General features: G+C 40.0%; 9 protein-coding genes across 17 annotated transcripts; all 9 read left to right on the top strand.

The window, feature by feature from the left end:
- The first annotated feature begins 14,961 nt into the window (after positions 1–14,961).
- On the top strand, positions 14,962–21,002 carry hoxb10a (homeobox B10a). The gene is made up of 2 exons (XM_010874652.3): positions 14,962–15,768; positions 17,114–21,002. The coding sequence occupies exons 1-2, from the start codon at positions 15,132–15,134 to the stop codon at positions 17,386–17,388; spliced, it is 912 nt and encodes a 303-aa protein (XP_010872954.2). The 5' UTR covers positions 14,962–15,131; the 3' UTR covers positions 17,389–21,002.
- Positions 21,003–24,615: 3,613 nt separating this feature from the next.
- On the top strand, positions 24,616–30,745 carry hoxb9a (homeobox B9a). Its single transcript, XM_010874651.4, has 2 exons — positions 24,616–25,262; positions 28,522–30,745. The coding sequence occupies exons 1-2, from the start codon at positions 24,749–24,751 to the stop codon at positions 28,755–28,757; spliced, it is 750 nt and encodes a 249-aa protein (XP_010872953.2). The 5' UTR covers positions 24,616–24,748; the 3' UTR covers positions 28,758–30,745.
- Positions 30,746–35,832: 5,087 nt separating this feature from the next.
- On the top strand, positions 35,833–38,584 carry hoxb8a (homeobox B8a). 2 transcript variants are annotated; one of them, XM_010874648.3, is made up of 2 exons: positions 35,833–36,799; positions 37,507–38,584. In XM_010874648.3, the coding sequence occupies exons 1-2, from the start codon at positions 36,376–36,378 to the stop codon at positions 37,821–37,823; spliced, it is 741 nt and encodes a 246-aa protein (XP_010872950.1). In that variant the 5' UTR covers positions 35,833–36,375; the 3' UTR covers positions 37,824–38,584. The 2 variants fall into 2 exon arrangements, with proteins under 2 accessions (XP_010872950.1, XP_010872952.1); XM_010874650.3 differs by having other exon boundaries at positions 35,836–36,799; positions 37,510–38,584.
- Positions 38,585–39,696: 1,112 nt separating this feature from the next.
- hoxb7a (homeobox B7a) lies at positions 39,697–44,559 on the top strand. The gene is given in 2 exon segments (NM_001310849.1): positions 39,697–40,168; positions 43,731–44,559. Coding segments are annotated over 2 exon segments (648 nt in total). The 5' UTR covers positions 39,697–39,777; the 3' UTR covers positions 43,988–44,559.
- Positions 44,560–53,295: 8,736 nt separating this feature from the next.
- On the top strand, positions 53,296–55,866 carry hoxb6a (homeobox B6a). Its single transcript, XM_010874645.3, has 2 exons — positions 53,296–53,829; positions 55,146–55,866. The coding sequence occupies exons 1-2, from the start codon at positions 53,403–53,405 to the stop codon at positions 55,400–55,402; spliced, it is 684 nt and encodes a 227-aa protein (XP_010872947.1). The 5' UTR covers positions 53,296–53,402; the 3' UTR covers positions 55,403–55,866.
- Positions 55,867–57,701: 1,835 nt separating this feature from the next.
- On the top strand, positions 57,702–60,425 carry hoxb5a (homeobox B5a). Its single transcript, XM_010874646.3, has 2 exons — positions 57,702–58,608; positions 59,295–60,425. Exons 1-2 carry the CDS (start codon positions 58,032–58,034, stop codon positions 59,540–59,542), a joined length of 825 nt encoding a protein of 274 aa, XP_010872948.1. The 5' UTR covers positions 57,702–58,031; the 3' UTR covers positions 59,543–60,425.
- Positions 60,426–71,817: 11,392 nt separating this feature from the next.
- hoxb4a (homeobox B4a) lies at positions 71,818–76,054 on the top strand. Its single transcript, XM_010874644.4, has 2 exons — positions 71,818–73,397; positions 74,382–76,054. The coding sequence occupies exons 1-2, from the start codon at positions 72,974–72,976 to the stop codon at positions 74,708–74,710; spliced, it is 753 nt and encodes a 250-aa protein (XP_010872946.1). The 5' UTR covers positions 71,818–72,973; the 3' UTR covers positions 74,711–76,054.
- A 1,547-nt stretch (positions 76,055–77,601) lies between these two features.
- On the top strand, positions 77,602–101,695 carry hoxb3a (homeobox B3a). 8 transcript variants are annotated; one of them, XM_029123305.2, is made up of 4 exons: positions 77,602–77,731; positions 92,392–92,458; positions 98,104–98,683; positions 99,456–101,695. In XM_029123305.2, the coding sequence occupies exons 3-4, from the start codon at positions 98,212–98,214 to the stop codon at positions 100,217–100,219; spliced, it is 1,236 nt and encodes a 411-aa protein (XP_028979138.1). In that variant the 5' UTR covers positions 77,602–77,731; positions 92,392–92,458; positions 98,104–98,211; the 3' UTR covers positions 100,220–101,695. The 8 variants fall into 8 exon arrangements, with proteins under 8 accessions (XP_028979138.1, XP_019906729.1, XP_019906731.1 ...); XM_020051170.2 differs by lacking the exon at positions 77,602–77,731 and adding an exon at positions 82,480–82,593; XM_020051172.2 differs by lacking the exon at positions 77,602–77,731 and adding an exon at positions 82,676–82,694.
- An 88-nt stretch (positions 101,696–101,783) lies between these two features.
- Positions 101,784–107,255, top strand: hoxb2a (homeobox B2a). The gene is made up of 2 exons (XM_010874643.4): positions 101,784–104,870; positions 105,937–107,255. The coding sequence occupies exons 1-2, from the start codon at positions 104,450–104,452 to the stop codon at positions 106,659–106,661; spliced, it is 1,146 nt and encodes a 381-aa protein (XP_010872945.2). The 5' UTR covers positions 101,784–104,449; the 3' UTR covers positions 106,662–107,255.
- The last annotated feature ends 4,537 nt before the right edge of the window (positions 107,256–111,792 follow it).

Below are 111,792 nucleotides of genomic sequence, written 5' to 3'. Positions count from 1 at the left end.
TTTTGCAGACTACCCCTCCCCCTAGTCTGCATTGCGGACTGTCTTTTGTTGGGCGGTGGACTTTGCAGTTGAACTTGAGACATCTTGTAAACAATAAGTAGTCTGGCCCTTGTCTGGGCAGAGGTGGTCAATGGACCTGAGGAGGAACAAAAACGTATCCGCTGCTTCTGGGAAGGTCCAAAATAATACTCCTCACGCGAGGCCCTCCAACGACGCACCTATAGAAATGGAAGATCAGCGGAGTGTGTGCGCCCTGATCCGCCAGTTGGACACACAAGCTTATATGGCATGTATAGATGATGATACTAACCTACCAACCGCTTCCCCCTGTAAAAAAAGGCTACTGAAGATTATAGCATGTACATGGTGGGGCAAACGCAACACTTTTAATGAATGTTTTTGTGCGAGCCAGTGGTCACTACACAAAATGCACTGTAACAGGGGCAAATGGTCCGGAAAGCTGACATTTTAGTTATTTCGCAGACGCTCTTATACAGAGCTTACAGCAAGTGTATATATTTTTCAAATAGCTTGGCGAAGCTGTTTAGTAGTAGGCCTGTAGTCTACTCAATGAATTAGTTATCCGCGAAGGCCAGTGCTGGAAAGAAGCCTATAGAAATAAACATCAAACAACAAACAGAGGTGTAGGATACATTTTAGTTATTTTGCAGTCGCTCCAATATCTTGACTATCGCTCTTTTCTAACAGCGAAACCGTTAATTATGCCTTAGTTAATATATTTGCTGAACCATCGCTTATTTTTATTCCTTAAAAAGGGTTAATAGGAAGAGGTTATGTTGTGGACCCTGAACATTATTTTGTATAGTATCTTAACAAGTTGATAGCCACCATACACCCCCAGAGGAACGTAGACACGATTTTACCAGTCCAATTTTACCAGTCCAAAAAGCAAGGCAAACGACCTGAAAGTAAATTGACATAATTTAAGATGCATGAAAAAATTGTTTGAGATGCATTAATAATAAAGGTTGACAGGGTGTACATATAGGTCCGCCACAGGCGGAGCAAACAGGCTTTAGGTGTGTGCCTTCTTTTTATTTGTCGCTAGGAGCATTCCGAGCGAGGATGTGTTGGTGTTGACAAACAGTAACACCAGTTGGAACACTCAAGCGCGCTAATGAGCAGCGGCCCACCCACGCGCAATGTCACCACATCATAGCACGGTTCCGACTGAGAGGAAGAGCTGGTCTACTTAAACTGAGATCAGCATAACTTTGAGGCTACGCTGTAAAATAACCAAATGTATTGGCATGCAACACACAACTCATCTGTGAAATTTAACAGGCCACTACAATTATTTTCACCTTATAAATTGGAGTAGTTTTTTTCCTGGAAGGAAGTGAGGGATTGGTCTTCATTGTGCTATGCTAACAATGTATTCCTTACTCTTTAAATATTTCGTGCCCTGACCTCCAGTTGTAGAATGCAGTTATTGTGTTACACCCCTTTGGTATATATATTTATATATATATATTTTTTCATACATAATGTCTATTACACTGAATAATCTGAAAAATCCTACAATATAAAAGATGGCTTTGCATGTTATTTCATAGCCTACAATCAGGCTGCCAAATATTATTGTTAGGCCTGTAGTAGAGCAATAAATGATACATACGTCATTCCAAGTCCATATATGGCAAATAATTTGTATATGGCACGGAGTAACAAAATCATTCATTTAGGCTAAGCTCGGTGTAAACCGTGCTTATTTAGGTACCGTTTTTCGCTTTGAACCTACTCCGTGCCTAACACACATACATTAGAAAAAAATCAAACACCGTACATTTGGATAAGTTGTGGTAACGAAAAGCGTGGTGTTTTTTTTCTTTAGCAGCGCATGAGCCCGCTGGCATAGCGCATGTGGGCCAGATGTGTTTGTCCGCGTTGAAGTGCAGAGGTGCCCTCTACGCGAATTAGAAGCGTGTTAGCAGCGGGGCCCAATTGACCTCGCTTGCATTTTCTGGTTGTGGATTCCATATTTTGAAAGCTAGTAAAAAAAAATATATCGTCACGTGGGTGGTTTGTCAACACCTGATCTCTGTCATTATTCTCGCAGTGGGACTCTATGATGAACAGCTAAAGCTACATTTTCAAGTATACTCTGGACTGCAAACTTGAGTAGCCTACCTTTCAAAGTTTTTCCAAAACAGTAACACACCGGTTGTTGTCCATATTTGCTTAAGAGCTATATTCAATTTTTTTTCCAAAGACAGAATTTCGCTTTATTGTTTGTTTTTTCATCAAAATGTGTTGTCCTTTTAAGCGCTGAAAATGGGTGTAAACAAATGGTGGTACACAATTACATCAATTAACTTGTAGCCTATGAGTATGTATGTAACCAGTATTGTACCATATCAATGAGTCACTTTATCACGGTACACTGACATAAATGCAATAGTTAAAACCGAATGTGTTAAGGGATTGGTTTATCCTTTAGTAATAACCTAAAATGTCCGGTAATCTGTGATATATATTCTCCAAGTAATGTACTTGAAAAGTCATCACATTAAAATATATGCCTTGACTAATGCTGCCAAAATATTGACAAATAGGTCTAGCCTACATTTATTGCAGTTATTGCATTTGAAATTGCTGAACTGTTGATAAATCTAGCCTTTATAGAAAAATATAGGCTACCTTCAGAAAAAACAATAACATCTACCACAAACTCATTATAAGAACCTAGCTACGGAGAGAGCAATCGCCTTAATATCGTAATACTGTTTCTCATGCATTTATGGACATTTTCTATGCTTTTCCTTTTTTGTTACCTGTCTGAATTTGTTGAAGCCTTGGAAACTGTTAAAAGGCAATAGCTGTTCGTGTATTACATTCCGATGCCAATGTTTGTTATTCTTCTAGGCCTCTATCTTTTCACACCTTGATTACAATGTTCGGTTTTACGGTTCTGCGTAGTCTTTTTGGGACATTACCAGAAGATAAGCCCAGAAAAGTGAACATTATTATTTGTGGTAGGCTATAAATTGAAGAACAGATATGGTAGACCTAAATCTATATTTTTTCTCCTTATTTGTTGGACAGTTCGCCTTGCAAAATGTTATTCGCTGGCATAATATCGCAAAAGTATGTGTATATACTATAGGCTATACGTAGCTATATACGTTGCATTCTTATTTTTTATTCTTATTCGTTTGTAGTTTATTGGAAAATGTAGTGCATTTAAATCCAATGTTCATCATGTACGTATAGTCACAGATACTGAGCCCCAGCAAGTAATGATACAATTGACGTAGAGTGAGACTGTTTAATTAACAAAAAAATGTTTTTATTTAAATTAGCCTATATTTCCAAACGACTTTGTAAGTGCAGACTGCATGTTTGAAACACTATGTATTTTAAATGGGTTATGCTATTCTATTGCCATAAATGTGCAGAATACAGTTGTGATAATATATGATTGGTACATTTAAAATGAATTGATTTTCACAGAGACAGGCTGTGTGGAGCATTCCTCTCTTCAGTAGGTCAGCTCTCTTCTGCCATCTTGCGTTGTTTTAAGTGACATGCAACCACTCATAGACTGTAGCCATGTCGGTGTTTAGATTCCGTGCACACAGACCACACACACAAACTAAATGTAGAAAGCAATTCACACAGACAAAAGCGAATTTCTTGGTTTTGTCCTTTTTTTTACGTTCCCTCAAGGTCAAAGGAGATCTTGAAGCAAGAGCATCTGATTAGAGAACATCCCCCCTGTTTTACGATTCCGAAAAACCCGTCTGTACCTTCCAGTGACGACATAGACTGCTCGTTTTACAGGAAGGATCTTTATTGAATTGTTCTCGCTCTGATAGGCACCCGGGACACTGAGCGTGTGTTCCTCAACATAATTGTCTGTCCGAGGCAATAAAGAGTCACCGAAATACACAACAGTAAAATCCTTCACCCATATCCAATGATCAAGAATGGCTGTCTCAAAATATAAATGAATGCCGAATAAAATGCAGGTATTGAAAAATAACAAACCTCTTTGAATTGTGTACTTCTAGCCCAATTTTGAGAAGTTTTATAGCATGGTTTTAATGAAGTCACTTGTCGTGATTGTGATTTAATCTACATAGTTTTTTAGGTTTGATTCCTATTCCTATTTGCTGGCCATTCGATCAACTTGGCATGTCATTGTTGCATTGCTTAACGGCATTTTCTGTAGCCCAAACAGTATAATTATTCTCAAGTATTTCAGTGATTTCTAAGTGTGATGTGAATTTCATTCACATTGACAACACGCATGGCCAATAGGTTGAACGTAACTGAAATGTAGTTGCAAATTGTATTATCCTGGGCAATGTTCCTAGATAAAGAACATTTACTGTACCAGTCAAAGGGTTGGACATATACTTATTCAAGGGTATTTCTTTATTTTTAACCCTTTCCACAAAACTACCACATGGGATCATGTAGTAACCAAAAAATCATGTAGTAACCAAAAAAATTTATATACATTTATCTTTTGGATTTTTCAAAGTAGCCACTCTTTGCCTAGACAGCTTTACCCATTCATTGGTATTCTCTCGACCATTTTTGTGACTTCCCACATATGCTGAGCCCTTGTTTGTGGCTTTTTCTTCACTCTGCGGTCCAACTCATCTCAAACCAAGTCAATTGGGTTGAGGTCGGGTGACTGTGAAGGCCAGGTTATTTAGTGCAGAACCATCTCCATCCATCTTCAAATAGCCCTTACACAGGCTGGATGTGTGTTTTTGGTCAAAAACCACTGATAGTCTCACAGAAATCTGTGTTAGCCATGCAATTTGATTGTGCCTTGAATCCTAAATAAATTACAGACAGTGTCGCCAACAAAGCACCCCCACACCATCACACCTCCTCCTCCATGCTTCACGGTGGGAACCACAAATGCGGAGAGAATCCATTCACAAACTCTGCGTCTCAAAAAGACACAGTTCTAATGAATATCACATTGTGACTTATTAGAACAAAGGACACATTCTCACCAGTCTAATGTTCATTTCTGATGTGTATTAGCTCAAGCAAGTCTCTTCTTATTGGTGTCCTTCAGTAGTGATTTCTGTGGAGCAATTTGACCATTAAGGCCTAATTCACACAGTCTCCTGTGTTACTTGAACTCTGTGAAGCATTTATTTGGGCTGCAATCTGAAGTGCCATGCCCATTTCTGAGGCTGGTAACTCTAATGAACTTATCCTCTGCAGTAGACCTAACTCTGGGTCTTTCCCTTTGGGGGGCCTCATGAAAGCCAGTTATATCATAGCGCTTGATAGTCATAATGATATAATGATATAATGATGGTCTTCTGTATATCAACCCTACCTTGTCACAACACAACTGATTGGCTCATACACATTAAGAAGGAAAGAAATAACACAAATTAGCTTTTTACAAGGCACACTTGTTAATTGAAATGCATTCCAGGTGACACCATCATGAAGCTGATTGAGAGAATGCAAAGAGTGTGCAAAGCTGTCATCAAGGCAAAGGATGGCTACTTTGAAAAACCTGTATGTATTTTGATTTGTTTACTACTTTTTTGATTACCATATGATTCCATACGTATTATTTCATAGTTTTGATGCCTTCACTATTATTCTACAATGTGGAATACCCTTGAATGAGTAGGCAATGTCCAAACTCTGGACTACACAATACATGTGAATACAGTGCCTTGCGAAAGTATTCGGCCCCCTTGAACTTTTCGACCTTTTGCCACATTTCAGGCTTCAAACATAAAGATATAAAACTGCAATTTTTTGTGAAGAATCAACAACAAGTTGGACACAATCATGAAGTGGAACGAAATTTATTGGATATTTCATACCTTTTTAACAAATAAAAAACTGAGAAATTGGGCGTGCAAAATTATTCAGCCCCCTTAAGTTAATACTTTGTAGCGCCACTTTTTGCTGCGATTACAGCTGTAAGTCGCTTGGGGTATGTCTCTATCAGTTCTGCACATCGAGAGACTGAAATCTTTGCCCATTCCTCTTTGCAAAACAGCTCAAGCTCAGTGAGGTTTGATGGAGAGCATTTGTGAACAGCAGTTTTCAGTTCTTTCCACAGATTCTCGATTGGATTCAGGTCTGGACTTTGACTTGGCCATTCTAACACCTGGATATGTTTATTTGTGAACCATTCCATTGTAGATTTTGCTTTATGTTTTGGATCATTGTCTTATTGGAAGAAAAATCTCCGTCCCAGTCTCAGGTCTTTTGCAGACTCCATCAGGTTTTCTTCCAGAATGGTCCTGTATTTGGCTCCATCCATCTTCCCATCAATTTTAACCATCTTCCCTGTCCCTGCTGAAGAAAAGCAGGCCCAAACCATGATGCTGCCACCACCATGTTTGACAGTGGGGATGGTGTGTTCAGGGTGATGAGCTGTGTTGCTTTTACACCAAACATATCATTTTGCATTGTTGCCAAAAAGTTCGATTTTGGTTTCATCTGACCAGAGCACCTTCTTCCACATGGTTGGTGTGTCTCCCAGGTGGCTTGTGGCAAACTTTAAACGACACTTTTGATGGATATTTTGCCACTTTTCCATAAAGGCCAGATTTGTGCAGTATACGACTGATTGTTGTCCTATGGACAGAGTCTCCCACCTCAGCTGTAGATCTCTGCAGTTCATCCAGAGTGATCATGGGCCTCTTGGCTGCATCTCTGATCAGTCTTCTCCTTGTATGAGCTGAAAGTTTAGAGGGACGGCCGGGTCTTCGTAGATTTGCAGTGGTCTGATACTCCATCCATTTCAATATTATCGCTTGCACAGTGCTCCTTGGGATGTTTAAGGCTTGAGAAATCTTTTTGTATCCAAATCCGGCTTTAAACATCTCGACAACAGTATCTCGGACCTGCCTGGTGTGTTCCCTGTTCTTCACGATGCTCTCTGCGCTTTAAACGGACCTCTGAGACTATCACAGAGCAGGTGCATTTATACGAAGACTTGATTACACACAGGTGGATTCTATTTATCATCATTAGTCATTTAGGTCAACATTGGATCATTCAGAGATCCTCACTGAACTTCTGGAGAGAGTTTGCTGCACTGAAAGTAAAGGGGCTGAATAATTTTGCACGCCCAATTTCTCAGTTTTTTATTTGTTAAAAAGGTTTGATATATCCAATGAATTTCGTTCCACTTCATAATTGTGTCCCACTTGTTGTTGATTCTTCACAAAAAATTACAGTTTTATATCTTTATGTTTGAGGCCTGAAATGTGGCAAAAGGTCGAAAAGTTCAAGGGGGCCGAATACTTTCGCAAGGCACTGTACCATGCATTAATTATTTTTGTCTCTGTGGAATGCGGTGAAACCTATATTGCTGTTAACACTTTAAATAAACCACAACATCAACAAAAATGTTGTTTCATAACAGTTTTAATTGTTAATAACCAATGAGTACTAAAAACCTCCTGTATCAATGGCTCCATCTCCTGGATTTCAGAATATGAACAGTGGTTTTTGGAGTGGATCAATCCCAGCTTCTTCATCTATACCATTACTGCACACCAGACCAATACATAAAACCGCTGTGGACTGAGAGAGACAACGGAACAATAATGGAAAGGGGACAATCTGGGTATGACACCGATGAAGTGCCCTTGATAAAGTCGTAGGATGATTTGTGAACAATGTCTGTTGTGGTCGGACAGTTCTCTATGATGCAAAAAAGACTCAGCATAGAATGTTTGCAACATGGGGCCGTGCATTATCATGCTGCAACATGAGGTGATAGTTTTGGATGAATGGCACAACAATGGGCCTCAGGATCTCGTCACGGTATCTCTGTGCATTCAAAATAAAATGCAGCTGTGTTCATTGTCCATAACACACACCTGCCAATACCATAACCCCACCGCCACCATGGGCCACTCGATCCACAACGTTGACATCAGCAAACCGCTATACAAATACGCTATACAAATACACTCTGTCTGCCATCTGCCGTGTACTGTGAAAACCGGGATTCATCCATGAAGAACACCTCTCCAAAGTGCCAGACGCCATCAAATGTGAGCATTTGCACCATCAAATGTGAGCATTTGCCCACTCAAGTCAGTTACGAGAACGAACTGCAGTCAGGTCGAGACCCCGATGAGGATGACAAGCATGCAGATGAGCTTCCCTGACACGGTTGGTGTGGGCTGGTGTGGTTACATGTGGTCTGTGATTGTGAGGCGTGTTGGATGTACTGCCAAATTCTCTGAAACGCCTTTGGAGATGGCTTATGATAGAGAAATGTACATTCAATTAACAGGCAACAGCTCTGGTGGACATTCCTGCACTCAGCATGCCAATTGCATGCTGCCTCAAAACTTGTGACATCTGTGGCATTGTGCTGTGTGATGGAAATGCACATTTTAGAGTGGCCTTTTATTGTGGCCAGCCTAAGGCACACCTGTGGAATAATCATGCTGTCTAATCAGCATATTGATATGCCACACCTGTGAGGTGGATGGATTATCTCGGCAAAGGAGAAGTGCTCACTAACAAAGATTTAGACAGATTTGTGAACAATATTTGAGAGAAATAGGCCTTTTGTGTACATAGAGAAATTCTTCGATCATTGAGTTCAACTCATGATAAATGGGGGCAAAAACAAATGTGTTGCATTCATAATTTTGTTATAAACATCAGTGTTTGGGACAGAGGTGTGTAGGATAATACAGAGGTGCGTAGGATAATACAGAGGTGTGTAAGATAATATGCGTAACAGTGTCAGTCAACATGGACATGATTTCTTGTTTAACCTTCAACTTGATTTCTTGTTTAACCAGTGAAACAGGTAATTTATTAATTTATTCAGTGAAACCACAGTAAGAATGGGCTATTGTTTACATGTGTGCCCTGAGAAAATGTAATTATGAAGGGAGAAAATAATTCAAATAAAAAAAAATGTGACAGTGACATTAAAATGTTTACCAAATTGGGTTTAGTGTAACAGATCAAAAGCAAATACATTCATAAACAACAGAAACCATCAGGGTGCTTTGTAAAATCTCCAAATGACACCAGGTTCTTGAGCTTGACCTCTACTTGATGCTCATTCCACATCAATAATGCAGTGTAGATAAGAATTAGGCCTTTCTGGATGTTGCATGCATCTTGAAAAAATTGTTTTTAAGGGTTCTTCCACAAGGACAGCAGAATAACCATTTTAGGTTCTAAATAGTAAAAGCAAATCAGAGTGCCTCTTAAAAGTTTTGTAATGAGTCTTGTTTTTTAATTTTGTTCTTGTGTGAAATAATGTTTAGACATGTCTGTACAATGTGACTGTGATTTGGGCGGTATTTATAGACAAATTAAATCGTTTGGCTATGTCCAGTCATTTGTGATCAATGTCAAGTGTGCACATTCATCAGAAATGTCACTACGAATAGCACGAGTAGATTCTCACATCCATTGATGCTTTAGGAGCAAGATCTATTCTTCACTGGTCTAGTCACCACTGCTGACCTTTATTCACGCGAGAACAACACCGCCACCCTCTGGTCGCAGTATAATATTGCTCACAAGAAGGCAGACATTTTCTATCTGGTGAAAGTCTGCACGCCACATGCTGGTCTTCTTATTTTACTGCCTTAAAATACAGTCTAAAAAAGAATTACATATGCTGTTAATACCACAGATATAGACAACCTGCTCCACAGTTTAAAATTAACAGGAACAATTATAGAAATGTCTCAGCATTACTGCCAAATACAAAATCAGTTTGGACTGATAAAACACTTTTAGGGGAAACATCAATCTTTTTTGATGCCCAGCACAGTACATTTGGACGCCAATCATGGGATAGGAATATTTAGAACTTGTCTCGGATTTGGTGTGCACCAGAAGGTCAGAACTGAGGCTGGACCAATTGAAAAATGTAATACAATTTAATATCCTTTCTGCCTCGTGTTCTGTATTCAGATATGTCCAATTGTCTAGAAGAATACATGAAATGTATCCCAGGGTTAGGTTTTCATTAGACTGAGGAAGCTTTAACTCTATCGTATTTGCATAGGGATCTTTCATTCTTTCTTCAGTCGCTACCACTGACAAGCATACCCATAACAGGAGGCTGCCACCACAACACTGGAAACGTTCGAAAGGATCCAGATCATTGAATTCACTCCAAATTAAAAGAACGTCCTTCTTGTAAAATCCAATCCAACTTAACCTTGCTGTTTGCAACCCAGCCGTTAAGAAAAGTCATTCACTTTCTGCCGTTAAAAAAAGACAGGATTAGGACAAATTAATTATATCACACAACACACTCTTTGTGTACATGGCTGCGTCATATCATGGGTATGCTTGTCATTAGCAAAGACTGCGGAGTATTTCAGGGACTAAAGAAATATAAAACAGACAAAACCTTGGTAAAAAGACTAGTAAGAATTCTGTTTTGTTTGATTCATTTCTATAATGTTCTATAAAAAAATAATCGCATGCAAATGTGGGGTAGGTTGTGTACATAAAAACAATCCAATGTAATCTTTGTCATGTTACACCAACAAAAAGTGAAGGCACCGATAAAAAAACATGAACAAATTATTTGATATGAAATCATTTGATAAGAAATATCCAAATAGTAGGAAACGTATAATATATAGCAATAAACAATTATGCTAATTTATATAGCCTGTATAGTTTATATGTATAGATGTTTTTATATATTTATTTAAATACTAATACTATGAAGTATCCTAAAAAAAAACAGTGCTGTTGTTTATCTCTCAGAACATTTCACATTTGATAGTAGCCATGTGCTAGCCTATGCTGTGTAAATGTATGATGAAAAACATGGTGTATCACACAGAGGTTTAGTTGTTAGAAACATTTTCAATGTTAGATTAAAAAAAAAAAAGCTTTGTGAAACTGAGATTTCATATCACACTGATGTACTCAGCATTAAAAGTTTAGACGACTCATTCCATTTCTGGTTTACAGCACTGAACACTAATTGTTAGCAGAACTTTCTCATGTCGGTTTGTCCCAAAGCCAACCACTACGCCTAGTTATCGCTTAAGGATGCTGGATCTATTAAGATACTTTCCAAAGTGTGGACCGCCGACTTTATGTGGTTAGAATATTTCAAGGGGATTTCTAACGTACATGTCTGTATCAAGACTTGTTTTATCCATTACGCAAAAAGATAAACCAACAGGATTCATAACTTGGTAAGCAAGAGGAAAGCAATCAAATAAATGCTTAGAACTGGTTTTGATAGGTTTGGCCATAACAAGGCCACGTGCATATTACTATGCTTTCACGCTTTATTTGGGAATCTTCTATATAGATTTTGCCTGTAACCTATTAAAACTGTAGGTAAAATGGCACATGCAGTAACTAGAAAATATTGATTGGTTTTTGTGGTGGAATTTAGATAAAGCAAGCAGCCCAGGACTAGCCTAGATGTCCAGTAAACTCTTCAGTGCACGTGGTCAATCTTCCAACCTCAAGGTTATCTTTACATTGTGCTGACTATGCTAAACAGTTTGCTATACGATGCTCTAATTCCACTAATTAAATATCTTAATATTCTAAGCCACTAATACACTACACTCATAGTTCTATTTCAATAAAAGGCACGCCGATGTTTTAAAATATTGGAATTGGATAGGCCATATTCCGCCGGGTGTGTTTCTCTTCAAAAAGCCCAGCATTCTCGCTTTGAGAGGGAAAATCTGCATAAGATCAATTCCGTTAGCTAGGCCTATTCCTTCCAGGACAGCGGCATAGAGCTTTTCTCCTCAGTTGTAAAACTTTATAGCAATCTGGGGGCTCCGTCGTCATGGATACAGTTATACGAGTATGACCGATGACAGTCTCAGCATTTGCAGAGGCCAGCCTCACTGTTTGTGATTATGAAAATGGAATGTTAGAATATGGAAATGTTCTTTCAAACCTTACACACAAAAATTAGGGGTTAAATTCGTGTTTTCCCTGAAGGAAAATCTTTTATCAGAGCTCTTAGGACAATGGGCGTTATTCCAAGTCCCCCACAAATGTTGAATGGATTTAGTGCAGCCTGCCAGACAAAAAGTAAACAGCCGCGTGAGAGACTGGTGTTGTCAACGTCAAAGCAGAGTGTCTGAAATAGCATAGCCTACCAGGCCTAAGGCCCACTGAAAACGATTGGATACGTTTAGCAAATTAAGATAAAAAAAAATATTGTTCGGTTTTGGATCAAGAGGCCTATCCTATACAAAATGCAATCATTCTCACGACACCATCCACGCAATCTGGTAAGACTTTGTGACTTTTTGTGGTTTTTGTAGTAGCCTAATCTATATATCTTCAGATATATTTTGGTTGTTATATCCTATAGCCTACACCCTGCCTATGCGTACCGTACATAGTACGCATCATTCAGAAGGGCAGGTTTTACAGAAAAAAAACCATGGAAACACAGTTCATCACACTATTTTTCAAGATGTGCAGGTTAAAGCTATTGAATTCGGAACTACTGTAGAACAGTTGTATTCCACAGTATATAGGCATACATGTTTCTTTTTAGAAACAGTTTATGTAGGCATATACATTTGTATAGTCCACTGGACCATTCGTACCAATGGCAGTGAAATTGGTCTTTCTGCGCTCACAACCATTCTCAGTAAAAACCAAAATACGAATTTAATAATATAGCCTAATAGGGGTCACATTTAACCTGGAACACAATACTCTTGAATTATCCTATCCAATAGGTGTCTGGACTTTTTGCGTTTGTGCTTTTGGCAACCAATATTCTATTTTGCAAAGCTGTTTGCATACCTGCGACAAATCTAGCCTATGTTTTTGATTGGGTATTCTTGATGAAATGTTCACAAGAAGAAAACTGTTTCTCATTTAGAATTGTATTTTAGTTTATAGCTGACGTTTGCAATGCGAAATATTATGCAGGCCCTAATCTGCATACCTACATTCTACATATCAGTTTGATGCAATATAGTTTTAGGCGACATTTAGTTTGGTCCAAAGTCAAAAATATTGTAAGTGTAATTGCAGTGAATCACACATTTTTTATAAAAAAATGTTTTATCCCTACCATGAGAAATACTGATTAGCAATAGCAGGCCGTATTGTCTATATTTAATTTTCGGTGCATTCAACGTGGCATGTGCTCTTTCATTGATTCAACTGCACAGCGACATCTGGAGGCGACACTGAACGTTTCCTGGTGTAGGAGTCTAACATCCCTTTGTTTTACCACCTCAGTGTTTCCTCGTCATTCTGCACGCATTCGCCCTCAGCAGTATGTACATTCTCTCAATTAATATTATTTTCCACGTGTACAACGTCATTTTATTTCTATTAAACCATTCCCGTCAGTGTTGTTGGCCTTACACTACTGGGCCTGCCCACAGGATACAAATTAATTTTGACAATGCTTGGGTACAAAATAGCATAGGCTTTGGATGCAGTAATATGGAAACATATGGATATTTTCCGTATAGTGTTTTTGTGAATTTAACCACGATTTTCAAAATTACACATTAGCCTGATAGGGGGGTTCTATAGCCAAATAACCAACAAATTACCAACAAGGCATTCAAGTGTTGCTGCTCAGAAAATACAAGATTCTTACAACTCGAGGCCTAATTGGAACCACAATTTTGGGACATGACGTTAATTTTCTTCGAATTTCGAACGTGAAATACTGTTGAACCGAAATGTCCACGTAGCATATATTCAGTTTTTAGTTTAGTTCCTTTGTGTGACTACAATAGGCGTATCCTTTGTATAAGTATGAACACATCCCAGAATGACTGTTTTCATGCGAAATTGAAATGTCTAATGGTTCCACTGAAATAATTACTTTATTCTGTTTTTAGGCAACGTCATTGTTAATATAGCCTATGGCATTTCTAAAGATTGCATGGAACTAATTTGCTTTATTTTAATGCAGTGTCTCTTTTTTTTATTGGTATGTGACGGATATTCTACCTTTCATTTTAAATCACAGCCATTCTATATTTGCAAAGAAAGTTAAGACAATTATGATTATTTCTATCCGTATGCTAGTGGGTACTATTCAACACTGTAGCCTATAATTACTAAACCACACAGGATAGAAAATACATTATTAAAAATATAACGAATCCATAGATGGAAAGAATTGTCTGAAAAGCCCTCATAGGCCCTATATCTAACAAACATAATAATAATAAGAAACACTTTAGCCTTGGCTAAGCTATATAAAATGTAGTGCAGACACAAATACATGCGTGACTGTACAAATCATGAAGTACTCATCCATTTATTTAAAAAAAAAATTGTGCATTAAGTAGTAAGGGTTTGTGCGTAATGATGTAATTCATAAATGCTATTGCAAGGACTGCATTTGAGCTAATAACTCGGTGTAATAAATGTCACATTTCTGCATATTTCTGTGAATATGTGGGCATGGGTTGGAATGATAAATGTGTCGATTTAACTTGGAATTCTTCTAGATAAGTTGCTTAAAATGGGCAACAGTTCGCTTTTGATCGTTTAAAACCACACCTTGGGAACATATACGTACGCATGAAGTTTGGAATGGAGGAAATCTAAGTGTTATTGTGTTCTTGAACCAATTGACTGAATTCAAAACAATTTCTATGTAGATATTTCATCTTGCAGTCAACAAGTGAAACTGCCATTTTGAAAGCTGTTTTGAAAATAGGCCTTCTACTTGGGTTGACAATTTGGCAATATGCTTTTAATTTAGTTTAATTAAAGACATTTTATATGAGAATGGATAATAAATCTGAAATCTATTGCAGAAATCAATTAAACATAAAGTTCTGGCTATAGGAGTCTCAGACACTTGAATAAACCAGCGCCGCAAGGGGAGGAGCTTGCCCGTGAACCCCAGACGCTATTGGGTCCCTTGCAGGAAGCTGCTCGCGAGACTCTTTTCTATTTGAGAAGCAAATTTAGAACGACCCTCTTTGCCTTCACCAAAATATGTCCTAGCAATGTCATGCTCTGAGAGATCCGTTTTCACGGCGCCCTTGGTTAACCCTTTCGTGCACTGCGGTCCTAACGAACCCCCCACCGTCGCTCACCATCACCTCGTCAGCTCTGACCCGGTCTGCAGAGTCCAAAATAATTGGGCTTCTGTGCCAAACACGGCCATACACGGGACAATGAACCAGCACCAGCCGTCGCAGCCACAGCCGCAGGAAGCTATGGCTCAACCTCCTCACCAATACCACCAGGGAGTGCTGAATTGGGACGAGAGACGGTTGAGCTCGGTCGGGGTTCCGCAGGTCAGTGCGTGCCCTTACAGCGCGTCAAACAGAAAGGAAGACTCCTCCTATTTGCTCATGGAACCTGGCTACCACTCCAAACCGTCACCGGACGTGTCTGCCTTTACCAGACTAATGTCAGAGATGGGCTCTATGACCGGAGGTTCTGGTCCAATTCAGGGCTACTTCCGTCCGGAGCAGTCATACTCGGGGATCAAAGTCCACGAGTACAACAACGGTGTGCACGCCTTGCCCGCGACCAGTCAACCGCGCGCGCCCCACTCAGACTCGCGCCATTTGTACAACTTGAGCTTCCCAGTGCAGCCATGTCCAGATACTGACATCAAGCGCGTTACCGATGACTTGGCGCTGGGCAGAAATGAGTGTCCAGTCGAGAGGAGCGATAGCAGCAGCAGCATCATCACCCTGACGAGCAGTCGAAGCAACACAGAAGACGTAGTTACTGCTTTACGGCGAGATAAGTCCCTCACAGACTTACCCGAGGCCGATAAAAGTCCCAGACAGGAGACGCAAGGTAGGTGGAATGAAAGAGGAAGGGCTCTGGAAAGATTAAACCTCCGGCAGGGCAGTAGCCACTGGAAAACACGATTATGTCTGTCGAGACAAGGTTATTTTTTTACGGAGGCTGTTAAGGAGAAGAGAGAGGAGAGGACAAAGGGAGCCATTGGTCAAAATTAATTTATTGCACGGAACAGCCCTCGCCAGGCTAAATTGCACTCCATTTTACAGTGAGCCCTTTTGAACATCAAAACAGCGGAAGTGTCCTTTGTGGTTAGCAGTTGTCCAGGTGTACAATTGACAGTGGACCAAGGTTTATGTGAGGGTATAGGCTATATAACTTATTGATTCTCAGAGTATCACAATAAAGCTAATGCTATGTAATTGCAATGCAGTAGTAGTTAATAAAGGTTAAAATGAGCACGGAGAAATATCATTAAAAAACACAATTCTTATTTTTAAAAGGTTGTGAAAAACACACAATATCCTCATTTCAATGCATTTCTACAGGTTGCAATGTCGACAAACACAGCAAATACGATATCACCAGCATTGACTGACTGCATGACCCAATCTGACATAAATATAAGAAGTTATTTGTATGTAAACTATACCACGTTTGTCACTAAAGTTATTTTGTACTTATTATTTTTTAAATTGATAAAATAAATAAGTTGCCAAAGCTTTGGAAAACTTAAAATAAGGCGTAAATATTTAATTATATTTCATAAAAACAATGAATGGATCAGATCAACATATTTATGTGAATTAAGAGCAAACAAACCCTTCCTACTTTTGATCGTATTTGAATTAATACTTTTTTCTGAAATCTATTTAATATGCAGTTGCATTGTCATACCATTAAAAACGTAAAGATTACTACTTCGTATTTAAATTACAATATTTTATCAGAACATGGCCCTAAATATGGCTCCTGGATTGATATTTTACACCGTAAGCACGAAATTCGTTATATGCAACAGAATGTTATGCACTATAGACCTCATTATCTTATCTATAGTATTTTTTATGTCAATGTATACCAGAGTTGATAAGTCGGATAATTCCCTATTCATTCAAGTGTACCATGTGCATTTTTGTTAAGGCATGTGTCGACATGATAACGAGCCCTCGATTTTAAAGACATCAGACACACACATCGACGCATTCAAAAAAGACAAAAACGCACGCAAAGGGAAGAGAGGCATATGTAATGAGACTTTATTCCCTGTCATAAACTGGCAATCTCAGCCAGGTGATGCCTGTGATGGCATTGTAGGAATTTGCATATGTTGGAAAAAAGTCGCCTAACACTACCAGTCGCCTAACACTAAACACTGTTGTTTTTTCCGTTTTGACAGAGGATGGCACATTCGAAGACGCGTCTAGTGGATGGCTGTGTGCAAAAGCCGGGAGGAAGAAGCGATGTCCTTACACCAAATACCAAACCCTGGAGCTGGAAAAGGAGTTTCTCTTCAACATGTATCTGACTCGCGAGCGCCGCCTGGAGATCGCTCGCAGTGTTAGCCTCACTGATCGACAAGTCAAAATCTGGTTCCAGAACCGCCGCATGAAGATGAAGAAGATGACACGGGAACACAGAACCTCGGACACCATCGCTCATTTCCCCATTTGATGTCTCACAGCGAGACTACATTTATATTAAAAAACGAATGGTTGCGTTAAGACAAGCCTACAACTGAGCGCCTGAAGAGTAGGCAGATGCAACTCCAAGAATACGATGGACTGAAGGACGAGGAGAAACAGGCCCTGATCTAAAGGACGGGCTGAAAGTATTGATGATCTATGTCCTTTACACATTGCATGACGAAACGGATGCTGGTGTTGGCTACACTTGCATTTTTCTTCGAATGAGACACGGCGATGGATGCTTTTTATTCTTCTCTGCCCCATGTCCCGTAACAACACTCTTCTTTATTACAAGCACTTTATTTCAGTATTATCCAAACATCTTTATCGTAGTTATTTCTCAATAGCACAATAGAATGTTTGCAATGTCGCTTAATTGGTATTTTTGCCAGACTTACTGGCTACTGTCTTGAATCAAATACCATTGTTTACAGCTCGTTCTATGGCTAAGGGATGCAAATTTAAAATTATCGCTTTATTTATCACTTGCAGCTCTATTTATTTTCGATCGCATGTGTGTAGTCTTTTTGTAAGATACGTCGTTACGGCTCTGAAAAATTACCAAGATATTTTCAATTTGTAAAATAGTAAGGATTTAAACCAGAATCTTTTGTTCATGCAGACTGAGTCGATTGAAAATAATAATAATTTGAATACAAGGTTATGCTATTCGTCATAGCAAGGGAACATGTTTTACGCACATGGATGAGGCCTTGATGTTCCAAAAGACACGCCTAAAATAAAATGTCTTTGGGGTGTCTGTGCACAAGACATAATGGTTTTATGAAGAGTCTATATCTATCATATAGACCCTATATCTATCATAACCACCATGAAAGGGATTTTCATAATTACCATTCACGGTTGTCATGAATTACCTTTTTTTGTGGTTGTATTTATAGTTTTCCCCATCATTTTTGGTTGAATAAATATTCCCCATTTACCCATGTTTCTTAGTATGCCACTTCGGTAGGCGTAGATGGACGGGAAAAAGCACAAAGCTGTTATACAGGTAATTTTAATACATTGGGCACATCCCAAAACTCTTTTAACTATTTAAAAAGAACCATAACACATCCCAGTAACCCAGACTTTATCTTTTTTTCTTCCTGGAGTGATGTTATTATAATTGCTGTAGCCTGACTAGGCTATTAATCGTGATTTGCAATAGCCGTGTTGTATGTCATTAAGGCCTATCAGAACAAGAAATGTGTACATTTCTGGTATACACAAGGTCTATATTTAAACCATTTCATCTGTTTTAGGAGTGTTTTTCATTAGCTATAAGACTAAAATATGTTGTTTAATATCTACATTATTAAACGTTTTTAAGGTTAGCATTCATCTGTCTTGACCCTATGTGCTTTATTTCTCCTTTTTCACTTGCAGTGTTCAGTGGTCACCAATTGTAGTCTACCTGTTTTTTTTATTTATTTATTCAAAAGCCAGGTTGCAAAGGCCAGAGTTTCTGGTTGTTTTTTGTGGAAGTGACACAAAATACCTATTCCAAAAACGCGTCAAGTATCTTTTAAATAGTTTCTTCGCTAGTTTCTTAATGATGTATTTTGTGGTGTCTAGACTATTACGCGCCTGAATATCTTCATAGCGCATTCATGTAACTTAATTTGCTAGGTAGCTAACTTAAGGTTTTAGTGTAGGTTTAGGGGTTAGAGGATACGAGTTTGGATTCGATTACATCCTAGAAAAGAAGTTACACGGTTTGATGTTAGAGGTACATGTGACATGCTAGCACATTAGGCAACTGGTTATTGTTATGATTAGAGCTGGCTGTCATGCTAGCAAAGGAGTCTAGCCATTTAAGTACTAATTCAGAAGTTGTCCATTTGGAACTTTTTGATAACTAGCCCCATAGATGCAAAGCACAAAGCAGTGTTCTAATATCTATGGCCAGAACGTTTAACTCACCTATTCTCCCCGACAATACTCCCTCATGTAGTGTCCGTCTCAGGTAGACCTATACTGCGGAATAAATGCATTGTAGCCTATACAAAATATTGTAGAGCGCACGAAAAAAGACACTTTTTGGTATGCAAAAATTAATTGATGTCTATTTAAAAATTATCGGTTTATATTAGGTTGGAGTTTTCACTCGCGATTTCAATCGCCAACAAACATTACGTATCGTTAATACATATTTTTTTCCAGAATTTTCCGGATTGGTCGGGCTGGAATTTTTATCTGGTTTTGGTGTTATAAATGTTTTTTCTAATGCCAATTCATCGTGATAACAACTGTGTTACAAAACGAATAATTTGTGTGCCAATTCCATTTGATATCTTGATTTATGGATTAATTAGACGTTATTCAAGTTATCTTAAATGCTTTCATTCTGCATGGACTTTCTCTGATATTGTTTGACTACGAAGATTTGATGGGAAACGCACGCGGTAACTTCTCCACATGGACACTGGATATACAGCTGTTGGCCTTTTGTCTCCAAAGAAGACTGTGTAGCGTCTGCTGCTAGCACCGCCATGTTGAACAGCGCACCATTTTAGTGACGCTGCTGGGGCCTCCCGGTTTTATCGGTGGAATTGACAGGGCATTTATTGTAGCCTCAGGAAGTCAGGGTAGCGGATGTGTCCCAGGGATTATATTACTGTTCTTTTCACTACAATATTATTGCCTGCTATTGTGACAAACAAAGAAGTCTTGACGACTGGGCTAACTCGCGTTAAAGGCCATTTTGTGCATGATTATATTGGCATGGGCATTCTATGATGGCATGGGCATTCTACTGTACGTTCTCTGTTATTAGTTATTGCTACTTAATGGCAGTTTGTAATTTTTCTATGTTGTGTCTTAACTGCAGATCACTGTAGTGGTATATATGGATAATGGAATAAAGGTTATACCGTTTTAAAAATCGTATTTATAAGGCAGGACATTTAAGGATGTTCTCTCACGTTTATAAGGTATTCGAATTTCTCCTAAAACGGATTCCCTCAAGGTCATTGAAGTGGCCTATTGGATGTGAAGACAAAGCTGTTGTGTGGTTTAGGTAGTTTCAAGTTGTTGGGCTGGACGTGTATCACAGGAACCTGAAACTGCCTGAATTACTCCAGTATCTGCCCATCAAAGCCAGTGCGCAACGCACCAATGCTACAGCGAGGATGCGCCATTTCCACAGATGTTTGCTCACATCTACCCTCCATTTTGTGATTGCACAGCAAGGAACATCTGTATTTAATATTATCTGAGAAATGTGTTATTGTTTACTTGGATTTCAAGTCCAAGAGTGAACTGAAACACATGGGCGTGTGCAGAGCTAAATTGCTCATTTAAGCCTCCCCAACACGCCTGAACGCACTAGGGTGCGAAGAACCCCACTCCATCATCTAAAACCATAATACATTTTATGAAATACAGAACGCCCAGACACCGTAAATTACCTACATTAAAAACACCAGCTCTACCCTCGTTTTGACATGGTCTGTTTTTTTCTTCTTCATTTGGTCATGGGCAAGGCTTTCGTATTTGCAGTCATTTGATAAATTAAACATTAACGTTTACTGTCTACAATATATTTTCTGACTTTCATCTCGTGTCAACTCCGTAATAGGCCACTAGACAAATAGAAGGCAATACTTTCAGTTACCTTTTTTGCATTGTAAACATGAACTTTTCATTAAACTTGAATGAACAAAAACAGTCCCAGAAGCCAATCTTTTGTTAAACGTGTTTATTTCTAACAGATAAAATGTTACAGCATCAGAGCTTATGGCATTACAGTTGTTTTATATAACCTAAGGGTTATCATGAATTGTCAGACAGGAATGAATGACGGATACACTTTCTGGACGATATCACGTATGTGTGTTTGTGTGGAAGAGATATTGTACGATTCACAACGACATATTCCGCTAATAACTGATCTAAAGTTTACCTGGTCTACAAAGAGAAATATTACACATTCAAAACGATTTGCCCTTTTTTACGTTCTACGTTGCAGCTAAATCTTATCTAGATATACACGAAAGACGATAGATTATAACACCGATATCATGTCATAACTGTAAATAAACTACAATATATATCTCAACTAACAAGCTGCATTATTATTATTATATTGTTTCATGAAGCAACGTTTTCGGGAAAACATCAACCAAATGCGCCAGTTGAACTGCCTAGAGGTCAATGGATGCGCCCCCCCCCCCCCCCCATGACTTATTATTCGATGTAAATAACAGATTTTATATAGAAGAGGGGCCTATTCCTTACTCGATTTTCTTATTTCCAAATGAACCAGTTCTTACATTATCTCCAAGTAGCAGGACCTACTTGTTGTGTCTCTTACTAAACATTATACATACATGTAAAGCTAGATTAAGCATGTTTCTGACTGCTTTATTGTTATTGCTGAAATGTGTAGGTTGCAGCGTTAGGCTAAGAGCTGTTGATTGCATATGGCGCCAATAATAGTTGCTATGAGGATGCATCTATACTACACGCCAGTTCTTAAGATACTATTACAGCAACAGCCTTTAAGGAACTAGGCCTACTACTGCAACAACGAAGACGAGGTGAATAAATCCGATCACAAGCAACCCACTCATTCCTAGCCATATCAAACGCCTTGCGCCACAGTGAACAAGCATCCCAAGTGCAAACCGTCGAGCTGTAGCTCGCGCATGAATGGTAGCCCACCGTCAAAAACAAAGGAATTGAAAGCCTCACGATTCTTGGAGATGGTGGAGGTAGGGTGGGTATTAGGAAAGTTGAAAAATTAGCAAAATTGAACATTTAAGCACGGTTATTGGAAATGTGTCCCATTTACACGATACACAGCCTAGTAGTTGACATGATTTTCCTAATTAGACCAAGACCAGTAACTCAAGCAAAAAAACGTATGCCAATGAGGTGGGCATGGTAACATGTATAGGTTCACATCCAGTAGATTCACTGCTATCTTCAGCGTTATAAAACACACTGATGACATAAGTACTGCCAAAAAAAATACCTACCCACACTATCTTAAACACATGTAACGGCATTAAATTACACACACACACACACACACATACACAGAACATTTTGATTATCTCTTGACTTCAAGGCTGGAAACACTGGCGCATAATGTAAGCAGACATCCCATGTTGAGACGAAATACGTAAAGTTTTCAAATTCAGTTTTGTATCCTCCATTTTAACCTATTGGAGTGATGTAGGGACCACCGGTAGTCAATTCACGACATGTATTTTACTATAGAGAATATGTATTATGTCTGCATCTAAGGGTAATTAGGAACGTGATTGATATTATAGTGAATTTTCCAATGCTATATTATGATATTGTTAACTTGGTTTGTTTCGTGTTTGCTTTAAATTGATCAAACCAGTTTATGTTATTGCAATACCAATTGCGTTCCAATTATAACAATTTTCAACAAAAATGTTTGTACTTTTATATAACAACCTTAGTCGCGGTCTGACTGATATTTTATAATTAATGCCAGCTGTAGATAATGTTTTCATTGTTTAACCTACTACATACAATACATACATGAAAACATTGTTTAAACTACTACTACACACACACACACGTATGTATATATATATATATATATATATATATATATATATATATATATATATATATTTATATATGCAGTAGTTTAAACAACGTTATATATATATTCATTCCCACGTTACCCATATATATATATATATATAGATCCTATATACATATATAGTTATATAGCTATATAGCTATATAGTAATATACCTATATATATAAGTAGCATGGACTGAGTGGAAAATAACATTGATTTTCTTCCACAAAATTGGCTTAAAAAACCAAAATATTGTCATGGTTTATGCGCAATGTAAGTTTTAATGTGCATTTGGTTTGAATATATTAGATAATATATATGTATAACACATTTTATTACTACACTGTACAGTGAGCATTGAGTGTCCTTTAACTTCACAAATGAATGTATTCTACCTAATTCCCTTTTGCAAGCATTACGCTTGTGTTATTGTGTTGTGTTTTGGAATTACGGCATTGTTTTAACGCATCTGCTACAAAGGAAAACTTAATAACAACACATTCCAAACACAAGGCAAATTGTCATCAGCGGTGTTACATTCTGGTTCTTTCATCTTCAGAAGTTGAAAAACATTAGTAGTTAGCAAAAGAGAAAGTGAAAGACAGAGAGCTGTGAAGGCCGAGGCCAAAGCATTGACCTGCTTCAATGTGACAAGTCATGCACAATGGTGAAAAGGTGAAAACCCGGCAGAAACACAAATGACCCGTCTCCAAACCGTTACCTCACGAGTCTCCTTCGTTTCTCCCTGTGTCAGTAAATCTGAAAATTCTTCCTCTCGTTTTTAAAATATCCTGGCGCGGCCATTTCTGCTGTGTTTACTTTTGGGTTGTGAGTGTGAAGTGAGCGTTTTTCGTCAGGCAGGAACGCTACAGCACGCTCGTTTACGTCCTCCGCCACAGGCAATATATCAGCTCTATAAAAATCAAAGCTGCCTGATGTAGTATTTTATTATAGTATTAAACGACCAAAAAAGTTCAAGTAGTTCCTTCCATAAAGACAGGGGGATTGCCTCGCAGTAATGTTTAACGGGCTCGTTAAGAGAAAGTACTGTTAATCTTCCAATAAAGCATGAGCATGGACGTTTCCCTACGGAAACCGAGACACGATTTGAAAGAAAACAAACAAAAAAGGTATAAAATCTTGAGATTTGAAACATAAAGCGTCATCTTACTGCAGTTAAACATCCAGATGAACGTGATAGAGAAATAATTGCGTCTGTAAAACATTCTGATGTTATTTTGATTTTGATGATGTATTGGGCATTAATAAACCTAATGGCTGTATTGGATAAGACTTGTTGTATTCAGTGGCCGCGTTCCAAGAGACGCGTGCATGTATCAGTTGTATTTAAAAAAAATGACGTGGTGGGTAATTTGTCGTTTCCAATATGCCTTTTCATACATAATGTCCATTGGATGCGTAATTTAACTGGATATTTGTACGACAGCCTATAAGATATCCACGGATATATGGATGCACTCCCATTTTGCATATTGCATAAACAAGACAATTTATTTAGAGAGGAAAATATGTAGCCTACTAGGAGCAAGGAAAGAGCTCCGTGCAGCCCCTTGGCGTATTGATTTACGCCCCATTGACGCTTTATCAGGCTCGCGAAAAAAGTCTGACCAATCATTTCGCTCCGAGCGCACAGACCAGCAATCCAGCTCTACTTTGTTCGTGAGCGAGTTGAGGGGGAGTCGCGTAAAAAAAAAATACTTCTGTCCTACATGTTTTCCATTCAATGAACTGTGTTTTTCTATAATGTCCGAGAATGTCAATTTCTGGAACTCTGAGCAACTATTATGTGGACTCCATAATAGGTCACGAGAGCGAAGATTCGACTGCAGCCAGGTTTTCCAATGTACAGTATTCCAACTTCAGACAACCGGGGGGACATGGTGAGCATCCCGAATTCCCCTCTTGTAGTTTCCAGCCGAAACCTCCTGTTTTTAGCTCGTCCTGGAGCCCTTTCAGCCCACACGCTTCCAATGGCTTACCCGCGGTATACCATCCCTACATCCCGACTCAGCCCGTCCCTTCCACGGACACCCGATACCTACGCAGTTGGCTCGACTGCGCTCCTCGCTCTGAGTCCCTCCCCGGCCAGGGGCAGGTCAAGATGGAGCCGCTACTGGGACACCTCGGGGAACCCCCAAAAATCGGTGGACACGAGTACATTTTGGAGTCCTCCTCGGCGAGAGAAATGAATTCCGGCCAAGGCTCCGGTTTCGAGGACAATAAGGACATTTGTGAAGGTAGCGAAGACAAAGAAGGACCAGATCAAAGTAAGTTATAAAACGAGGAAGTGAACAGTCTGTAAAGCTTTTAATGCTGTCATAAAACAAGAACAAAGAGATGGCGAGTCTTGGAGGCTCACACTACAAAATCTGTCCCGTAGTGTGCATCTAAATTACTGTTTACGTTAGAATTCTTATAGACAATTTATAACTGGTGGAACTGTACATGGTACCCTATATCCGGTGTCTTGCACGCAGACTGGCTTAATGCATCACGAACCCCGGCTCTGTTTTGGAGTAGGGGGACATTTCACGTGTGCTGTCCGGGCTGACCTGCCTTAGTAGTTTCGGTGACCAACTGGTAGTGAAGGTGATTTTAATGGAGCCCTTTTAACTTGAAGTCCTGTGAGTTTTGGCACGGTCTCCGTGAACAGGTTATTCTGCGCTCCGTTGCACTTTAGTGCAGTTCTTTTTGTCAGCAGCTTGTTTTAATCCAGTAATAACTGTGAAAATACGTCCCTTATTAAACTATGCGCCAAGAGCCTCTCCCAAGAAACATTAGGGTTTACCAGGCAAGGCTGCAATATTTTTTTGTGTAAATATTCTATCTAAGGAATACTGGCTTTGTTTTACTCAAATGGCCGATGACAGGTCTATGTATATACCTTTTATGTCGTTTAGAAGGTGTGGGGGAGGATTAAGCTGTATGTTCGTTTTTGAAGGAAATATTACTTTGGCAACAAAATTGCATCTAAGGCCTATTCTGGAAAGGACTGGTGAGTGGGCAAAACGCTCTTCAAAACCACAAAATAAATCTGAAACATTTACCACATTTTTTGACAAGCAGACTCATCTGTCTAAGCTGTATGACATTCTTCGGAGGATGTCGGTCACTGCACTCTCAGTGGGCTAGCTGTTCTGTCAGTGCCTATAGTGGCCTTTTGGCAAAATAAAATGAAATTTTTCCCCTTACCAACACTGCCTCATAAGATCAGGCTAGCTATTAATCAGGCCCTGGGGCCGGATTGGAAAACTATTTATGTGCTACTCAACACAGCACAGCCTTGTTGAAATAGGCTGTGCGTGCTCGCCTGGAAACATTTTGGTGCTCCGGGAAACAGACACACATAAAATAAATACATGCAACCGGAGGCCTTATCTAAATCGGATGGGTCATGGTTCTGATAGATGGTAGTTTTGAGTAGCATGGTCTGAGAGTGGAGAAGAACATAGATTTTCTTCCACAAAATCGTCTTACACAATCATCACTTTTGTGTACGTTTTGATGTACATTTGGTTGAAATTACATTTGGTTGAATTTTTTAACGAACCTGCAATCACCGAAACTCAAAATAAATAACAAAAAAGGACATTTCCAATTTGAAGTCCACGTTGATTCAACGTCATCACATTGCTTTTTACGTTGTTCAACAACGTTTATACACTCTGTTTTTGAGTCCAGGGTGTCACATTTGTGCTGCCCTGGGCGGTACTCCAGAGCACACTACAGGCAAATGACGTTGCGAATTATACATTCCCCTTTGTACTCGCTTTGGATTGGATGACAAAAAAGTTATTTCCTCTGAAGTTTATTATGTTCGGTCTGAGACCAGCCAACATCTGTACCCGTTGTTGTATGTCGACTCACTGGGACAGTTAGGGAAAAATAAAAACAAAGAAATACGATGCAATTTTGATGTAGATAAATGTAACAGCCTCTCTGTTCGAAAGGTCAATTTCTGAGGCTATTACGCGGAAATTGCATGGAGGCGTGATGGCATTATATTGGTCTGCAGCCATTATAATAACTTTCCTACATTCCTCCCAAAACAGACCATAGGCTACTTCCCCCCATGATCATTCAACAACATGACCCTTAAAAGCGCGTGCATTGTTGCAGATCATGTCTCGGAACTGTCTCATAGGCACTGAGATGGCACACCTCTCTCTCCTGTGTGTCCACCGGCCTCAGATTGCTTTACAGACCTATCAATCATCCCCGAGGGATATCTTTCCTTTCAGGATGAAACTAATATTGCGTCATAAGATTTAGGATATTGTAGACAGTTGATGTGGTATTAAAAGTGCGTGGTGCATGGTCTAGATTGGATTTCTTTACATTGTTACATGTAGTCAATGAGAAAAATCGCCATGGGCTTCAATGGGCCCAACCTTTTTTCATCCATAGAAATAACCAGATCTATTGGACAACGCTCTAACACTTTCCTACAGCAGTGAATTATTTGTCCGGCAGTGACAGGAAAAGCCCTGACTCGGCACTAGGTTATTATATACTTGGAGAAAGCCGAGCACCACTTTGCGTGTCACAATGCACACTTTTATCGTCACTGTCCACTTTCAGAAGCGATCCCTTCGAGCTTTATATCCACACCGCCTTTTGAATATTGACGGTAGTTGAAGCTTTCTAAGGCCATTGGAATTAAAGACCAAGGAACATGTGTGCTGTACACAGAGGTGTTGCAACAAAAGCAACTATGAGAAAATGTAGATGGGTCTGGATGAAAATACATTACAAGCATTCCCGAGAAAGCCACCGGGGAGGGGAGACGTTTCCACTAAGACAGCAGGGAATAAATCCCCTGGAACATTTCCCCTAAAAAGGAGATAATCCACTTTCCCAAACAACCGCATTTCAGTGCGACTGCATTTTTGTTTGGGTTAGCCTCCGGTGCTCAATATATCTCCCATAGTTAGAATGCTTTTAGCTTCTCATACCCAAACCATTCTGCGCTTTCTTCGCTAATTGCATTCGTCTGAGTACTGCTAACCAAGCTGAAGGGTGGAGTACATGGCTATGATTGGATTTTCTGACAACAACAAAAAAATGGGAGGAGAGTTATAATTTACGAGAAAACATCACATCCAAGTGTTCAACCCATATAGAATGTGGACTTATCACAAACAGGAGGATTTCAAGGTCTAGTGGGGTGAAGGACACAAGTACGTTTTCCATTTTCTTGGTCTTTTGTACGTATTCCAAGTTGTGCTATTTTTATGGCACAATTCTGGACCAAGAAAGTAAATACTTTTCTAAGACTCGCCAAGGGCCTATTGAATCACTATTCATCTCCTCTGCTCCATTCCATTACCGATCACTGGTCCATTCTGATAAAATGGGACTATTTTGATCACTACGACTCATAATGTAACGCATTGCCATGGAAACCTTGTTGTTTTGTACACGTGTTTGTATTTAGGCATTTTATGAGGCCTGCAAGCCTAGACTCGGCCTATTCTGTATGTGTTTGCTATTTACTAAAGGTGTCCATCTGACTTTTCCTTGTAGATGACCCATCTGCCAACTGGTTGCATGCCCGGTCTTCCCGGAAGAAGCGGTGCCCATACACGAAATACCAAACCCTCGAGCTCGAGAAAGAGTTCCTCTTCAACATGTACCTCACCCGGGACAGGAGGCACGAGGTAGCGCGCTCGCTGAACTTGACGGAGAGACAAGTCAAAATATGGTTCCAAAACCGACGGATGAAAATGAAGAAAATGAATAAGGACCAACCTAAGGATTAGATTAAATGGGGAGGCCAATTAAATCCCCGCCCTCATAAAAAGTTTGCTTTCTTAAGACTTTTTTCTTTAAATACATGGACAGTAATGGGTAAAGTGGGAATGCAGAAAGCTGTTTTTTATTGTTTTCCATGTCGCAGTGAAAAATGCCATCTGACATTATAGAAGTGCAGACCAATTGGGAAAAGCCTTATACATTAGAAATGAGGGCTTCTTCTCAAACACTGGTTTTATTAGTTATTTATTACTTAAAGCATGACACCGACGCTTTATAGAGGCATGGAGGTTCTGTGATATTGTCTTCATGTGGTCAGGGTTGGTGTTAAAGGGAGTGTGCGACTTGCATGTGTTCTTTTTTTTTATTAGCTCGCTTCATTCCATTGTTCAACTCCATAGATGCCCAGTGCGTAATGGCGGTTACATAAGCTAACTGGTCTTTCAGAACAATTATATTATTTTACTATCCAAGCAGCAGTGGACCAGTTCAGTTATCCAATTATTTTATTTCGTAATTCGATTCATAATCTCATGTAAAATGGCAGGCAAATTATTAAGATAACATTATTATTATTATTTTTATTGTTATTATTTCATGGGAGAATGAAATCCCCTATATCGCCCGTTGGACTGGATCGATTTAAACATCAGGATTCCATGTTTGTTGTAATCCCTTGATCCGATATGAACTCAACAGGTTATATATGCACACTCTTGTATTTCTAGTTTTTTTTTATGTGTGCGTCATTTTACCTTTATGTTTGTTATGCGTAAAAGTGGGTAATAGCCTAGGGGTCATATACAAAACGATGTTTGGGGTTTAGGCCTAGCCTACGTTCAACATGAACATTTCTTCACTTCCAATGTTACTATAATGTAAGATTGCTAAAAACATAACGTGGCAGATTTAAGACCCCAGAAAGAATATTACCGAGGCCTACTTCTGGAAAGTAATCAGGAAAACCTATTTTCTTGTAGATACTATTTAATTAAAGCATTTTATGAAACGTGTAACTTCACATTCAAGATTCAAGGGGCCTATCTGGCGATTCGGAGTAGTTTCATATAGTTTGCTCTGCGAATATAAGGTAATTCTAATAGTGGAATATTTTTAACATGTGGTGGGAAGAATAGGGCGTGCAAAAACCCGTGCTCTGTCATTTTGGTATATGCCATAAAATGTGTCTACCTTCTGCGCTTAGATATAGGATATATCATTTGTCGAAGAAGAAAATCCTACATTGTCTAAGAGTAAAAATGTTTACATTGTTAGCGCATGATTCATATCATCATGAAATGTAATTTAGGTCTGTATGTTTGTGTTTTTTTTTAATGAAATCTATCTGAAGAAAATGCGCAATGCTATAGCAGTTTTTGGATGGTAATATTTCTAATTTATTGTAAATAAGTATACGTGAATAACCTCGATTGTTTTTATTGGAATGAGTTTCATTATGTTTAAAATTGGTGTTTTCGAAAATGACATCAGTGCAGCAGGTAGACGTCGTTTCCAGTTTTAGATATTGTTTACATGTTCTTGTCCATAACGTATTGAAAGGTAGACTGACTTAACCGTGTTGTCAATACAAAAAGAAATGTTATACTTATGTGGTGTTAATTTCTTTCTGAATGGAAGTACTTACAAACATTCGAAAATGTATGATGAATCTTAAGTTGACTATGAAATGGGTGGCGCTCATGGATGTACTTGCTCCAGAATAAAGAGGAGCGTCAGACGCCATTATCTCTCCAGGCGCTCCAGCCCTGCATATCCACGGCAGCTTTCTTTGTCGAAGCCTAATCTCATTTGGACTCTTGTTTTTCATTAACACCAAACGCTGTAAGGACCGAGTCTCGGAACTACTAACACCCCTCAGTATTTTTTTATATCACGTTAATCTCCTGTGTCCCTCATGTACATTTTCTTTATTCCTGTGTTGTTTATCTGTGCGATAGCACTGCTGATGCTGGATTCATATTAAAAACAGAGTTTACATTAGAACAATGTCTCGGCACTTTTTATTACTATTGAAAGCTTCAATGAGTTGATATGAGATTACATTAAGGATTTACAACACATTTTGGACAGCGAGGTCTCAGGAGCGCGCACAATAGGGAGCTAAAACGCCTTCTCTCTGCGAGAGCAAAAAAAGTTCGCGTCTATTTATCTTTGCTTTCAAGTTTGAGCATATTTACATATTATTTCATCTTTAGGAACAAGCATGTGTTGCAAATATGTATCGTGCGCCCAAGCATTTGTCTTGAATTGTACATGAAGGAAGTCAGTTGTGCACATGGTCCCCTGAAGATATCCCCAGCATTCATTAAGACGGCGCTGTGGCAAGAATGTTTATGTTGAGGTTTTTATTTCAAACGTTTATGGTAATATTCATTTTGGTGATGATTATTTAAAATGTACCGCGTTGGTTAAAACCCTAGACAAGGTCAGGGAAGGACATGGTATAAAACCAATCCGCTGTGCTGTGAATGGAAAATACTTCTCTTGAGGTTTGTGGTAAATGACTGGTGAGTTTAAGAGTTTTGGGCCCATGCTCATATTTTCCAAAGATAACAAAGGAAAGAAAACAGTATGATTTGTTAATGTGTCTTTTAAAAACGGTCCTCTCAGCAATTGCCTTTTGTAGAATGGATCCATATAGCTAATATATTATTCCTCTAGAATGCCATCTACTCATCGTGAACTTAGAAGATACATTTGTATTGCAAATGTTTTGGTGCGACGTGGTTGGTATCTTGGTGCAACGTGATAAGTAATAACAAAGTTAATATCTTATATACCCTGTAATAACATGTAACAAGCAATTAATATCTTAATTTTTCGTAAAATAATAATAGCATGGGCGTGTAACTAAGAAGACTGTACAGTAACATTATCTGTCCGTGGTAAAACCAAGCAGCCTGTAGTAATTAAAATATATCTTCCAACTTGGGCGAACAGGCACCACTGGTCTACAGATGTGCAACTGAGAAAAAAATGTCTTTGCCAAACATATGTGAATACATTATAAATTCCAATTCTGTTCTTTATTTTATCTTTTTCTGGTCAAGGGGACAGTGTTGGTTGTAATAATACAAAAAGCATTGTTTTATGCACGTTCTGTACTGCTCAATTGTAGGCCTCTGCGTGCTTTTTTGGATATTTTATCAGGAGTAAACAAACAGCAAAAAGGATGTGGGCTTTCGCTAAAGGAGGAGGGGATGGGGAAGTTGACTGTCATAAAAGAGAGAAAGAAAATTCAATGCGGTGCGCCGCAATAAAATAATATGACTGCAATAAAACTTTATAGGATATACATTTCTGAAGGTTAAGAACTAAACGGCTGTAAAGCAAACACCGGGAGAAGGAAAAGTTTCAAGTCCTCCTTAATAACCGTTTCGAGGTGTGGTGGATAGCTCCACGTTCCAGGATTGGGAACCCAAGTTATTCCTTTGCGTTTGTCGTTTATTGTTTGGAGCGTTTGTTGTTGACGGATTCCACACCGAGTGGGGGGCTTGCACTGCAAGGTCTGGACTTCCAGATGAACGGCCGGGGTCCAGTGTTCTTGCCGCCTCCCTTTGTTTCACTTCCGAGCGCATCCTGGTCGCCTTATAGCCGGCCATAAAACGCCACAAAAAGATTCTGGCGAGACGTCTGAGATAGGGGAACCTTAATCTGTTTACAGCCTCGCGCCCATGCTAGGCTGCCATTTTGTTTCAGAACCTTCGATTGTTATGTCTTGGAGTCGGTTACAATAGATGGTCAAAGTGCATCTTTCTTTCTTTTAAATCTCTGTTTTCCCATGTTCTCATTTTCAGGGAGCCGTTCTGTTGGATGGTGCTAGGATTCTACATACGATCCATATAATTAAATATAATAAAAAGGACAACTCCTGGATGGGGTCAATTAGAACTTTATAACATTAAAAGTGTTTGGCAATAATACATTAAATTACACATCTTAATTTACAATGTAACATAAAAAAGCCATACAAGATACAATAATTCGTTTGCTTCTACTTCACGACATTGACGTTTCACCATCAACTATGGCAGATATGGCCAATATAATGTAGCATGTTAAAATAAAAGCAAACGTAAAGATTACATGTAACTTCTAGAAAATGTTGCGTTGAAGAACAAAGACAGCAACAGTAATAAAGCATACAAAACATATAATTATTATAATGAAAATAATAATTAAAAATATACTTATATTTTTAAAGAATTACAGAACGCAATTATGAGGCTATACCATACTTACACAACTTATCGGCAGCCTTAATATAAACATTCCAAATATCGACTTGATTCAAACTTCTTATGAGCTAATTGATCGTCCTTCTTTTTGTTAATACTGTGTGCTTGAAACGTAATTTATTTAATTCATACACTTCTTTCGTTTTTTAGATAACAAAAATATGCTAATTTGCCATGAGATTACAACGATGCTCAAATATGTCTATTTTAAACAATTCCATGTTTCGTTCTTAGGCTGAATATTCAGGTTCCTTGCTGCGTTGCATTTTATATATATTCAATTTATTATCAGCTTCAATCAAATGCAATAAGGACTTTTCAATGTGTAGATCACTCATAGCTCTTTATCAATTTACATAAAACCAATATATGAGATTGTATTCCTTATTTCTTAAACGTATTTAATCATAATTGTAATTATCAATGATTTAACTGATATGCCATACAGTTTGTTGCATAATGACAGAAATAATTCAAACGCACGTATTATTTTATTTTAGTTACACTACATATAGAAAATAATGACTTTATACTCCAGAAAAGAACAGACCTTTTCCCAGGTTAAATATTGCTAAATATTACCCAATGCCTATATTCAGAATTTCTTCCAGCAGTAACGGAGTTGTGAAATCGCCTCATTATCAGGGGTTTATGTCTGGTGTTTATAGAATCATAAAATGGTATTATCTGAAATCCCAGCGGCACACCAGAAAACGGCCTCTTGATGGCGATGTTGGTCCACGAAAGAAAGCCTACGCGTGTTGTCTACCTATCCGGAAGTCATTCGAAAACACAGACAGACCACTTTACACCCCCTAAACTCCAGCATAGAGAGCCTCTTGCTTCACTTAAGAGGGTTTGAAGGGCGGCAAGAACATTAATCTATAATTTCCCCCCCTGTATTACAGCATGATTTCAATGTATAAGCATACCTTTGGATAGCTAAATAGCAGCGCATTCGCGGTCATTTTCCCAAATGCTTCCTTACAAATTAAGCGAGGTTACATTTGAGAGCACTTTTTATATACAACGCACCGCTCAATGAACATTATTATATGTTAATTGGTACTATATAATTTCCCGTTGGCTAAGTTATTGTGCATGAATTGAGGAATATTACAAAATGTTGTCAAAGAATTTTAAGATCTTTTGTCATTTGATTTTAAAAGGTTTGACTTCAGTGTATTATTATATATTCCAAACGCAGCTAGTGTTTTGTTTTTATAATATAACAAATTTGACCAGCCTAAATTACAGACCTCTGCTGTGAACAGTCGTAAGATAATAGGCTACATGGACGCTATCAAATCTACATTGCATAATATGCGCCTAAATCGAACTAAACTGCTAAAACGCTAGGTCTCTATGAGTGTGTTGCTAAAGAATTCATATGTTGACGTTTGCATTGTAATCCATTGATTACAATGTGAAACACGTATTTGTTGAATGAAAGTTTGTTATTATTCCAGGGAGCTGCTGGTCAGTTACTTAATGTGTAATGGTGTTCCAGCCGTTGTCATGCAAAAGAGGTGAGGTTTACTTTTATTGAAATTGCGAGACGTGTGCAATTGATAAACTTACCATTAATGCGCGTGTTATAAAATATTAGAATGACAGAGAAATATTCACAAAGAAAGTCGTACAAATAGCATACTTATAGATATCCCATAGTACTAATTCCTTTTTGGCTCCTATAGTTGTGTTAATAATTCATGTTAAAAGTTGCAATGGTTGGGCTGAATTTTATAGACTGAGCAATGAACATAAAATAATGCATGAAGGATATTGTATAAGTTAATTTAAACAATCCTGTTCACAATGCTTGCATAATATCGGAACACTTCATAAAACAAGACAAAAAAATATACTCTACAATTCGTTTGGCCCCTTTTATAGACTACCACAAGACACCTATGGGCCGATGTAAGAAATGTTAACATAATCTCAATTATTCCTACTCGAGCTGTGCTAATATTGTAATGCTGCAAAGCTACAATCTCGACCTCACTCGTCCTGGGTTAACTGTGTACGTTCAGGTTACATGTTAAACCAATCCCATATTAGGCCTATAGTATCCTGATTTTAATCACATTCCTGACAATATTTCCTATTTCATACGGGCGCTAATGAACACAACCATTCCGCGGGATATCCCCTCGTTAGTTTTTTTTCCCCAGACATCACGTCTAGAGGTTAAAATATCAGCTTAATGATAGCCCGTATGGAAAACACAACTAAAATGACAATTAAATACTTGAATATTTCTGCATCGGTGAAATTGCTCCAAGTGAAGCATTTATGGCTTTGGTCGTGAAACCTCATAAAATTCTAACAGCTTTTTTGATGCACGGTGTAAACAACAAACAGCCTCGGCGTTTATTGCGTTTTATAGTTTGTTAAACCATTTACAACCTCTTTCTCCATTATACCACGAGTGGTGCTCCTTTCAGACGTCTTCGCTTTCCATGGCTATCGTATTTATAAAAATACAATAATCAAAATGTTAAATCTGACTACCTCGTTTATTCTCAACCACCTCAGACGCGGGCATGGAGGCTTTGACAAGTTGTTTTAGAACTGCAATTACATTTATAGGACTTGTTAAAACTGATACCAATTAAGTCGTGTACTTTCACAATTTGCCAGTGCGACCATGACATTTTCGAAAAAGGGGATCCCACCTCGTTAGAATTTAGAAATTAATGAGTAGGAGCCTATGTGCATCCCTTTAGGTTGCCTATTAGCTATACATGCTAAAAATCAATCTCTCCAAGCGGTCTTAGGAAGTTGAGATGGTGTGGGATGGGGGGGCGCTCTCGATTTGATCTGATGCAAAGCGGCAGATTTCTCATTAACTTACCCGCTTGAATATATTAATGCGCATATTCTCCCCTCCTCTCTCCTTCAACCCCCCCATATCTCCCTCACTCCCTCTCCGTCTCTCTCCCTTTCTCTTTTTCTCCCTTTTTCATTCTCTCACTCATTCCATATCAGAAGCGCACAGAGCAGTGTCCGTGTGGGATGCTAGAAGCCAATGAGATGAAGACCCGATAATAGATGCAAATGATCGTGAAAAGACACCGCAAAATATGAAACAACTCATTTGCAGCGGAGTAAATCACAGAAAACTGTTTGTGAACTGGCACCTCATACCGGAATTGTGATGCAGGAGCACTTCAGTGGAGACGATTTTATGGAATCGGCATGATTGTGGCTTCAGCTATTTAGATTGGGTGTTTTGAAATACAACTTTGTCCATATATTGCTAACCAGCTTGGGTTCTTTTTTTAAACTCAAGAACCCTTCAGTTTCCTTCCTCTTTAGCGCTTGAAAATTTTACAGTCACAAACAACAACAACAACAAAAGATGAGTTCATATTTTGTCAACTCTCTCTTCTCCAAATACAAAAGTGGAGACTCTTTACGTCCCAATTATTACGAGTGCGGGTTCGCGCAGGACCTTGGGAGTAGACCCACCGTGGTGTATGGACCAGGCACCGGAGCAGCTTTCCAACATCCCCCTCAAATCCAGGAATTCTACCACCACGGCGCGTCCACGCTCTCCAGTGCCCCTTACCAACAAAGTCCCTGTGCCGTAACGTGTCATGGAGAGCCGGGCAACTTCTACGGGTACGACGCTCTGCAGAGGCAAACCCTTTTCGGAGCCCAGGACGCTGATTTGGTCCAGTACAGCGACTGCAAACTGGCCGCTGGTGGCATCGGGGACGAGACAGAAAGCACGGAGCAGAGCCCGTCTCCGACGCAGTTATTCCCGTGGATGCGACCGCAAGGTAAGCCAGAGCTAAAACTAAAACACTGCTTAGACTGTGCGCATGAAAAGGGGCTGCAAGTTAAACCTTAAACATCATCTACCATCAGGGCAGACCTGCATTTCCTGTGTTCAATAGGGGAGACAAAAGAGCGTTTATTGTTTTATGGTGTCCAAAACTTGTGAACCACTTTATAGTTTAATGACCCGCCATATAGAGGAGAGAGGGGACAAGAAAGAGGAGGAAGGCTTTCTCTACATGTGCGAGCTACTGGCCCGCAGCTGATTCTCTTACTTCTCACCCCGTCAAAGTTTTACTACTCGCTTTTACGACTTACAGTGGTCTCGGGGATTATTTCGCTACAAGGTGGCCATTTCCCACTGGTTAGGCGCTTTATGGTTTCACATAATGCCTCGAGAGAGAGCATGTGTGGGCGACAGAAAGAGGCATTTTCTTTTAAATGTCTCCTGCGGATTTAAATAATAGTCATAATAATAATAATGGTCAAATTATTTAATTTTTCATTGTATTACAATGCTGATAGATCACTTGGAAGTCGGTCTGTGTTTACCTCGGAAATATTGAATAAGGGGATGATATAATTTACACCTTCTGTATTCCACAATAACTGAATATAAGCTATTATGGAATACAGTTATTGGGGATAGGGGAATTTTGAAATTATCGTTTATGCGTGTATTTCTCAAAAATGCTTCCTCTTTTGCCAGTAGCTGCCGGACGGAGGCGAGGTCGACAGACCTACAGCCGTTACCAGACACTGGAGCTAGAAAAGGAGTTCCTATTTAACCCCTACCTGACCCGCAAGCGGCGAATCGAGGTATCGCATGCACTGGGACTGACCGAGAGACAGGTCAAAATCTGGTTTCAGAACAGGAGGATGAAATGGAAAAAGGAAAACAACAAGGACAAATTCCCTAGCAGTAAGACAGAGCAGGAGGAGATCGAGAAGGAGAAACGGGAGAAGGAGCAGGGCGCGGGGACACAGTCATCCGGGGAAGACTGCGACAAAGCCAAGCAAATGTAAGCTATAGGGGGATTTGGGAGAAGGGGGGAGGGGTCGAAATCAGCACCGCGGAAAAGACAGTGAGATTGAAAAGTGAAGAGGGGCATGCGGTTGTCTCGGAAACATAGCAGTCTTTGGCTGGTCGTTTCACGTTAGTTGTAATCAGATGGGATGTCTTCTGACGGTGACAAAGAACAGGACATTCATGTTGTTGTTTGGAGACAAAAACGAAACATTTGAACGGGAGCAATGAAGCATTCGTAGCCTACTTTTTATCTGATGTTGGAAAATATTTTAGTGTTAAAAATAGCTTCCTTTCTTTGTGGAAAAAATATTGTGGGGAAAAACATTTATATTGTTAGAATTTTATCATTAACAATTATCCTGGCAGCTGTATAGTTTTTAAGTTAAATTGTGCACTTTTTACTGTTCTAACTATGTTATGATGACGTAGCAAGTAATGACTTCCAACAACATGAAACTGCCTATTTATGCCGTAGGTTTTCCTCTTTTTACACTTGTCCTTAGTTTGCTTTGATTGATGGTATTTTGTTGTCTTCCTTTCTTGGGTAAGCATGCGCAAAATGAAAAAAAATATGAATAAAAATAAAAAGGAAATAAAAAGGTTGTCATGTGACCCTCGTTTACTGTGAAACAGAATGTGTACTGTACTCGTGAATTCGTTATGGAGACTTGATTATATGCTTTATTGTTCTTCATCACTTTGTTCTATTGTCTGAACCTGGAAGCGGTGGAAGAAAGAGGACCCAATAAAGTTTACAAGCGAGAATCCGTGACATCATTGGTGTTCTCTGCTTCATTTCCTCTCAAGGTGCGGATCTCAGTGAACAGCATCCCTACAGAGAGTAACTCAACCAATCATTTGGCAAACAAGTAGCTTTTACAAAATGTGCAATAAGTGAAACAAAACCTTTCCAAACTGGATGCACACTGTTTAAAACGTAGGGATTACAAAAATCAGAATAGAATGTTTCAACCCCTCTCCCGAGAACACACACACACCAACACAGAATGTAGACATGACAATTCTTAAATGTAATATGGAATCTTGCACACTATAAAGTCCGGCTAAGTCACGTGATGATGTCGACAGGCCTGGTTGTAACCGCGTATCCCTGGTTCTACATTCGGATTGGTGTTAAAGCTTATTCAAGGCATACATAATAAATGAAACATGTGCTTGAAAGCACCTGCGACCCAGGTGATTAAAGGCCCATGTTCCAGAGAGGTCAGTCAAACATGGAGTAGGGTAAGTGGCGCGAGGTGGCTCCAGGCAACTTACATGGCCACTATGTCCTGTGAAATTGTCCGGAGCGTCTCTGTTGCTGTGGGCGGAGAGATGCTTTGAAGCAGATATTCTCCCAGAGAGGGCCGGAGTCATTTAATGACCTGGCTCCACTTGTCTCTGGACTGGAAGTAGGGATGTATGCTCCAAAAACATGATAGGGGAGCCTTTTACTTTCTGGGTGATCTAACTGACAAGATACGCTGAAATGAAACAAGTATCTTTCTTATTTGTGTGGTGTCCAACACGAAGACGACGACATTTTTTAAGATCTGTGGGCAATGCATTAAGTTATAAATGTATAGTTTAGTCCTGCAGATCACTGCGCAATGCGCCAGGTGATTATAAACATAGCCTACTAATCTATTGATTATCGGTTTTCTGTGTTCTTGTTCGTTCTTTTTCTGAGGTAGTCTACCTTATGGATTACAATGAAAAGACTAAAGTATTTTGTGTGTATGGTCAGTAGGGCACTTTTTCCACATTATCGGAGCAGTGGGAAGCACTGCTGTTATTGGACGAGTTTGTATCACATGGCCCTCGTCACGTGGCCCCTGAGGAAAAAGGGGTGATTTTTGGTGTAAATCTAGACTGTAATTCTGTAATATATCACAGTACCTCGTAAAACCGACACTAAAACCTCCCGGCCTACAAATCACCGGTCAAATTATGAGTTCATTGTATTATGCGAACGCTTTGTTTTCCAAATATCAAGCCGCAAGTTCGGGTTTTCCAACTGGGGTCTTTCCTGAGCAAACTTCTTGCGCATTTGCGTCCAGTTCACCGCGAGCCAGCGGCTATGTCTCGGGCTCTGGCGGCGCAGCCTTTTCCTCCTCTTCCTCCACACTGTCGGGACTGTACAATAACGCAGGGAACATGCCCACCCAGACCCACAGCGTGTATCCCTCTGCGTACGGTCTGGGCTGCTCCCCCTTTGAACACTCCAACCTCTCCATGATGTGCTCCGGTGGTGAGCCGTCCAAGCTGACCAGCTGCGGCAAAGCGGAGCAGAGGCAACACGAGGACAGTTTACGGATCTACCCTTGGATGAGAAGCTCAGGTATGTGAGCTTAAAATAGGTTTCTATGCGAGGAGGGTGGGGGAAAAAACATCGTCGCTTTACCTTGACCATATTTACATTAAATGTATTTCAAACTGTGCTGTTGTGAAGTGACTAGGACTACTTCCTGAACTGTGCTTTACGCCACTTTTCCGGCGCAGACCTTTTATTGCTCTAGGACCTCCATAAAACCATAATGTAAGACATCTGAATATTCATTAGGTGGTATTGTGTTAAAACAGAGAGATAGGAGCGTGGGATTGCCTAAGTCGGTCCGAGGGTAGAATGAGAAACCTACCAAAACGCTATTTCATCGATTTCTGTTGGTGTATGCGATTTCTAAAGGATCCTATGGTAAGCGCTCAATACAACACTATTTCCAGACGTCTTATCCTGCCCTGCGTCTACTTGGTTGTATTAGTATGGCATAGATGCATCCGAATGATGCAAACACTGAAAATACTGGTGAGGCTATTAGTTGGCGAGCTTCTGGTTTGCGATCTTAAGCAGTTTGTTTGGTTAGCCTAAAGATTCGCATTTGTCTGACATTCTGAACGGATTTGTGTTAAGAGTTTCAGTGGGCCCTGCCTACAGCTAACAAAACAAACAGGTCCAGTCTGAAAAAAAACATTTTATTTTATGTCAGATCATGCGTAAAATGTGTGTGTGCTTGCTTGAGCGCGCGTATGTTGCGTGTTTGAGTGTAGCTGGGTAGGTAGCTGTGCTTTGTGTGTTGGAGTTTAACTGTGTGGCGGTGAAACGGTGTGTTGTGACCTGTCCGTGTTTGTATACTGTCCGTTTTACGAACTTTAGGCCGCTGAGAAATTACACACCATCACCGAACAACGACTCGCGGCTTAAGTGAAATAGTGGATGATAACTTTTTGTCTAATGATTTTCTGTAGCCACTCAAGGCCTTGGCTCCTACCACCACAAACTCCCTATCAGTCAACTGTCAACTCCTCTTGTTAGCCTCTGGCGAATAGGCTACGACAGCATGAATAGTTTTGAAACAGATACGTCCTGATTAGTTGTGATTTTGACGTTTACTAGCAGGTATTCGTTGCCACATGTTTGCTTATTAACGTGCTCTCGTCATGTAAGTTGTGTATAAGCTATGTATGTCCCTGTGTGAAATATGCATACTATACACCCAGCCCCGGGAAGCGTGACAATGTCTCTCTTTTCAAGCCTACCAATTGCAGATTTGGGTCTGACTTTTTTTCAATTACATTTTAATTTCACGTGTGTTTTGATAAGTAACCCATTACAAAACACGGCCCAGCTTATTCACACAGGAACAAACCTAGGTTCAATGTACTAAACGTATTTGCCCATGTCTCAGGCTGGTTGGTACCCACGGTATAGTTGGACGGACAAGACAGACAGGCAGTCTCTCTCACACACACATGCACACACGCGCACAATCTTGAAAAAAATTTGTTGTAGGTCAACTAATCAGGACGTATCTGTTTCAAAACTATTCATGCTGTCGTAATAATGAACGAATCGTTTAATTTAGATAAAATGGTGTATATAGTTGTTTATCTCTTTGTGTCATGTTTAAAGTTATCAAAGTACATTTTAGTGTGTAAAATGAAATGTTATTTCCTTCGGATATGCATAATATAACTGACATCATCTTCAAATGTCATCTTATAAACAATACCTTTATCAACTATGGTTTACAGTCAACCACACAGACACACAGACACACACAGACACACGCGCCCGCGAGCATACACACACACACAGAGCCTTTTCTCACACAGACATTACATTTTAATTTATTTTTACTGCGGGAGTGTTGAATATGCGCGGGCGTACTAGACGGTTTCTGAGCACAATGCTCGCTCTTGTTAAAACTCATGACAAAACTGCGTTTCACTGAGAATTCCAGCCAAGTCGTCTCTCTCTGCTGAAGCACAAATCACCGACGACACCATAGGATAGAAAAATATCACCATTAAGAATAGCCCCTTCTCTCTTTCCCTCCCTTTCCCCTTCGCTTGGTTGATTCCCTAGGCTGTCCCCCCGTCTCATTTCGAGCCAGTTTCATCCAGAAAGTGACACGTCGCAAGAGAGGAAATGAGAACCACGCCAGTGACCACAGCGCGCAATAAAACCGTACAGTGCTGCTGCTCAGTTCAACTCAGACTCCATTAGACATTGTCTGCTTTAAGCGGAAACGGGAGGAGAGCCTTCCCATTCGCATCTAATGTGGAACTTTTCCAAGTAAACTTGTATATTTCAATATTGCAATCATGTCTTGCTCTATGCCTGTCTTTTATGACTTCGATGTTTATTCCGAAATAGGCATCCTGTTGTTTGGTAGAGGATTTGGTTGTTGAGCAGGCCAAAACTCCCCTTTCTGGCAAAGGAATGTTAGGTATTTGGTGAAAAAAGCGTATGCAGGAATAAAGATCAGCTTTACAACTTGATGTTGGGGTTTTATTGCCTTCGTGTATTCTATAACGTGTGCTACCTGTTATGGAAGGAACCTGCTTGCCCTTTTGTATTAAATCTTTGACATGTGACATCTATAACTCATGTATAATTACAGGTAATGTCTCTTTTCAGTGATTTCCCCCGGAATTGTCTGGCAGTTGGTGCTTGTTCAGATAAAAAGAAATAAGACTAGTTCAGATAGTAACAAAAATAAAAGAATGTATTATCCTTATGATGGAATACAACAAATGAGGAATACCTGAATCTTGTAATGCAAGACATATCAAAACCCCAGCACAGCATTTTTATTAACTCTAGACAGATCTTAAAACTCTGCATCGATTCCAAGCAGTGGTTTTGGTTGGCCCTAAGTACATATATATATATATATATATATGTATAGTCTTGCTATCTGACTGCAACAACTAATGAAGCAATTTCTATTATTAATAAGAGATATACCGAATTACAACGATTTAGATACTTTCATTCTGGCCTGTGAATGAGTTATCCCCTACTAGCTCAGGTTTGTACTTGCGGGTATTGTGAAACCATTTACTGTAAAATTAGTATCCAAGTGGAAAGGCTTGTAAAATGTCGCCTTAAGGTGTTTATATATGCTCTGTAGGCAAGTTTACAACATAGGAGACTGAAGAAGCACAAGAGATGAATTTGCAGGAAATGTGTTTCAAATATACATGAATAAAAACAGACAGGGAATGTTGGTCTGAACACAAGTTTTGAATTTCCAGGAAATCTGGTCCAGTTAGAATTGGAAATGTCATTATTGCCAAAATGTTTTTTACCCTGCCTAAAGATTGCCAATACACTCCTCATCATCTTCAGAAATATAATAAAATAGTATTTAAAAAAATTATAATAAGCCAATGTCTTCATTTCCATTAACATTAATCAAACTGTATTTATTTATTTTTAATACCCGTGGCAAAGCCGAGCATACTGGCCTATCTTTCACAATAACAAAATGGAATAGATCCGGAATATTCGATTTAGTTTTTGAAATAGAAATATTTCAGTATTTTAGATGGAATAAATAAAAATTATTTTGCCTGGTTATCCGATTTCACACAACCTCGGTCTCTGTTTTTCACAGGTGCAGACAGAAAGCGAGGTCGTCAGACGTACACGCGTTACCAGACGTTAGAGCTTGAGAAGGAGTTCCACTTCAATCGCTACCTGACACGCAGAAGACGCATAGAGATTGCTCACGCGCTTTGTCTCACGGAGAGGCAGATCAAAATCTGGTTCCAAAACCGGCGGATGAAATGGAAGAAGGAGAACAAGACCACCGGGCCTATCTCCCCTACAGCTGACCCGCCGGGCGAGGAGGACGAGGAGGAGGACGAATAGCGACGGTGAAAAGAGGAATGAGCACTATATAGATTTGGTAGCCTGTTATACTAAAACCGTAGGGGAAAACCGTGTTCCCCAGATTCTTACACTGAGTAAAACATACAATACTACCTACTAAGATTAAGTCTAATGCCACGTCTTGCTTCGTTATAAGTACAGTGAAATTGTATAAAGGAAACCTTCGTTTCTAAGCGATAGGCCTAATATTGTTGCTTATATTTTCAAATAGAGATATATAATCTATTGTGTTTTGCCGTAGACCTGTAATACTGCTAAATCGTTTGCGAAAAGTAGCCAATACCTGAGAAAAGTGATCGGCTCTGCAGCATCCATGTTTCTGTTTTCTTTCATCTTGTTATCTTCTGGATGTATATTTTTTTTTTGACTAGCTGTAAGGGCTTTACAGCTCATGTCAATTGATTTTACGCATTGTTTTTTATTCTTGACGTGTGGACCACGAGATGTAGGAATTTGTATATTTTTGTGTTGTGAGGGACTATTTGTTGTTTGTTATTCAATTGCACAAGTGTTCTGTTGATGTCAATAAAAATAAAAGTAATCAATGATACATTATTTCAGTTTTCGATTTCTGTTGGATTGGGTGTTGGACGTTGTCAGGGAGACTGCTAATATGTAGGCTGTATGTTTCTCGGCCTACTAAATATGCGATGGGTGATGGCCTGCGGAGGAGGCAGATATAATATACAGAAGTAACATTGCAAACATCGATAATAATGATTACAGGAGGAAGATAAAACATAGAGAGTATAACGGTTATGTGGCATACATTGTTTTAGGTAATATTTCGTGAATTATTTTAACCAATTAAATGTAAACAAGCCTTTCATTTCACGCAACGTGTGAAAGCTTGGTCCTGAGTCTTTCAAATTTCAGTGGGTGTTTGTTTTCTTACGCACATGGGCCAATTATATAATTATATATTTCTGATAGCAGTCAGGCATACCCCTGGAAGTCAAGTCTGGTAACAATAAATAATAGTCCTCTGCAATAATAAACATTATTTCATGTGTTTACTGTAGGCTACATTTCATGACTGTTTAGTTTTCATTTTTAATCCAGGTCCACTGATATACGCCTACTGATATCAATAGCCCATTAGAAGACTATCAATATTTCGATTATTTGACACAATTACTTAATTTAAAAAATATATATTTAATTTAGTTGGAGGCATAGGCTATGTAGCGTAGGTCTATCTATGAGTGTTAAATCTAGTATGCCCTAGCATTTGGAGGTTTTGACTACACCGGTTCTGGAGACACAACGCTGACTAAAAATAAGAGTGTTATATTGGAGGTGGTAACCGATGGTTAATTGCATCAATGAAAGGCCGGAAACCTCCATAAAACTAACAACAGAAAATCAACAAAATGGGAAACAGGCGCCAACAAACAGGTTTGCTCTTGTGCCCGGATTTCAGGCCATTCAATGCTCATATTTGAAGTTTTGTCGTCCCCTTTCGTTAACAATCAACTTATTTAATTTTCATGTTGGAAATCAAATGTCAGCCTTTAGAGAGTGTAAATTAAATGAAAACAAAACCTTGAAACAAATACAATTTATTCCTTCTAAGACCTTAAGACTTTGGGCCTGACCAAAATGCGGTTATTGTATGCCGCAGTGCGAAACATGTTAAGCACGTTTTTCGTAGTATGGATACTCGGCTGGATGTTCTTATTTACCATTTCCTGCCTATGCTGTACCAGTGGGATTGGACTCTCTATCAAAAATATTTTCTGTTGAACCTTTTACTGAGTGGAACACTGTGTAATTTAAACATACCTCTCGTTATCTATCTTTGCATTGCATACAAAACCGTGTAATATTTTCTGTTTTTACAAAGGTTTAAATAAAAATAAAATAGAAATATACACCATCTTTAAGTCATATATCAGTATATAAGCTACATATATGCCATAACAAACCCTATCATCCAAAAATATTATGGAACTGAATGAATGAAGAAAATACATAAACAAGGGCGCTAACGTTTAGATGACTTAAGGATTCAACTATGCAATGCATTTATCATTATCTATTATTGTGACTAGTTCTTGCGTTTAATGAAGTTTTGTTCAAATGTTTACACGGTAACAGCGGTAATATTACTACACAATAGAGAAACATGTTTATGTTAGCCTCGTCTTGGCCTCCAGTTTCGGCAAAAATATTTCTGCAAAAACATTATGAAGATAGAACACAAAGAAGTCACTTTTCAACATCTGTGCAAAAAAAATTATACATTGTGGTATTACATACAATAATGTTGTATTAATTGCTTATAAACACACAGCAACATCCTTACAAGTGGCATTTTGCCCCCCCTATTGTCCTGCAAATATCATTAAATGATGACGGAATCTTTTATGTAAAACAAGAGAAATCGTCCCGTTGCTTTTTTCGGAGAAAAAGATGGCGACGGAGGAACCACTGCTGCGAAAGCAGTCATGAAGAAATGCAATAAATTCTTTGTTGTTTTATGAAAATTTACAACTTTGTGATAGAACTTTATGAGTGCCTGGGTCCTGGGATTGGCCGAGGATGGTCATGTGGATGGGTAACCGTGAACATGAACTTTTTATGATTTCCCAAGTGGTTATATTGCAGCATTCCTTTGCCCACCGCACCTTCTGTAGTAACACTGTGCTCCTTCAAGGTTCTAGGCTCTTTAATCGCATGTATGAAATAAAAAAAAAGAACCTTGTCCCTACGCGTGTGTTTACAGAGAGACCGGGAGACCAGCCTCCGCACCCTGCGATATGCTAATGTGACCGACTGTGATTGGGATTTCCGCTGCGATGAAGAGAGTGACTGTGAGACATCTGGACTCGCCGGAGGGTCTCATCGAATTTTTCATACCGGGATGCTTCATTCCCGTTGACTAATGTAAATGAAATGCGACGGAGATGGCCCGCGCAACTCTAAAGCCACAGTTGTGGCTTCACGTGCTCGTGGCGGTACCGAGCTGGGGCAGCAGGAACGCTGTACCGACAGCTGTGCGAGATTGGCGGACGCTGTCCAAGGGCTTAGTGACGGATTATCAACAAAGGTAAGGCGTGCTTGTCTGTCATTACGCTCACGCTGTTTCGTTTCACAGAGAGTTGGACAACAATTATTCAAAACCCATTCGTAGTTGCTCTCTCTCTCCTTCTCTCTGATGAAAATACTTACGTATTAAGTGTGCGTAAACCTTTAGTAGCCAAAATATGCAATTTTAAATGACGTCGTTCGATAGGATGTTGCCACTCGAAAGTTCCTGAATCATTTTTAACCACGTTATATGTGTATGAGGAATGTATATTTTGCTCTAAAGCATATTAGTGTAGCTGACATATATATATGTAGCTGACTGAAGGTGTTTGTGGTGTGTAACGATAGCAGTCCCCGCTCCTTGCCGAAGGCAAGGTTTGATAGATCTGCTTATATGCCAATAGGATTGCTGATGTACAGTATGGGTTAACGTTGTACGTGGAATACTTTGAAAAAGCACACTGCTATGCGACATTCCTGTACTGTTCCGCCTCCATAAAACGTGCAACAAACAAGACGAGACACGCGTTTGGTAGAGATAGTGTATCACCATGATGTAGAATAGCATTGAAACTGGCGGTCTCTTGTAACTCCTCTATTACGCGAGGTATTGTTAAATGGAAGGTAGGGTATCGCATTCACTTCCAGATTACCGACGTAAGGCTTCCAGGTTAACTGCACTCTGGGTGCGTCTGTATGGTGGATTATATTTGTCAACGGGTGAACTCGACCCGCTTTTTTTGTTTCATTTTCCCTCTCATTTCCCGTTCTGTGCCATCATCCACTGCATTTTTTTTTACGCCGCTGCCCTTTGGTGTCCGTTTGTTAGGTCTTCGTCCCCACACCCACCGCAAAGGCTACTTACACATTATCTGTTTCAGCGAAGCCTGGAAGTGGGTTGTATTAACGAAGTGCCACTATAATTCTTGATTCTTTCTATGCTAAATGTACGCTACTAAATCTGCAACGCCTTTAACACAATTCGTCTACCATTAATAGCTGGTACATGCTACAACCACTCATTGAAGCTAGTGGTCATATCCTCGATAATAACCCTTTTCCACTAATACAAATTAACGGTTTTATTGTTATTATTATTCCGAATATTAACCCTATTATGCATATGACCCTGTATATAGTGAATGAAAATATTCTGTTCTCTTTCTCTCTCTCGCTCTCTGTGTGTGTGTGTTTGTGTGTGTATCAATAATTCGGCAGTGTATTTGCCTATATGCGTATGTGTGTGTCAGTCAGTCTGCCTGTGTCTGTTAATGAACTACAATTAACTACAATATTTATCATAATGGAATGCATATAATGTAATGTGATTACAACCCAGCAAGACATTATACGGCATTTATTCTACAACAGTCCAAACACCTAAATGTGACATAAATACACATCACACATTTATAATAATATTAATAATAATTACAGGTATTATTGCAATTATTAAACAATTTACTAAGTTGACGATAAAGGTATTTGATTGGGTAAAATGCCATGAGATGTTATGGCATATTGTCTCCACAATGCTATACAGTTCCATTCATGCAAGATGTCAGTCATTTAACAGATTTTCTTATCCTTCAAGCAATAGGAGTCAGGTGGCCTGCTCAATAGCACAACAAATGTGTGACCCTGTCGGCTTTGGGATCCGAACCTGCAAGCTTTGATTTACTAAACCAACGGGCTAACATTAAGGCAACCAGCGAAGGTCCGCTATAATCTCAGAAAGAAAAAGGGTAGCAGCCATGTGCATGGACCTATCCTATTGCATGGAGCCATGAACCATGATAGAGAATTTGTTTTGGATTTCATTTACAACGATGATAAGCTGTCTTGGCAGTCTTGCTGCTTTGCAGTAATGCCAGCAGATTCGATCTTGGTCAGTGACGCAAGTTGCCGATGGCTGCTTGATCCTTACTCTTTGGTGCCATCTAGCGTTTATTTTTCCATAATGCCAAAAAAGCTTTTCAAGTCAGGTACTCTTATCTACTGTGTGTGTAGATGTGTGTGAGCTTATTTATATATATTTGATAGTCAATTAACAGACGCTCTAATCCAGAGCTGATTGCATACAGTTGATGTTTTACCCCAGACGTGCGTGCCTGGGCTCAGCTACCACTCTATATTGGAAGGTGTAGTTTGTTCCGTTTTCAGCGGAAATCTGTTTGATGCTGTGTGCATTAGCTGTTGACAAACAGATATGTGATATTTCCAGTCATCTTGGTCCCTTTTATTGAGGTAAGAGATAACAGGAAAGCTGCAAAGGGCGGGCTGGGCCCGGTGGCAGTGAAACGTAAAAGAATGCAGAGGTTGTAAATTCTCGAGCTGCTGTTGCTGCGCTTTGATGTGCCTGTGTTTGGGAGAGATTTGTGGCACACACGCAGAAGCTCAGGCCGAAAGGCCCGATTTTGGCCCCCACCCCCCAGAACCATTTCTCCCTCTCTAAAAAGCCCTTCAACGAGGCGTAAGCGGATGACCGTTCCAAGGTTATTGCATTGTGCAGTGAATGGAGCGTGTAGTGCAACCCGGTGTGGGAGCCAGCCTGGATTCACTGTAACTTTTGAGTGTTTTTACGCGTCTGACTTTCTTTTGGAGGTCAGCGAGTCTTATGGTGTATTCAGTTATGTTGTGGCGGTTGTGTGTTCTATCTTTAGCGTAACAACCGTGATATAAATATATGTATTACAATCTGGCCTATTTGTGTTCAATTGGAGGTACAGAGGGAGGGGAAGTATAGCGAGAGGAGGGGTGGCCTGTGCGTGTTGGAGGCATAAACAGGATTTGGCCTTGGCGACTGTTTTCATTTGGTTTAATGGGGTCGCACACTCAAGGTAGTCATTTGTAAACACCTCGAGAAATGGTTTCATACCTCGTGCGTGCGCGTGTGTGCGTATGAGTGTGTGCGTATGAGTGTTTGTGAGCATGCAAGAGAATTCTTGCGTCGTGTGGATGTGTGTTGTAGTGAATGCGCACGAATATGTGGAGAAAATATACTGTAAATTGTTTCGCTTTCATACATTATTTTCTAGTTTTGCTCTTTAGTTACAGGTTTAGTATTGAATTTTTTGTTGTCAGAAGAATCATACGTTATCTTAAAATAAGATGTGTTTATTAAAAGTATACACGACATCTAATTTCGAAGGGTCTAATATGTGTTTATGGATAACCTAAACCTGACTCAAAGTCGGAAAATATCCGAATAGTGTAGGAGGGATACAATGTGTTGGAGTTATACTAGGTCTACAGTACATAAAACTATGAAACCATCGCTGTTGAATATTTAATGTGTAACCTGCGTCGGACGCTTTTGGCCGAAGGCTGATCAGGTGATGGTCTAGTGATTTCACTCGAGTTCGAAGTCCATGAAGGACACGCCACTATTTTGGAGAACAATTATAAATGGGTCTGCATAGTCTATCATTAACCAACCGAAGTTATTCACTTGATAGAAACCTTTCTTACGAGGCATGCGTTGGCATGTTCAAAACAATATTTGGAGATAATGTTATAGTTTGTTTGGTAACATTTGATCATTGTTTGAAACGTAAAAGAAAACCTATTCATTTTCGTTGTTAATGTGTTTGCAATAAACGTAAATATGGGGGTTTCAGGTTATGCCTTATTTATGTAGGCTATTCCGTTTAATTCAATATTTTAATATAAAGATTTGCAAAATCCCTTCTGCAGAAATGTAGCAAGCTTCACCAAATAAAAGTATTTTGTGTGGATACAAAGCAAATTCATAAGCGTTGTTGTATCTTGGTCCAATTTAAGTTAAATCGGCCTAGTTAATGTCAACTATTTCAATCCGTAATTCCCTTTAAATAATAAAACGTGTTAATTATATCGGTAGGACAATGGTGCTAAAACATGCGGTTAAAAGTTAAGATTATTTTCTATAACGGAATTACACGCCCGTGGCATACCAAACATGGGACCCACATAATTCTGTATATATATATGAATTCTGAATAGTTTGTAATATTGTGTTCAGACTAAACGCATTTATATTATAAATATTTAAAAGTACAGAAAACTAAGAGCAAAGCCTGGCGCATGTGTTATAACTTCTGTTGCGACCACTTGTTTTCAGTTCTAATCGTGTCTGTGAATTTACAGGCCCCCATAAAGTCATAAAACACTAAAACACTTCCCCCAGTGAAATAACACACCAACTCCAAAACACAAGACACCACAACTGGTTTACAACTTTAGTATATTTTAATTATGGATAATTACCCAAATTACAGAAAGGCCAATGAAAACCTATAATCAAACAAAATTGACTTTTTGACATTAAATTAACTTAGCAGAATACATTAAAATGTTTAATCGAGCAATATGTGGTTTCATGAGTTGTCTATAATATGTTTAACTAATTATTTCCTTTAATAGCCTATTCAAGCGCGTAAGACACCTCACGCACTATAGAAATATGGAACATTAGAAGGAAATATATTCGTAGGCCCTTGGACCTAGTTTAATACAATTACTCATAAATGTATGAATATTTTATTAAGTAAACAAATTATTATAGGATCGTGAATATAGCACAATACTTACGTTTGCGTAACGTCATACGGCACCAGTGGTACTATGACAGTAAAAGGTAGTTCCGGGGCACATGACAAAAAGTGACAGACAAGCGTGTTTCCTCCCTGGTCTGGGTAAACAAATCACAACTTTTCCTTCATACAGTCAGCCTGACGCATCTTCACTAGGATTTCCGGTCTTCGTCCATAGATATTGTGTAATTTTCACTTATTTTGTTTCCAGCGTGTTGCTCTCCATTCTACACATGCAACATTTCCGCAGTTTGGTTTGGTCTACATATGTCACAGTACCACAGCAGGCTTCATATTGCTGTGCGTAAAGTTGACGCCAGACCTGGAACGAGACAAGAGAATTATGAAAATTGGTTCAGAGAAACCGAGATTACAGTTAGTATTTACACATAATACCCTCATATCCTCGTATCATTATCTTACAGTTTGCTAAGGTAAGACTCAATTAAATCGCTCTCAGTGGTTATTACTCATTAACTATTAACCGAGACTTAGCCTGACCATTGCTCTGTGTAGGCCTATTTCAACAAATGGTCACACAATGGACGTTTCCCGTTCACACAAAACTAAGCCCAACCAAAGGAAGCTCTGCGTCCTGGTCAGATTAAAAGGAACTAAAATGAAAGCGAAATACACTGACTGCCAGCGCTGTTGGTCAGAATACACTTGTGTCCTCATGAGGGCTGGACTTATTTATGGGACTGGCTAATTTACGATTTAGCGACATATATTCTGCCCTTATAGTCATGCAATAAATGAAAAACAGATCCAGACTATCAACTTAAAAGTCAGCGAAACATTCAAATCTGTACAAAGCTTAATGACATTCTCAGACAATAATTGTTTAATAAAAACTGGCGTGTGACGCTCAGAGTAGACTTTTACCATACCGCAACGTACGTCCGAGCCGTTCAACAAACAACCGATGGTAACATATCGATTAATGTATGGAAGCTAATTTGCTCTTAAGGTTGATAAAAGACAGGGCTCTCAAATATATTAATTATGCATAGGCATCTAGTTCAGTAAAGGCAACCGAATACCTGTTGCAAAAAAACAACGCAATTCGAAGGCAAACTATCAGATGCAGATATAATACAAGACAGTACAGCACGTGCAATACTTATAGGCTAATGTCAATTACCCGGATGTAAATCGCTATGATTATAACAGTGATGATAATGTACTGTGAGAAGGGACACGACTTGTCCCATCACATATTGTCATGAGCGAATAAATCTTACCACTAAAAACAGAAAATAACTCAAAACCAACATTGTTACGTGTCTGTATGATTTACCTTTTCAAATCCCTTTTAATATGGGTAGTATTTGAAGGGTAATATTTTTGTCTCGAGTGAATAGGGCCTTTTACTGTATATATGCTCCACAAAGACCAAACAGAAAGGGGGAGAAGTGTCGATGTATTCAATTTACCACTTTAAAATTCCAGTGTGATTCGTATTGTGCAATCTCATTGGATTGAGAGAAAGGCGAAAGGCGAAAGAGAAGGGAGAAAAAAGCCGTCTGCTCTCGGGTTTGCACTGGGGTCCCCCGGCGCATGCAATCACAGCCCCCCTCAAGGGTGCTATTTTGCAGACACGGACGCACGCTATTGGTCAGCGCGTGGTCAGATGGTAAGGTTTCCCTCTGTCCCGCACTGGCACATCGCCACCCAGCGCCCCCCTCAACTAAAACCCAATCTCCGATAAACTACTAATAGCTAAACCACTTGGACTATAAAACACAACAAATCATAAACCAGGGAAAGGAACCCTTACCCTTCCAATGAGTTCCTATTTTGTAAACTCAACTTTCCCAGTGACTCTGCCCGGAGGACAGGAGTCTTTCTTGGGACAGATACCGTTATACTCCTCCGGATACACGGATCCTTTAAGACACTATCCCGGTGCTGCCTATGGAGCTACCAGCGTTCAAGACAAGGCGTACCCATCCTCGTATTATCAGCAGGCGAACGGTGCTTATGGCCGGGCCACCGCGGCCGGTGCATGCGACTACGCAGCAGCCAGCTTTTACAGGGAAAAGGACCCCGCCTGCGCCCTCGCGAGCATAGAGGAACATTCGCTCGTCCTGAGCCAAGATCATCGGAAGACGGACTGCTCGGGACAAAATAAAAGCATATTTGGGGAAAGCGAGGACCAGAAACCCTCGGCTCCGGTTTACCCATGGATGCAGAGGATGAATTCCTGTAACGGTGGGTTAACATTGTCCTCTCATGTGTTTTTTTCTTACCGTTTGTTTGGGGTTTTGCCTGTGTTCGTTGATACATAGAGCTGGTATATTACATGTGACTAGCAGCTGCACTGTACAGCGCCGGAAGAGCATTTGTGGGAAAATATTATCATTCTGTTTGTCTTAACACACACGCTGAAAGTAGACGAAGCATGCTATATCCCCCGGTAAACTTTTGATTAGTACTCCATATTTTCATGTTTTTCTCTCCCTATGCGTATGGTTCTTGTTGCCCCGAGGCTGACATAAGTCACTTTCAGAATTATAAGCACACGGCACACGAACATATACTTGGCAACAATGGGGTAGCAGTTTCATCAAAGATGGTTTCTTATCGCAAAATGGCTCGTATTGTTATTCTGCCAGGGTTACACCTATTAGTTCCTATTTATCCAGCACCAAAACACTCGCACCATGGCAAAGTTCAAACTGTATCACGAGGCAAATACACATTATATGATAGGACATCACATAATAGTCGAGGAATAAATTAGCGCCATCAATTACATTCGTGGAATTCTGATTCGACATGAAAAATAACTAAAACAACTGTATTGGACAGTAAAAGCTACAAGTCATTGACTGCTTGATATCCTAACATTTGATCTATGATCACTTCAAGTGCTCGCTGCAGAATCCAAAACGTGTCTTTTTTATTTATTGTTTGCTGGTTCTAAGCAGAAGTTGTTTTACTTGCCTGAAGCACTTTAAGTAAAGCAGAGAATTCTCTGTTAAATTGACCAACAAAGAGTTGGTTCTCCTGTAATGTCTTTACTACCGGCTGGAATGTGTTCTTGAAGGAAAAATCGTGAATATTTAACTTGCCAAATCAAACATCCCAAAAAGGAACAATTTCATGAATTTTCAGTAGGTATGGATTGACAAGAAAATTCAGGAAATAGTAACAATATTTCGTTTGCTTGTATGTTATACTGTTGGCCAGTGTTTGGACCAATCACCTCTCCATCATTATTTAAATATTATGCATACATATCGCAACAAAAATCACAAAGCACGGGGTGGTGTAATTAAAAATGTAGTTTTACAAACCGACTTAAGTCGGTGAATTATGCTAAAATGTGTTACTTTACACAGTACAGTGTAGTACAGTCACATGCAGTATAATTATGTCTAGATGTAATGCGTAAATCCTCAGCAGAAGATCACGAGTATCAGTCAATGTTTTCATTCAATGCTGTTTCGCCTCGGATATAGTGTATCAATCAATGCAAACAACACTGTTTAATGTTTGACTTTCTCTTCCCTTTCTTTTGTCAGGGACCTTCGGTAACCCCGGTCGCAGGGGTCGTCAGACGTACACCCGCTACCAGACGCTGGAGCTGGAGAAAGAGTTTCATTTTAACAGGTACCTGACCCGGAGGCGCCGTATCGAGATCGCGCACGCATTGTGCCTAACAGAACGCCAGATTAAAATTTGGTTCCAAAACCGAAGGATGAAGTGGAAAAAAGAAAATAAACTGATCAACTCCTCTCAGACCAGCGGAGAGGAGGAGGAAGAGAAGAGGACAGAATAAAGAAGGCAAAAATACATAAAATGGCTTATCTTCTGATATCCTACAAATATGAAGATACTACCTTCATATGCTCAAAGTTTCCACCGGTGAAGTTGTGTTTGGTAAATTTGTTGTAGCATTCCAGAAGTTAACTTTCTATTTTTGTTATTGTCATTTTATGTTTTTTATCATGATTCGGGCACCCGAATGATAGTGTTTTGTGCGCTTGTCTCTTTATTTAGGATGTGGCCAAAAAACGTTATTGGCCACGTTTAAGAAAACTATTTGAAATATATGTCATATTCGTGTTCATATTTAAGCTGTATAGAAATAAAAGGAAATTCTCCTTTTAAGGTGAATTAATGTATTTCTTTTGTAAGTTAAATACCCAGCCTTATCTAGTTGTTTCGTTGAATTGTTGTATAGTTTCATTGGGAGAACATATTGATCTACTGATAATTGAAAACTACCTAAAGACTGGGTCAAAAGTTTATATTTTATGGATTTTATACGTGGTTTATGTTTGTGTTTTTGTCACAAATACATATCTACTTACGAAATCATTAAATAAAATGTAATAATTATTAAACCTGTCATGCAATGTCTAAGCGAGCATACTTCACGGGTCTTTGATATTGTCCTGCTAGGGCCATGCACTGTAAGCTAAAACAACATTTGGGTCAGAAAATTACAAATAGACCATCCATAATTATTTCAAAAGCAAACCCTAGCTGGAAAGCTTATTTTACTGAACTGTCATACCATATGGCACAGAGTACAAGGAGATAGCACCGTCCATCTGCTGGACCGGCATTACAGTTACAGCCGTATGCGCAAAAACAGTCACTTGGTCCTAAACCAAGCCTCGCTCTTCCAATTAGTATGATCATGTTTGCTACCCGGAACAAGTGAATGCGCGAGGCCTAAACAGTGACAACTGTGAGTCCGATTGAATTAATGGCCGGGGGAGAAAGTTGACCCGTCCACCCCAGACACTCCCTGAAACCCTCGAGTGTCCAGTCCTCGACCCCATCTCTCTCAATGGTCACGTTCTCTTTCCAGGTACCGCCAGTGTTACACTTGATATGCAATAAAAACCCCGGGCCTGGTGTAACCCATGAGAAAATTATACACGAATTAACTTGTAATAGCTACCCCGTCCCCTCCCAGTGTGTATGGATTACACATAATGTAGCCAAAACATTTGAATGTTGTCATTGGGAGTTTGAAGGAAAACCGCACACATGCGGATGCCACGCTACTTCTGAAATAGCGGTGTACTATGTTACACGGGGTGGAGTTGATGTTCTGCAGGCGTCGTGTTACCAAAGTACACACACTTAGAATAGCTTCATGTGTGATATGTGGATACGTAGGATTCACCGGCATCAGCCTGTCTAAAATTCGGGGTAGTCTGCACAATTTCAACTGTCCTTTTCCGGTCTATGTGTAAGCACAAACGTATAGGCGGGTTTACACACATCACGGTGCACACAGGCTAAGTGGAATAACTTGCGCCTTTCGATCAACAGATCATAAATCAACCATTAACCGTTACCATGACTTTGCATTCCACTTGTGCACACGGCAAAACAGTTTCCAGTCGATAACTTTGCATACATGGGAGTGGGGGCAGCATCGAAAAGAACACAGAATATCCAGGAAGAATGTGTCACTTTTTGATACAACGGCCTTCTTTGCCTTTTACGTATGGTTCCCTGTATATGCAATTTCCATTCATTTGAACGGCGTGGTCTGTGAACGCTTGTAGACAAAAACAGAAACATCACCAGGTCGACCGTTACTTTATATTGTGGGTTTAGGGTTCCTTATAGAGCATATAGAACTATTGTGTGACATTTTCTACGCAGACCTTCAGACTTCCTAAAAATGAAGCAAAATCATAATGTATATGAAATTGTCTCGTTTCATACTGTTTGATATCTATTTGTTATTATTACTACCTTAATCGTCTATGCTAACTGTCTTTGATGGAGAGCAAGCGTAACAAACAATTTCCACGAGACACATCTCTCATCATGGTAGAATGAATAGGTTTCTAAAACGCGTAATCATAGCTATTAGCTGTGTGGTGTTTTTGTTTATTTACGGTATTAATATTCAGTTAATAAAGGCTCATTTATTGCCACTAAGCAACATTTTTTCTGCCTCATCAAAGGTCAGTAAAGACACTAAATCTTACCATGGTCACAGCAACCGATGGAGAAAGTTATGGAATAACAAATAATTTAATCCATTCCGAAAATAACCCTAAATCCTAAATAAAACTCCTTCTCTCAAGTCCTTATTTTGTGCAATAAATTAAATTCCCAGTAGGTGACGCTCTCTGCCAACACGGAGCACAACCCTGCAACGGGGAGGCACACGTTGACTTGGGTCTAACGACTCCCATCTCGTCATCATTTGTAACCATAGAGCATGAATTACCTCTTGAAGTCATCAGTGAGAATTTACGACTGGTCAACAAAAGCACGTGATTCCCAAACGCACCCCCACCCCCATATTTGGCCGCATACATAGCAAAAACGAAGTACAGTGCATTGCTATAATTCATTAATACATCATAAATCCTGAAGCACAGCGTTATAACGACCAAGATCTACAAATCAAGCCCTCTAAAACAACCTAAATGAGCTCTTACTTTGTAAACTCGTTCTCAGGGCGCTACCCAAATGGCCCCGACTATCAGTTACTAAATTATGGAACTAGCAGCAGCGCTATGAACGCCTCGTACAGGGACTCCGGCACCATGCATTCGGGCTCTTACGGCTACAACTACAATGGGATGGACCTGACCGTCAATCGTTCAACCAACACTGGTCACTTTGGCTCTGTTGGGGATAACTCCCGGGGTTTCCAGTCTCCGGCCCCTGAGACGCGGTTCAGGCAGCCGTCAAGCTGCTCGCTCGCGTCCCCGGAGCCGCTGCCATGCTCCAACACGGAGAGTCTGGGACCCAAATGCTCCTCGCCCCCTTCCGATCAGAGCGCAACGACGGGCAGTAACCTCACCAACAACACACATTTCACTGAAATAGACGAGGCGAGCGCTTCCTCCGAGACCGAGGAAGGCACCCATAGATCCAGCGCAAATCCCACTGCCCGGACGCAGCAGAAGGAGTCCACAGGAACCTCAACCACCACGGCGTCGAGCGATGGCCAAGCACCACAGATATTCCCCTGGATGCGGAAACTACACATTAGCCATGGTATATACTTGATGTCTCTCTTTACTTCTTATTTTGATATCAGAATGATTGTGTTTTGTGTTTCATTTGTTAGCCTTTCATGTAAGGCGCCCAAAGGAGTCTTTATTTTAGCAAATTCCACAAAAGCGCCATAAATCTGTCAAGAGGGCAAGCCTCGCAAACTGAGGGCGAGAGAATGGAACCGGGTGAGAGCGAAAGGGCAAAACGGCAGGAAGACTTAGAAGTTGTTGTTCCTTTGAAAAGTTAAGCTTTATTACGTGTGGGAACTTTATTACTGCAGGGGGAGAAGAAGAGCAATAAAATGTGGATAATGGAGTAAGCCTGGAAAGAAGAGGTAAAAAAAAGTTGAGGAGAGAGTGTCGAGTAGAGTGGCTGTTCAGGAAAAGAAAATACTATGATAATGTTGTAAATAACCAACGCTCTTTGTAAAGAGGAAGAAGTTGTCCAGTGAAAGAAATGCTTTGAATGGCTAAAAAATACACAGCAATGCCCCTATACAGCAAAATAAGGCATATAAGCTGTATTTGGTGTAGTTTTACGCGCATTGATATCCGTATAGTCCACATCAGTGGGGCATGGTCGGGTGTTGTGTTTGCAAACGTCAAAATATATTGCTTGTGTAATGCTTTAACCATGGTCCGTTCTCGCTAACGCTTGTCCCCTTGCGTTTCATCCATAACATTCAGATATGACTGGACCAGACGGCAAAAGGGCCCGAACAGCGTACACCCGCTATCAGACGCTAGAGTTGGAAAAAGAGTTCCATTTTAATAGGTACCTTACCCGGAGGAGGAGAATAGAGATAGCCCACGCGCTGTGCCTCTCAGAACGACAAATTAAGATCTGGTTCCAAAACCGAAGGATGAAATGGAAAAAGGACAATAAACTGAAGAGCATGAGTCTGGCTACTGCAGGTAGCGCTTTCCAGCCATAGAGGTCACGCAAGTAGCCTAAATAATACACTAAGTGTGGTGAAAGAAACAATACACACATTCAAAATAGGTTTCAAAAACACTATAACGGAGTACTGTACAGCGCGGCACCTTTTTGGCATGTTGTTGGTGTTTTAGGGCAACTTCACTACTAATGTGGTACTGCTTCTATATATAAAAAAGTTAGTGTTCATATGTTGTTGTCTTTTAAATACTACAGTGATCATTGTTTGAAGGGGAAAACATGAAAAAAATGCTGCCAATGCCGCTCGTCGTTATTGTTATAAATATCGTTTGTGTCAGTGCTATGTTAATGCTTTCTTGAACGTTGGCATGTGAGCTCTTAAATGTTATAACTTATTTACAAACTATAACGAGTATATACTTTTGAGTTTACAACTTTAAAGACTCTTGTGCCCAAATATGAAGTGAAGCTGTATATTTGTGGCGACTGTATTGCTTTAGCAGGAGTCTCGGTGTCTTATAAATGGTCCTCTTCATGTTTTCATACCGTTGTTTGAATCATATATTTGGATTTTTGTCATGTGTTCAAATTACTCATTTATTTTTTTTGAAAAAAGGGAAACATGTAAAAAAAAAACATGACTAGAATTCCTGTATCCGTTCATACGTGTGTATAGTTATATTGAAATGTAATTGTATATTATTGGATCATACTTATGTTCCAGAAAGGATGTACATATTAGACATTTTTAATGTGACCAATTGGCTATTTGTAGTGGGCAGAGTGAATGACAAGTGTTTGGAGGAAATGACAATTGTCATGTCGAACTGCCTGTGAGCATTTCGCCAATAAGCTTTTTGTATTTGTTTGTAGCTATACCTTGGAGTACAAAATAAAGTTCCTCATACTCAGACCACAAACCCCTCGAGCTGCTTGTAATTATGTGTACCCCCTGCCTACCTCACAAACGACCCAGCTGGAGTCAAACACGCATCAAACTCCCAGACCCCCGTCTGCCCACTGTCCACGCAAACCTGACAGACGTGTATCCTTCTGGGTACAAAGTCAGCTGTCAACTTCTCTCAAACCTTCATCTAAATATTCCAAGAACTAAAGTGTTCCATAAATGCAAAACTGTATTTTTTTCAAGCCTTAACTAGGTCGTCAATGGAACAATTACAAATACGCATTACACACAAGGACATAACCACTGCTAGACTCAATGTGCAATTATTTACTCATTTTAAATGCAACTGGAGCGACATGTGGCAATCACAACTGAAAAACAACGGAGACAACCAAAAACACACTCTTGGCACATCTCTTGTTGACAAACTTTGACATCCACAACATTTACGAAATGGGCAATTTCTATAATGATTTCCTAAATGGTTAAACGGTGCCCCTCCTGTACAATTTAGTTCATGTTTCACTTTCAGTAAACAAGCACTGAACTTTCAAACTTACCGGCTTTTTGTCTGGTCCTACGCTAGTTTTGAGAGCCGAGTAAACGTCCTGCCAAAAAGCCCCATCAGCCCGACGCTGCTTGGCCACTCGCGTTTTGAAAATTTGCTTTCCCCTTTGGCCAAACTATACCAAAAGAAGCTATGACATTTACATGTCAAACGGATGAGGGTTTTATCTTGAAGTTAGATCGTAAAAATCGCCCAGGCCACAGACAGATACCCCTTACTGGTTCTCAAAAGTCACGTGGGGTCCATAAAGTTAGTTTTATGGTTTTGGGGAGTTGACAATGTACTATATATTTCACATTCTAGAATGCAAGTGACGGTTTAACTGCTTCGCAGGGATTCTAAAGGTTCAGTAGTAAGGGAAGAGCTATCTAGTAGGCCACTACCATGTCCTTGCCCGGTACACACAATGTCGACGCTCCGGTTCGAACCTTTTCAAGACGGAAATGTAGCGGGTGGACTGTATGAATACACTAACTGCATGGTAAGTCCGGTTTTAAGGCTTATTTGGCTTGTGGTGGTTAGGTCTGGGGGGCGAGGGGGGAAGGAGGGGAGGCATCGTTTGTAAATACTGTGTCATTTATTTTGCGCTCAACAGTGGAATGAATGTGCTGGTGAGTCCCTGGATTGCCATATATGTGGGGTATTTTAGTTATCTGCTATGAGTGGGGACGTGATGGATACATGTGTTCATGTCTACTAGTCCAGGGCAATAAGCTGTGAATTTGCAGAACTACAAACTTGACCTCTGCCTCAGAGGGAATTCGTGTAGACTGTTGTTGAGGCTATTGAATGCAGTTACACAAGTTAGACGTAGAGCCTCTTTTTTTAATTGTTATTACATCTTTATAAATATTTGTTGTTGTTGTGGGATAAACCAGTATCTTGTTTCGCCATTATTTTCATTATATACTATATCATTAAAATGTTCCTCAATCGTTGCACTGTAACGTAGTAATAAAGAAAATCTTTATGTTAAGGTGTTCAGGTACTTTGTTACCTGGAGTAGAGGTGCTTCAGCCAAACACGGATTGCGGGATAGGCAGCTATGGCTTTGGAACCGACAGTATAGAATTGTAAACAGAATATTGAATGAGGAAAAACCTCACAGTAATATGACTATTTGTATAATATTTATGATTGTGGTACAATGATTCTACTCATGTGATTGGAAGATATTTCAGGCGTTCACTCATTCTGGTTTAGTGTAAAAAATGTATATCAAAATAAGTCAAATAAAATGTACGATGTCCATTATTAAAATGTCCATTATTTTCCTATACCGATACCATACACACACACACACACACACACGCACACAAACAGAAACACAGACACACACACACACACACACACACTATAATGATAGGTCCAAAAGGTACACGCACATCTTAGTTCGTACCCCGCCCAAGTATTTTCAAACAGGAAGGGTGTGAATAACCAAACTGGATGTGAACATTCACATTCGACCCCTGTATCAACATCTCGACATATGAAGAACTATTTCAGGAAACAAAACCATGAATTAAAATCCTTTAGATATATTAAATACTATGCAGATGGCAGCTCTTCACGTAATATGGTTAAATTTAAATCCTTAATGTAAATTGTTTAATAGTTGTGTCAAAGCCACACTTACAGCTGTAGTTGAGCTCAAGTGTCAACGTTGAAACTTAATCATTCCATCTCTTGTGTAAAGATCTTTATCGAGGAATGCAACTGCAAGTAACTCTAACAGTTACTTTCGATAACAAAACAGAGGCCAAATACGTCATTATATATATATATATATATATATATATATATATATATATATATATATATATATATATATGCTGTATGCTGTATTTTATAGCTAAGCAAAGCAGCCAAATCAGGGGGCAACCCCAACTATAGGCCAGTGGCAGAGTTAGGCTAGAGTTCAAACAAGGATTTTATTAGAACTCGTGTGCAGAATTTAATTAATTACTTTTTCTCAAATCTATGCTAATGTTTGTTTATACATGGCGTAGAGTAGCCATCTTTGTCTTCTGGTATTTTTTGCATAGTCTTGTTAAGAAAAAAAATTAGTTGTGTTTAATTTACCAAACGAAATTTAAAAGTTTACGCAGTGGAATATTTTGCAAGAAACAAAATCTAGAATTAGCTATTTTTTATTCGGGTTAAGTAATTGTAATTATTCTGTTCATTTAGTTACAAGGATATTCCGTTTTATATTTCCGGCTGGTGAATTTACTGCATTAGAAATTAGAAAAATCCTGTAACATACTCTGTTGGGCCCATTCAAACTTCCATTTGACGAGGGAGGGGAAAAGGCATGTCGAAGTATGACTAACACGTTAACATGTTCTTAGTATGTTGTTTATTAATAATACCTATAACACTTTTACAACTGTAACATTATATGCATACATATATGATTATGTCGGGACTTTTACAACAGTACTCCCTATTTTATCATCAATATGATCAAATTCTCAATGCTATGAAGACAGTTTAGAATATAGAATGTTCAGTTGTGTTGGTAAGCTTCCCAACTTGTATACTATTGAATAATCCAGTGGGAAGCTTAGAATCCAGCGTTCTATTTATAAAAATGAATATTAGATTTCCGGTGTATTTTACTTTTGGCTTCTCGTTTTTGTGTGTGTGTGTGTGTGTGTGTGTGTGCGAGCCCGCGTGAGTGAAGAAGTTTCAGTCAGTAAACAGGAAGACAAAACTCTGGTGGCGAGGAAACGCAAGGGCTTCCATTTCATTTTTCATCGGCTTCCTCTATAATGATAGCCTAGTCGGGAGGGTTCTGGCCAGAGGCCTCAGACCGTTATAGTAGTGGGCGACAGGCATTTGTTTCACTTCAAAGTTGTTTAACATGTTCACCGACCTAGACCCTCACGAAAACGACCAGTTTTTTCGTCATCTGATTCCCGTTTATGCATTTACTTTTCGAACAGTGAGAAGCTTAACACGAGCTTAAACGTTTGTAAATGTGTGGGTGAGTAACTAGGCGACAGCTTTTTCTTTGCAAGGTGTGTGTGCTTTTTCGTGTGGGTGTGGGGTGTGTTTTGCGAAATGTTGGCACAACATAAGAGAGCAGATTATACAGAAAAGTAGCCTGCTGTGGATTTATCAGAAGATTTGTCACAATTCCCTTGGTATTGTATGGATGTTTCAAAATATATTTAAGTTTAAAGATGTGACAGGCCTAAGTAAGTTTTGAATAATGCCTGAGATGTATTATTCCTAATTAAATTTGGGAGCGTGGCTGTTGTTTGTGTTCAATATGAGCATGACTTTCCCTTTTGTTCGTTTCTCTTTATTATTATTTGGGATCACAAAAACCTTCAAAACTTTCAGATATTTCTGGTTGTGGACCTGGAACATTCGCAGGCCACGATTTCCAACATTTAAATTGCCATTTGAACAGCGTAATGTGTTTTGCATATTGATAGAGGTAATCTGGGCGCATATCTCATCCATAATGCATGGGGATGGTGTCACCGCGAGGTCAGCAGACGAGCGATGCAGAGCGTGCTTTATCTCAGGGCGCAGGCGCTGCCACAACACAGCACTTCTATGGTGGCCAGCTACATGCCATGTTTACCAGCGGGCAGGGGGGAAATGAATTAACTACGTTGTTTTTTTTATTTACCCCTTGTTCTCCCCTTCTGTATCCGATCTCAGTGTGAAACGGGGAGGGTGGAAGGCAACAAAAATATCCGAAACTTGTCCTGCATGTGGCCCATGTTGTGTCCGCCTTTGATGGAGGATTTCAACAGAAACGACCAGAACAGCAGCATAAATCTGTTTACAATCGCGTATAGGTTATGTGTTGAGATTAGAACTCGACAAAAGGCTATGAATATGCCTTGTTAATATTTGCTTACATTTATGATAAGATTATCACACTCCTGCAAATATTGGAATTTGTATATCACCTGATAACCGAAGTAGGCCTATATGGAATCCATAATATTTCATTACATCGTCATATTTCCTTAATAATTCATTCAATAGCAACTAGGCCAGTTTATATTTTATATTGTTGATGCATTTTGATTTCTTTAATTCCCTAACCTCTTTGTGTGTTTCAATTAAATCTAAATAATATTAACATTTAAAAATAAACAATAATAGTTTAGTATATAGTTAATTGAAGTTAATACACGAAGCATAGTGTTAGGCGTGTATCAATGATGTAGGCTATATCTACAATGTTCTATTTATGTGAATGAACATAGATTCTCGTATTTTAAAAATTTTACATAAACATTACGAAGTAGCCTACTAGTATTTTACAACAGGCTAAAGCCTAGTTTACTTTGGGAATCGCATCCACTCTCGAAAACCTCTTAACCCTAATCCTACCGTACACTAAGTTAAGTAGACCCCTCAATTTTTGTAAATATTTAGAGCCCTACCACTAGGCCTAATTATGTTTCATCATTAATTTCATCCACAAAATATAGTTTCCCCATTGTACTTCAATATGATATTCACGAATATTCACTCTAAATGCAGCTCTCCATCGTCACCAGCAGAGCCCGCTTTAGACCAAGTTCACAGCCAGAAGAGAGAGTTGTGAGTTCGCTTATAGTCCACCCACCACGCGCCTATTTGAAACATAGCAGACATAATCCGTTATTTAGCCTATACTCGACTGCGTAAAATTAAACCTCGATTTAACAAAGGGTACACAAGGCATAAAAACATCTTTACTAAAAGATAGCCAGACCCACGGAACAAAATCACGTGGAGTATTTATCTTTCTGTTTTCGTTGCTTTGTTAAACGGAGGGCTGAAAAGGCATGGAGAAAATAGTCTAGCAGTGTCTGCAAAGAGTGGATTGGAGATTAGAGAGTGGGCACTGTCCTCGTCTTTCGCTTTTCCCCGGGAGCTAATGAAGGAAGGTGATTCCGGTATTGTAGAATGGCTGTATAGCTAGCTACATGGGGTCAAAAAGTTGAGGGGTCAAAAGTTTACGTCGTGCGTGACTCTGCCGTCGACAGTCGACTCTGTATTCTAGACCAATTGCTGGATGTCAATGGCAAAGTGGGAGAAGAGAAGGAGGGGATAGAGAAAAGGGCGCGAGGGAGGGGGCTACAGATTGTCTCATGCGCAAAGATGAGAGAAATGATAGGGAGAGGCGAGGGAGAGGTGAAGGGCTGACCTTCATGGTAACAAAGCAAGCCACTGCACGAGAGTGGGAGAAAAATGGACGCGTAGATTTCAGGGACGAAGCGGAAGGATTTAGTGACATTGGGGGTTTCTTGCGCACAATGCAGGTGTTTGCTCGCGCCAAACGTCCTGTGGCAGAGACAGACCGAAAAATCTGATGGCTCGTGCAATAGAGCTGTCTTTATAATTCTCATTATCATTGTTTAGCTTTGGCCTAGTTACCTTTTTGGAGAAATATTACGAAGAGAAAAACCTGCCCATACATACAATTATTAAGGAATTCCTATAAAGACACACCTATACTAATAATTTAAAAATGATTCACCTCCCATATCTTCATAATTGAGTCAGTTATTGACTGCTTGTATGGTTTAATGTTTGTGTGTGAGTGTGTGTGTGTGTGTGTGTGGGGGGGGGGGGGGGGGGGGGGGTTGTGTGTGTATTTAGAAATTATGAAAAAATATTTTTTTTTCTACCTTTCCAGCAGTGAATAAACTAAATAATGAGAGTTCTAACACGTAACACACCAACTTGACGTTGGCCTCTATATTTACATTGTAGTAACTATTTTAGTTTCCAACGTTCACCAATTTTGGTCTATCCAAAAATTGGTGAAGGTATTATAATAATAAAATAATGCAAGATATTAAAATGCGATTATAACAAAACATTATAATAATTACTGATTTACTTTTTGTAAAGTAATGCAACGTAGGCTATTGAGATAACTGATGTTTACTATGTAAGCTGAGGTTTATCGGTGTGATCTTTATCTGGCTAACCATCTTTAAAAATCGCTAAAGTTATCTAACTTTGAGCATGCTCTCCAACTCGACAAAATGGCACAGTTGCGAGGAAAGTCCTGAATGAAATGGATCTGGCAAAATGTAGTACATAAGGTTAAGCGAAGAGACACAAACTAGATAGCCTTAAGTTCCTGAAGTAAAAAAGCTCCGTTGTTCCTATATCCATCGCTAATGGTTGCCGGGGAATAACTGTATGCTTACGAAATCATATAAAGGTTAGGACTTGTTTTTAGAAGCAGGATACAATAGATATTGCATAGAATCTAACGTGTTGCATTTTTTTGTCTATTTGTGTGATTATTTCTGTAAGCCAGTTGGAACTAGGTAAACAAAATGGTGTTTATCAGTATATTGACATTGTAAATTATTTCAATATTCAGACCCCGAAAGAAAATGAACATCTGACTTGAAAGTGTCAACGTGTGACATCAGGATAGATTTGCAATAAACAGGAAAGTACATGGAATCCAGGGATTTTACCATTTAGGAAAACTAAAATGTTCTTTCCAACTAAAGGATGAGTAAATGACAGTGGTTGGCAAAAAAAAAAAAAATTTAAAATCGTCAATATGGTGAAAACACTCACTACTAGGTAGTAGTTGCATGCCCCGAATAAGACCAGGCATATATCACACAATCTGGTTGCCCTTTGGAACCCTTAAGAACCATCCTTCAGAAAATTCATGAATAAATAGGCCTCAATTTCTCTTTGGGTAAACCTCTTTATCTACGTCGAGAAGTTGAATGGGTGACTTTGGACACATATTGTTGAGGTATGCTTAACGTTGGGGGGAAAACGAGAGAGGAAAGAAATGGGAAAATTGATAATTCAGTAAATAAATAATTACGTTATTGACATAAACATTTTGCCTAATGGTGGAGCTCAGGATTATATGATTCTGGTTGGTCGGTATTTTGCCAAACAAAGTGCATGAGTGGTGAATAATTGTATTAGAGAACACGTCCCTATTGGAGTTCATCCGGAGTTCACTGAATTAATTTCAATTCCATTGTAGCATGTGCCGTTGCCTGGCAAGGTATTGTAGTGAATTTTAATATCTGCAGTTTGAACACAGCTAGAGAAAGACAAGAATGCATTTTATCTTTGTAATCTTTATATTTTTCAAGACTTCAACGAAATTCTTCGAATGGTAGCGATTGGTTATTTAATTTAATTTTTTTACATAAATGCACAGTATGTCTATATTATATATTTAGAAGAAAATAAAATAATATTAAGGCATATGGTATATCTCGAATAGGCTACTCAATAAATCAATTATAAGGAAAGGGTATCGAATATCATCGACTGATTTTATTCCACAAGTAGCACAGTGCATTTATGCTAAAGTATATCATCTAATAATCAATGGATAAATCGATGTAAAAGCACATTTATACATAGCATTTAAAAAATATCTAAGCTTTCTACATTGAATTCTCCACGAGCGTTATTGTTTATTACGGTTTGTTAACTTCACATTTCCTTCCCCCCATTGTGCACCGGAGATTTTATTTCTGCAACAAAGACAATGAAGAAGGGCAGTATATGCTTGAGCTGTTTTTCTAGGTTCGAAAGCCTTTTTGAATAAGCACCCCCATTCCTAGCCCATTTTTCTTCCGACTAATGACTTAGGCATAGTTCAATATGACCGAGCAAGCTATGCATGCATTACCATAGAAGTTGCGAGTGGGAGAGACCCAAAGATGGGGTGAAACGCAGGTCAGCGCGTCTAACAAATATTAAAATGTAGGCTACTCGGACTCGTGACACGCCTCGTTGTTTAACAAAGACTTGCCGAACTGCGAGATTAATACGAAAACTTGAGTCATACAACAAAAATGCCTTAAACCCACCGGGTGGTTTGTCGCGTTCACTACGGTATAGCGAGGTAATGTGCGTTTTTTATGTGGGTAGCATGCGGATGCAGCGGTGTTGAGCGGGGGATAGCCCCTCTTCTTTCGCCAATTGCAAGGTTAAAGCGGCAACAGCACATTCGTTCGACTGACGAAGGGCTCACACTGTTTTATCTGATTTTTTTCCCTCCCATGGTAGAGTGTGTACGCGTCGGAGATTGGCTTGCGTCCTTTGGATAGTTTAATGTCCGCCTTCCCATTGTCGTTCTATAATGTTGGAGTTAAGCTTTTAGTGGAAACCCACGGAAATGAGAGGGAGTTTTACGCGCAAAGGTATCACAGAGAGGTCACGGGCTAAACCTGTGGCGTTAGAGAAAGGAGGGGGGGGTTCCGGGGCTCACCGTACGGTGAAAGAGAAAGAAAGGCATGGATAATCGTCAATAACCGGAGCCAGACCGCGTCCTGGGTGCAGTAAGAGAGACGCGAAAGGATTCGAAGACGAGACGAAGTGCTTCAAGGAGCGAAGTAAGTAAGAAATTGGCGCTTCATTTACATATCGCGGTGTTGTCCTCCATAGCAGGTGCTTGCCAGGGGCCGACCACGTGTTTTCTCTGCTGCGACTTTACCCCTCCTTTCATAATCGGAGTAGTTATGGCTTAAATTCAACATATGAGGCGCTGTACTTTCAGCTTAGTGTGCGGTTTTGTGAATATTACCTTCTGGATTCTCTGGTCAATGCCTATCCGTGTACACATTAACCCCGAAGGGGCAGATGGCTTAGGGGTCCCTATGTCGTTCAGAGGGGACAGTTAAGGAGTTGAAGGCGAGGTCGTGGACTCCGGGGGGTGAAAGGGTTAGAGTGGACACTCGGGCTGGACTTTCTCCCTTATGCTTTGAAAACATACTGGTCCTTTTTGCGTACAATAGAACGTAATCATTTGCCGTAGGTTTCTTATACAGGTATGAACTGGACTAGCAGGGTACATTTGTTCACATTGTCCACTTATGTATTGACTTCAGAAGTGATATTAAGAACACTGTTTTTAAGATCGAGGGATAGACTGAGAAAGTGCGAGAAAATGACGATTTAGTGTGGTCAGGAAATTGCTGAGGCCTATTTTCTTTTTATAAAGCAGGCCAAAAAATATATAAACGCTAGGGGTGCTAAAGATTTCCTATGCAGATTTTGCTTTGTTTCTTCCTCATTATAAATAATGAATCGAACAAAGGCAAATATGGTATTTGAGTCTTCGATTGAAAATCAGTTTTTTCGTTTTTCTCAAATGACGTTGGGTCTTGTTTGCAGATAGTTTCTTTAATTTAATTTGGTCCCTAATTCCATAACAAAGAACCGTTGTCATTTTTTAACAATTGTACTATCCAGATCATTTCCTATGAAATGCACATTAATGTAGAAAAACCTCGAAAAAAATATATTTGGAATAAGATGGACAAGTATTATGTCCTAAACCTAATATATAAATGTAATAAATTTAGGCCTATTGCCCTTATTGGTATCTTATGAAATAATGTTGTAATAGGCCTATGTAAAAATGAGGTCACTTTTGCGGTATAAGAGTGACTGCTATTATAATAGTGTAGTTGGCCAAATATAATTTTCTCATTTTATATAACCCTATTACTATCTGTAAAAAACAGATCTGCATGTAAAAATTTACTCAATATATACATTTTTCAGAAACATTAATTTTCATATTTTACAATGGATTTTAACGGATGTTGGTTTGAAAAACATGCATTAAGGTTAGAATGAAGGGCTTTGGGGTCGTGTGTGTGCATTAACGGAAAGAAAAATGTCTATATTGAGACTATTCGAAAGTAGGCCTTTAATTCTGAGTGGGATAGTCTTTACACACAGTAGGCTGTATCTAATATATTTGGAGATAGTTTGACGTATTTTGCAACCTATTATAATTTTTACATCATATATAGTACACATTTAACAATCAGGTTCACGTCAAATGTTCTAATCTATTGTTATTATACGTGCTGTCATACCGGTCCTAAAAGGCTAAGGTGTGAATGACACGTTAGCCTTTTATGTATGTTCAACGTGCCTGCTTAGTTCTTGGCAATGCGTGGGCTCATGAGTAGCCAGACTGAGTATGAGATTTTTTGAAAGTCTGAAATCGAAATCTGTTGCTGTATCTGTTATAAGCTGGGGGAACCTGTAAAAAAGTAATACATTCTGTTTTTCTGCATCGAGGATGTGAGAGGATTTGGGAAGTTCTTTCGTGCAAAATGTATTGTTCTAAATCCCCTATACGTTTGGATTTCACCGTGTGGTGTTTGCCCGCAAATTGTAAACAAAAATGTAATGTCATAAAAGTGTTGTTGTAGCCTGACTCGAGCCTCGATTGACCTCTACAGTTGATCGTTTTACTTTGTGGGTTTTTGCCTGTAAGTATAGCTTTGTATAGTTGATAAGGATGGCTAATCTTATCATGCTGCTAACACCCTCAAGTTTATTCTCTTGGCTTTTGCTTGCTCTGCATTGTCAGATTAATTAATGGCATCGGTTATAAACGAGCAACTCTTTTTTTAAGTTTCAGCTTGCCCAGGCACAACACTAAATAGTCATAATTTAATTGTATATATATTTTTTTACACTGATTTGCTTTTAGGCTACTGTTTTTTCTTTAAACTAATATCCCTTCAGAACTCCTTGATTGCAAATGTTACTTGGGTCCTGCTGTTTTCATCAAGGTATAAATGCATGGCAAAAAATAATAATAATTTATGAGGTCGGTTTCTTCACGCAAGTAGACAGGATTGCTATCAAAGCAACTTTCATTAGGTAGTGCTGTTGTAGCGCAGCGCTTTGATACCTTACATGATGCGGTCTAGGTGAGCACACACTTTCAATACCTGTCCTGAGAGCACCCGTCATCTATATATACCCTGTAGATCCGGATTTGTGTGAACAGACTCACGGTCACAAATTCGTATCTAGGGGAGTATGTAGTTGATGTATACACTACAAGTCATCGATGGAAACCAACGACAGCCAGCGGTTTATTAATTAAAACAGAACAAAATGTTTGTAGTTCTACTAAAAGGCCAAATTGTCTCACGCAGGGACTATATTTTGTTGTTGTGTTTCATTACACAATTGTAGTATTTAAGCGCACATTGGATAAAATAGGTTTAATGTCAATCTTTCAAGTGCTTGTGATTTGCTTGTCTTCTTCTGAAGGGAGTTTTCACCGGGTCGCCATAGAAACGGTCAATTTGGACGACAAAGGCGTTTTATCGCGTGATCACTAATTGTGCATGTGAGCCTTATATTTAATGGGTAAGGATAATGCAGTACTGATAAGAAAGATAGCATGCATTTGGTTGGCAATGCAAGGGCGCATTGTCTGAATTACTATGCAAGGTGTGTAAATTGGTGTGCAGGATAAACGTGGTCTTTAGTGGTGGGGGGGACTGACGGTAGACTCGCTTTAATGCAAAGGTCTAGCTGTGATTTAGGAGGCTTTGTAACCTGAATTAGTTGATGAATTTTCTATCGATCCTAAACAAGCCCAGATTCATCTCTGACAGCCTTCCCCAGCACGCAGCGCACGCCAGGGCATTCTCTCGCCGTTATTAGCAGTGCATTTAAAAGCTTGGCAAGGACGAACACGGGGCATCACTTTCCCAGCACTTGTTTTTAAATGCTCTAACCAAAAGAAACAAATAAAATTCGAGGAATTATAGCTTGACTGTGGAGTTCCACGCGCAACACTTCTTGTTTCTCTACCGTGTAATGAAATGGGGAGATGAGGGGGCTGGCTTGTTCCTCTGCTCTGTAGACCGTTTGAAAACTGGTATGTGTTTCTGGCGTGTGTACTTCGGTTTGTTATTGTTGTGATTCTCTCGCTTGCTTATCTCGAGCGTGCCATCGTGTAAAAAGAATGCAACATTCGAATACCACAAAGTCTGCCCAGATGATGTGCGGGGTCGGTGACTGCTATGCCTAATCCTATTTCCTTATCCGGGAATCGTCAGGATCCACGCCATTGGCTCCCGCTGTCACATGGATTCTTAACTTTGTTCACTTGACAGAAAGTAGGAGGGTTCAACGAAACAGGAAAACGAGTAAAGCGATAGATATACATTTTAGTATATTTTGTGTGCAATTCAAAGAAATTAATGGCCATGAGTTCCTATTTGATCAACTCCAACTATGTGGACCCCAAATTTCCACCCTGCGAGGAATATTCACAGAATGACTACCTACCCAGTCACTCTCCGGACTACTACAGCGCCCAGAGGCAAGAGCCAGCGTTTCAGCATGAGTCGATCTACCACCAGCGGTCGGGCTGCGCCGACCCTCCTTACACGACGTGCCAGGGTCCGGGGCAGCCCGCGGTGGTGATGTCTCCACGGGGTCACGTCCTCCCCCAAGCCGGACTCCCAACCCCTCTCCCGGAGCCTAGCCACCATTGCGACTCGGTAACTCCAAGCCCTCCACCCGCATGTGGCCAAAATCCCCTCAACCAAAGCCCGTCCACGGTCAGCTCTCGCAAGGATCCGGTGGTTTACCCCTGGATGAAAAAAGTCCACGTAAACATCGGTAAGTGCTGCTAACTTCTACCTACTCTGCGTCTTTGTGAGCCTGAAACAATTCATCCAAGGCGGGAAGCTGAGTGTCCGGTTCTAAATCTATTGCTCCCCTCGTGAAGTAACCCTTGGTCGAGATTTACGATCGGCTGTTTGCAGGGCAATAAAATTACACCCTCCATAAATTTTTATTGCACTTCTTCGCCAAGTACCTTTGAAGTCTATGTAACCTAGCCCCTCTAATTTCTTCCTAAGAAGGTTTTATGACAACTAGACTAACCCATAAGTTAAGTTTTATGCTTGGGTAATTTGAATTTAAGTGGTTGGATGTATAAACGTGTACTTTCCGATGTCAACTCTCTATTGTTAAGGGAAAGGCTTTATGGAAGCTAAAATATTAATATTTATGGCGACTACAGTAAAACACTAATCCTAAGGCAAATAGATGAACCAGAGACCCACAATATTATTCAGCAATAATTCGAACTGCAAATGCGACTTTTGCTAAGTCACTGTTATGAAGACTTCCTTCTGTGCGTAATGCAAGCGCCATTCGCCACAAATTCCAAATTAAGGAGTTCAGGCCATCATTTTAGATATGTTATCAGGTTTGCATTGTATTATGTATATGGTAGATCCCCCTGTAGCAGGATATACCATGTGTTTTGTCTAGTTTAGAATTAGTTGAATTATTGTCCGGCATCCATTCACTCAGGCTCTAACAGCACCCCCATGCGCCCCCATTCACAGTGAACGATTTCAAAAGACAGTACGCATCGATATGCGTACTTGTAGCGTTTGGAATATCATAATCTAACAATGTTATCCATGTTTACCATGCAACCCGTTCTGACAGCTTTTACAGAACGTATATTATTGGCTTTTCAAACGTATTTAGTGGTGATTTAAACATGTGTGCTAGAATAGATGCACGTAAAAGGCCTGCGTTGGTCTGTTTAGGAGGACTGTCTGTAATATATTTCTCTATGTCCAACAGTGAATCCAAATTACACAGGGGTGGGTGAACCCAAGCGCTCGCGGACGGCCTACACGAGACAGCAAGTCCTGGAGCTGGAGAAGGAGTTCCACTATAACCGCTATCTGACCAGAAGACGCAGAGTGGAGATCGCGCACACCCTGTGTCTCTCTGAGCGCCAGATCAAAATCTGGTTCCAGAACAGGCGGATGAAATGGAAGAAGGACCACAAGTTGCCCAATACCAAGATCCGGTCCAACAGTAACTCCAACAACACAAACTCGCAAAGCACCGGCCTTGCGCTGGGGAGCTCTCAGAACCGAACCAGCGGGCCTCCAGCGAGCCTATAGCCTCCCCCCTTTATCCGTTCACCCACCATGCACTTTGAAACCCGTTTCTGAAGTGGGATACACGGATTCCACCATGTTTGACCTACCCTCTTCTATTCAATTACAGGGATCTAACATGAGAGGGAGAGGACGGGGAGTAAATGGGCAGAAGAGAATATGTAGGGGAGAAGACTCATACACTTCCAATAGTGTGGTCGAGGCCTGATCCAGTTCCCTTTTTTATTCCCTGCCTCTCTCCATCTCTCTCTCGTTTCTCTCTTTCCCTCTCCCCCTCCATTACAACAGAAGGCGGTAGATAGTTTTCAGATTTGGTGAAGATGGATCCGTGTTTCATCTTTAATCATGCCGAACTCGGCCCCATTTGTCATGTTTACTCTGCGGTACAAAGGACGAACCATGGGCCTTCCTATTACCGCGACGTCCAACGTTGTGTTTAATAAATGAGACCCTTTTTTTCGCCAAGAGTGGTTTTCTTACTCCCTTTTCTCTCCACACTACCCAAAAAAATACACCGAATATGTTCTCCAAACATGAAGTTTTTTTGTAAGAGAAAATATAGCTGATTCTCAGTTTTAGTATTTGTTTATCGAACCCAACTATATCAAGACTGACAACGATTTGTGAGGTCCGTCGGTAGCTTGTTTTTGCAGGGACTTTCTCTTTGTTTCAATGGCAGAAAGACAGTGTGCATTCGAACAAAAGAGGTTAAACCACAAGGGATAGTCCTTTCAGTGGAATGATAACGCTGGACTTATAGAAACATATGAACCAAAACCTGGTACAAACCTACCTAAGCATTATAAACAGCACTACGTTGTACTCAAACTTACCTCAATTGTACTCGTGTTCATTATGTTCTTGCCTTGTGTTATGAAGTGACAGGTTTGAGCAAATTTTATGGCAAGTATCTGCAATACGAACATATCCATTTCTTGTAAGTGAAATGTAATTTAAGCATTTGTGTTGGCCAGGGTTGTAAAGACAAAAAAGGTGCGTATATTGCATGACTGAATACAAATTTATTTTATATTTTATCTTTCTCTATCTGTTTTTCTTTCTTTGCACATGAACATGCGCACACACTCTTCCTCTGTCCTTTCTCCCCCTCACGCTTACTTTTCACCCTATGTCATTTGGGGTACATTTTTTTTTCTCACGTTTTTCACGTGTCTTTTTTATTTACATTCCAAAGATCAGTCCTTTCGCTGATAACGTCGAAATTGTATTTTTTTCTTCATCCATATTTGTATGTTGCAGTTGTTCCTGCTTCTTCTCCTCACTGTCTACCTATTATTTGTAAATAGCTATAGAAATTTAATAAATGGCTGAAAAAGCATAATTCTATCCTTTCTGTGTCCTCCTGTCCCTCTGCCGCTGTTTGCCTATGAAGTGGTTTGAACAGACAATGAGAGTTCGTTCTCTTCAGATCAGCCACGTTAATGTCGATGGATGTGTAAAAAAACTAAAATTATTCAATTACATTTTTGCCCAACCCACGATGGTTTTTCGTCTGCCTTTCAGTGTAGCCCGTCTTAAAAAATCACTGAATATCTCCTTGGTGATTTATATCGTATGGTCATGAGTGATCCTGGTACATTACGTCTTGTAATCTCGTTTTAAATCACAAACCCCTTCGTTTCACTCTCTTCTCTCCTTAATTTAACGGTGCTCACACCCGCTGCTCGCTGGGGCCGAGAACAGCGTGAAAATATGGATCCTCGTTTTAAGAAAAAAAATATAGGCTTGTTTCTCGGCTCGTGGGCTTTTAATGCTTTAATGAGTGTAATTTTTGCACAACAGTTTCTTGGTGTTTGCTGGCTTGCTGTGTAGTTTTTATATTACAAAGGAGAGAGCCGGTGCCATAGCTCAAACCCTGACAACCAAATAGATAATCAAGAAGACAAATGGCTTCTTTTGTAAGGCGCGGCTCTTGTATTAATTTTCATTTTCTTTTCTCATAGAAGGTATCGAAAATATAGAGAAGGAGAAAATAACACTCCGTTTGCCGGCGCTGAACTTTAAACAAAAGTGTGGCCTCAAATTGGTCTGCCATTGGTCTGCTAGCATTCCGTTGCGCAGATATTTTCTATTACTTGTTCGTTTATATCACAGAAGACCACGTGCCATATAGCCTCTTCCAATCCATTCATCTATTTTTCTTGCCAAATATTTATGAGATGCGCTTTAGAAACCACCACGGTCCTGTGGGCCTAGGCATTGACGTAAGTCCATTCAAAGACGCACATGGTACTGCTGAAATACATACAATGTCATACTTATGGATTCGTTCATAGTTCATTCTTAAACGGGATGTTTTTAATTTCTGTAGTTGGTGTCCTGTGAAACCGATGGTAAAACCTCACACAAATACATGCAAAGCATTTATTTTCATGTAGGCCCTTAGGCAGTGTCTCTATAGCCTTCTTCTCAGATGGCAAGTGATATTATGTCTAAATGTTGTGATATTTCGCAACGGTTCAAACGTCATGTATTTAAATGATGCACGGGTCCCCGCGCATATGTGTTTTCACAAAGAAAACCCCTCGAGCACTTGCACAGTTAAATAAATGAATTTGCATGTGGCATCACATACAATATGCACCTTGGAATTCTATTCTTACGCTTGATCAAAAAAGCCTTCTGCTTTCGGCGGGTGAATAGGAACTAACAGATTTCTAAGGGGCCCCAAAAGTTCACCGCCATTATTTGCGGACGGAGACAAGAAAAATGTGAGAATTATACAGAAAAATCATTAATCACTTCTTCTCTTTAAACACTTCTTCTCTATTGTCATTCAGCAGCACAACTGCACGGACCTTCTGCTACGAGGGGAGAAGAGTCTTGGAAGACACTTGGAAGAAATCCTCCACCCCCCCACCCACCCCCCCACCCTTTTTCCAACCCTCCACCATTCTTTTTGACCAAATCTTGCCACAAGAAAACTTTTTCCTTCACGAAAATCACCGTAGAGTGCCATCGTCAGTGAAAATCTTTGCAGGACCGAACATGGCAGCAACCAAGGTATTTGCTTTTCCTTCGTTTGGATTGCTTTGGTTGGAGTTTTATTGCTTTATAGCCCCTGCTTTCACAGCCGGTTAGCAGGCGCGCATTTGTTGAGGTCGGGGGAAGGCTAGCAAGGTTTTATGGTCGCTTTGAAATAGTGTGGGGACTTTTGGAGCCCTGCTGTTGTGTATCCGTGAACGGTGTTAATGGTAGAAATGAGGTTTGAGAGTTTGTGCAACTGTTTACCTCTCTTGGGCTCCAAACGTCACCTCTAAACTGATGTTAACACGTCAGATGTCTCTCTCGCTCACCCTTTCCCCCGTGTCTGCGATTGTTTTCTGTGGCTTTTTTCACCTATGCTTGCTAATATTGTGTGTGTTTGTATATGTATGTATGTATATATATATATATATATACATATATATATACACATGTTATATGGTATATATATACACACATGTTATAGCCATATAACATGTGTTTGCGTGTGTAGGATTAACGGCCTTGCGCCTAATGGACTTGACACGCCTTGTGTCCACGCATTTTGTTTTTAAACCTCGAAAATGTAGTCCACGTTCTTTGAAAACCCGTACTATATTAGGCTATATGGACCACACTAACACGGTATATATATAATGACATAATGCCTTGTCAGTATTGCAGTTGGGTTGTGATTAGAATGTCTGGGCTTATTTCTATCATTTCATACAGGTGCGAGTACTGGCTTTGGAATGTTAGACGTGTTAAATGAATTGTAATTTGAATATCGAACGCTCCAAAACTATTTATCTAGAAATAAACGAATTGCAGCACATCCCTGAAACGCAATTGCATGTAGTAGTTTGTTCAGATGAGCATGGATGCTTCAGAAGTGCCTTCACTGCAGCTTGACCCCCCCTAAATCAATCTGGGGGTGTAAAATAAGGCCAGAGGTTCTGCGCCACAGCTTTGGTGCTCCCTCAGCGGACCTGTGTGGCATGATGCGTGGTAAAGTAACAGATAAAAAAACAAATATATATAAGGACTGGTATCGAGGGGAGAGGCAGAGAGAAGAAAAAAAATCGATGGGTGGAACGGACAGCAGAATGGCCAGGCCGTGTGCGAGTTCAACCAGGGGACACAGTTTCTGACAGATTAGGTCCGTTGCGAAGCCACAGACTGACCCTTGGTACCCCTTGACCCCGCGCAGACTGGACCCTGCCCCGAGTTGCATATCCAACAAAGACCCCTGTCGAGTTAGTCATAACACCGCGGCCGGGCGAATGTAACCTCCGGGCACGGTGCTATATCGTAACCGAGAAAACTTGAGTACAATCAAACGGATCTCAAGAAAGACCTTGAGCGATCAAAGCATCTCTGCATCGATTCAATTTTCTCTCTAGCTCCCCTCAGATCCCAAAATACAATCGAAGGCAATCGGAGACTGTACATTTCAGCAGCATCAGCTTCAAACAGGAAGTCAAGGCTTTTGTCCCTCCTCCCTCGTCTGTTATGACTGCTATAATGTATACCAACGTCTTGCATTATATCAAGCACCCTCAGTCCTCTCTCTCCCTTCTTGGCCCTAAAACCCCATCCAACATTTGTTGGAAGCCTCTGCCTCTTGGCCCAGAGAGCTGCGGTGGTGTTCTGCCTGTTTTAGATCACCCGGCTAATTGCGAAACAAATAGCCCCCGCGCATTGCTGAATTATTATTGTAGAAAGCCGCGGAGCGGAGGTCAGCGCCATGCAGTCACAGAGATATATAGCTAGCGCGCGCTAGCTTTTTGTGCAAAAGCTGGAAACTGGTGGGGCTTTTTGAAGGAGACACATATTAAGTAAGCCAAAGCAATTTTTTGTTCTGCCAGAAAGGGACCCCCCCCCCCCCCAACCACACGCAGTTCTGTAACGTGTAGCACCGTTTCATTGTGTTGTTTGTGCAAAGTGTATTTTCAATTAGTGTCTTGTCAACACTAACGCCTTAGAAATAAAATATTTTTAAAACTTTATTACTGTATGTGCGGTTTGTTATTGTGCTTGCCTATATAATCCAAAAATAAAGTAATGTGTAGTGAGCATTTGATAGTTAAATTACATATGAAGATTTTAGAGAATCAACCCTGGAACCATTTTGGTTTGGTTTCAGTGTTCCGCATGATAAATAGTGGAGAAAATATTCAGTGAATAATAGAATGCTGCTAAATATAGTTTTTTTAAAGGTTTTTATTTACCTTTTTACTGCTATTACAATACAATCATTAATCATTATTATTAATATAGTATCATTATACTATATTATAATAGCGTATGTACATTGGAAAATATATACATTGTATATACATACATAAAATGCTTAGGCCAACATACATACATTCATAGAAACATACATAGAATACATAAATACTCGTAGTACCTTCATTCATCATGTAGGGTTAGCTACTTTTTTATACTGTTCCAGACATGGCTTCCACATTTGAATGTTGTTCAGAAGCTTACAGTATTGATTGAAACATAGGCTACCAAAAAAACTAGCCTTTGCTATAATGTCAGCTAAGGTTACTTGTTCACGAGGATGGCTTCATGCTGTCCTATGGAGTCCATGTCTCTCACAGAATATATTTCAAAAAAGCTTGTGTGCGTCCTGCCGGCTCTGACAGATTTACGATCCTCAATAAAAGCCGGGATGTTGGGCTTCGTAAATCAATCTCTGTTCCCTTATATAAACCTAGCCTTTAGCAAAACGCTGTGTTTACATAGCCAAACTTCAGCTGTGATTTTCATTGACTGCTGTTGAAACGTTTTTTTTTTATTGTTATTGACAATTTACTATTATTATTATTATGCAAGAAAAGTTAACCCACTGATCTTTTTTTTTAATCTACACACAATTTGGATTTATTTGGACACGTTAGATTTCAAGAGCAGTTTTATTCCACAGTCATTAGGTTAATAATTTACTGAATAAAGCTTTTGGGTGTTCCCATCGATCAATGACTTGTCTTAGACCTTTTATTACAATACACTTCATAAAAATTAAAACAATTGTGTACATTTTTGTAATTAGACCAGTACTATCATCCCTATTATTTTTTATTAGTATTTGAAAACTACCGTTATTTTTTATTATAACCTAGTTGTTATTTGTTTTTTACGTTACTACATTTTTTATGACAAGATTCGTTTGTGCCCAATATTGTAGCAATATTTGCCACTATGATTATTATAATTTATTGCTATCATTAATTATGCTATCCACTCCTGGAACTATTGGATTCCAAGTATAGGTGAAAACTTTTACAATTCCTTGAAATGTGTTATTAGTTCTGGATTTGTATGTTTCCCAGAAGTCTGTTTGCGTCGCCCCTATTTATTTTTTTTATCGAAAAGAGTGAAGCTACAATAAACATTCTATCTAATATCTACGGTTGCATTGTTCCGCCCTGGCATCCGCATATATATTCTGCGTGAATTATTCGCATTTCCCCCCGCCCGCAAATATGAACCAAGAACCTGTAATGCAAAGTTATAACGCTTAATTTTTTATCTACACGGTGTTGGTTTTCTTTAGTAAATAGTTTAGAGTAATTAGATTAAATAACACCCCCTTTTTTGATTTTTTTTAAATCAATTGCGCGCAATATTGAGGAAATGGGTATGATATTTTGCTATTATTCTCTTCTACTGAAATACGCACAGCACCAAGTCTTGCTATTGTTTGACCTTCAGAATTCTCCGTTAGACATAGCAGCATGGTTTGCTGGAAGCAGCCCCAGGTCTATTGTTCACAGCCAGTGCAATGGCAGAGCACACCAAAGGATTGGTACCATTGTTGCTAAGTGCTCGCGGCAGGGTCTCTCCCCATATGCATCTCTTCTCCTTTCTGCCTGCCGCGTGCTTACCTGTCTTTTATTCGCTCCATAACCGTGCCTGTGAAAATGAATCACCCTCGTGCCACGAGCTTCCACCAAACTTGTTAATAATTAGATGCAATTTACAGATCTCATAGAAGCTATTCATGTCGTCACGTCCTAACTCCTATCGAAGTTATTTGAAAATAAGGACGACACTTGAGGTAGTTATTTCCTTTGATCGTTTAAAGGAATTGCAATTGTGCCGTGTTGAATAACCGTCAGTACTTATCGTGTTTTAAAATTCACTGCGGGAGAAATAATGTACACAAAAGGGCCAAACATGTATTCATTTAATCACTGTGCAAACAAATCATTTGGCCAAACAAACAAGGACTGTAACGAATACTCGAAGCGCATCTCGACCAATCAAACAAGTAAAACGGATAAAAAATTAGCGTTCAATGTAAGCTTTCCATAGTGCACATACATCTATCGCTAAATAATGTTTGCTTATTTGTTTGTTGTTAAGCGAAAGAAAAACATCGTTATCACACAATACAAGACGAGAAAGGAGTGGTAAGGAATAAAGACAAAACGAAAGTCTTTCACTATGCTCGGTTCGTATCATGTCGTAGACACTTACCAAAAGTAACTTCTCTAAGTCTATTCTACATAGTATACACATAGCCATTTCACAAAATAGCAATTTATTAACATACATATATGTAGCCTTTAATCGTATCTTTCTGTAAAATATTGAAGTTACGTGGGCTCGGGAGTGTTGGGTCAGAGTGGTCCCACGAGTGTGCAAGAAGGAGAGGTACCCCATCCCCCTCCTGGTCACGTGATTCATTAAATAATTAATGCAGAGGTTGCAGAATAGATATGTATTCGTCAGGAATATCGCAGACATGGTCTCCCAGTGTCTGACGTGAAATTCAACTGTCCTTTTAAAAACAAGCCCTATAGCGGAGGAAAAAAAGAGAGAGGAGAGACACAGAGGCTGCAATAAAACAAATTTGGACGGGAGCGTCTCGTCTTGTGGACATTGTGAGTATAGCGGAAACGGGGGATGCCACTTCCACGCAAGTGCATTGCTGCGCCGTTGGCTTTCTCGAGTCAATGAATTATATGCTGTTTGTAATATTGTGGTAAATATGTCAATAATACTCATCTTGCCATACTTTGACATCCTGCATGTGTTTTTGCACCCATCATCCCATTGTTTGACTTCAGCCTCCGTTTCTTTAACGATACAACCTTTACTTGTCGCACTGTAACGAAATGCAATGATAGCAATGTATATATTTCAAAAGCAGCCGTATTATTTCTTTCATCGGTCCCCCATGCCATCTCTGTCTTCTTCATGTCCGCATGTCTCTCTCTCTCTCCCTCTCTCTCCACTTTCTTATTTTCAGCTAGCTACTTCGCTTGATTTATAGTGAGATGTATGTCAGCGGCAGCGGGCTGCCATTGTGTGTTTGTGAGGGAGTTGTGTTGTTTATGGTCGTCTCTACGATAAATCATTTCTCTGGGAAAATGATGGGCGAGTGATGATACGCGGGAATGAGGAAGAGATTCCTGGGTCCTTGCTTTTCACTCTGGCTTTTTTGGTGCTTCATTCTCGCGGGTGGAGAAAGCCTTTGCCTTTTTCCTATTCCTCTCAACCCCTGCTGTTGATTATCGCGGGCGATTTACGGCAATGGATCAGCGACTAATATGAAGGCTAAGTAGCTTTAGGTCTTGAGTTACTACATATGCGATTACCAATTAAGGGAAGATTTGTTTAGATTTGGCAAAACGGGAACGCCTAGTAGTAATGTAAATCTCATAAAAGCGCCGGAGCTCTCCAGAATATTCATAGCCAAGGGTGTATACCTGAGCTCCAGCCGTTTCTTGGTCAAGATAGAAAACTTAATTGGAATACAAACTTAGTAGAGGACAGGATAATTGGTCTTTGTGGAGGGATGTCAGCGCCGACTCACTGTGACTAAAGGAACTGGAAGAATAATTTAGGAATATTTTACTTCATTCAACCCCCGTCTAATTTTCTTCTGATTTTTTTTTTAACATTAAGTTGTGCACTCTGATTACTTACATTTTTATCAGACCGCATGAGATATTTTAGTCCAGGGTGGTGTGTCTTGTGGTGTTGTTACTTTCCATTTTGACGTTCGAAGGTCTGCAAATTGTGTGTGTAGCACAGGCACCATTTTATTGGATGTGCTGGCATTTCAGCGCGTTTGGATTGCTCCTGTGTCTTTACCAAGGGGGGGGGGGGGGGGCATCCACTCCATCGGGTTGGCAAACGTAATTTTCTGGGCTAACCATAGTAAATCCAGTAGTTGACACGTATATGTTGTTTTCGGCAGGAATGTAATATGTGTAGGGTGTGCACTGGTGATATTCAACGAGGAACCATGCAAGGAGACAAAAGACTGCAAGATTTTATTTTTGGAAAGATTTTACTCAAATATTCAGTTGAAAGGCATGCAAATAAAAATAATGAAAGCATAAATCTGTAGGATAATAATAATTATTATGGTACATGCATACTATACATTTTTTTTCCCCCATTTTGTTTTCATGAATACAAAAGCAGCTCAAATTCCATTACCATGTCTGGCTGATTTCACAGTCCTCCCCTTTGCCTAGCCAGTGTAAACCTTTATGAAACAAAATTAGAACAACTCTGTGGCTCTCATCAAATATTAATGGGCATAGCAGCAAGGGGCAGCGCTTTTCAAAATGTCTATTCCGGCGGCGCTCCTTGTTGTCGGGCGCTGTGTCAAAAACAATATTCCTTCTCATTTTGGTGGAAGCGCAGAGGGCGAGGAGAAGGGGACGTCGTGCGCGTTGGAGATCACGGTTGCTCACTGAAACTGCCTCATATCTGATTTCAATGACAGCCCGGCGTTGGAAAAATGATTTCAAATGCCAGTCAGAAGGGTAGCTAGGATTGGATGGGTGCTCAGAATGTTGGTGGGATACAATGGTGCATCATCCTCGTGCCAACACAAATCTAAATAACAGAGAAACCAAACGAACCCACAAGTAGCTTTACATGTGGCATTATTGCACAAAATAGCCTGCGAATAGGTTAGATTGTAGGTAGAGTCTAAGAGTAACAACGGTGAACCATAATAGCATCAGCAGAATAACAAATAGTCTATCTCACCCTCTCTGTCCAGCCAACGGCTGAAAGCTGAATTTAGGCCCTTTGTTCTTTCGATTGTCCAGGAATTCCATGTAAGTGAAGAGCACATAGGATGGACTATTGCACTTCCAAACATTTCAGCAACCTGCAACTGATTAACTGCCTACAGATTGCATGTATATCTCCATTGCGCTCTTTTGTAGACCATGCATAAGTGTGTCTGATGATTGTTTATTATTTGTGTCACAGACCAGGTCGTTAGAATCTCACGCATGATACACGAGACAGCAAGAAGTCATCTTCCCACACAGCAGGGTTGGGAACAATACAAATATATGGCAGCCATATTGAACGTTTCTCAATTTCACAAAAAAGCGCAATCCTCAAAGAATATACACCATTCGCAGGCATAGCTTTTTAAATTTGTAGCAAAAAGCTACATGGAGAACAGCAAATATATCAACATACACAGTATTTATGTAAGTTTTGCTTCAATATATTGTAGCATGAAATACATTTGAAGGCATCATAAATTCGACTGTTTCACGACATACGGTAGATAACCTCGGCCTACTACACGGCTTACTACACTCGCTGTAGTATAATGACAATAATGCAACCTTTATATGTATAGCATGCATTGCCCATCACACTGCGGGCAAAGAAAGATTCCCTAGAACACGAGCCTTTAACTTGAAACAAAGAACAAAAGACGGACCATTAATCATTAATTTACGCGTAAATAAGTAACACGTGTATCTAATAATAGTCTATGGACTAGAAGTCCACAACAAGGCATATGGTTGTTTTAATATATCCAACTAAAAAAGAACTGTTCATTCAAAAAGCCTATAGTAAATTGATTAATGGTAGCTCTACGATGGCAATCTTTATATATAATATCGAACGCATTAGGTTAACTGTTAAGCAGTGGAAATATACTGGGCAAATACATTACTTGTCCAAACACTATAAACTATAAACAAAATAAATATATTAAAAGCATATGAAAGCGTATTATATAAATCTAAGGGTCAGATGAAAAATCTTGAAAATAATAGCTGTATTACTTTACATCCCTAAGTAGGGTAATTTATTACAATTAAAATATGATTTCTATTTCATAACTAATATTATGATGATTATTATTATTATCCTTGTAAGAAATACTGGCCAGGTAAGTATTGGTTGGCAAGGTAAGTATTTGCCCGGCCTTCAGTAATCCAGGAATGATTACCTCTTCGGAAATAAATCAATATGAAGCCCCGCGCTAATTTATAATGGTCTGCACTAGCAGCTATTCAAAGCGCATGAAAAATGATCGGTGAAACCGTATCCAGAGGCTGCAAGGAGCATTTTCACCCGAGTGAAAAGCATGCAGAAGAGCGATAAGAGTACTGGCGCAGGAAATGTTCAGAAGAACGGTGAGGTTTTTCATGCGGGTACTAAAAATAGCTCGGATACTATCATGGCACTTTTGCATCAGTATAATTGAACTTCCCACTATTCTTGTCGGTATCTCCCTGTCCCGTTCTCTCCTTTTCCCCAATATGTTCTCTTCCTTTCTTTCCCCTCAGTCTCTCCCGCTCTGTGTGTGTGCCTGTTTGTGGTGTCTGAGCGTAGGCAGATAACTCTCAGACACCACAAAGGATCCGTCAAGAAACAAAGCCAAGTGCATCGGAAACTATTCTAACTGTATATCCTACGTTTACAAATAGTACAATAAAAACAATCGAGTGAGGCACTTAAAAATAAGATAGAGGTCATTCGATTTTTTTCTAACAAGGTACAGCTAGGCCATTTCTACTTACTAGTCCTATCTTAAGAATGTTTAATTCCTGAACAAATTACTTTCCGCTAACTATGGACTGGCCCTTTACCAGGTTTAAAGAAACGATTTTAAATGGGGCTAGAAAATGTCAGTATCGGAATGAGTTTTTCCACGTTCACCCCTGCAGAAGCCCGCAGGTTGTAATCGCCATATGACCCCCGTGTCGGCCTTGCAGCCGTGCAGATCCCTATTGGACAGACGAACCCCCTTGCCTTCTCCACCCTGTGTGTCCTGTCAGTCCACTGGTTCACTAGTTCACCGTGTCAATCCACCCCGCTCCATGCAAGCAGATACTGGCCGAAAAAAGGAGGTAGAGGGTAGAGGTGGAATCTATCGCCTGCTGCTGACTGCTGAGACCGAAGGAATCGCACGCAGGGTTCGCGGAGTTCGGAAGTGCAAAGGGGGGCTTCGCGTTCGGGAGAGCTCGGGCGCGGAAGACCTGGTCGTGTTGATGGGAGCGCGCGCGCATGTGCTGTGAGCAGTTCGTCCAGCCTCGCGTTTGAGGATTTATAGCTTTTCAAAAACCGCCGTGTAAACTCTCTTTTTTTGTTTTGTTTAGTGCCATTATATCCTCACTAATTACGTACAGCGTACCCAAGATTACCAAAAACGCAATAATAATAATAAAAATAACATATTCCTGGCTCGTCTTCACCAGATAATCCTCCAAACGCTGGCTCGTGAAACCCAGAGAAGTACTGGAAGTCAGGTAAGGTTTTCAGGCGTCGACTGACGCAAGATGCTTGGGCTCTTCCCAGTGTATAGGCTCCTCTGCAGACAAGTCATTAATTATCTGTTGTTTGACCCGTGCTAGAGGCATCCTTGGGTGTGCCTGAGCTCGCAAACTTTTTGTGTTTGCTAACAGCCGAAGACAGATGCCTTGGAATAGGTAACCGAAGAGGGCTAAAGGGCGACTCGTTCCCTCATTCTCCATTCCCCCGTTCTCTATTCTTTCCATTTCACTGCATTTCTTATTCTCCCTGACTGTCCCTCTGCTTCTTTTTTCTATTTCTCTCTGACGAACGTTAATATCTCGGCCTCCACACCTCCCTTTTAGAAAGTTTACTCATTGGGTAAAGTGCCGTGCATCTAAATGTTTAGAGAAGGGAGTGGGGGACTGGTGGTGTGGAGTGTTCGAGCCGTGAATGGATCTGATGGCTAGGTGTAAAAAGAAGATGCATGTGCTCCTGATTTATGACCGTGTGAACGGATTGCTTACTCTAGCTGCTCCCAGTTTAGCTCCGGCATTTTCTCTCTCCACAGGAATCACAAAATGCTATACTTACCATCACTACAGGCCCTATTTGTTATTATTTTCAATATTGCTGTTTGTGGAACCACTGGCGCACCACACAACCCACAAATGGCTTCGCGCTAATAATTCTAACAAGACCTAGAGGTACATGGCTAATTGAAAACTATTGTTTTTCATATTCTAACTATTCTACAGCTAGGAAATATGTGATAATAGAACAATTCGACTTCTGACGACCCCAAGGCCAACACAGCCATAACCGTCGTTTCTATTCTTGATACACATTCTCTTTTTTGAAAATCTGTGCGAACAAATTGCGGTTTGTTTGAAATACATTACTTATATTTTTGATTACTCATCATAATCTAACCTATAACCAAATATTGAGATACACTTGGCAACCTCACTAACATGTTCTAATATTCAAAAATTACGCGAAGATAATACCTGCAGATGTTAAGTCCGTACATTGTGAAACCATTGCAAACCGATTATCTAAAACTGCCCTTTTACAAGTACACATTGTGGACCCATACTCTTAATCGAAGATGCTACTACGATCATCATACAAATTGCACTTTCAGCCACAATCATACTGACTTGTTGCGCGTAAATTTAAACCTAATTATGGATGCCAATTTGAAAAGGCACCTGAACGTGATCTATAGATAATGTCACTACACGAAGACCATGTTTTGATGATTCCACTACACTTCGTTAAACTACATTTACTTGTATATATATTTTCTGTCTATAACCTAAACAGGCTAACGTGTACAACAATCATTAGTATGATAGCTCGGTGTAAATCATGACCTGGCGGTTTTGTGCGTCATAGTGAAAGACTGAATGAAACCACAGAAGTCTAAGTGGCCATGATTTAATTGATTTTATCATACATCACTGACAGTATAGGCTAGCTCCAATAGAAAAAGTGAAAGTACAACTACCGTGTGTCAGAGTATAATATCTGACAGCTTTGGATAGCATCCATATGATCTCAGTGCAAGATATTTGCTATAGTGGCAGCTGTTTAAAACGACATGAATCACTCCTCTACCCAGCACAGCCAATTGCAATAACTAAGCATATTAAATGTCGAACGCGAGGTGCTTTAATGACGCTGTACTTTAAATGTAAGTACCTTTCATACCGAAAACAGTCCCCTAGTTCCGAATATTGCCCTACAGGCCTGTATCCAGTCATTATAGGTTGGTCCCGTCCCCCCACCCCAGCCTTGTATGTCATATTTGGCGAGGTGGGCACATTTTTGTTCCCTGGAGCAGAAAGGGCACAGTGACCTATAAGACCCCCCCCCCCCCCCCCCCCACACACACACACCATCTTTAACATACTTCAAGTCAGTGTCCTCTTTCAGTTCTCGGTTAAAAATTTACTTACTCCCGTAAAGATTAACCATGATCTCTTAATCGAACTAGCTGACTTTAGGAATCTCTTGTTGAGCATTTCTAAAATAGTTCCGCGTTCTACAACTCAGAACCAATGCATCGGCGTTTTGTTTCCTTTCCCATTAGCACATTTCTATCTCAATTTGCACCTCCAATTATTAGGTCAAAATACATATAATGTCATATACTATCGTGCAATATACTCTAACGCCATCATAACTAACCGAATATCCTTCAGTCTCAGCACAGACAGACAGTCTTACATGGTCTTATTTGCACATCTTTCCTATACCAACACCACTCCCTTTTGAACTTGCTTAGGTTCTCGTGCGCAATGACAACTAGATCCTGGGGGATCGATGCAGACATAACACGCAGGTCAGCGGGGCTCAAATGGGAGTTTAATTGTAATCCGGAGATCTTTAGTGGAAGGGTATCTGCGTGGGTGTAAAACCAAGCCCCCTTGCTCCACCAGTCGCCCAGTGAGAAGTGCAGAAACCCCTTTTATCATCCAAAGATTGGAGGCAGAGGCCTCACATCGCGCGGGTCTCGCTCACTAAGTCCTTGGTGTTGAAAGTCTCACGTCATCCACCAGTATGGGAGAGAAAAGAAGATGTATCATGTCTCATCCCGTTTAGAACAATTCGTCGCTTGCCATTTGGGATGCCAGTCGTTCGACATCATTGCATTTCAAGTCCACGGAATTCAGCGAATGGACCCGATGAAAACTGCACCTTCCCCGAGATTAGGAGAAACATAATATTGTGTGGGAGGATGGTACATTCTAAAATGAGGCAAAAGTCAAAGAAGCAGCAAATCCGCCCAAGGTTAAGAAAAACATATTTCTCCCTGTTTTTGGAGGGATCCAACCAGGGGGGAATTATATAAAAAAACTGAGTCTTTTGACGTATGCGCGTCACGTGAGCGCGTGATTGGGGCATTATTTTGGATTTGAAAAGGGCCTTATCGTTTATCGCTGGCTTGGTTTTCGCCCAGTCACTAACTCTGCTGTTAAGAACTGCCTAGTAATTACACAACAAATGGGATACGGTCGGTGTTTCGCTGACTTCCAGAAGGCTCCATGCTGGCTCTTTTAAAGCCTCGGACAGCAGGGCCCGGATTAATACATAAATATAATGCATTACGAGGGGATTCCAAAGTACTTCCGTTGATTGATCATTCATCTGGTGAGTTATTGCTCTTCAACGCAAAGGTCACCTGGAAAACCGAGCGCCAATCTGTCACAGTGAGACGTAGCCACGCCGCATGCCTATAGCCCTGTTTATTTCACGTGTTTTACACGCAGATCGTGTTCATCAACGTGGTGCACGTAGAAGTTGTGATGATGGGGAACCGTTTTTCGGAGGCAAAAAAACTTAGAGAAAAAAAAGAATGACTACAGAGGATGTGAGGGAAACATGGCGAGGAACTGTCTGGTGACGGCACCGCTAACGAAGTGATGAGATAAGAGGGGATAAACAGAGAGTGAGAGGGGAAAACTTGATATTAAAGTTGAAGAAAAACTGTTTGTGTACTTGGGCCGCAGAGCGGAGCTGTGGGGTTAGAGCACAGGATTAGGATTTGTAGAACATTTCCACGCAAGCAAGCATGCTCCATTCCCTAATGCCCGTGCATCCACTTAATATGCATTTTGATAAATTATGCAGAGCCCTTTGTTGCAACCCGTGCAGAAAGGAACCAGCCAAGTCCCAATGTTCTTTCTGTCCGTTATTTCGATAGCCCCCTGCACTTGCCAGGCGTTCTGGAGGATTTTCGTTAAATTAATGTATGGATAGCCGTCATTTCGTTGGAAATTTCTCGCTCCCTGGCTTTTAGATTTTTTCCACTAAAAATTGGCTCATCAGCTCTTCTGCTTGTAGCTGCCTCCTCCCTTTGTTCTGAGCGTGCAGCGTTGCTGGCTGCAGGGGCTGTAATGCTCTTCACTTTGTAGGTAACTTTAGGTTAGTCCAGTAGGGCTCCGGGTCGAGCGAGCTATCGTGGCTGAAAATCTTCAAAACGACCTGGATAGCAGAGGGGAAAAAACCCGGGCGACGGGGATGGAAGCGAGCCAGCGGTGTGCGTGAGTGCGGGGATGCAATAAATAACTTTATATCGCTATAGGCCGCAAAGTCGGGGAGGTCGGGGGAATCCTCGTTTTGATTTATGTGTTTGGGGTAGCTGTCAGGAACCGGCGAACGAGAGCGTCCAACGTTTTTATTCCACTTTTAATAAGAGCTTTTATGCAGACCATCATGGCCATTTGATTTCATTTCTGCTTTGGCCCTGTCTCTGGATATAGCCGTTTGCTGTCTACTTTTACTCTGGAACTGGATATAGTGCCACATTTACCTATACTTTGGGATTGTTTTCCTAGAATGGTGGGGCATTTATTTACCGTGTTTCTCTATGGGCTCTACACGTTTTATTGCCTGACTTTCGTTAATTTTCGATTTCATTCGTTGAGCTGTTTTCTTTGTTGGGATTTTGTACGCTACCCCTCCACTTTACATCGATATTTGTTATTATAATTATTATTACTATTTTTACATTTTTGTGCTAATTATTGTCCTTAGCCTTTGTATTAATATATGATTGCCAACATAACATAATTGTATCCATACTCTCTTTGATTGGTATTATTAATTACTAAATTGTAAAGTAATTCGTCAAAAACACAACACCAACTTGCCTACTGGTATTGTTGCTTTGTTTTGACTTCATTCTTGCCACATTTTCCTAGGTGGAAATATGACAGTATCAACGCACATTACATTCACTTTTAGTGACGCCGTAGATACTTTTATTTTATTTCGATGTTATTAATTCAACACGAACATCATTGCGGCGAGATTAACTTGATTCATGCTACAGGAATACGTGAGATTACAGACACCCCCCCCCCTACCAAAAAAAAATTGTTATAAGAAATATTATAGTAAACTGATATAAACGGATACGTAATTGAATCAATAGAAAGGTATTCATGGGGGGACTCATGAGAACACCCCGCATACTATCCTGTGGTTTTGTATTTATTCCGGAATTCCACCAGAATTATTTAAGGTTAACGATATCTGTCACCGATGGTAAATTCTCAGATTGCCTGTGTGTTCGATTAGTCTACAAGAGGTCATATGCACTTATATTGGATTTTCAACGACCTTCTTTGATTGCATCTTTCTTTTCCCCCTTGCAGTTCCTTCAATCCTTCAGGAAGCTGTATTCTTGCATAAAAACCACTGATAAGAAATCGCACTATCTCGGTAAGTCATTCTATTCCAAATATATACGCATTGTAACTCATTTGCTCATTTGAACCGTAGGGAGGAAAGAAATTGATGACGAATATCAATGTCTCATTGAAATGATAAGGATTTTTTTTAACATAAGAAAACATACTTTCCAAATTTTGTGAAAGTAGAAAGATGTTTTATTTTAATGGAATATGCATAAATTCAACAGCGATGATTTTGTCTGCAAATGGCACTCAGAAAAATACGGGAAAACATGCATTGCTAGGCCCACAGTTTGTACTCATGTTATGTAGTGTGTGGGGCAGCCAGTGAGAATGGCTTGCTGTTGTATTTTTTTAAGGCATGGAAAAATGAGTATGAACGGCACCACTGCTTTTTATTGTTGCGTTTGTTGAAAGAAATCCATTTGCCAATATGCATAATGCCCCAACTATGAATCATAGTATTGTCAATATGTATAAGGCGATGCATGCCTCTGTGTACGTGTGTGCGCGTGTGTGTTTGTCCTTATGTGAGCTTGTGTATGTGTCTATGCTCTCTTCTGTCGATGATGCAATGAATGTCATAGTGTATATCGGGGGAAAAAGCCATAATGGATTATGAAATTATGGGCGTGTAACATTATGTAGATTATTCACGCAGTAGCATTCTTGTTACAACGTTTGTAATAGAACAATCGCAAACTAGCCCAAAATAGTTAGCTTGGCACAGAGGAAGCAATGTACTATCACTCAATCAACAAACACTTTCAAACAACTTTTTCATTCATATAAATCGAAATGAAGGGGTGTGTCAATTCAGATACCAGTACACCGTGCTCAATACAATTTGCATGAAATATATTCACACTCAGTGTCTCCTCATAACAACATGCATTACCCCTGAAGAAAAATAAAACAATGCACCACATTCAAACCCTTTCCATCTAGATATCCATCTCATGAAAATAAAAATCCCACATTCCTCATAGTGCTTTAGTCTCTTTATAAGATACGTTGCAATGTTCATTATGGGAGGGGGGGGGGACGTGGATCTCACAATATGTCCATAGTATTCCACCGCTGAAATGGTATTTGATTCAGCCATCTCCGGGATATTACGAGACCGATGCATCTCTGTCATCCCATGAATATAACGAAAATACTCAATCTCAGTAAAGTATTCCAAAAATCATGTTGATATAGCCTCTTCTCTTGCCATAAGTAAAAAAAAAAATAAAAAAAAATAACTAGTCTTGCCCCAGCGTATGCTTAGTCATGAAAAACATCAGTTGTAGGAACAAAGGAATGGAGCAGTTGTTGTTTTTAGTTAATTAGTAACCTTTTAAGTGAAACCCACGTTGATCCATTTAGCAGCCGTTGCAAATCCAGAACAATGCCAGGGAGAAAAAGTTGCAAACACCTACATTTTTGTCCCCTACCTTCTTCCTACACCGTTGGTGATCCTCGCTATTCAAGTGCCCACACGAAATGCATCTTTTTAAAGTTGCTGTTTACAGCTAGTGCTGTGTGGTAGAAGTCATAAATCTTACGTAGCCATAAACGACGGGGGTAGTGTCCTGAATAATAAAAACAGAGAGAGAGAGAGAGGGAGAGGAGCTGAGAGAAAAATGGAGTGAGAGAGGTAGGGAGAGTGATGGTGAGAGCTAGAGAAGAGAGAACATAAAATCTCTGTAACACCTTGGTGTTTTCTATTCCATTTTGTCTCACGTCGCCTTCTTAATTTCCTAGTCCGATTTTCTCCTTTTTAAAATACATTTAAAAAATGGTACTGACATTAAAACACAGGAAGAAGACTCGCTATAACTTTTTCTAAGTTTGTGTGTGACCAGTTCGTCCTGGCTGTTAAATATCACAGATCATCTCGCCTTATTCACTTTTACTGATTTGTTTTTACACCCCTCCCTCATTTTTCAAGTGCGCCTGTTGTCTGTTTCCAGGTCCCCCCACCCTCCCTTCTTTCATATTGCGCATTAGTTATTACGCTAGTTGGGTGTGTTGCTATAGAAGTGTTGAAATATTAACAATGCAGGGAGAGTTCTGTTTCTGGCGCGAGCCAAGCGGGAGAAGGCTCTGGTGGAAACCCACTTCCTGGTAATTGAATATACAACCGTGGACCAAAACAGGGTTTCCTTTCATCTAGCCTACTAAACAACATAGCTTGACACCTAACCCGGGACACGTGAATTAAAAAGTACTAGCACTGCCTCTTGGCTTGTAGGCCTCTGTCCTGTCCAGCACGTCTGCAATTAGCATAATTTTTCACTGGTGACGCTGTTTGATGGGGATTAACACTCGCGCCTGGCGCTCCAAGTCAGCCCCGCTTTATCCAAATAGCTGCGCCAAGGCCTTGTGTTGACAATACAATAACCCACCGAAAGGGCTACGAGGCACGAGAATAACCACCGAAACACACGCATGGGGGAAAATGCAATGGGAGAAATTTCGCGGCGAGCCGCGGCTTTGCTCGGATTATGATGTTACGGTTTGTGCGGTGAGAGAACGGGGGGAAATCTGAGGCCATTGTTATCAGCGAGCAGGGCGTACCAGTCGACAGGGCAGCCAGGCGCTTGCTGCCTGTCCATTCGCAGCCCCCCTAGCATTCCTCAGATCTTTCATGCCAGACCGTCTCCCCCCTTCCCAAGCCGAGGGGATCCGTGCAGGAGCGCCCGGACTAGGCTCGGGGCAGCGGTCCTCGAGATACCGGCGGATTTACATTCACTGCGCGCTTTTGAAGGGAAAGGGGAGAGCTCCCGTTTTATTGATTGCATCGGGGGTGAATGTGAAAAATATATGATGCCTGCCCGTGCTTCCCTCGTCAGAGGCTAAGGTAAGCTGGTCTGAAATAGGCTATCAGTTTGTGAATGGCGGAGAGTGTGTCCCGGTGATTTATGACCATATGACTCCAATCGCGGTTCAAGAAGAGTTCACAATGCTTTAAGCTTCCTTCCTCGAATCAACCCCCCTTTTTTCCTTTAGAATCTCTCTCCAACTGGATCTTTTTTCCGTAATACTTATTTACGAACCAATGGGGGAAATAATTTTTGGCTATCTGTTTTCGTGGGCTTTGATATCCAGACATGGTTGCGCGTTTATTTTCAGCTAGGATCGAGGCATGGATCACATGTTATTGGACAGCTATGCTGAGCTAATCTCCATTTTTATTCTGTATGGACCTATTTTTAATTGTTTCGATAAGGTGTTTTTTCGTTTGACATGACAATTAAATTTCTAGGGCCTATTGTTTTTAATTGAACGTTGGCAAGGGGCGATTGAAGATGGCTCGACATGAGAGACAATTTTACTACAACTCGTTGGTTGTTTTAATGTAATAAATTAAATGAATTTCTTTGATACAGCCTATATTACGTTTCAATACTTAACATCTCAATGTTTGTGTACTGTATGCGTCATTTTTAGTTTTATCAATGTTAAAATATAGATTGGACACCCATGCTACGGCGTCTATGGCTCGTTTCCTTGTTGTTGTTGACGTCCTTTTATGGGATCGCGTTTTATCCCGCACCCATTCGCTCTCGACTCTATAATTGTATTAGAGCGAATCTATAAGAAAGTTACTTATTGTGTTAGTGTTACAAGCAAGCCCAGGACATTACTTGTTCCATTTAATGGCATCGCGATATGATTTAATATATATTATTCCTGCAGCCATTTTTTCTTCTCTCTCTCTTTCTCCCTCCTACAATTCCTTAGAGAAAATAATTAGGATTCCGGCCGTCTACTGGAAAGATAAATGAGCGACATTTGTGACGTGGTGAGAGTTGATGTCCAAAAGCTGTAGCTCAGATTCTCCTTCCTTCTCCCATGACATCTAGTACTATACTCTCATCTGATTTATTTATTTTCTTTTATACAAATAATTTCATTCAAATGGGACAATGCCTCCCTATTCCAATTTAGTTTTGTCGTTTTCGATGGTATACTCATCAGATTAGGTACTCACAAAAAATAGGAAAAAAACAAGATTCATCCTTTCTTTATGAACAGAGGCCTTTTTTCGCCCTCAAAAAGCATGTACTTTAAAAATATATATATATTTATATTTTGAAGACAGAAAAGATTATATTAAAATATTTTGGACAACAGTATAAGCATTGTTGTATTGTTACCAAGGTTTTTGTAGTTATTATATAATCTACATTTTCATCATCATTCTATGTATTGTACATTATGTAATTGTAGGTCAATCATAAAATGTATTATTAGGCAAACACATAAAACATCCATATATTGTTATACAATAAGACAATAAGAACAATGTTAACTAAATTCACTTCTAGGAAATGTCTATTACGGGGCAATTTATTATAATAATAAGTTTAAACAAAAAAAGCATGTGTTTTTATTTTGACTTATATTTAAGTGAACCTACATCGTTGTTACACACACACATACACACACACGCACACACCAAAATCACCATTCCTCAAAGCTTCCACGGCCTTCTCAAACCTATTTTCCGATGTTTTATCTCGGTCTTCAAGCTTCCAAACGAAATTAATCCCAGGTGGTTTATGGAGCTTGGCCGGGTCCTTGCGCACTGCCCTTTTGGCCACCCCAACGGTTAGCACAGATAGGTCTTGAGATTTTTTTTTAGAAACTATACTCCTGTTTGACCGAGCGACCTTAATGAATCAAGCTCGGCTGAAGCTTCCCTGTCTCATTCTTCTTCTACCGGGAGCGTGCAACTAAATTCACAACGAAGTGCAGTTTTTCTTGTTTTTAATGTTGCCCAAATACAATATTGTGTAACCAGAGAAAACTTGGCAGGAAATGAAACTGAGAGCAACACATGCACAGATTTCCCCCAACAACATGTCAAACACCCATTCATAGTTTTTTTTATTACAGGGGATAGCACATCACAAAGTATATTCAACAATATTCTTTGTATTTTTTTTTCACATGTTATATTGCGCTTTTTCATAAGATTATCAATTAGAGAAAACAATTAGAGAAGACTGCACCGTTGTGGAAACAAATATAATGTCACTACAGTATTTTAATACACCACATAATCACCACGCAATCATGTATATAAAAACTAGAACATGAGCATATGTCAATTATCTCAAATTTCTCTCGATATCGGAAAAAATATTTTTTCTTATATAGCAGTACATTTTATTAGCGAAAAAAGAACAAAGGGTAACGTTAATACATGTTTCCGATCTTTATCATTCGAAAAACCGGACAATATGCACAAATAATGGTTTCCACATAACACATATAGTGAGGTTATATTGTTAGAATAATTAGTGGACAACATCTGGAACTCTTGATAACCACAGTATCATGTCCCTGCTACGCGTTTTTACTGTAGAGAGAAGGGCTGGGCGAGTGTCTTGTGAGTGTGCAGATAGCGAGAGAGAAGGAAGGAGAGAGATGGGGGTATAGGAGGACAGGGTGAGTGCTTCTCATAGTGTGTGTTATGTGCGTATGTGTGAGAGAGAAAGAGAAAGAGAAAGAGAAAGAGAGAGAGAGAGGTAGAGAGAGGCCCAGTGTATCATGCGCTGACATGGCATCTGCAAGCCGTGTTGTGGGAAAGCGCTATTCATGTCATGGCGCCTTTCAGCGGCAGAAGATGGATTTATCTCGCGCCTCTCTTATTATGTGCTTCTTATAACCTTTCAGGTCAGCTTTCAAGAGGCCGTTGGAAAGAGACAGTCACGTGACATCTGGTGCCAATGTTCTTCCAGAAGGTCGTCAGGACCCTGGTAGCCGGTAACGCCACTTTTGGAAATGCAGAAAACGACCTACTACGACAACTCGACGCTTTTCGGAGGTTACTCGTACCAAGGGGCCAACGGCTTCGGCTATGATGCTCCTCAACCCGCCTTCCAGTCTTCGGCTCACCTCGAGGGGGACTACCAGAGGTCCGCCTGCTCGCTGCAGTCCCTCGGTGGCAACAGCGCCCCTCCCCAGCAGCATGCCAAAACGAAAGAGCTGAATGGCAGCTGCATGCGGCCCAGCTTACCACCTGAACATCACCCGCCCCCCCAGGTGTCCCCTCCCCTCAACCCCGCCAACGTCACCAGCAGCAGTGCCACCGCTCAGCAGCCGGGAGGCAGTGGCGGGGCAGCCAAATCTGCGCCCAAATCGTCCTCTCTAGCCACCAACCCAACCCTTAACAAGCAGATCTTCCCCTGGATGAAAGAGTCGAGGCAGAACACTAAGCAAAAAAACAGCTCTCCAAGCGCAAGTTCCGTTAACGGTGTGTGCCCCCCCCCTAAAAAACCCTGTTCATCCCCCTTTCCACATTCAAAGCTATTAAGGAATACACATAGACCTAGTTACAATACTAGAATGCTGGGATTATATCGAATGCCCAAATGTATTATATATATATTGAAAGCCTGGGGTTTTTCCTACTTAGGTCATGTGGTTAGGAATAGCCCTCTAGTCATAACCATATTCATTTGTTAACTCAGACCTCTATTCATTGGACTCTAAAATAGAAGCAGTCATTCTCTTTATTAGTTGAAATAAGTGCATTAGAACAGGGCAGTGATATGAATGGCATATTTGATATATTTTTATTGAACCAATTGATGAGGTTGGAATTCAAATGTTCCTGTTTATTATTCATTTTTAATAATAGTATTCATTATTATTTTCATGAAGATAAGAGCAATGCTTAAGTTAAAATCTAGATTGCAAATATTATGAATATGAACAGATATTGAAACATACACTGACATTTATTTACATTTCTTGAACGTTTGATGTGTCTGGCACCATACAAAACCGTGAGTGAAAACCGTGCTGCTCATTTAACTAGTACAGTTTGGCCGTGGGCTTTTTCTATGATGCAATTTATACCCGGTCAATGTAGGTGCTCGAATCTCTTAATAAATGCCAAGTTATGAAGTGTTGACAACTAATATCAAGGGGATAAGTTTCGTTGCCTGGCCTCTGCTTTATTAGGAAAGGATGCATTCAATTTACGCGTGTAGTAATTATGTTTTATTTCATTCCCACCCCAGCGGAGAGCAGCGGTGGTGAAAAAAGCCCCCCGGGTTCCGCGGCATCCAAGAGAGCGCGCACCGCGTACACGAGCGCGCAGCTGGTGGAGCTAGAAAAGGAGTTCCACTTCAACCGTTACCTGTGCAGGCCTCGGCGTGTGGAAATGGCAAACTTGCTCAACCTCAGCGAGCGCCAGATCAAGATTTGGTTCCAGAACCGGCGTATGAAGTACAAGAAGGATCAGAAATGTAAAGGGCTGGGCTCATCATCAGGTGGGCCCTCTCCAACAGGAAGCCCACCCCTCCCCATGCAGTCCTCGGCTGGCTTCATGAACTCCATGCATTCAATGGCAGGCAACTACGACGCCCCCTCCCCACCGTCTTTTAACAAGTCCCATCAAAACGCCTATGCCATGTCCTCAGCCTACCAAAACCCCATGAAAAGCTGCCCCTCCCAACAAAAATATGCCAACACAGCGCCAGAATATGACCCACACGGTCTACAGGGTAACGGTGGCAACTATGGGACTCCCAACATGCAGGGCAGTCCGGTTTATGTAGGAGGAAACTACGTGGAGTCGATGCCCACCTCCGGGCCGTCCATGTACGGCCTCAATCATCTACCGCATCACCAAGCCGGGAACATGGACTACAACGGTGCCACTCAGATGTCAGCAAGCCAACACCACGGACCGTGCGATCCCCACCCGACATACACGGAGTTGTCGGCGCACCATCCTTCTCAGGGTAGAATCCAGGAAGCGCCCAAGTTAACTCATCTGTAGCAGGTTTGGAAACACGAAACGACAACTACAACTAACCCGTGGGACGCTGCAATGGGGTTGAAAGAAATGACGATCCAGTGGTTTCTTGCCATGTCCAAAAAAGTATTGTCTTAGTGTGTGCTGTCTTCATCATTGTGCGTGTTTGTAACATTCACTTGAATTGCGTTTAACGTTTTATTTTCTTAAATATGGAGCCCTCCCTCGAAACCAAGTAGGCTAATTAAATAGTAATAGCGGGGTTTAATGGAAAGTTAACAAGGTGCGAGATTTATTACTGTGAGACCTTTTTGACTCGATGGAACACATGTTGTGTCAACGTGGAATTATGTCTACCTGCGTCAGCACAAACAGCTAAGCTTGACTTACATCACGTGCCCTCAACTAGAACAACTATGAATTTTTCAATTGGCGCGAGCAAACCACTGGATTGTTTTCTAATACTTCCCTTATTCATATTACCTCTCTTTTGAAATGTCTCACTAACCCCCCTGTCTTTGGATTTTTTTTTACAAACCTCCTTCGCTTGCAAACATGGTGGCTTCAAGGGAAAGCCCATTCAGCATCACACAGGGGCATACCCTACCACCCCACTGGGTTTATGGTGTTAGGGTTGCTATGCTAGCTAACATCCATAAACAAACAAACACGAGGACATCAAATAGATATTTGTTATGTTGTATCGTCCGCACAGGGTAAAAAGGAGTTGAGAACTCTTTTGAAAACTATATATGCTCATTGACCCCCCCCCCCCCCCCCCCCCCCACACACACACACACTCTACACTCCCTCTTTCCCTACTCTTTCTTTGTCTCTCTCTCTCAGTCTATTGGGTTCACTTACATTAGCCAACACTAATGCGAAAGGCCCACATTTTCTCATGTCTTGACTTCACGTGGAAACAGGGTATATTTGAACAAAATGCATGTCCGGAAACCAAGCTGAAGTGTAGATTTACACTAAATGCTTTCTCGCCTGGGCATCATTGTTGCACTTAGAGTTTACATTTTGATGGGTAAGGAAAAAATAAATCTTATTTTGGAACGGAAGACCTCCAATCAGCGTCTTTCGTAATGTGTGTTCAAGTGAACATTCATAAATATATATTTATTTGTTATAGCCAGTTTAAATACTTTCTTTTTGTATTATTTATCCCCCATGTATTTATATCAAGAAAAAAATGTACTTTTTTAGTATTTACCTGTTATAAAGACGTTGTGTTCTTGTCATTGTAACGAATTAATTTTAGTTATTGTATTTTAGAAATAAGTAGTTTTATGTTACCCTTGTACATAAATAATGTCTTGACTTGTACAGGGGGCGCGAGGACGGAATCAGACCGTTCCTGCATAGTCGAGAATTAGACGAAGTATAGCTAAACACTTTTGGAGAACTTCCTTTGTCCTTTGTAGCTCCTTTTATTTCCTTGTTAAGAGTTGTCTGTTGAACAATTCTTTAATAAAATGTTATGTTATTCAATTCCATCTGGTCCTTTCAAGTTTTCACCTCAGCCAAAAGGAGGATCATAATCGTAGTTGATAAAATTGAGAGGTATTAGCCTACTGCTAAGGTAGCCACATGTGCGCAAATCTATATTGCTTTCTCCCCGGCTCTATTTCTTTTTTCACACAAGCACGCACGCACACACACACACACACACACACACACACACACACACACACACACACACACACACACACACACACACATTTATAGACAGAGAGCTTGGGAGCATGTGCTCTATCATTCCTCGTGCTAGTGCCAGACCACTGAAAGAGCCCTCGGGTGTGCGCCTGGGTAGGTCACGTGGTCCAAGGCAAAAGCTTTGTCAGGGAGCAAAATAGTTGACAACATTAACCTATAGGCTAACTTACAAACACATCGCCTAAAGCATGAAAAATATTTTGAAGGGAGTATTGTATAGAGTCAATCAAAGGATAAAAATTTAAATTTAAGAAAATCTTAACTGATAAGCAAATAAACAACGCAGCAGATTTCTAACATTGAAACACTAGAATTATTTCGCACCTTTCAGACGCTGGCAAATATTAAACGCCAATGCAGCAAGACTAATATTACTGTTGCTAAAAGCTAACTGAAAACAAATGAGGGTGCAGACAAATATAGAACTGCTAAAATAAAACAGACAGAAGTTACAGTACTATAACAATAGTAATACAAATAATAATATACTAATCATAATACACTGCCTATTCAACTGAGTGCTCTTCCTTCAAAGCACATTTGCATTGTCACATGAAGACACGATCAAATGACACACACGAAAATAACCCAACATGACTAATAAAAATGACAATATAAGTCTGTTAAACCGTAATCTAATTGAAAGTATCTTCAACAGTAAGATAATTAATAGTCTGGTAATGTGTCCAACTGCTTGAGCTAACTCCAAATAAAACAGTGCAAGTTCCCTGCAAATAAACAAACACATATATCAAAAACGTTTTAGGTTCGTTTTCAGGAAACGTAAAGACCTATTAAACCACATATCTCAAAAAGAGGAGCTTCTCACCCCCAGAAAAAGCCAATGTATATAGTTCAAATTCCAAAGTGATAAGAACATGTTAATGCAATTCTTGATGATGAGAAACACTCGCTAGTTGTCCCGGTTTTTGCGCAGTCAGCTCCAATCTAAGCATAGAGTCAGTGCTTCTGATCTCTTTTCCGTTTTTAGAGACCTCATGCATGGGAGAAACCACGGCCTACTCCCTGCTTTGTATTTAGCTTTAAATAGGCTAAACACCCACGCACATTTTTGCTATATTGCTTTTCAAAATCAAAAGGCAAGTGAAATAGCCTGAAACGGTGAACTGAAATCATGACAATTTTCTGCTATTTTGAGATTTTGCTGAAACATATTGCAGCTTTACGTGAAATGAAAATATTTTCTAATGCCTGTGTGTGACTACTCGCTTTTGCTTAACATTGTCTTTAAAATCATTACAGGCCTCGATTCTGGTGGATAGAAAGAGCACTTCTTTGTTGCAATCTTGAAGGAAAGGGAAGAATTCTTGAGGGTGGTTGCTGTCAAGCGCTTTGCCGGGAAAAAGATTGATCACCGCAGTTCTTTTTTACTACTTCTTCTCCAAAAATATCCTATCGGCTCCATGGCTACTATCCGTTTTAAACACCTACAATATCCTTACAATCAATAACCCAATATATGAATAGAATGCCCCATATTTTTTTGTTAATCAGTAAGCAACGTTCTTGTAGGCTAAACATAGCCCAAAGTTGAGTTTTTTAGAAGCAAGGATTCCCAGTCGTACAGGCGACCTCGCTATGAACTTTAGTCGGCTCAGTAAACAAGCCGTCCATTTTTTACACTGAGAGAGAACTCCTAGCAGTCAGTTGAAGACCTTGCATTGCTGAATATTTTTAGGCCATTTTATAGCGCACACACAGTAAATCATTAAGTAGCATACATCCCTGGAAAGTGACAGATAGGTTAGAATGTATAAATAGATAATATAATGAAACTTACACACACTGTTATGGCTCTTCTTTAGCCTTCCTTTATGAAAACAAAAATATAGCTACCATTACACCGTGCAGGCTACAACCCTGCGCGATGTTAGCTAGGCTGTATGAAACTGTTATTCAGTATTTTGCCAGGCGAATCTCAGCCTCTTTAGAAACATCTCCCATCTAGCTAAAGAGTCGGCTCCTCGTGTCAAACTTTAAAGATTAATGGGCTTTTTTTTTTTCAAACACGCAGTTTGCCATATTGTATATGTTCTCTTAACAATCACCTAATGTTACTGGATTACATCACCAGTGTTCATGCAGAATCTCTGCATGCGAATCTCCATTGTTTGTTCTGAAGGCCCTCACATAACATCCCACGCTAAACAGCGAGGTGAGACACATGGCAACCGAACACTTTTTCATTTCGAATATAATACCCCCTGCTATCACAAACCAATTCAAAAGCATCCTATATTTTTTAGCATTTGCTTAAAATAATGCTTTCTTTAGCCACCAGGCCCCGGCTGTCCATTGGTTGAATCTAGTCATGTGACCAGGAATTGGCTGCAATTTCGCCCATAGTCTTCAGTTTAGTAGACCAAGGTCCCCATACGCTAGTATTATCATCAATATACACAATTATTAAAGCCCGCAAATTCGGGATACCGGGGAGCTAATAATCACGCGTTTTTGTTTTTATTTTTCGTTTTGATCTCGCCGTCCGCCTGTGGACCAGGATAAGCTATGAATTTTGAATTTGAGAGGGAGATTGGGTTCATAAACAGCCAGCCTTCCCTTGCAGAGTGCCTGACGTCTTTTCCCGCTGTCCTGGAGTCATTTCAAACTTCATCAATCAAGGACTCGACAGTAATTCCTCCTCCTTTCGAGCACACCATCCCCAGCCTAAGTCCCTGCACGAGCAGCCAGGCGCGACCGAGGAGCCAAAAGCGAACCTCCAATGGCCTCCAGGTTCGGACGCTGCAGCCGCAGCAGGGCCCTGCCCCACCGGCGAGCGCGGCCGGCCCGCTGGCACACGAGTTCCCCTGGATGAAAGAAAAGAAATCCTCGAAAAAAGGACCCAAACCTGGTAATACCACGACAGCCTCATCTTCTCCGTCCCCTGCATCCTCTGGGTATGCTACTGCAGGACTAGAATCCCCGACAGGTTGGTAAATGAGGCAAAAGACAATATTAAATCGTCAATTTATTTTCTTTTTACAACTGTTTTAGTTGTTTAATTAGCATAAAATTCCATTGCATGTTTGTCTATAGTACAAATTCTTCACCTCATTTGGACAGAACATCTTTAGTAGCCTCATTTTACTCAGTCATTGATGGCATGGGGCATTTTATCACGACAAAAGACAAGAACCTGGATGCATTTATCTCAGAAATATGAATGTAATCTGTCTGTGTGCCTCCTTGTTTCGAGGGGTCACGGGGACCGGTATTATGGTGCAGTGTTGCTTAGCACGAGCCATTTACCCTCATAATCCCTGTTATTACTGATCTATTACACATAATTTGACTGTAACATATCCATGTTTTGCATTAGATGAGGTGAGGTCAGCCATATACACATTGATATATATATATACATATGTATGTGTGTGTATATATATATATATATATATATATATATATACTCACAAATATATATATATATATATATATATATATATATATATATATATATATATATATATATATATATACATATGTGTGCGTATATAGTATATTGCAGTTTAAGTCTATGTAAAGTATTTTTATTGCTTATAGGTGCCAAATATTCTGTACATAATTCCGGTATGTGTGGTTGTCCTTGCTGATATAGTTTCCTTCCTCGAGATACCGATTGCAAATATTGTCCTAGAATGACGATTTAATCGCAGTCAGTGTCAGCGCCGTCTTAATGATATATATTCATAACCATGTCTCGAGGCTTTGGGTAGCCATGTTGGATGTCATTATATAATGTGGAGGCAGTGAGACAAAACAAAATATGGGGCTAAGGGGAATAAAGCGTGTTCTATGCAATCCTTGTACACTGACACCGGAGAAGCACACCACTGCAGTCCCTTGAAAACACTACACATGTGGAAGGTATACTGGGTTTTTGATACGCCTCGTTCATTTTTATGTTCTTCAGTGGCTGCGTGCCAAATGTCAGGCTCAACCCTATTAGCTTGCTATTTTGGACTTATTTATGTTCAATGTCTGGGCTCTTGCAGAGGCACAGGGTGGACTGGACAGCGGAAGCGGATCCCGGAGGCTGAGGACGGCCTACACCAACACACAGCTACTGGAGCTGGAGAAGGAGTTCCACTTCAACAAATATCTATGCCGGCCCCGGCGGGTGGAGATAGCCGCGCTTTTGGATCTAACGGAGAGACAGGTCAAAGTGTGGTTTCAGAACCGGCGGATGAAGCACAAGCGGCAAACGACGCACCACAGGGAAGGCCAAGAGGGTGACCCCGGCGGGTTCGAGCCACTGGAAGGGGCCGATGCCTCCTCGCCTTACTCGAGCCAGCCACTGGAAGCCTCGGGCTCCGCTGCATCCGAGGGGGAAACTTGCAACTCCGCAGCCTCCTACACGAACAGCACTGACAATAACCAGCCCACGTCGGAGGAGGGCCAGCTGAGCTGCCCGGAGACAGCATCCGTCTCTGACACAACTGCGCAGTCCCCCCCATACCCAACGCCCACAGCAGATAACCCCACAACAATGCCGGACAGTCGCGCATCTGGCCTGGATCACTCGTTTTCAGAGCAGCAGGACGCCTCTTCTCTGCCCGATTTGAATTTCTTTTCTACTGATTCCTGCCTCCAGATTTCGGACGCTTTATCGCCCAGCTTGCAGAGCTCGCTCGACAGCCCGGTAGATTTCTCCGAGGAGGACTTTGACTTATTTACGAGCACACTTTGTACAATAGATTTGCAGCATTTACACTTCTAACGACAACAAGAACAATACAGAACAATCGAATGAAGGATAATTTCCCACCGTATTAGAATGGTACGAATGCTTCTCAGCAACATTCCCGAAACTCATAATTTTATGAAAAAGATTCCTGGGTTTATTTTGAAGGTAACATGTTTCAGAATCTGATATGGTAAAGGCGCAATTGTGTCCTTTCCTGGCATTAGAATTTTGGTTTACATTGTCGAAATCACATACGGATTTCCCCTTGTTCAAATTTCAGGTATTTATTGCCTTCTTGTTTTCTGACAGTATTAATTGTCAGTTTCAGTATTAGGCTACTGTTTCAAAACTGTTCAGTGCAGCTCAATCGATGAATTCTCAGGAAATGTGTCAGAAATTAAGGATAGCTGAACTGCTTTTAGAAATTCACTCGAAACGGGCGTTGTTCCTGTTAAAGAGTTTTAGAACTAGTTTATTTATTGAGATTCTTTAATAGTAAAATTCAAATTATTTATTGTACATTATTTTCATAGTTGAAATAAAAACAAACGTTTATAATGTGGCCTAAGTGTTTTTCATGATGTAACTACTGATAAACGAAGTGTAATTATTTATTATACATTACCACTCAAACAAAAATTTCTGATAATATAAGTATAGCGAATAGCGATTGTTTGAGATCAATTCGTTTACCAAATACCTGCTGGTCTAGGCAAATTCATTATTTGCTATTGCTCAGTTGACATGTTAAAATTAATTGTTTTCTTTATTATTACTATGAATATAAATCAAATATTTTTATTAATATGATTGCTAATATTACTATTATTGTTAGTATTATCACTACAAAATAATATTCTGATGGTTTAATCAATTGTAAAACAACACATTAAATCTATTGGCTTTTACATTCAGACTTTGGGATGCTAAAGATAAAAAGAGAACATAATTTGCCATTTTAAATATTATTGAAATTGTTTTTTTTTTTTTCAGTACTATCTTCTTATAGGGGCAAATGCAGTCAAATAGTGCATTTATTTTGTGACAAAATATAAACAAAATAAATATGTTAAAATTGTTTGAGTAAATACGTTTTGCATAGAGCAATCGTTATTATTAGCTGATACAGGTTACAATGTGTTCGCCAAATATATGTGTATTTTTTCTCTTAGCCTGCATTGCAGACAAGCCGACCTAACGTTAGCTTAGCTTAGCCGACGTTGTAGCTAGAGGAATCACTGAGCTAACCGCTTTCATGGCTGCTGACATGCTGATGCAAAATGGCGCTGAGAACACAATGGGCAATATGAACAATAACGCGGCAGCCATTATGCCTTCAATGTGGCTTCACTGCCCTGCTTTATATATATATAAAAAAAACTTCCAATGCAATCTGGGAAATGTGTAGGTCTATTGCTAAATGTTAAAATCAGTAACCAGTTATGTAATTAAACTGTGCATTGCATTAATGAAACTAATGATAGGCCTAAGGATTTACTGACTGTTTACGAACGGTTTATGCCTTTACTGGGTCTGATTCACACCCAATTCACTAACATGTTAAAAACCAAATAATAATAATTCTAGTAGCAGGAAGAGTAGCACTGTGTACAGTATTGTTTTGCAAGTTTTTTAGTAGGCTCTAATGTCATTAAAATTCTTAAATTTACAGTGAATAACGTGCACTCCTAGCGAGACATGTACCGGTAGCATTCGGCGAAACGACGTTCTTCTCCGACGCCTATTTGAAATGCATCTCCTGGATCTGTGTTCCAATAAGCACTCTCCTCCTTGTCACTGTCAGCGCTGCCTGTCTGCCTGCCTCTCCATTATTACGTGGCCTACACTCATACGTGTTATCTCACCAAGCCGGATTACTATGCCTTCCCCACATAACTCACCAGCTCTTCCAACATTCTCTTTTATTAAGGACATTTGTATTTGGTTCCTACCAAGGCATTATTCCCATTACATCATACTGCAATTACCTAGCACACCGTGTCCCTGCCAAAGTGTGGGTATTTATGCTGAACCCCAGGTGGGGACACCATAGTCAGTTGGCACCAGCCAGACCCACAATGGCCTCCCAGGGTGAATGGAATCAAGGAGAGGAAACCGGGAATTAGAACCGGGTCATGGACCTTCGGACTGACCATACTCAGGGGGCCTTAAGGGAAAAACAGTGGAGTGGTACAGACAGGTTTCAGGCAAGGAGTGTGAGGCTCTTGTAGGAATTGGTACTTGCCTATCAGCAGTGATCCTGCCCTTTACCATAAGACAAAGACACCCGATCGATCCCAACCTCAGTTTCCGATCTCCCCTGGCCAATGGCAGAGCACACTCAACCTGTTACTCTAGAAGTGACAGATATGAATCAATTGAACATTCAAATAACACCTGGAATGAATGGGGTCAGTTCGATGAAATGGTGTGCCTTGGCGTGTGTATGTGTCTGTGTGCATGTATGTGTGTGTGTGTGTGTGTGTGGTTGAGATTGAGGGGAGTGGGATGAGAGGTGTAGGGTTCAGGATTGTGTGTTCATATTTGTGAGTACTTCTTGATTCCTGCAACAATATATCAGGTGATCAACTCACCTTGTGAAGACCATTGAAACATGGCTGGTGGGTTATGACAGAGTTAAACGTCAGTGAAATGTATGTTAAAACTGTAAAAGGGAAATTTCACACAACTGTGACAATTTGGAGTTTGACACGTTTTCAAGTGTTACACCTTTTCTAAAATTGTATCACAAAATTGTCATGTAACAGGGTTGAGACTAGGGTAACAGGGTTGAGACTAGGGTAACAGGGTTGAGACTTGGTTATAGGGGTGGAGACTAAGGTAACAGGGTTGTAGGTGGCAACAGGGTTGAAGAGACAAACGTGTCTTCTACTTCTATTAAAAAGCAAACATTGCAGACATAAAGAACATTAGACAGGTCATCACAACAGGTCAACGGGTCAGACCAGGTCATCACAACGGGTCAACGGGTCAGACCAGGTCATCATACTGAGTAGGAATAATAACAGCATTGCTTAAATATTACGACCTGTTCCACCCGTATGTGCAATGCACTCTGAAAATCACTAATCCGTTGACTCCTCAACATATACTGGATGTGAAAAGACTGGAACCGGCCGGTCAAAACACCACAGGACTTGGGTTCCAAACCCAGTGTCAACCCCAATGTGCTGTCATCACTGCAAGCTTTTGGTTTAACATACATCTTTTGTGATTAATTAAACTGATAGAGTCACTGTGACTCAGTAGGGGGTCCAGATTTGAGTTGTATCAGCTTGAACGTTCTGAGCCATACATTCTCCCTCAGCCGCAGATCCTATATCATTTCCCGATTCCTTTTCCAGTCAAGAGTTGCAACCAATGAGAGAATATTTAGATTTGTCTAAGCAATGACTGTCAAATGTGGCCTTCAACAAGGGAATTCGTAGGCAAATTCTATTATAATAATCAAGCTCTTTCTAACAATACATACAATACATATATCATAGTGGTCAAAAACTCAGATTACATCAGGCCTGCTAGAAGGGTAAGAAAATGATTGCACCCTTTCCCAACAAATATCTGATCTTCAGTATATTTCTATTATTATTCCAACCAAGACTTCCAGAAAACCTGGGGAAAGACAAGCATTTTGGAACCCTTCCAGCAGGTCACACTAATCCGGCTTGCAAAGTAATGCGTCATTCCTATTGGAATCCAGAGTAAACATATTCAACAAGTATATTTTGATTCACCTGCAACCTGCAAGCTTGAAGGGACGCCCCAAATTGAAGCGCCATTTTAGTAAAAATAAAATACAGGATTGGATTATACATTTGGTATTCATCTTTGTGTATCATAAATCTAGCAAATCAATTAATGTACATGTATATGCAAAACAAAGACATGAACAGATAATCTACCTGTAGAACATTTTAAAAAGGGAAATTGTTCAAACAAAATAGAGTTGATGTGACTGACTTGTTTAGTTTTGAAACAGCGCCACATAAACACTGAAGTAATTATGACTTTTCATTGAATATGAGCTCAAATTTCAAGTATTTAAGTTTACAATACAATAGTGTTTACATACTGTGTATACTGGCTATTGTCACAGGCTGATGCTTTAGGCTGTGTTGTCTCTGATTGTTCCTTGGACTTCATCCAATAAGTCTGAATTTGAGAATGCCATCATGCCCACTTAGATGTCTGGGCATTTATATTTTTATACCGTTAAATCATTCTTGCTGTTTGGACGTATACAATTATGTACAGGGCAATTCACTTTAGACTGAGATGTAAATATCTAAGTAGACATTTTGATTGATAAGAATAGAATGCTCTCCTGTGATTACATTTTAACAAACCTGTGGATATTGTATATGGTTTTAACATGGACAACATTTAAAGTTAAAACATGCATGTGTTCATAAGCATGAACATCGATAATAATTAATTTGAATAAATCACAATCACAGTGACACACTCCACCCTGTAAAAATATGATGCATTTCAATGGAATTTAATTGGAATTAAATACATCCAACCATACAATAAAGATATCTGAGATCCATTGAAAATTACAATAAAAAAACAACAACAACCAAAAATCAAAATGCTGTGGCTGTGGTTTTGTCTTTTCTCTGAACTTTAGAGAATAGGTATCTCTCTCGCTAAAGATCTGTGCATGTGTGGATCTGTCTCTGTGCATTTATTGCTTTTATATATGCTCTTTACTTTACTGCTTCTCACACCCTCCACTCCCTTAACTTTTCTCATGTATCTATCTACTGTTATACCCACTCCCTCCACATTTCTTTTCACCAGTAGCATTTAACCTTCATCCCTGCTAATACATTGGATTCTGATTTCACATGAAAAAGTGACATCTTTTGATAGAAAACCTTCCCAATGAAAACTATTAAATAAATTCAAACTCTGTATTATAGAATATACATGTTGGTTTCCGGACAATACCCCAGGTTGCCTTGTTAAGAAAGTACAGTTAAGTCCAAAAGTATTCATACCCATGCCAAATTTTTTGCCATAGTGTATATTTATTTGACCAATATGTTTCTTCTGTCTGGAAATGACATAAACAAGTACACGGTAAGCCACGGTAAGCCATTGTGCTGGAGATACAAATGAATAACGTAACTATTTC

Source organism: Esox lucius, chromosome 11 (assembly GCF_011004845.1).
Source record: "Esox lucius isolate fEsoLuc1 chromosome 11, fEsoLuc1.pri, whole genome shotgun sequence".
NCBI classification, from domain to species: Eukaryota; Metazoa; Chordata; class Actinopteri; order Esociformes; family Esocidae; genus Esox; species Esox lucius.
This window is presented reverse-complemented; position numbering and strand designations above follow the sequence as displayed.

Bases quoted from the DNA above. Each gene is read 5' to 3' on its own strand.
- hoxb6a (XM_010874645.3), top strand. From the start codon at position 53,403: ATGAGTTCCTATTTTGTAAACTCAACTTTCCCAGTGACTCTGCCCGGA. The intron at 53,830-55,145 runs GTGGGTTAACAT...TTCTTTTGTCAG, and splicing joins GAGGATGAATTCCTGTAACG to GGACCTTCGGTAACCCCGGT.
- hoxb8a (XM_010874648.3), top strand. From the start codon at position 36,376: ATGAGTTCATATTTTGTCAACTCTCTCTTCTCCAAATACAAAAGTGGA. The intron at 36,800-37,506 runs GTAAGCCAGAGC...CTCTTTTGCCAG, and splicing joins CCCGTGGATGCGACCGCAAG to TAGCTGCCGGACGGAGGCGA.
- hoxb3a (XM_029123305.2), top strand. From the start codon at position 98,212: ATGCAGAAAACGACCTACTACGACAACTCGACGCTTTTCGGAGGTTAC. The intron at 98,684-99,455 runs GTGTGTGCCCCC...TTCCCACCCCAG, and splicing joins AAGCGCAAGTTCCGTTAACG to CGGAGAGCAGCGGTGGTGAA.
- hoxb4a (XM_010874644.4), top strand. From the start codon at position 72,974: ATGGCCATGAGTTCCTATTTGATCAACTCCAACTATGTGGACCCCAAA. The intron at 73,398-74,381 runs GTAAGTGCTGCT...TATGTCCAACAG, and splicing joins AAAAGTCCACGTAAACATCG to TGAATCCAAATTACACAGGG.
- hoxb9a (XM_010874651.4), top strand. From the start codon at position 24,749: ATGTCAATTTCTGGAACTCTGAGCAACTATTATGTGGACTCCATAATA. The intron at 25,263-28,521 runs GTAAGTTATAAA...TTTTCCTTGTAG, and splicing joins CAAAGAAGGACCAGATCAAA to ATGACCCATCTGCCAACTGG.
- hoxb10a (XM_010874652.3), top strand. From the start codon at position 15,132: ATGAACCAGCACCAGCCGTCGCAGCCACAGCCGCAGGAAGCTATGGCT. The intron at 15,769-17,113 runs GTAGGTGGAATG...CCGTTTTGACAG, and splicing joins TCCCAGACAGGAGACGCAAG to AGGATGGCACATTCGAAGAC.
- hoxb5a (XM_010874646.3), top strand. From the start codon at position 58,032: ATGAGCTCTTACTTTGTAAACTCGTTCTCAGGGCGCTACCCAAATGGC. The intron at 58,609-59,294 runs GTATATACTTGA...CATAACATTCAG, and splicing joins GAAACTACACATTAGCCATG to ATATGACTGGACCAGACGGC.
- hoxb2a (XM_010874643.4), top strand. From the start codon at position 104,450: ATGAATTTTGAATTTGAGAGGGAGATTGGGTTCATAAACAGCCAGCCT. The intron at 104,871-105,936 runs GTTGGTAAATGA...GGGCTCTTGCAG, and splicing joins AGGACTAGAATCCCCGACAG to AGGCACAGGGTGGACTGGAC.